This window comes from Gymnogyps californianus, unplaced genomic scaffold, assembly GCF_018139145.2.
Source record: "Gymnogyps californianus isolate 813 unplaced genomic scaffold, ASM1813914v2 HiC_scaffold_89, whole genome shotgun sequence".
Lineage (NCBI taxonomy): Eukaryota > Metazoa > Chordata > Aves > Accipitriformes > Cathartidae > Gymnogyps > Gymnogyps californianus.
The window spans coordinates 67,579-211,757 of record NW_026114482.1 but is presented as its reverse complement, the minus strand read 5'-3'; the positions used below and the strand labels follow the sequence as shown (position 1 = coordinate 211,757).

At 42.3% G+C, this 144,179-nt stretch overlaps 2 protein-coding genes and 2 long non-coding RNA genes across 4 annotated transcripts; 2 read left to right on the top strand and 2 right to left on the bottom strand.

Annotated features, from left to right (window-relative positions):
* Window positions 1-22,084: 22,084 nt before the first annotated feature.
* LOC127029273 (uncharacterized) lies at window positions 22,085-27,530 on the bottom strand. The gene is made up of 2 exons (XR_007768164.1): window positions 24,453-27,530; window positions 22,085-22,420 (listed from the first exon to the last, which is right to left on the bottom strand). It is a non-coding gene; the product is annotated as an uncharacterized LOC127029273 (long non-coding RNA).
* A 22,920-nt stretch (window positions 27,531-50,450) lies between these two features.
* LOC127029275 (uncharacterized) lies at window positions 50,451-51,850 on the top strand. Its single transcript, XR_007768165.1, has 3 exons — window positions 50,451-50,614; window positions 51,551-51,610; window positions 51,753-51,850. It is a non-coding gene; the product is annotated as an uncharacterized LOC127029275 (long non-coding RNA).
* Window positions 51,851-52,873: 1,023 nt separating this feature from the next.
* Window positions 52,874-66,683, top strand: LOC127029274 (repulsive guidance molecule B-like). The gene is made up of 3 exons (XM_050914841.1): window positions 52,874-53,003; window positions 55,907-56,418; window positions 64,683-66,683. Exons 1-3 carry the CDS (start codon window positions 52,898-52,900, stop codon window positions 65,370-65,372), a joined length of 1,308 nt encoding a protein of 435 aa, XP_050770798.1. The 5' UTR covers window positions 52,874-52,897; the 3' UTR covers window positions 65,373-66,683.
* Window positions 66,684-72,728: 6,045 nt separating this feature from the next.
* Window positions 72,729-142,182, bottom strand: LOC127029272 (chromodomain-helicase-DNA-binding protein 1-like). Its single transcript, XM_050914839.1, has 37 exons — window positions 141,940-142,182; window positions 140,181-140,381; window positions 115,297-115,504; window positions 113,079-113,180; window positions 111,673-111,740; window positions 109,267-109,416; window positions 108,714-108,967; window positions 105,819-106,044; window positions 104,829-104,929; window positions 104,389-104,567; window positions 103,779-103,906; window positions 103,477-103,693; window positions 102,760-102,849; window positions 101,684-101,874; window positions 100,386-100,574; window positions 100,052-100,214; window positions 98,191-98,343; window positions 97,826-97,897; window positions 92,414-92,563; window positions 91,596-91,744; window positions 91,216-91,312; window positions 91,030-91,125; window positions 89,810-89,986; window positions 89,428-89,588; window positions 87,554-87,595; window positions 86,676-86,806; window positions 86,119-86,257; window positions 85,251-85,401; window positions 84,110-84,232; window positions 83,607-83,741; window positions 82,149-82,400; window positions 81,587-81,727; window positions 76,939-77,117; window positions 74,942-75,038; window positions 74,677-74,734; window positions 73,488-73,698; window positions 72,729-73,289 (listed from the first exon to the last, which is right to left on the bottom strand). The coding sequence occupies exons 2-37, from the start codon at window positions 140,231-140,233 to the stop codon at window positions 72,926-72,928; spliced, it is 5,397 nt and encodes a 1,798-aa protein (XP_050770796.1). The 5' UTR covers window positions 140,234-140,381; window positions 141,940-142,182; the 3' UTR covers window positions 72,729-72,925.
* Window positions 142,183-144,179: the final 1,997 nt, after the last annotated feature.

Below are 144,179 nucleotides of genomic sequence, written 5' to 3'. Positions count from 1 at the left end.
TCCCAGGCCCATCACAGGGGCCATCAACCCATCAAAGGCCCATCTGCACAAGCCCAGAAGAGCACAGGGGCACACAATGGAAGGCAGGAACCCGAATCAAGGATTCCCGAGGAACGAGGAAGGAACACCTTGTCAGGGCCCCTTCCAGGGCTGTCCCAGGAGAGCCATCAGCCCCATTGTCCAGGCACGAAACCCATCAAGATGAGTCATCTGGGAACAGCTCTCCATATCACCCTTCAGACTAAGGTGGTTGTTGCCTAGGAGTGAGACACATTATGGGATGCAGGGGAAAAGCAGTTTGGATTTGTTACGCATGAAAAGCAGATGCGGATCCTTCAGGGACGAGACGCTCAGCAAGTGAAAGCTTTGGCTTTATTGAAAGCGTAGCGTTACCACAGTGGGAGCCCCGGGCACCGATGCTAGCAAAACTGGGGAAACCCGACGCAGCCGAGCCCTGCTCGGGGGTGAGGCTCAAGGGAAAGAACCGCAGGGGTGGATAAAAAAACTTGCGCTGATTAACATATCATACATATGCAATGTCTTGTTTTGCTCATTAGCGAACTCGCTGATGTAGCGCAGGTCCTGTTGTCCGAATTCCGAGATCCGCAGCTGGCTGTCACATTGGTGCCTGTGCAAGGGTTTGTGCAGATGGGGGGAAGCGAATTATCCTGGGTTACCATGACAAAGTCTTCTCGCGCCCTACAGGATTGCATAGGACTTATTATGGGATGTTTAGGGGAGGAACCAAAGGTGGGAAAAGGGAGGGGTTTAGGTGATTTGGGGAGGAACACAAGTGGGAAAATAGAGGGGTAAGGGGATAAAAAGGGACGGTCACATGTAAATAGTATGCTCATCAGTACACTTGTCTGGCTATGCCCTGTGCCTGATCAGTGCAGTCTGTCCTATCTTATTAAATTCTTTCCAAATTCCTTTCTAACACTTTCCGGGGGGGGGCTCTCTGTTCTGTGTGCATGTGTGTGTATAGAGGTCTGAATACCACCAGTTGGAGTCAGACCATGAGTCAGAGGGCCCCGTGTGTCTGTGGTGCTAGCAACTGGAGCAAGTGGAGGTGTGTGAGTGAGTGTGAATGCTAATGAAGATCAAGCTGGACTAGCTGGTGAATAGGTGAAGTGGCCTGGGAGCAAGGGTTGAGTGGGTCTCTAAGAGCCAACTCTGGGTGTGAGAGTGCCTGTGACGGATGCATTCGACCCCTCTTAACCAAACCAGCAGCAGTTTGGTACAGGCTCCAAAGGAGGTAAAGGCCTGAGCCGTAGCCAGGCCAAGAACTCCTCTAGGAAACCCACAAAGGAGCAGAGCGACACAGTGAAAGTTGTGGGTACAAGGAGTTTCATGCATACCTCTCCCATTGTATGCAAGGAGTTTCATGCATACCTCTCCCATTGTATGCAATTTGACTACGAGCCAACCACTTTATCCCATAAATATGACAGCCTAAGTGAGCCTTCTTTGAGCTCTCCCTGCTAGGCAGCGTGGCTGCATGGTGGTGATCTCCAGCAACGAGATCTTTTACCAATGACAGATCGTTGGATGAGCCCAATTTGAGTTCTCCCTGGACGACAACTGGACTGCACACCAGGCAACTCTCCCCTTGAGCAGGGATGCCTCTCAATGTTAAGAGATATTAGTCATTTAGCTTAAATAAGTAAGTTTTAAATAGAATGAATCACTTAAAGTTATAATGTTGTGGGATTTAGTATGCTGTTTGCTTAGCTTTACTTACTTAGCATGAGCAGCTAGATTTGCTGAAGCCTTAGGCCTCAAGCTGTAAACTTTCACTTAGATTTACTGAACGTGTACCTACTTAGTCAAAACAGGGGCCTCCAGAGCCAGTGTAAATCAGAAGATAAGGAGGCTTCAAGGCTACAACTGTCAACAGCACCTGCAACTCGACAAGATAACGAACGGCCTGTCTGGAGACAGTGAAGGAATCCAATAAGGAGTCAGAAGGTGTCAGGCCAGAATCACTATTGGACCAAAGGGCGTGTGGAAGGCGGGCGAAGAGAGTGTGAAGAACGCATGAGGGGCAGGTGAATAGTCTGTAAGGGTATAATTGCCGAGGGATTTCTTTGTTCGGGTTCTTCGGTTGTTCCGTCCTTCCTTTTTCCTTCCTTCTTTCCTCTCCTCCTCCTCCCCCCCTCCCCTTTGGGGGCACCCAGCTCGAGCTGACCCTGCTGCTGTACCACTCTATTAAATTATTTATTTTTATAAGACTCGATGCCTGAGAGTCTGTTTCGGGAAACCGAGGGCTCGAACTTCAGAGCGAACTAACACCGGACGCCTGGACGGATAGCATGCTAAACTTTGAAATCCTAACTAAGTGATATAAAGGATTGATTGTGCACATATAATTCCCTTAGCCATAAACCATTGACCAAGTCTGGGACTAAGATCGGATCCAGCCGCACCTAGACTCCTCTCTGAGAAGGAGTTTAGAAAGCAAGGGGGTCCATTCTGAACCTCGTGACTCAATGGGAGGTTTTCCTTACCCTTTGAATCTCTTAGCCATAAACCGTTGACCAGGTCTGAGACTAAGTTTGGATCTAGCCACATCTAAGCTCCATCAGGAGTTTAGAAAGCAAGGGGGTCCATTCTGTACCTCATGACTCAACGGGAGGGTCTCCCTTACCTTTTTGCATCTCCGATCCCTGTGCAAATCATTCTAAATCGATTCTAACTTGATTTTCCTTTGTATGTTTCTCCCATGTAGTAAGTAATCAAGTGAACCTTGCCATCGAACTCTGTTAAATCGCACTTTTACAGATTCTTTAAGGATCCTAAATCACTCATCTGCGACAGTGCCTGTGTGTCTTTAAGAACAAGAGCACAGGGGTGTCAGCTATGAGGACCAGGGGAGTCCCGATTGAGAGCGCCTGTGTATCTCTAGGGGCGAGAGCACAGGGGGGGCAGCTTTTGGGACCTGGAAAGTCCTGACCAGCTGTGTGTATATGCAACAGTCTGTACCAGCAACCGGAGTAGGGCTGTGGCCTCAGGGGCTTGTATGTCTGGATGCCAGCAACTGGGGAGACTGGGATCCAGGGGCCAGCTACTGGGCAGACTGAGCAGCCAGAGAGGGGAGCAGGATGAGGCTATTGGTGCTGTCTGTGTTCATGTGAGTGCTCTGAGTGTCTGTCTGTGATCTGTATGGCTGGCTATGTATATATGTATACATGTAGTGTATATGTGTGATTTGTGTATGTGTGCCTGCTGGGAATGCAACTTCAGCCTTGCTACTGGTGGAACCTGGGAACATGGAGCAGTGGCAGCCTCATCTCTCAGGTTGTTGGATCCGGCATGATATATTTTCTTCTAACACTGTGTACAAAGAACTATGCACACATTTAACACAAGTCAATAGTAATAATTTTTTAAAAAGATACAAATGGAAAATGAAAATTTTAACAAAACAGTGAGAGTTGCTATTACTGTTACTCCATATTTTACTGTTAGAAAATGAAATTACACCCTTTGTTCTTTCCTTCTTCTGAAAAGGAGCACTAAGTTGTTCATCAAGAATTATTGTTCCTGTATGCATTTTTTTTCATTTGAGAGAATTAACCTTTAGATCCCTGCTAGAAATAAGTGCTCTTTCTAAAATCAGTCCTTCAAGTGGTGAAGAATTCTTAAAAAGAAACTTATTCTAGATCTTAAATAAACAAAACTTTGTACAAGTTCTAACAGCAGAACTCAGTACTGCTCAACTGCATTTATATTAAGATTTAAACAGACACTTTCTTTTTCTTTTTTAAACAGAATTTATTACTACTTGAACGATAATTAAAACAAAACTCCCTGCACTGAAGTTTTACCTACCAAGAAAAACAGCATTTAAGGTAAGGACAAATATGGATCTAAAACCTCAGTAGTATCCATTTAAGTCCAGAATTGGAATTAATAATTTTTAAATAATTCACTGCCTTGATTTGACAACAGTTTAATGATGTGTGTGCTTTTCTGCCAAGCCAGAAGGGATATAACTCCATAAATAAATAAAGCATTTTATTGTTTCATACCAGCTGTGAAATAGCAAATATTGATACTAACTTTTTAAAACTATATTTTAAATGTGCATACCATTTAAAAATACCACTTCATTCTACAATATTTTTTGTAAATAATTACACTTGGAAATATAAATAGAACTGCTAGTGACTATTAGAATTAAAATATTTCTGTACTGCAAAAGAAGTGATTAGCCACTGCTGCTTTCTATATAGAGGCAAGAGACAGCTGTGTTTTATAAAAGATTATATGTAATAAAGACAGACCTCTTGAAATTAATCTTAAAGTAAAAATTCAGATCTCATGAGTTTTGTTTCAGGCAGGTCCTGTAACTGTGAAGTATTTTGAGAAATGCTGTTTCAAATGAACCATGCTATTATAGTAAAACAATTGAGAATTTCAAAGGCAAATAATCCCTCCTGGGTTAAGGTAGAATCTAGACAGACCTGAGGCTGCATAGGATGCTGCTAGGCAGCAGAATGGAGCACATGCTTACAGGGAAATGGGAAGCAGGAAGAAAACACTATCCTCAATTATTATACCTTTTCAGCAGAGGAAGTCATGGCTTGCTGTTATGAGTTCCAAGTTTGGGTGCTACACACTGGCTAGCAGTGATGCTGTGGCTATTGAGAGAATTTCACTTTTCTCAGCTGCAGCTTGACATTCTCCCATCAGACAGATGGTAACAGGGACTGAGTTAAGCCAAGTATCTGTGACAGCTTATTCTTGACCTTTTTTTGGAACTCCAACTAACAGCTGGAACATGTGATGCACTTTATTTCTTTTCTTTTCTTTAGCAAAACAATATGTACTCTCTCAGTTCAAGATGTTCTTATACATTTTTTTGTATTATGGAGGTTAATTATTGGTTAAGCTAAGTGTGGCCTAGTGGATAAAGGGATTCAATTCCATTTTTGTTCCTTTTGCTGGGTAACCCAAAATAGCCTTGAACTCCTGAATACTCATAAATAACAGGGGGGAATATAGAATATTGTCTGAAACTAAACCTCCATACATCAAGCATGAAGTTTTCATAATGCCATACCCTGAAAGAGTAGAAAGTACTGCTTTTCCTTTTTCAAATGTATTGGGTCTGGCTGGGATGGAGTTAACTTTCCCCATATCAGCCCTCATAGTGCTGTGCTTTGTAGTTGTAGCTAGAACAGTGTTGATAACACACCAATGTGTTGGCTACTGCTGAGCACTGGGCTGGGTGTGGGCAAGAGGTTGAGACAGGACATAGCCAGAACAGCTGACCCAGACTGACCAAAGAGATATTCCATACCATATGACATCGTGCTCAGCAATAAAAACTAAGAGAAAGGGGGGAGGGGGGCATTCGTTACTAAGGCATTTGTCTTCCGGAGCAACCGCTATGCGTACTGAGGCCCTATTTCCCAGGAAGTGGCTGGACATTGCCTGCTGATGGGAAGTAGAGAATAAATCTTTTTGTTTTCCTTTGCTTCCGCGCAGCCTTTGCTTTTTCTTTATTAAATTGCCTTTATCTTGACTCACGAGTTTTTCATCTTATTTTGCCCCCCTGTCCCGCTGAGGAGGGGGAGTGATAGAGCAGCTTGGTGGGCACCTGGTGTCCAGCCAAGGTTAACCCACCACGGTCCTTTTTGGCACCCAACGTGGGGCTCGAGACAACGGCAGTTTTGTATTAAGTGTGCTATAGCTATAGTAGTTATTAAGTGGCAAGCTTCTGCGTGGGTCACAGAGTTTGCTGGCTGCGCTGCTTATCTCTTTATTTTGCTGAGCTTGGGAACATGTTAATAGAAATAATGGCTATGTGCTTTGCCCTGGCATTGATGGCCTTGCTGTGCTGGAGGAGCTATCTTGTGGAGAGGATGAGGGAATACACCTCCCTCTTCCTACCCAGGATTGATGTGGGTGGTTTTATTACGCAGGCTCCAGAGGTCCTGGTTCACCCTTATGTGAGCTGTTTAATACTACTAATTAACACTGTTGGCTTATTGTCAGGTTTGTGGAATCTGGTGTCATCCTGGCATAAGAGGAGACAACTTTTGGGTGAGGCAATACTGAAATGTGCCCTGAGGTGGCCGGTCCCTGGGTGGCAGGGTGTTTGGAAGGATTTGGACAGGTGCCTAGGGCAGTTATCACCTCCCATAGCCTGGGATTTTACACCTGAACAGGCAAGTAATCCTGGCAAACTGACGCACCACTTGATAGAGGGGTGCCTTGCCTACCCCAATGAAAACCAGCAGCTTCTAGCACCGTACTGAGGCTTGGCCTGTGCCTACCAAGCCACAATTCAGTACTATCAGGGGACTGTGGTTAAGACATAGACCCAAACCACCTCTGAGAATGACATGATTGAGACCAGAATACAAACTTCATCTAAGAACACGATAGTTGAGATAGGGACCCAAACTGCATCTGAGGACACCATGGATGAGACAGGGACACAAACAACTACAGTAATTGCCCCAGTAGTGAAAAAGAAACAGTGGATAAGGAGGTCAAAGGGTCCATGTCATCGATTAGTAAGGGAGGAGGAGGAAGAGGAAGGGTCTGATCAGGGAATCAGTCCTTCAGCAAAGAAACGGGAGGAAGAAGTGAGAGAAATCAGATAGGAGGCGGAAACTACCCAGTTCCTGACCTCGAAAGAACTTCGAGACATGCAGAAAGATTACAGCCGCCAGCCAGGTGAGCGGATTGCTGCCTGGCTGCTCCGATGCTGGGATAACAGGGCCAACAGTCAGCAATGGGAAAGTAAGGAAGCCCAACAGCTGGGATCCCTTGCTAGAAACTGGGGACTTGAGAGAGGAATTGGAAAAGAGGCAGCAATTTGCAGTCTCTGGAGACAGCTCCTCTCAGGTGTGAGGGCAAGATATCCATTCAAGGAAGATCTTGTGAACTCCCCAGGAAAGTGGACTACCACTGAGGAAGGCATTCAGTACCTGAGAGAATTAGCGGTGCTGGAAGTCATCTACAGTGATCTAGACAATGACGAGGTCTCCAAAGATCCAGATGATGTCCTGTGCACACGGGCCATGTGGAAGAAGGTGATTCAAAATGCCCCAGCGTCATATTCTGACAGCTTGGTGACAATGTATTTGCTGAGATACAGATACACCAACTGTGGAGATGTTGCAAATTAATCTGATAAAATAATGATAAAATAATCAAAATTTGATTCTACATATATAGAAGAGTTATAAAGCATAGGTTTGTTAAGATTGAAACAATTAACTATAGAAACTTCACTAGAAATTAATGGCTTTTTGTTTTGTTTTAAGAAACTAAGGAGATGATTGTCATGGAGACCAGCTATGCTGCTTGGAAATCCCCTTACCCTTCCCATCTTTATTTAAATATCAAGGATTCCAATCAGCAGAGTTAAATGAAATTGACCAATGATTGTTTTAGGGTAAGAATATTTATAAGGTATATATCTATATAACTAATAAAATAATCATAGTAAAAGTTAAATTTAATAGTGAGCATATTACGTATCAGAGAAGGGGTTGTGAAGTGCCTAAAACAATGAAATACTAGAAACAATGGGGCTATTAAGGTAGGAACGATGCGAGACTTGAAGCATCAGTGACCCTACCAACATATGGCATTGTGAAGCTGTCTCAGAGTAGAAACCAAAGTGAATGATAGTCTGCTTTGTTAACGATCCATGAAGGACCGCTTAGTGTTGCCAAGTTTAAGTGAACTTAAAGGAAAGGTAATTCCGGCAGGGGGAGATCACGACCACTGACTCATAGACCACCGACTCAAGAAACCCACCAACCCAAAAGGTTAAGGAAGTAAAGGTCTCAAAAATCGTAGTGGGCATGCGTAGTAATTTGCATGGTAGGCGAAGAAATTTTAACCAATCATTTAATAGAATAATGATGAATATGCATTGAATGATTAAATATGTTAACATCTCGTGTATAAAAAGTGATGGATTTTGATGTGAAGGTGAACACGGTTTGGTGGAGCTATCCCCCATGTTCCCAGCGCTGAATAAAGGAGTGCCTGCTTATCTGCATCTCATTGGTGTTGATAAGTTCTTTTCGTCGCATTTGGTGACAGAGCATCTTCCTGGCTCCAAAATTTTGAAGAAAATCTCTGTATCTCCTCATCCCCACATGGGCCAGCACCTCGGCTGTCAGGGCCACCCCAAGAAGTCAGTCTCCTCCTGTCCCAGTGAGAGGGAAAGGGAGCCTCAGGCGCATGCCGCATGGCACACTCTGGTTCTTCCTGCATGACCAGGGGGAGGACATGAGGAAGTGGGATGGTGAGCACACCTTCAAGCTGGAAGCCCATGTACATGAACTGAGGGGGAAGACAGCTGTTAAGAAGGGGTCGCCCAAGAAGTCTGTCAGTGTAGTTGCTGTAGAGACACAAGAAGGCAATCAGCAATCTCCCAGACACAGAAGAACTGAAATCACCTCCCTTGATCCTGGTGAGGGGACTTCTGGTCTGGCAATACAAGGGTCTGTTGGGGAATGGTACCCCTTGAGGCAAATTAAACACATGTTTGTACTTAAATATAAAAAAAAAAAAAGTAATGAACAATTCATTGGGCAGAGTCCTACCGCCATAAGCGGTTCTACAAGGAGGCTGCAAAGATGCGTCACGAGCCAATTCCTTATATACACTTGCACCAGCACCAATCCTGTGAGTAGTTGCATGGGGTGCCTCAGACTGGCCTTGGGTCCATCCCCCAGCCCAGCTCTGCTGCACAAAGGTGGCTCCTGAGCACTCCCATTCCAGGATGGCTAAAAGCCAATGCTGCAGCTGCTTCTTATCTCATCACCAGGGGAAACTGCACTCCCTTAAGTGGAGTCATTCTATCCCTGGCATTCCTGCTTCCAGCCAGTTTAACCACTTCTGGGGTTGTGCCTTCTTGTCCTCCATGCTAGATCATTCCACAGTCACAAATTACCACTGCTGAGCAGTTACAATTTGAATTTCCCCTTCAGGTCAGACAGTGAATACTCCAACCAGGAACAGGAATAGAGGGTCTCTGCCTCCTGCGAGGAGGAGGAAAGGGATGACCGAGTATACTGGACTGTGTGGATTCGATGGCCTGGCACATCGGACCCACAGAAGTATGTTGTGGTTTAGGCCCAGCCGGCAACAAAGCACCATGCAACCGCTTGCTCGCTCCTCCCCCACAGTGGGATGGGGAGGAGAAAATACAACAAAAAGGCTCATGAGTCCAGATGAGCACAGGGAGGGATCACTCACCAATTATGGTCACAGGCAAAAACAGACTTGACTTGGGGAAAAAGAAATCAATTTAATTTGTTACCACTCAAATCAGAGTAGGATAATGAGAAATAGAACCATATCTTAAAAACACACCTTCCCCCCACTCCTCCCTTCTTCCCAGGCTCAGCTTTGCTCCCAATTCATCTACCTCCTCCCCCCCTCAGTGGCACAGGGGAGCGGGAATGGGGGTTGCAGTCAGTTCATCCCACATTGTCTCTACTGCTCCTTCCTCCTCAGGGGGAGGACTCCTCACACTCTTCCCCTGCTCCAGCGTGGGGTCCCTCCCACGGGGGTCAGCCCTCCATGAATTTCTCCAACTCAAGTCCGTTCCACGGGCTGCAGTCCTCCACAAACTGCTCCAGCGTGGGCTTTACCACAGAGTCACGGCCTTCTCCGGGCCCAGCCACCTGCTCCAGCATGGGGTCCTCCATGGGCTGCAGGGGAATCTCTGCCGTCAACCCTCCATAGGCTGCAGGGGGACAGCCTGCCATCTCACCAGGGGCTGCAGGGGAATCTCTGCTCCGGCGCACCTCCTCCCTCTCCTTCTTCACTGACCTCAGTGTCTGCATGGTTGTTTCTCTCACATCCCACTCCTCTGCTGTAGCTCTTCTTTTTCTTTTCAGCAGTCTTTCCCCTTCTTAAATATGTTATCACAGAGACGCTACCACCATCGCTGATTGGCTCAGCCTTGGCCAGAGGCGGGTCCGAGTTGGAGCCGGGGAAGCTTCTAGCAGCTTCTCACAGGAGCCACCCCTGTAGCCCCTCCCCCACTACACAAACCCCTGCCACACAAACCCAACACAAAGTATAAGGCTTTGGTAGACACTGGTGCACAGTGTATGCTGGTGCCATCAGGGTATAGGGGCACAGAACCCATCTGGACCTCTGGAGTGACAGGGGGATGCCAAGAATTGTCTGTATTGGAGGCTGAGGTGAGCTTAACAGGGGACAAGTGGCAAAAGCACCCCATTGTGACCAGCCCAGAGGCCACATGTATCCTTGGCATAGACTACCTCAGGAGAGGGTACTTCAAGGACCCAAAGGGGTACCAATGGGCTTTTGGTGTAGCCACCATGAACGCAGAGAAGATTAAACAACTATCTATCTACCCTGCCTGGCCTCTCAGAAGATCTGCTGTACCAGACATGTTAGAGCTCCAATATGAACTGCAGTCGAAGGCAGCCAAGTGGTATGCCACAATTGACATTGCCAATGCGTTTTTCTCAATTCCTTTGGCAGCAGAATGCAGGCCACAGTTTGCTTTCACGTAGTGGAGGGATGTCCAATACACCTGGAATGGACTGCCACCAGGGGTGGAAGCACAGCCCTACCATTTGTCATGGACTAATCCAAACTGCACTGGAACAGGGTGATGCCCCTGAACATCTACAATACATCGATGACATCATCATGTGGGGCAACAAAGCAGAAGTGTTTGAGAAGGGAAAATGAGTGATTCAGATTCTTCTGAAAGCTGGTTTCGCCATAAAAAGAAGCAAGGTCAAGGGACCTGCACAGGAGATCCAGTTCTTGGGAGTAAAATTGCAGGATGGACGCAGTCATGTGCCTATGGATGTGGTCAACAAGATAACTATGTCCCCACCAGCTAACAAGAAGGAAACACAAGCTTTCCTAGGCCTTGTGGGATTCTGGAGAATGCATATTCCAGGTTATAGTCAGCTTGTGAGCCCTCTCTATCGAGTAACCCAAAAGAAGAACTATTTTGAGTGGGGCCTTGAGCAACAACAAGCCTTTGAGCAGATCAAACAGGAGATATAGCTTGTGCAGTAGCTCTTAGGCCTGTCCAGACAGGACCAGCTGTCCAAAATGTCCTCTACACTGCAGCTGGGGAGCATGGTCTCACCTGGAGCCTCTGGCAGAAAACATCAGGAGAAACCCGAGGTTGACCATTAGGGTTTTGGAGCCGGGGGTATCGAGGATCAGAAGCCCACTACACCCCGACTGAAAAAGAGATACTAGCAGCATATGAGGGGGTTCGAGCCGCTTCAGAAGTTGTTGGTACAGAAGCATATCTCCTCTTGGCACCACGATTGCTCGTGCTACACTGGATGTTCAAAGGAAACATCCCCTCTACACATCATGCAACCAGTGCTACATGGAGTAAGTGGGATCATGCAACGAGCTCGACTGGGGAAACCCAACTGCCCAGGAATCCTGGAAGAGATCATGGACTGGCCAGAAGGCAGAGATTTTGGAGCATTGCCTGAGGAGGTGGCTCGTGCCCAAGAGGCACCACCATATAATGAGTTATCATCAGAAGATGAAAGGCATTATGCTTTGTTTACTGATGGATCCTGTCGTGTGGTAGGAAGCCATTGGAAGTGGAAAGCTGCTGTGTGGAGTCCCACATGACAAGTCATTGAAGCCACTGAAGGAGAAGGTGAGTCAAGTCAGTTTGCAGAAGTGAAAGCCATCCAACTAGCCCTAGAGATTGCTGAATGAGAAAAGTGGCCAGTATTCTATCTCTATACTGACTCCTGGATGGTGGCAAATGCCCTGTGGGGGTGGCTACAGCTATGGAAGAAGACCAATTGGCAGCGCAGGGGTAAACCCATCTGGGCTGCTGCATTGTGGCAAGACATCGCTGCCCGGGTAGAAAACGTGGCTCTAAAGGTATGTCATGTAGATGCTCACATGCCCAAAAGCTGCGCCACTGAAGAACATCGAAACAATGAAGAGGTAGGCAAGGCTGTCAAAATTGAAGTAGCTCAGGTGGACCTGGACTGGGAGCGTAAGGGTGAGCTATTTGTAGCTCGATGGGCCCACGAAACATCGGGACATCTAGGGAGAGATACAACATACAGATGGGCTCGTGATCGAGGGGTGGACCTGACCATGGAGGCCATCACGCAGGTCACCCATGAATGTGAAACATGTGCCACAACCAAGCGAGCCACACGAGTAAAGTCTCCCTGGAACAGAGGGCGGTGGCTGGATTCTCGATATAGTGAGGCCTGGCAAATTGACTATATTGGACCACTGCCACGAACACGCCAAGGCAAGCGCTACATACTCACTATGGTGGAAGCAACTACTGGCTGGCTAGAAACATACCCTGTAAACCATGCAACTGCCTGAAACACCATCTTAGGCCTTGAAAGGCAAATTTTGTGGCAACATGGTACCCCAGAAAGAATTGAGTCAATGGGACTCATTTCCGAAATAACCTCATAAACTCCTGTCCTGGTTTCGGCTGGAATAAAGTTAATTTTCTTCCTAGTAGCTGGTATAGTGCTGTGTTTTGGATTTAGGATGAGAATAATGTTGATAACACACTGATGTTTTTAGTTGTTGCTAAGCAGTGTTTATACTAAGTCAAGGACTTTTCAGCTTCTCATACTGCCCTGCCAGCGGAGGCTGGGAGTACACAAGAAGCTGGGAGGGGACACAGCCAGGACAGCTGACCCAAACAAGCCAAAGGGGTATTCCATACCGTATGATGTCATGCCCAGTATATAAACTGGGGGGGAGTTGGCCGGGGGGAACTGCAGCTCAGGGATTGGCTGGGCATCGGTCAGTGGGTGGTGAGCAACTGTATTGTGCATCACTTCTTTTGTATATTCTATTATTATTATTATTATTTTCCCTTCCTTTTCTGTCCTATTAAATTGTCTTTATCTCAACCCAGGAGTTCTACTTTTTTTTTCCCGATTGTCTCCCCCATCCCACTGGGTGGGGGGAGTGAGCAAGTGGCTGTGTGGTGCTTAATTGCTGGCTGGGGTTAAACCACGACAACTCCTTGGCCAAGAAACATGGCATTGAGTGGGTGTATCACATCCCCTATCAACCACAAGCCTCTGGAAAGACTGAAAGATATAATGGACTGTTAAAGACTATGTTGAGAGCATTGGGCAATGGGGCATGGAAGCACTGGGATACAAATTTAGCAGTGGCCACTTGGCTGGTTGACACCAGAGGATCTGCTAACCATCCTGGTCCTGCCCAAACAAAACCCCTACATACTGTGGGAGGAGATAAGGTCCCCGTAGTGCACATGGGGAAGTGGCTGGGGAAGGCGATGTGGATTGCTCCTCCCATGGGAAAAGGCAAACCCATTTGCAGGATTGTCTTCTCTCAAGGACCTGGGTGTACTTGGTGGGTAATGCGGAAGGATGGGGAGACCCAATGTGTGCCACAAGGAGATTTAGCCTTGGGGGAAAAATAATCTGTGATGTGAGTTGTATGTTGTAGGAAATAACGTAGCAGGAACTACCTGGATCGATGAAGCATGAGCTTTGCAAGGAACTGGACGAGTGCAGCAATGACCCAAGCCAAGCTGGTGTTGGCACCCAACAATCGAACATGCTGATTCTCCTGTCCTGAGGGACCACCATGACAGATGGAGCCCAAGTAACAGCCTGTTCTTATGAACATTTAGGGGAGTGGCAGAAGCCCATGGAATGGGAGGATGTGGTGGGTTGACCTTGGCTGGATGCCAGGTGCCTACCAAGCCACTCTATCACTTCCCCTCCTCAGCTGGACAGGGAGAGAGAAAATATAACGAAAGGCTCGTGGGTCGAGATAAGGGCAGGGAGATCACTCAGCAGTTACTGTCACGGGCAAAAAACACTCGACTTGGGGAAAAATTAATTTAATTTATTACTAATCAAATCAGAGTAGGGTAATGAAAAATAAAAACTAAATCTTAAAACACCTTCCTCCCACCCCTCCCTTCTTCCCGGGCTCAACTTCACTCCCAATTTCTCTACCTCCTCCCCCCCAACAGCGCAGGGGGACGGGGAATGGGGGTTGCGAACAGTTCATCACGTTGTCTCTGCCGCTCCTTCCTCTTCACTCTCTTCCCCTGCTCCAGCATGGGGTCCCTCCCATGGGAGACAGTCCTCCATGAACTGCTCCAACGTGGGTACTTTCCATGGGGTGCAGTCCTTCAGGAATGGACTGCTCCAGCGTGGGTCCCCTGCGGGGTCACAAGTCCTGCCAGCAAACCTGCTCCAGCATGGGCTCCTCTCTCCACGGGTCCACAGGTCCTGCCAGGAGCCTGCTCCAGTGTGGGCTCTTCACGGGGTCCCAGCCTCCTTCGGGCATATCCACCTGCTCTGGTGTGGGGTCCTGCCAGGAGCCTGCTCCAGTGTGGGCTCTTCACGGGGTCCCAGCCTCCTTCGGGCATATCCACCTGCTCTGGTGTGGGGTCCTGCCAGGAGCCTGCTCCAGTGTGGGCTCTTCACGGGGTCCCAGCCTCCTTCGGGCATATCCACCTGCTCTGGTGTGGGGTCCTGCCAGGAGCCTGCTCCAGTGTGGGCTCTTCACGGGGTCCCAGCCTCCTTCGGGCATATCCACCTGCTCTGGTGTGGGGTCCTCCATGGGCTGCAGGTGGATATCTGCTCCACCGTGGACCTCCATGGGCTGCAGGGGGACAGCCTGCTTCACCATGGTCTTCACCACGGGCTGTAGGGGAATCTCTGCTCCGGCGCCTGGAGCACCTCCTCCCCCTCCTTCTTCCCTGACCTTGGTGTCTGCAGGGTTGTTTCTCTCACATATTCTCACTCCTCTCTCTCGGCTGCTGTCGTGCAGCAGTTTTTTCCCCTTTTTAAATATGTTATCACAGAGGTGCTACCACCGTCGCTGATTGGCTCGGCCTTGGCCAGCGGCGGGTCCGTCTTGGAGCCAGCTGGCATTGGCTCTATCGGACATAGGGGAAGCTTCTAGCAGCTTCTCACAGAAGCCACCCCTGTAGCCCCCCCCGCTACCAAAACCTTGCCACGCAAACCCAATACAGAGCATAATATCTATCTGTCAAGGGACAGGGGAGAGTAGTTAATGAGAATGTATAAATCTGTATGTTGGGTATAAAGATGGTTTAAGTATGTAGTAGAAGTTCTAAGTGTTGGTAAGAAGGGATTTCAGTAATGAGAATTAAATACGATGGGATGGTTAGAAGATATATAAATGTATTAAATTATGTGGGACCTGAGCATGACACAAATGGTTTGGAATAAGGGGTGGAGATTGTATTGGGTCTGGCTGGGCTGGAGTTAACCTTCCCCATTGCGGCCCTCATAGTGCTGTGCTTTGTATTTGTAGCTAGGTGTTGATAACACACCAATGTTTTGGCTACTGCTGAGCAGTGCTCCCACAGCATCAAGGCTGTCTCTCCAACCCCCCCATCCCCAAAGACCAATAGGCTGGGGTGGGCAAGAGATTGGGAGGGGACATAGCCAGGATAGCTGACCCAAAGTGACCAAAGGGATATTCCATACCATATGACGTCATGCTCAGCAATAAAAGCTAAGAGAAAGGAGGAGGGGAGGGGGCATTCGTTATTAAGGCGTTTGTCTTCTGAAGCAACTGCTATGCGTACTGAGGCCCTGCTTCCCAGGAAGTGGCTGGACATCACCTGCTGATGGGAAGTAGAGAATTAAATCTTTTTTTTTTTGTTTCCTTTGCTTCCGTGCGCGGCCTTTGCTTTTCTTTATTAAACCGCCTTTATCTCGACCCACAAGTTTTTCATTATATTTTCTTCCCCTGTCCCACTGAGGAGGGGGAGTGATAGAGCAGCTTGGTGGGCACGTGGTGGCCAGCCAAGGTCAACCCACCACACCTCAAAATATGTTTATTGTTTTCATAAAAAAAACTAACCCACAGTTTTGCTCCTTACATCCTATATATGAGAACTATACCACCCCTGTAACTTCTCTGATAAACTACATCAAATGAAAGATAGGAATATAGGAACAATGAGACAATAATAAAGTTACAGAGAAAGGCTACAAATGTATGAAGAAATACTGGCAATGTCCAATGACCCAGAAAGCATGTTTTGGGATGTTTCTCAACTCCACAATGAACAAAAACCTGATGGTGGTGCATAAATAGGCTACGGCCCTTCTGCAGTTCCAGGATTGCCTCAGTAACTGCAACGGGAAGCCACAACCTGTCCTTTCAGGCTGAAAACAGGAGACAGAAGGTAAACTGCATAAGACAGTCTTGCTCCCATCCCTTGTTCACCAATCAGCGTAGTGCTAACACCCACAAGGACGCAGGGACCTTCATCTGGTACCTTTTTAGGTTTTCCAAACATTGTGGCACATGCCAAAATTGTGATAAATGTAACTTAATCCTCAAAATGACCCGTCCTTTCCCAGATGGATGGGGAATAAGCTAATTTAGAATGGGGAAAAATATCCTTTCCAGATCCCCAAACTGACAACTAGCCTTGGAAACACCAGAGATGTAGCAATTAATGAAAGGCAGGGGATAAAATGAGATCACACTACAGCCTCCAGTCAGCAAACCAAATCAGCATGTGCAATAGGAGCTAATACCGTGGCTTTGGTATGGTTTCCAGAACCCACTGGATCTGAATCCCCAAAACATGTGACATCCTCCCAGTGACTTGTACTGCAGGTGGAAAGTACAAAGAAGCACCAGAAAGGGAGAGCATCTTTGCAATAATGCAACTAAGCAGTTCCCCAGCCCAGTCCCAGAGCAGTGGTGGAGCTAAGGGCGAATGCAGTTTGCACACTTCCTATATGGGAAAAATAGATTTTAACTTTCTCTCTTTATTTAAATCAAACAGGTTTGCATACCCATGTATTTCTAAATGTTTTTTGTTGTTTTTACCTGATCGTGAAAGTGATACCAGAGGTGATGATTCCAATTTTATTCCTCCATCTGAAGACAGCTAGATTCCCTGAGTGCTGTAAAAGTAGAAATAATTATCACAGAATCACGGAATGGTTGAGGTTGGAAGGGACCTCTGAAGGTCATCTAGTACAAACCCCCTGCTCAAGCAGAGTCACGTAGAGCAGTTGCCCAGGACCATGTCCAGACAGCTTTTGAATATCTCTAAGGATGGAGATTCCACAATGTCCCTGGGCAACCTATTCTGGTACTCAGTCACCCTCACAGTCAAAAAGTGTTTCCTGATGTTCAGAGGGAACATCCTGTGTTTCCATTTGTGCCCATTGCCTCTTGTCCTGTCACTGGACACCACTGAAAAGAGCCTGGCTCTGTCTTCTTTACATCCTCCCTTGAGGTATTTATCTACATTGATGAGATTCCCCTCTGAGTCTTCTCTTCTCTAGGCTAAACAGTCCCAGCTCTCTCAGCCTTTCCTCATATGTGAGGTTCTCCAGTCCCTTAATCATCTTAGTGGCCCTTTGCTGGACTCTCCCCAGTAGCGCCATCTCTCTTGTACTGGGGAGCCCAATACTGGACACAATACTCCAGATGTGGCTTCACCAATGCTGAGCAGAGGGGAATGATCACCTTCCTCGACCTGCTGGCAACACTCCTCCTGAGGCAGCCCGGGATACCATTAGCCGCCTTTGCAGCAAGAGCACATTGCTGACTCATGTTCAATTGGTGTCCACCAGGACCCCCAGGGCCTTTTCTGCAAAGCTGCTTTCCAGCTGGGTGGCCCCCAGCATATATTGGTGCCTGGGATTATTCCTCCCCAGGTGCAGGACTTGGCACTTCTCATTGTTGAACTTCATGAGGTTCCTGTCAGCCCATCTCCCCAGCCTGTCAAGGTCCCTCTGGATGGCAGCACCACCCTCTGGCCTATCAGCCACTGCTCCCAGTTTTGTACCATCAGCAAACACCCTTCTGAGGGTACACTCTGTCCCATCATCCAGATCATTAATGAAGATGTTGAACAGGACTGGACCCAGTATTGACCCCTGGTGTACACCGCTAGTTACTGGCCTCCAACTAGAATTCATGCCACTGATCACCACCCTCTGGGCCTGGCTGTTCAGACAGTTTTCAACCCACCTCACTGTCTGCTCATCCAGCCCATACATCAACAGCTTGTCTATTAGGATCTTATCAGAGACAATGTCAAAGGCCTTACAATATCCACTGCTCTCCCCTCATCTACCAGGCCAGTCATGCCATCGTAGAAGTTTATCAAGTTGGTCAAGCATGACTTCCCTTTGGTGAAGCCATGCTGATTACTCCTGATCACCTTCTTGCCTTTCATGTGCCTGGAAATGGTTTCCAGGATTAGCTGCTGCATCACCTTCCAAGGGATCAAGGTGAGGCTTACTGGCCTGTAGTTCCCTGGGTCCTCCTTCTTGCCCTTCTTGAATATAGGAGTGACATTTTCTTTCCTCCAGTCCTCATTATACTTTTATTCCTGCTGAAAGGACAAGTAAAGCGTGGACTGTTTGTTATACTGGCTTAACAGTTATACAGGAGATATAGCTATATAATACTATAAAGGAGCAGTATCTTGAGGTAGTTAATTGGCAAAATCTGGTTCCAGTGCAGTCATTTATGGCTAGTCCTAAAACTCTGCTGAAAGCCTGACTGTCCATGTCCCTTGAGGAAGGCAGTGGGGTCCAAATGTGATGGCAGGTGAAAACCTGTTTTGCAAGCTGCCCAAAAAAGCAAGGGAAGGCAACAGACCTATATAATTACCATGACCCAACACACACCCATTAATGCATTAATATAATGGTACAAATTTAGCTTTCATTTACTCACATTAAATCTGTTTATAGAATAAATTGCCCACAAAGAAATACAATAGTAAATCAGTTTTAAATCTTGTGTGTGTTAAATAATAAACATTGCAGCAATTACTGTTCAGTGCCATCAAAACAATGGATATAATAATATCCTTTAGGCATCCCCTTTTTTATAGGCTCTATACTTAAAAAAGCAATGCTGCCAATATTCACATTTCTTATCAATTTTGTACTCATTTGCACAGTCCTCAGATGTTCCTGTTTGGAATTCAAATTGAGAGTGTAGCCTCACAGTTTTTGCAGCCTAACACACATATGAAAACTTCAAGTAAGTCAGTATTTACTGATTAATGGTTTGTCAATAGGAGGGACAGCAGGGAGGAAGTAAAATGTTTAACTTTCTATCTGAGTGCAGACTAGGAATTGCAGCTTGCTTAAATTATTGTTTCTGATTAAATGATCTAATGAGATCATTCTCTTTTTGTGTTTCAAGAAGAGAAGACTTTCTACAGGAGTATCCCAGTCCATAGTGTGAGATGGGCTAAAACAGCAGAGGGACAGAGGGGGAGGCTCAGTAACACCTCAGGGGTTTCAAAGGGAAGATTTGCATTACTTCTACTTGCCTTAACACTTTGCTTTCCTTGCTGTTCCCTGAGCTTAAGTCTAGCTTGCCCATTAAATACCCAGCCTTTAAATTGATCTGTCCAGGTAAGCTCTTGTGCCTAGGCAAAACCCCTCTGAAGCCCAGGCAGATCTGCTCATGTGGAAGCAGTTGTCAGAATATGGACTTCAGGGAAATACAAGTGGCAGTAACAGATCTTTTGGAGACAAAGCAGTACAAGCAGGAAAAAGTTGTAATAGCATAATTGTTTCAATGACCCCAGTGAACTGCAATGATGAGCACTTTAGGATAAAACTGACATAACTGGCCTTGATGCTGTGCAAGTACTGTTCAGCAATAGCCAAAACACTGATGTGTTATCAACACTGTTTTAGTCGCAAATCCAAAACACAGCACCATACAGGCTGCTATGAAGAAAATTAACTCAATCCCAGCCAGACCCAGTACATAGATAAAATCATTAGAGATCTGGCTGTGGAGTATGGAAGAAATAACTGAATATAGGGATCAAATGAATTTGAATCAACACTGTAAATGGTCATAAAAGAAAGCGGCAGAATACAATATCATATTTAACAAGTAGATTGTGTGCTTCTTTGGTAGTGCCTTCAGTTCAGCTGGTGAATTTCAGAATTTTGTTTTGGATACCTTTCTTTTAAAGACAACAGCGAACTGGAGACATTTTAGAGACTAACAGAAAGGAGCAAAGCTTTGTAAAATTATAAAGAGAAGTTATTCTAGGCAACAGAATCTCAAATAATAAAAAAATGCAGAAGATGGAGTGGAAATACATTAATCACCTCTATAGTCATGTAAAGATGCTAGCAAGGAACTTGGGATTGGGACATCATCTGTCAGTAAGAATAGAAGTAATAGGATTTAGGTTAGATATGGAGAAAATGATGAAAATAAGAGTTATGCAATGGAACAATTTGCCAAGGGAGACTGCAAAATTGCCATCTGTGCATATATTCAAGGTTATACATGACACTCATCAATTAAGAAAGGTTTAAGAGCAATTAAACAAATCCTTCTGCAAAGGGGAGGATTGGATGACTCAGTCCAGGTCTGCTCCCTACAAAGATTTTATGTCCTATTTCAACAAACTTAATGACTTGCTTACTTTGTTGCATAGAAAATATTAATATTCATTTATTATCTGACTTTCACAAACTAGAGAGAAAGACTGTCTTCGCAAGTATATTATCAATCTTTCCAGGTGTCTGGAGTAGAAATAGTGGCTGAAGTATAATTTGGAGAAGAGAGAAACTAAACATAGAAAATGCTAAATGGGGCGTGCACAATATGTTATTCATCTTCCTAGGTCATCTATCATTGAGTAGCTTGCAGCACAAGACTGATCTTGTCACCTACAGTGCAAAACTATTTCCATCTTTATTGAAAATACTGCATTTGGACAAACATGGCAGAAAAACAAGAAGTGGCAGCACTCAGAATTCTTTTATATGCTGATTTCTGTCCCCTTCTGGCCCATCTTAGATGTTTTGGCCCCTGAGGCAATGATCTAAAATGTTGTTGCTCATTTTTGCCTGAAAGGTTAGCCAGTCACTAGTGGTGTTCCTCAGGGCCAGTTCCTAGGGCCAGTTCTGTTCAACATTTTTATCAACGATCTAGATGCAGGAATTGAATGCACCATTAGCAAGTTTGCTGATGATACCAAACTGGGAGGTGCTGGTGACTCCCTCGAGGGACGAGAGGCCTTGCAGAGGGATCTAGATAGATTGGAGCATTGGGCTATGATTAATGGGATGAAATTTAACAAGAACAAATGCCAGATTCTGCATGTAGGATGGAGTAATGCCAGGCACAAGTATAGATTGGGAGAGGAGTGGCTGGAGAGCAGCCCTGCAGAAAGGGACCTGGGGGTGCTGGTTGACAGCAGACTCAATAGGAGTCAGCAGTGTGCCCTGGCAGCCAGGAGGGCAAACTGCATTCTGGGGTGCATTAAACACAGTATAACCAGCTGGTCAAAAGAGGTGATTATCCTGCTGTATTCAGCATTGGTGCAGCCTCACCTTGAGTACTGTGTACAGTTCTGGGCCCCACAATTTAAGAAGGATGTGAAGGTCCTTGTATGCATCCAGGGGAGGGCAACAAAGCTGGTGGAAGGGCTGGAAGGCATGTCCTATGAGGAGCGGCTAAGGACTCTGGGTTTGGCTAGTTTGGAGAGAAGGAGGCTGAGGGGCGACCTCATTGCTCTCTACAGCTTCCTGAGGGGAGGGGAAGTGGAGAGGGAGGTGCTGATCTCTTCTCCCTGGGATCCAGTGACAGGATGCGTGGGAATGGTTCAAAGCTATGCCAGGGGAGGTTCAGACTTGACATTAGGAAGCATTTCTTTACTGAGAGGGTGGTCAAACCCTGGAACAGGCTTCCTAGAGAGGTGGTCAATGCCCCAAGCCTGTCAGTGTTTAAGAGGCCTTTGGACAATGCCCTTAATAACATGTTTTCACTTTTGGTCAGCCCTGAAGTGGTCAGGCAGTTGGACTAGATGATTGTTGGAGGTCCCTTCCAACTGAACTATTCTATTCTATTCTATTCTATTCTATTCTATTCTATTCTATTCCATTCTATTCTATTCTATTCTAATATCTAGGGCCTCACAGGTTGTTTCTCTTAAGAGGAGATGGGGGTCAGTTACTTCTTTGATGCAGTCTTGTTTATTTACAAGGAATGTGCACAATGCCTGTGTTACCGTGAAAGGCTGAAATCAAAGACTCAATAGTCTAGGGACTATTAAGTAGGTATTCTTTATTGCAGCACTGGACACACAGGGGATATCTCCTCCTATTGTGTGTGTCCGGTCAGGTTAATTGCATAGTTTATATACAAGCTCTACATACATATTCATCAGATTTCCGGGAACTCATTATACATATTCACCAGATTTCCAGGAACTCATTATCATATGCAAATGTCTCTTGCGCATGTCTGTTTATGGCTCCGGGTGGTCGTCAGGGGTCTCTGGATGAAGGATATACTCTTCCTCACTGTGTCCGCTGGCTGACCTCTGGTTTTGCGCATACTCAGTTCTGAGATCTTGTATATCATGTCCTTCAAGGGTAGTCTGTTTTGGTTGAGGCGCTTGTTTTAAAATTTCTTTATCGTTATGGTTCTGCGTAACTGTTTTCTCTAAGGTCGAACTGTCCTAGTGACATTCTTTAGGAGACTCTTGTCTTAGAGCCTTCCTGACTTCCCCAAAACAGTAAAAATCCAATTTGGTCCAGCCACAACAATTCTAGTAAGTGGAAAATTCCACATTTACAGGCATCAATCCCTCCTTTTCTTTTGAGGATTCGTAGCTAGGAAGCTATGAATCCTCACTACAATATCTTGCTGTTATGTCTTAAGCAAAGTATTAATGATGATCATTACACTTACATGCAAAACCACGGTAAAATGCCTGTAAAGTGGTATATATTGTATCATGCAACAGGTTACAATAATTAGTTATAGTATTGAATTGTCATGTATTACTCTCAAATTTCTTCAGACCTAGAGAAGGTATCCTTAATTATTTCATGTTTACTAAATTTATAATAGCTCATCCTTTTCAAGGGTCCGAGTGAAATATTTTCCTGTTTCCACTTGATGTCTAACCTTGTTTCTTTTCCAATCACTGTATGTCTCAGCTGAATTCCAGCAACACCAAAGAAAACATTTGAGAGATATACAAACAAATATTCCTAAAACCATCAGAGCAATCAATCCAACGAATAATTGTTTCAACCATCCTAAATTGGGAAGCCAAGAGGTTAATTTATCCCAAAAATCTCAAAACCCCAAAGAAGTATCATCCAAAGATATCTCATGGAATACTTGTGTTTTCTCCCAGAGTGTATTTAAATCTGCTTCTATCTGATTATCTAGTATTTGTAGGTCAAATCTCGATCCAGTCTCATAACTTGAATTGTCGTAGTCACAGTATCCCCCATCTGGTCTTTTCCAAAACTCAGGCCAAGTATTATTGCTTCTTGACATATTTTCGCTATCTGTTGTTTTACCATGTGGTTCATTTTTTCTACTTGCCCACTGGCTTGTGGTCTGTAGGGTGTATGTAATTGCCAATCGATTCCTAATAGTTTGCTGACCTGTTTGCACTACTTCTGCACAAAAATGCATGCCCCTGTCTGATGAAATGATTGTTGGTACCCCAAACCGAGGTATTATTTCATTTAATAATACCTTAGTTACCTCTCTTGCTTTGTTAGTCCTACAAGAAAATGCTTCTGGCCATCCTGAAAAGGTGTCTGTAAATACCAATAAATACCTGTACCCTCCTTTTCTTGGAAGTTCAGAGAACTCAATTTGCCAATGGTCTCCCGGTACACTTCCTTTCCCAATACTTCCTAATTGTACCCGGTTACCTGTATTGGGGTTATTTTTTTTTAAACATATTTCACATTGCTGGGTCACCTGCCGGACTGTAGTATACAAATTTTTCCCTATTAACTTCTGATTTAAAATTTATACAGGGAGTCCGCTCCCCAATGTGTCCTATTGTGTTCTTCTTTAACTACTCCCCATATTTGTTCAGCAGGAATTATAATTCTGCCATCACTCAAGTGGGCCCATCCTCTGGAGGGAACCTGCCCTCCTATCTCCTCTATTAGTTCTTTATCAGCCTTAGAATATTCAATATTTTCTTGGTCATCTAGGTTCCTACTTCTATTATCTGGAATTAAGGTTAAAATCTTTTGCATTCTCTCCGCTGCCTGTTTAGCCTCATAGTCGGCCAACCTATTACCTTTTTCCTGGTCAGTGTTACCCTTCAGGTGTCCTCGGCAGTGCATGATGGCAACTTTGGCTGGTAGTTGGACTGCTTCTAATAGGCGAAGGATTTCCTCAGCATACTTAATCTGTCTCCCTTGTGCAGTTGATAGTCCTCGTTCCTTCCAAAGTATTCCATGAGTGTGGACAACTCCAAAGGTATATTTGGAATCTGTCCATATATTTATCTTTTTCCCTTTTGCTAACTAACTCCAGGGCCCTAGTCAGGGTAATAATTTCGGCCTTTTGAGCTGATGTTCCAGCAGATAGTGATTGAGATTCAGTTACTTTGTTTACTGTTGTCACCACGTATCCGGCCTTTCGAATACCTTGTCAGATGAAGCTGCTTCCATCCGTGAACCAGGAGTCCTGTGCATCTTCCAGGGGTGGTTCTTTCAAATCTGGTCTGCTGGAGTACACAGTCTCTATGGTTTCTAAGCAATCATGTGTCAACGGTTCAGAAGTCACCCCACTGAGAAAAGAAGCTGGGTTCATAACATTAGTTACTTCAATATTAACATCATCTGGTTCAATCAGAATAGAAATCGGGATGGGGAAAGCCAATGATTCCCTTTCTGTTCCAGTACAGCTGATACTGTGTGTGAAACCAGCACTGTGATCTTTTGGCCCAAGGTAAATTTTCAGGCTTCCTGAATATTCAAGACCACAGCCGCCACAGCTTGCAGACATCCTGGCCATCCTTTGCTTATTTTGTCGAGCTGTTTAGAAAAATAGGCCACAGCTCTTTTGTAGGGTCCTAGTCGTTGAGCCAGGACTCCCAGAGCTATACCTTGTCTTTCATGGGAGAACAGCCAGAAGGGTTTAGTAACATCAGGTAGACCTAGGGCCAGGGCCTTCATTAGTTCTTTCTTAAGTGTCTCAAATGCATTTTGAGCTTCTTTAGACCAAATCAATCGAGTGGGGTTATTTTTCAAAAGCTCATACAAAGGTTTTACTATTATTCCGTAATTATAAATCCATAACCGGCACCAACCTGTCATTCCCAGAAAAGTCCTGAGTTCTTTTACCGTCTGAGGGAGGGGAGTCCTGCAGATGGCCTCTTTTCGTTCTGTTCCTAATTCTCTTTGTCCTCCAGATAGTTCGAATCCAAGGTAGGTTACCCGTTGCCACACCATTTGAGCTTTCTGTTGAGAGACTCGATACCCATTTAGTCCCAAAAAGTTCAACAAGCTGATAGTCCACTGTATACAGTCAGGTTTTGTTTCAGTTGCTATTAATAAGTCATCCACATACTGTAAAAGGATTCCATCTCCGGAGGGAGGATCCCATGTTTCAAGTTCTCGTGCTAATTGATTTCCAAAGATTGTTGGACTATTCTTAAAACCTTGGGGTAACACTGTCCAGGTAAGCTGGGTTTTCCTACCAGTGGTAGGACTTTCCCATTCAAATGCAAATAAATTTTGACTTTTTTTTGGCTAAAGGCAAACAGAAGAATGCATCTTTCAAATCTAATACCGTAAACCATACTTGATTATCTCGTAATTTAGTAAGTAAAGTATAAGGATTGGCTGCCACAGGGTGTAGGTCCTTAACAATTTTATTGACTTCTCTTAAATCCTGTACTACCCGATAAGTTCCGTCCGGCTTTTTCACCGGTAATATGGGGGTATTATATTCTGATTCACATTCCACTAATAGTCCATGCTGTAAAAAGTTATTAATTGGTCCTTCTATTCCTTTCTGATCTTCTAACCTCATCCCATTTTCCTTCTCTCCGTAAAAACAACATCAACTATAATATAGTATTATAATTCAAAGATCCGTTGAAGGGCCATTTTTCATCATCTTCTAGTTTGTACAGGGGCCACCACTGGTTACAATATTTGATCAATGTTTTCTTATTCACACTCCCACTTGGTGGTCCCCCTATATCTTTCCAATGTGCTAGGATCTATCCTAGGGGGCTTTTCCTTACAATACCACTGCTTTGCTGTCCCCCCATTCTACCTTACTGATTCTGTACTTCCGTTATTCTCTCACAGATTATTTTAATAACCTCAGCCTGTCGCTCCTTTTCGTCCTACTCCGACGAATGTCGGAGTCAAATGTCACAATTAATATCCCATCCAAATTTTACCCACAAATTCTGATCACAAATAAAACAATTCACAAGAAAAAAATTCACATTCATTTTCATGGTGAAATGCACAGTTCTCCAGGTTTTTCACACCCACTTTGCAACCGTACCGTACCTCAATCACTCATTCACTCACCAGTCACATCAGAGTTAACTCAGCTCAGCTCATTCATACTCAATTGCCAATTTTACAATGCCTGACGGGTATGTTCAAATTCAATATCAATAAGCCAATATCCGAGTTCAGTACCAATAAATCTGTATTGCCAAAAGTACAAAACTTATGCGGGTTATATAAATGTACCAATACCGAAAGTACGTTATTGCAGAAGTACAAAGCTTAACCCGTGCCTGTACCAACATACCAAAATACCGAATGTATACCCTCAGGCACTAGTAGCCTGGTATACGGTGCTCAGCGTAGGACGTCTCCTACGACTTATGAGAACCTTCCAAATGACCGGTCCCAAATTCCAAAACAGAAACCCAAAAGATTTAAAGAATACCTTTACTCCTTTAGATGTTGGATGGTCCTTGTCTGCTCCCGCAGTGATCCAATTGAGGCGAGGAGTCCCTCCGGGAAATCCCGGGGGTACCCTAGGGAGTCCTGTTCTCAGCGGGTCCTGCAGCCGAGCAGAGCAGGTCCCATCTGGGGTGCCAGAACTGTTGCCGTGAAAGGCTGAAATCAAAGACTCAATAGTCTAGGGACTATTAAGTAGGTATTCTTTATTGCAGCGCTGGACACACAGGGGATATCTCCTCCTATTGTGTGTGTCCGGTCAGGTTAATTGCATAGTTTATATACAAGCTCTACATACATATTCATCAGATTTCCGGGAACTCATTATACATATTCACCAGATTTCCAGGAACTCATTATCATATGCAAATGTCTCTTGCGCATGTCTGTTTATGGCTCCGGGTGGTCGTCAGGGGTCTCTGGATGAAGGATATACTCTTCCTCACTGTGTCCGCTGGCTGACCTCTGTTTTTGCGCATACTCAGTTCTGAGATCATGTATATCATGTCCTTCAAGGGTAGTCTGTTTTGGTTGAGGCGCTTGTTTTGAAATTTCTTTATCTTTATGGTTCTGCGTAACTGTTTTCTCTAAGGTCGAACTGTCCTAGTGACATTCTTTAGGAGACTCTTGTCTTAGAGCCTTCCTGACTTCCCCAAAACAGTAAAAATCCAATTTGGTCCAGCCACAACAATTCTAGTAAGTGGAAAATTCCACATTTACAGGCATCACCTGGTTCTCTGACCATGGTAGGATCAAACAAGAGGAAGTGTTTTCCTGATCAAAATCTGAAGGCTGTCATTCCAGTTCAGAGGCTTCCCATGAGCTCATTTTCTTTTGGCTTTCTGTCAGGTGTTACTGTAAATTCGGTCGCAAAAGAACCCTCTAAGACTTAGTTTGAAGTTTTAGAAGGCAGGCATTCTTTATTACGGCGCCAGATGCACAGGGGATCACTCCGCCCCAACATGCATGCCGTGTGTTCCATCAGTTAAAGCTTATATTACCCTATCACATACATATTCATCAAATTTCCCGGAACTGATTACCATATTCACATAGTTATTACGCGTGCGTGTTGGGTTGGTAAGGGTCTCCTTCGGTGGTCTCTGGGGGTCGTGGAGACCCCTGCTGGTATTTTCATGGTTGTCCTCTGGGTGAACTCTTGGTCTTTTACTCCTTATTTGGTAATCCTTGTGCGCGCTTGCCAAATCTTGAGCAACTTCTTGTAGGTCAAGATAACCTAATCACTGATGCTTCAGGTCTCACATCGTTCCTATCTTAATAGCCCCATTGTTTCTAGTATTCCATTGTTTCAGGCACTTCACGACCGCTTCTCCCATACTTATCCAACATCATCTTTTCTACTTTGTCTTTGGTATTAAAATAAAGCTTATGGCCTAAGGTATCACAGGGCCACACTATTTGTTGTTCTCTTGCTCTCTCCTGGTTTTCTCCTTGCTCTCTGGCTTCTTCTCCCACCCACAGATGGACAGCTGCAGCTAACACTACCTCCAATGCTGGAGCTTGCATACAGTCCAGCCTTTGGGCAGCAGTTTCCACAGACTCAAACACTGCTAAACAAAGGGTCTTTCAATTGTTTCCCCATTTAATCTCAATAGCAGTTGTCCAGCATGCCTATCAGGCCCAGTACTCACCCAGGGATCAAGTGTATGCTTCCTATCTAACTGCAAGCATAAAATTAGGGCTAGTAGAAACAGCTAAAGCTTCAGCTACTTACTTTCTTTTTAAACATTGCATGAAAAGCAAGTTACCCTCAGGAAAAATAAAGCAAATCAATATTGTGTGATATAAGTATGGTTCAAACCACAGCATCTTCCATATCTTGAAATGTAACTCTTCGGGGCCCAGCAATGTTTTCACTTATGTATAATAAGGTGCAAAAATAGCCTGCTCAGGTCAACGGGCTCCCCCTTGATATTCAGTTTGAAAGATTCTGTGTCCTTTTACTTTAGCCTCAGGACAGGAATAATTCATGATGCAATTGCTCAAGAAGAGCATATGTTCTTTGGTGTTTACCTACCTGAATGGTAGGTTGTTTGCTTCACCATACAGCATCTCCTTAGAGATATTTTCAACAAATCAAGGGAATTAAGATTTTGCATTCTACTGTTGTAATCCAAAGCAAGTTGAGGGGTAACTTCCAATCATCTTCTTATTATATTCCATTTTTGCTGGCAGTTTTTGGAAAAACAGATGTACTCCAAAAGTGTATAAAAGTGTACATACATGCCAAAATGAATTAATAATGTATTATAAGAAAAGGCATGTGATTGTGGTTTTGACCCCAAAAGTCCTTTCCTGGAGTAACATCTGAGAAGCAAGTAACTTAAAGTCTTAAATAGCTTCCTACACATTTTTGCCAAGAACAAAGACCGTATCTCCACCATCCTTTTGTCACACTCCTATTTTCATTCATATTTTTATTTGAGGAATTTCTTAATGTAGGCTTGGCCCCTTTTACTAGGTTGATGTGCTAGACTGCATTTACACTGCATACAGGACTGGCTAAAAACAGTGTTCAAAATAGACGCAGATTAGACATGCCTCTGCTGATTCCCCCAGATGTTCATTCATTGCTAAACTGGTGGAAAGATGTTATTCAACTGTGTAAAGGAGCACCTTCTCTCCAGCCTTACTATTCAAAGTTTCCACACCTAGGATAAACAGAGCACCCAGACTGTGGAGTTACAAGAAGACTTGCTTGCTGGAGCCCTGCATTGGTTGGAAAGCCTTCATCACACTCCTACCATTGATTCAAGAACTTGTTCTTTGTACTCTAGAATATGCTCACCATAACGACGCTGGGCATCCCCAATCACCAGGAATACGTGGGTTGAAACCAGCTCAAGCCCGTTGCTCTCTTCAAAATTCTTTTGTTAGTTGTCTAGTTTTTATACTCTGTCGGGCTGAGCCACGTATTCACTCCCCCCATGCCAGTCTGGCTAACTCAGGGAGATGTTCACGCTTTTCATGAACTCAGGGAGAAACATTTACACCACCAGTTGATCCACTCAACTGACATAGCTGTTTATCTAAAACAAAGGCCACTCTTGGGTCTCCTTTGTGTTGAGATAAAGTCAGCTTTCTTTGCAACACCTGTGGTCAGTCACACCCTGCATTATTCCCTGAGCTTCATGGGCACATTGCCCTTGCCCATCTCCACTGAGCCTTCTTCCATTGTAGGGGTTTATTGGTCAGTCAGGGCATGATGAACAGCAACATGATTATATTGAATAGTGGAATGTGATCATCCTTCCTACCCCAGAGGACTTTTGGCCACAGAATTTATGCTTTCAATATATCTCTTACAATAATTTATCATCAAGCTCTCAGAATGCTCTGGGTGATAGTCTGAAGAGTCATCTGTCATCAGATCTTGAAGAAGTCTATTAAGGACTGATCCACAAAAGACAAGGTCATATTAGCACATGCCTCCTAAAGTGCTTCCGAGACCTGATGATATTGATACTGGAGCTGATGATCTCAGACATTCATATTCCAGGATCTGTTCCCTTGATATCAGACTCAATATCCAAAGAAAAAGATATTATCTTATAATATTATCCTAGTTTCCTGCCAACCACAGAGAAATCATGTTTCTCTGCCATCCAGATAATTTTATTCCATTTTGGAAGGGATTCTACTAGATAAACCAACAGTATTTACATACTGCTGAGAGAAAACATTTTAAAAGTCAGGGTAAATAACATTATTTCTATCTTGGTGTCACACAGATATCTGTTATCTTGGCTCTCTTTAAAGAAAAAATATTGACTTTGGATTTTTTCTGCCAATCTCCATCTGGTATCCTTCTCTGCATCTAATCCTCCTACTGAAAATCACTTAGTCTTTTCCCATCCACTATTACCCAGTCCCCTAAAAGCTTTTCTCAGGTTTCTTCCCTCAGTGTGAGAACAATCCTTGTATAGTTCAATACCTAAATATGAGTGGATATGTTACTGGGGCCCCATTCAAATCCTGTGCAATCTGCAAAATCTTTTCTGCTTTCATAAAAAATGGAAGACACTCAGAGAACAGGGCAGATGATACAAATTCCAACAGCAGTACCTTCATGTGCCACATGCCAGACAGCTAAAACAGCTCTTGGGCTGCTGTAAGGGACTGAAAGAGTTAACGTCTGTCAATGTCTCAAACATTGTAGCAACCAAGGTACAGTCTGCATAACAAAGAGGGACCTCAGCAAGAAGTTGGTTGGCATGGACACAGGGGGTGTGCCGGAGGTATGTAGTCCTGTGTTCTGGCAGAACCAGCCTGGTAACTCACCATATATGGTCAGAGGTCACACAAAGCTTATTTGAGGAGGGGGCTTGTAGCTCCTTGGAAAGTCCCTAAGACCACCACTCCAATAAGCCGCACATGCTCAGTAGGTGAAGAACCATCTGGAATACCACCATATATGTCAAGAACTGTCTAGAATGAACCCATATAAGTCTTCAGGGGGGCGTGACTGTGGATGGAGATTTAGACTATAAAAGACACAATTGCAAAGAGCCATGTTGCATGCACCCGCCACTGGAGGACTACAACCCAGAGCAGAGACCATTGCTGGATCCAAGGGTGGTGATATCTTTCTTTCTCTTTCTCTCCCCTTTTTCTTGTATCTCTCTCTTTCTCTCTGTTTTCTGACCTTATTCTGGGCACATAAGGGTAATATCATTGCGAGTTTGTCGGGGTAATATCATTGTGAGCTTGTCATGGTAATATTGTGAGTTTGTCGTGGTAATATCGTGGTGAGGAGTTTGTCGTGGTTATACTGTTACAAGTTTTGCCAAGCCACTATCTGCTGTTTTCTGCCAAGTTTTAAGCAAGTTTTGAGTAAAGTTGTGATCTGATTGAGCCTCTCGAGTAATTGTCGTTGCTCCGGATTACCGCACAGAGAATCAAAAGGTTAACCTCACCCTCACCCACCGAGTGGGACGGGACAGCCACTCGTCACATTCCTATCTAAGGTAGCTTGTTATGAAAAATTCATTTCCTATTATACCAATCAGCCTTTATAGTATGAAAATGTATTAACTTTCTTAAAATATATATAGCTCACGTATACTGATTAATCACATGTGAGTAAGCAAACTAAAGGACACCAGCTCATCACAAGGACTAGAAGGAAAGCCCAGCCCTGGAAATAAGGACTTTGCTTCTCAGAATCTGAGAGCTGTCTACGAAGGATAAAAGATACCCCTGGACAACCAAGATAATGTCAGCATCCTAGCCCCTCTAACACAGGATTGCAATGGATGCCGGAGCAGTGCGAGGAGCACCAGCAGCAGCAAGCAGCAGCTGGACACACAAGGGATAGACGTGGACAAGTAGAGGCTTTTCTGAACAGGGAGTGTTCCCCAAGCAACTGACCCCAGACCCACTGATTGGAAGAGACAGCAAGGGGCGGAACTTACACCCGGCAGCATGGGAGATTTAAGCAGGTGAAAACAATCAGCCCAGCTGATTGCAATGGATGAACATATATATTCCCAGCGGGCAGGTGTGCGGCAGTATGGTGATCACCTGGCAAAAAGCAATGATGTCCTCTGCTTCTCCTGAGCTTCTAGCACCTGGTAGAACCAATGCAGCCACACAGACAGAGCTCCTGTTCAAGCATGCAACCACCCAGGTTTCCAGCTGTGGGATGTGTGAAGGGATATTCCTAGAGGTGGAAAGTGATTGCAAGCAAGCATGTGGGAGGTGTGACCAGATTGATGAACTGCTCTGCTTGGTGGCCGAGCTGCAGGAGGAGGTGGGCAGACTGAGGAGTATTTGAGAGTCTGAGAGGGACGTTGATGAATGGAGCTGTACTCTGCCATCTATGATGCACAAAAGCCACCTCAGCGTGGCCACTACGGAGGCAGATCCTGGATCTGATTTGTGCCAGGAGGAAGGCAGTGTCACAAGGGATAAGGAGGGGTGGAAGAAGATTACAGCACGGAGCAGTAAGAGAAACCCCTCCTTACACTCTAAGTTACCCTCTAAGATACCCTTACAGAACAGGTACAAGGCCCTGGGTATGGTAGGTGAAGCACATCAGAAAGAGGAGGAACCTGCACAAGCAGTCTTGCCAAGGTCAGAGAGATCAACCCCTCGCAACAAAACCTGCATTAAGACCAGCGCCGAGAAGAAACAATGGTGGGTTATGGTCATTGGTGATTCCCTCCTGTGCAGAACGGAAGTACCCATTTGCAGACTGGACCCTCTTTTCAGGGAAGTTTGCTGCCTCCCTGGGGCCTGAATTAGGGATGTCACCACAAGACTGAAGAGCTTAGTTCAACCTTCACACTACTATCCATTCCTGCTCTTTCACGTGGGTACTAATGCTGTTGCAACAAAAAGTCTGAGGTCAATCAAAAGAGATTTCAGAGCCCTGGGAAGAATGCTAAAAAATTCAGGAGCACAGGTAATGTCTTCCTCAATCCTCCCAGTAATGGGGGGAGGCTTCGGAAGAAACAGGCGAGCCTGGGATATCAATACCTGGCTCCAGGACTGGTGCCTCCGCCAAAACTTTGGGTTTTTAAACTATGGAAGAGCCTTCGAGAGACAAGGTATGCTGGGGCCTGACAGGATCCACCTGTCCCGATGGGGAAAACACATCTTTGGGTGTAAGCTGGCAGGACTGATCAAGAGAGCATTAAACTAGAATCGATGGGGGAAGGGGATACCAACAGGATTGCAGTAGGTAAGCCAAGGGTTGGCATGGCATCACCTGAGGGTGGCAATGCTAGTGGGAACATTTACACTGCTCCTGGGAGCACGGAGGGCTCAGGAGCACATCTGAAATGCTTGTACACCAATGCACGCAGTATGAGAAACAAACAGGATGAACTGGAAGGGTTGGTCAGCTCCCAGAGCTACGACATCATTGGCACTAGTGAGACTTGGTGGAATGAGTCCCACGATTGGAGTGCTGGGATGGAGGGCTACAGGCTGTTCAGGAGGGATAGGCAGGGCAGGCGAGGTGGAGGTGTCGCACTATATGTAAGGGAGAGGTTTGATTGTACAGCCCTTACAGTTAGTGATGATGTGGTTGAGAGCCTCTGGGTGAGGATTAGGGGGATGGAAAACAAAGGAGATGTTGTAGTGGGTGTCTACTATCGATCACCCAGCCAGGATGTAAGCACTGATGAGTTACTCTGTAGGCAATTAGGAGAAATTTCAGGATTGGTAGCCCTTGTCCTTATGGGAGATTTCAACTTCCCAGACATCAACTGGGAATATCGTACTGCTGTGACGAGCAAGTCTGGGAAATTCTTGAAGTTTGTAGGAGATAGATAACTTCTTGTCACAGGTACTCAGTGAGCCAACTGGGAAAGATGCCCTCCTAGACTTGCTATTTGTGAAAAGAGAAGGACTCGTGGGGGATGTGATGGTAGGTGGCTGTCTTGGCCACAGTGATCACGAAATGGTTGAGCTTAAAATTTTCAGTGTAATGAGAAAAAAGGACAGCAGAGTTGCTACCCTGGACTTCAGGAGAGCAAACTTTAAGCTATTCAGGGAGCTATTTAGCAGAGTCCCCTGGGAATCTGCTTTTGAGGGCTTAGGAGTCCACGAGTGCTGGTCACTCTTTAAGAACCACCTGACCAAGAGTCAGCAGTGTGCCCTGGTAGCCAAGAGGGCAAACTGCATCCTGGGGTGCATCAAACACAGTATAACCAGCCGGTCAAAAGAGATTATTATCTCGCTGTATTCAGCATTGGTGCGGCCTCACCCTGACTATTGTGTGCAGTTCTGGCCCCCTGTGGTGGGTTGACCCTGGCTGGATGCCAGGTGCCCACCAAAGCCACTCTATCACTCCCCTTCCAGAGATGGACGGGGGAGAGAAAATATAACGAAAGGCTCATGGGTCGAGATAAGGACAGGGAGATCAGTCAGCAGTTAATGCCACGGGCAAAGCACTCAACTCAGGGAAATTAACTTAATTTATTACCAATCAAATCAGAGTAGGGTAATGAGAAATAAAACCAAATCTTAAAACACTTTCCCCCCACCCCTCCCTTCTTCCCAGGCTCAACTTCACTCCCGACCGATTTCTCCACCTCTTCCCTCCCCGAGCAACACAGGGGGATGGGGAATGGGGGTTGCAGTCAGTTCATCACATGTTGTTTCTGCTGCTCCTTCGTCCTCAGGGGGAGGACTCCTCACACTCTTCCCCTGCTCCAGTGTGTGGTCCCTCCCACAGGAGACTCCTCCATGGACTTCTCCAACGTGAGTCCTTCCCACAGGCTGCCATTCTTCACGAACTGGTCCAGCATGGGTCCCTTCCATGGGGTGCAGTCCTTCAGGAACAGACTGCTCCAGTGTGGGTCCCCTGCAGGGTCACAAGTCCTGCCAGCAAACCTGCTCCAGCATGGGCTCCTCTTCGTGGGATCACAGGTCCTGCCAGGACCCTGCTCCAGCGTGGACTCTATACAGGGTCCCAGCCTCCTTTGGGCACATCCACCTGCTCTGGTGTGGGGTCCTCCATGGGCTGCAGGGGGACAGCCTGCCTCACCATGGTCTTCACCACGGGCTGCAGGGGAATCTCTGCTCCGGCACCTGGACCACCTCCTCCCCCTCCTTCTTCCCTGACCTTGGTGTCTGCAGAGTTGTTCCTCTCACATATTCTCACTCCTCTCTTCCGGCTGCTGTCGTGCAGCAGTTTTTTCCCCTTCTTAAATATGTTATCACAGAGGCGCTACCACTGTTGCTGATTGGCTCAGCCTTGGCCAGCGGCGGGTCCATCTTGGAGCCAGCTGGCATTGGCTCTATTGGACATAGGGGAAGCTTCTAGCAGCTTCTCACAGAAGCCACCCCTGTAGCCGCCCCCGCTACCAAAACCTTGCCGCCCAAACCCAACAGAGCCCCACAATTTAAGAAGGATGTGAAGGTCCTTGAATGCGTCCAGAGGAGGGCAACAAAGCTGGTGGAAGGGCTGGAAGGCATGTCCTGTGAGGAGCAGCTGAGGACTCTGGGTTTGTCTAGTTTGGAGAGAAGGAGGCTGAGGGGCGACCTCATTGCTCTCTACAGCTTCCTGAGGGGAGGGGAAGTGGAGGGGGAGGTGCTGATCTCTTCTCCCTGGGATCCAGTGATAGGACACATGGGAATGGTTCAAAGCTGCGCCATCAGGTGTGGGAATCCGTAGGGAGTTTTGCGAGCAGCCTTGAGCAATTAGACATAGCCTTGAAAGACATAGAATAAGGGAGTAAATAAGTGATAAAACAGGTGTGCAGAAAAGAAGCTGAAGACTGAAATAACTTGGAAAACAGATAAGAGACCGAAGCCAGAAGACGTGTGTCTTGCTCGACAGCACCAATCAGAAGCTTAGCCACGGCACATGAACAGAAGGTATTAACTAATCATGGAACAAGCCTGAGTGCGTGGACAGCTAATGAATCTATATAAGTACAAATTTGTAAACAATAAAGGTCTTTGGTTTTACCCGCACCAGAGTCCGTGAACCATCCCTACAAATGGCGCCCAACGTGGGGCACGAAACTACAGCGTGGAACGTACGTCGGTAGGGACTCCAGTTGGACGAATTCATCAGCGGAGGAGCTGAACGACCCGGGTCTCAATCACCAAATAAAGGTGAGCAACTGGAGCATTTTATTTTTTTTTTAAAATGGGGGCACATATGTCTGTAGAAGAAGCGTCCATTTTGCGGCTGTTATTGCAATTGTTAGCTAAGCGGGGAATCAAATGTGAGGAACGAACTATGAAAACGTTGTTAATGTGGCTTAAAACGCACGGAGCTCCCACTCAGTTGCATGAAGTATTTGATGTAGATAATTGGGAGAAAGCCGGTACGCTAATCTGGGAAGCAGCCTCACAAGGTGACCTTATGGCAGCTCAAATTATGATCACTTGGCGTGTAGTGACAGATAATTTACGGCAGATTAAGGCAGATAAAAAAGCTGCCACTGCTGCCGCGAGTGCTATAGCTCCCCAACCCCCCCCCGAAGAAACGACAGCGAGCGTAGGGGGAGAAAAAACTGCTTCCACTGTCAGACCTAAATCCCAAGATTTACAGGCTGCCTCAGTACCTCCGGAGGGTGAGCAGTGTAAGCTTGTGGATGTATCTGGACAATTGCCCGGTTTTACGCCAGCATCTGTAGCAATCCCTCCCGCCCTGCCAAAAGAAACAACATCAGACGGCATGGACTTTGATCCTAAAGATCGGTGGGCAAAGCTAAGGGAGGAGGTGATTAAGACAGGCGACCTTGAGGCAGTGAGTTGGTCCTTTCCTGTCCTGGTACGGGATCAAGGACCAAATGAGTGGCAACCGTTCCAGTGGGACTTAATCAAGGAGTTGCGAAAAACCGTTGTGACCTATGGACTTTCTGCCCCCTTTTCCCAGAGTCTGTTAGAGAATGTTTTTACAGGACAATTGCTTACTCCTTATGATATATGCCAATTAGCTGCCATGATTTTAACGCCAACTCAGAAACTGTTATTTACACAATGGTGGCAGGATCTGTGTGCCCAGGAAGCACTTGTGAATTTAGAAAAGCAGCCGAATGATCCATTACATGGAGCAGGCTTACCCCAGCTGCTAGGGCGGCCGCCGTTAGACGATCCGCGATTACAGGCACGACTTGACCCCGCGATTTTGCGCTTGACTGCCCGATTAGCTTATCAAGCCAGTTAAAGTACCAGAGACAGGGAAAACAGAAAAATCATTTACCTGTAAAAAAAAAAAAAAATTTACCCGTATTATGCAACAAACAAACGAGCCTTACATGCAATTTATTGATCGCTTGAGAGACGCTCTCGATAAGCAGATTGATAATGCCGAGGCAAAGGAAGCCCTATTACTTAAGCTAGCGGTTGAAAACCCTAATGTAGACTGTAAACGAGTATTACAAACCCTACCACAAGGGGCCGGTATCATACAGATGATCGAGGTCTGCAATAGCGTTGGCTCTATCTCGCACCAAACTGAAGCCCTTGCTGGGGCCTTTGCGGCAGCAGTGAATGTCTGACAACTAGCCCATGGAATACCCCAGTGTTTGTCATTAAAAAGAAAAATGGGAAGTGGCGTCTGCTACATGATCTGCGACGAATCAATGCAGTAATTGAAGACATGGGTTCACTGCAACCGGGTATGCCATCTCCCGCAATGATCCCCGCGAATTGGAATATTATTATCATCGATTTAAAGGATTGTTTTTTTACCATACCCTTAGCAGCGGAAGATACATCTAGATTTGCCTTTTCAGTATCCACGGAGAACTGTGAGGAACCTATGCAAAGATATCATTGGACAGTACTGCCACAGGGAATGAAAAATTCACCCACCATTTGCCAGCAATATGTTGCCACTGCACTGACGCCAATTCGACAGCAGTACCCACAGTTAGTGTGCTCAAAACCATGTTGTTAAAACAAAAAGGGGGAACTGTTGGAGACTCCCCGCAGACACGCTTAGCAAAAGCAATATATGTGTTGAATCATCTGTCCTTTACCCCTCATACTGAGACACCGGCGATGCTCTACCATTTTCACTCTTTAGGGGAGGTATCACAGCAAACATTACGAGATAAAAATGTACCTGTCATGGTGAAATCCCTACTAAATGGTAAATGGGAAGGTCCATTCACATTAAAAACATGGGGGAGAGGGTATGCTTGTGTTTTGACAGATCACGGGCCCCGCTGGGTTCCAGCTCGGTGTGTACGGCCAGCGCTCACAAAGCTGCAGGTACCAGGCAAACAACAGACAACCGCAAAAGACCCTGAAGGGCCTGCCGAGACATCAGAAGACATTTTGAGTGACAGCGCAAACTGTTTTGATGGGAAATGACTTGCTTGAGACAGTAAGGAGTTGTGTATCAGGCCTCGCTAGGCCGCAGGTGTCTATATGTCTAGTCTGTAGGCGCTGCTGTGGATATATTACTGTACATGGTATATTTTGTAGAAAGTATTTGATTTATTTTAATGGTAATCAGCACATCTATCTGAATCATACTTTAGCACCATTGTGTATTTGCTGTAAGAGAATCAATAGTATAAGTGAGATCTATTCAATCCGTTATTTTTGTTGTTATACAGACCGGTATATAAAATGGAGAGGATAACGACCTTTTTAAGTTTGATTGGGTGTATACAAGCAATATGGGTGCCACCACAACCAAAGACGAATGTGTGGGTCACATTAGCGAATCTAACAGGACAAGATTTTATTTGCCTGTCTATTGCATCTCCAGGGAACCCTTTTTCAACATGTCTTGTCGGAGTCCTGGCGGATACCTGGCCCAACACTATCCAGTCCCAGCCTTTGTGCTCCAGTTTCAACACCTGTGTCGACAACTGGGACAGGTGGAGTGCTCATTTACCCCAATTACCACAGGAGCTGCAAGAACTTGGACTCCTGGGTTCAGTTAAAATGGACAGCTGTTTGTATTTTAATTATTCAGGGTGCAATCGAATGACGGCGCAAAATATCAACTCGTCTCTGTCCATATATAGAAATGATACAGCCTGGTGCAACTATACTAGCCCGAATATTTCCAAATCTAGCAACGCGCCTCTGGCGCTTCCCTCAGGGATCTTTTTTATCTGTGGCGATCGTGCATGGGGAGGAATACCATCTCATATAAAAGGAGGGCCTTGCAGTTTGGGGAGGCTCACTTTGCTAACACCAAATACATCAATAATTTTAATCACCGGTGCTCCAAGCGATCGACCCACGCCTTTAAGGCAGAGTGCAGGGATGATGTGGAATTTTGGAACAGTGAAAAGATAATTATGGCTTCTATAGCTGTGCCAGGGGTGGCAGCCTCGCAGGCCTTAGCCACACTAAATAAGTTGGGATGTTGGCTAGCCAAGCAGACTAATGCTACTTCTCAAGCCTTGAGTAGTTTGCTTTTAGATGTTGATTCAGTAAGACATGCAACCTTGCAATATCGTGCAGCAATTGATTTTTTGCTTTTAGCACAGGAGCACGAGTGTAAAGACCTTGACAGTATGTGTTGTATGAATCTCTCGGATCACTCGGAATCTATTCACCGTAGCATTCAACAGTTGAAAGAGGGAGTTAAAAAGCTACAAGTTGATGATGGATGGGGTTGGATAGAAAATCTTTTTAGTAACTGGGGAATTAATAATTGGCTTAAAGGTTTGATAAAGATTGGGCTAATTTTATTATGTGCTATTTGTGGCCTCCTGCTCATTATTCAGTGTTTGCTATCCTGTCTGCAAAGGGCCCTGCAGAGGATGATAAACACTGCATTTTGGGTAGAAAAACAAAAAGGGGGAATTGTGGGAATCCGCAGGGAGTGTTGCGAGCAGCCTTGAACAATTAGACATAGCCTTGAAAGACATAGAATAAGGGAGTAAATAAGTGATAAAACAGGTGTGCAGAAAAGAAGCTGAAGACTGAAATAACTTGGAAAACAGATAAGAGACCGAAGCCAGAAGACGTGTGTCTTGCTCGACAGCACCAATCAGAAGCTTAGCCACGGCACATGAACAGAAGGTATTAACTAATCATGGAACAAGCTTGAGCGCGTGGACAGCTAATGAATCTATATAAGTACAAATTTGTAAACAATAAAGGTCTTTGGTTTTACCCGCACCAGAGTCCGTGAACCATCCCTACAATCGGGAGGTTTAGACTGGACATTAGGAAGCATTTCTTTACTGAGAGGGTGGTCAAACACTGGAACAGGCTTCCTAGAGAGGTGGTCAATGCCCCATGCCTGTCAGTGTTCAAGAGGCCTTTGGACAATGCCCTTAATAATATGCTTTCACTTTTGGTCAGCCCTGAAGCAGTCAGGCAGTTGGACTAGATGATCGTTGTAGGTCCCTTCCAACTGAAATAGTCTAGTCTATTCTGTCTGTGAAACCCTCCCAGTGTCTGGTGTCATAGATAAGTAACTATAGCAAGACCAATTCCAGGGACGCTGGATCAATAGAGAAGCAGATGGATGATGACACTGCAGAAATATAGTTGCTTTGTGAAGTTTTACTATGATTAGTAATTGGTAGTGTATGTGTTAAGTAGTGATTAGTGAAATTGTATTGTACCTTGTCCTGGTTTCGGCTAGGACAGAGTTAATTTTCTTCCTAGTAGCTGGTATAGTGCTGTGTTTTGGATTTAGTAGGAAAAGAATGTTGATAACACACTGATGTTTTTATTTGTTGCTAAGTAGTGTTTATACTAAGTCAAGGATTTTTCAGCTTCTCGTGCCCAGCCAGCAAGAAGGCTGGAGGGGCACAAGAAGTTGGGAGGGGACACAGCCAGGACAGCTGACCCAAACTGGCCAAAGAGCTATTCCATACCATATGACATCATGCCCAGTATATAAACTGGGGGAGCTGGCTGGGAGGGGGGATCACGGCTCGGGAACTAACTGGGCATCGGTCAACGAGTGGTGAGCAATTGCATTGTGCACCACTTGCTTTGTATAGTTTAATTCTTTTAGTATTACTATTGTCATATTATTATTATCATTATCATTGTTTTTCCTTCCTTTCTGTCCTATTAAACTGTCTTTATCTCAACTCACGAGGTTTTTTTTTCCTGATTCTCTCCCCCATCCCAGGGGTGGGGGGGGCTGTGAGTGAGCGGCTGCGTGGTGCTTAGCTGCCGGCTGGGGTTAAACCACGACATACCTGAACGTTTGAAAGGTATAAGAACCCTGTGTAAAACCACATTTGGTGTGCCCCAATTTGGCTGGGACACCCCATGCGCATGAATAAAAGAATTACCCTTGTAATTCTATACTTTGTGTCCTAGCCTCTCTCCTTGGTCAGCATGGGCCAGTTGCAAATTTTTGTAACAAGCTTCAAGCCTACAGCTAAATTAAACACCTATTAAATGTCTTTATCATGCCAAAATTCTTATCAAAGAACATTGCAAGCCTTGGATGTTGCAGGAACCTAGCATTTAACAGCAAGAAACCAAAACTTTTCCCAAGAGCATGTCCTGAAAGAGTGAAGAATCAAGCAGATTCTGTTCAAATGAAGGTTGATATTTTAGAGCTCATTCTGAGCATGCTGTACATTGGCATTCCCACTTAAACTTTCTGGCTCCATCCTGCAGGCTCAGTCCTCTGCCATCCATAGCAGACTTCCTACACAGCCACCATGCACTTTGTACTGGGTGTTGTGAAACCATCTTTTGGCACTTCCTTTGGCAGAAGGGATGGTCATTTCAGAATGCCCCTACCTAATACAGCACAGCCCCCAACCCTGAAAAACAGCAGAGGTGCATCCATTCCTCTGAAACACTGTGTAGCAAACTCAGGGTGAAAATGTAATGGACCACAGAGAGACTGTCAGGTTGGATCTGTAGTTTTTGTAATCCCCCAACCCAAGACTTCACTGACCACAAGGCCAAGTTGGGAAATTTTTCCCCTCCCTGTTCACCCTTCTGCCTGACTATTAACATGCAATTGCCGTATTTGTGAGGTCAGATTTCCAGCCAGCTGTGCATCAGTCTGTCACTGTTATAGCTCCGGGGACAAATAGCCCGAGCACTGGGTGCCCAACTGTCCTGGTTTCAGCTAGGACAGAGTTAATTTTCTTCCTAGTAGCTGGTATAGTGCTGTGTTTTGGATTTAGTAGGAAAATAATGTTGATAACACACTGATGTTTTTAGTTGTTGCTAAGTAGTGTTTATACTAAGTCAAGGATTTTTCAGCTTCTCATGGCCAGCCAGCAAGAAGGCTGGAGGGGCACAAGAAGTTGGGAGGGGACACAGCCAGGACAGCTGACCCAAACTGGCCAAAGAGCTATTCCATACCATATGACATCATGCCCAGTATATAAACTGGGGGGAGTTGGCTGGGAGGGGCAGATCGGTGCTCGGGAACTAACTGGGCATCGGTCAACGAGTGGTGAGCAATTGCATTGTGCACCACTTGCTTTGTATAGTTTAATTCTTTTAGTATTACTATTGTCACATTATTATTATCATTATCATTGTTTTTCCTTCCTTTCTGTCCTATTAAACTGTCTTTATCTCAACTCACGAGGTTTTTTTTTCCTGATTCTCTCCCCCATCCCAGGGGTGGGGGGGGAATGAGCGAGCGGCTGCGTGGTGCTTAGCTGCCAGCTGGGGTTAAACCACGACAGTCCTTTTTGGCGACCAACATGGGGCATGACGGGTTGAGATAACGACAAATCTGACTGGAATGTGTTAGAACAAATTTGTTATAAACATTCATTATATTAGTTCAATAGTTGCTGGTCACAATGTTGATGTATTTGCTCTCGAAGTTGGTGTGCTTGTTCTTAAAGGTGCATTATGTAGTACCTTACTTGCAGTATATGCTCCCTGTTGTGCTGTTTATCACCCGTGGGACCTGGGCCAGAGTTATCATGTTGTTCTACTTTGTAACACTGGCTTATGATAAGATAGAATTGCTGGTCATGAAACTAATCTGGTATTTGTACTCAGCATTGCCGTCACCTCCGTACTTCGGGAGCCGTCTATCAGAAACTATTAATAATTACACCTTGTACCTTTTCTCATCGGAGAGCCAATCCATGGGGCAGACACATTTCTTCAGCTTCCCCTTCTCCTCCAGGCAAATTACAGTAGCTCTTGAGAATTTTGAATATCCTTGTGATGTTCAAACCAGCATGTTCCTATTGCTATGTCTCCTGAATGTGTTCCAGGTCTTGTTTAAGGTTAAACAACTGTTTAAGAATACCTTTTGGAAATCTGCCCCGAGGCTTAATAGCCATGGGTGGCATGGCATGTGGGAGAATATGGGCAGGTATCTAGAGAGCTTCTCACCTCCAATGGTTTGGAACTTCACTCACGAACAACTACAGGACCCTGATAAAGTGATAGAATATCTGAAAGGAAAATGCTGTGGCTATTCCAAGAGGCACAACTGATCGCACTGTGCTGGGCCCTGGCTAGTATCTACCAAACACTGCTCGATACTGTGCAGCACCCTCAGGGGGAAGGGAGGGAAAACAGACCGACAGACACAGCGGCTGCTCCAACCCCTGCAACAGACACAGCGGCTACTGCAACCCCAGCGACAGGCAAGGCGGCTACTCCAGCCCCCACAACAGGCACTGCGGCTACTCCGACCTCTGCAACAGACACTGTGGCTACTCCGACCTCTGCGACAGGCGCTGTGGCTCCTCCAACCCCTGCGACAGGCGCTGCGGCTACTCCAACCCCTGCGACAGGCGCTGCAGCTGAACCAGAGAACCAACCTGTGCCAGTATCAGTCGCCCCTATACAGAAGAAGAAATATACAAAAAAATCAGTTCGTTTAATGAAGGATGAAGATGAACCAGGGTCATCACGAGAACAGGAGGAAGAGGCAGAACCAGAAGTAATCACCCGATCTCTATCCCTGAGTGAGCTGCGGGATATGCGAAAAGATTTCAGCCGTCGTCCAGGTGAACACATTATCACCTGGCTGCTCTGCTGCTGGGACAATGGGGCTAGTAGCCTGGAATTAGAGGGTAGGGAAGCCAAGCAGCTGGGATCCCTTTGTAGGGAAGGTGGCATTGATAAGGCGATTGGAAAAGGGACACAAGCCCTCAGCCTCTGGAGGCGACTCCTGTGAAGGAAAGGTACCCCTTCAAGGAAGATGTTATATGTCACCCAGGCAAGTGGACCACCATGGAAAGAGGTATCCAGTACCTGAGGGAATTAGCCGTGCTAGAGATGATTTATCATGACCCGGACGGTTCACAATTACCCAGAGATCCAGACGAAGTTCAATGCACATGACCCATGTGGCAGAAGTTTGTACGGAGCGCACCATCATTGTATGCCAACCCATTGGCAGTACTAACTTGGTGTCCTGGTTTCGGCTAGGACAGAGTTAATTTTCTTCCTAGTAGCTGGTATAGTGCTGTGTTTTGGATTTAGTAGGAAAATAATGTTGATAACACACTGATGTTTTTAGTTGTTGCTAAGTAGTGTTTATACTAAGTCAAGGATTTTTCAGCTTCTCATGCCCAGCCAGCAAGAAGGCTGGAGGGGCACAAGAAGCCGGGAGGGGACACAGCCAGGACAGCTGACCCAAACTGGCCAAAGGGATATTCCATACCATATGACATCATGCCCAGTATATAAACTGGGGGGAGTTGGCTGGGAGGGGGATCGCGGATTGGGAACTAACTGGGCATCGGTCAACGAGTGGTGAGCAATTGCATTGTGCACCACTTGCTTTGGATAGTTTAATTCTTTTAGTATTGCTATTGTCATATTATTATTATCATTATCATTGTTTTTCCTTCCTTTCTGTCCTATTAAACTGTCTTTATCTCAACTCACGAGGTTTTTTTCCTGATTCTCTCCCCCATCCCAGGGGTGGGGGGGCAGTGAGCGAGCGGCTGCGTGGTGCTTAGCTGCCGGCTGGGGTTAAACCACGACACTTGGAAAGACAAAGAGGCAGCGACAGTGGATGAAATGGCTCGCCAACTCCGGCAATATGAAGAAAATCTCTCTTCATCCCTACGAGCCTGTGTTTCGGCTGTGGAAAAACTGTCCGAAAAGTCCGAAGAACTGATCGAACTGATCAAAAAGTCCTACTCCCCACCTGTACAGACCAATATCTCAGCTATTAGGAGTGAGCATTCCTCTGATCAAGAGAGAGAATATAGAAGGTATACACCACGGGGTACCCTGTGGTTTTACCTGCGTGACCACGGAGAGGACATGAGGAAGTGGGATAGAAAACCTACCTCGGTCCTAGATGCACGGGTACGTGAATTGAAAGGAAAAACAACCAGAAAAGGGGATTCTTCCAGGAAAGATGCCGCTCCGGTTTCCAGACAAAGTAGAAGGGCTTCTGACCCTCTTGAAGGGACCTCTAAGTCATTTTTACAAGAAGTGAGTAACAAATACTCTGACCAGGATTGGAGGGGCCCTGCCTGCAGCCAGGCAGAGGAGAGGGACAACCGGGTTTCTTGGACTGTGTGGATTCGATGGCCTGGCACATCACACCCACAGGAGTATAAGGCTCTAGTGGATACCGGTGCACAGTGTACTCTAATGCTATCAAGCTATAAAGGGGCAGAACCTATTTGTATCTCTGGTGTGACAGGGGGATCTCAACAGCTAACTGTATTGGAGGCTGAAGTAAGCCTAACTGGGAATGAGTGGCAGAAACACCCCATTGTGACTGGCCCAGAGGCCCCATGCATCCTTGGCATAGATTATCTCAGGAGAGGGTATTTCAAGGACCCAAAGGGGTATCGGTGGGCTTTTGGTACAGCTGCCTTGGAGACAGAGGGAATTGAACAGTTGTCCACCTTGCCCGGACTCTCTGAGGACCCTTCGGTTGTGGGGTTGCTGAGGGTCGAAGAACAACAGGTGCCAATCGCTACCACAAGGGTGCACCGGCGGCAATATCGCACCAACCGAGACTCCCTGATTCCCATCCATATGCTGATTCATTGACTGGAGAGCCAAGGAGTGATCAGCAGGACTCGCTCACCCTTTAACAGCCCCATTTGGCCAGTGCGAAAGTCTGATGGAGAATGGAGACTAACAGTAGACTATCGTGGCCTGAAGGAAGTCATGCCACAACTGAGTGCTGCTGTGCCAGACATGCTAGAACTTCAATATGAACAGGAGTCAAAGGCAGCCAAGTGGTATGCCACAACTGATATCACTAATGCATTTTTCTCAATCCCTTTGGCAGCAGAGTGCCGGCCACAGTTTGCTTTCACTTGGAGGGGCGTCCAGTACACCTGGAATCGACTGCCCCAGGGGTGGAAACACAGCCCCACCATTTGCCATGGACTAATCCAGACTGCACTGGAAAAAGGTGGAGCTCCAGAACACCTACAATACATTGATGACATCATCATATGGGACAACACAGCAGAAGAAGTTTTTGAGAAAGGGGAGAAAATAATCCAAATCCTTCTGAAGGCCGGTTTTGCCATAAAACAGAGTAAGGTGAAGGGACCTGCACAGGAGATTCAGTTTTTAGGAATAAAATGGCAAGATGGACATTGTCACATCCCAAAGGATGTGATCAACAAAATAGCAGCTATGTCTCCACCAACTAGTAAACAGGAAACACAAGCTTTCTTAGGTGTTGTAGATTTTTGGAGAATGCATATTCCAAATTATAGTCTGATTGTAAGCCCTCTCTATCAAGTGACCCGGAAGAAGAACGATTTTAAATGGGGCCCTGAGCAACAACAAGCCTTTGAACAGATTAAACAGGAGATAGTTCATGCAGTAGCCCTTGGGCCGGTCCGGGCAGGACCAGATGTTCAAAATGTGCTCTACACTGCAGCTGGGGAGAATGGCCCTACCTGGAGTCTCTGGCAGAAAGCACCAGGGGAGACCCGAGGTCGACCCCTAGGGTTTTGGAGTCGGGGATATCGAGGATCTGAGGCCCGCTATACTCCAACTGAAAAAGAGATATTAGCAGCATATGAAGGAGTTCGAGCTGCTTCAGAAGTGGTTGGTACTGAAACACAGCTCCTATTAGCACCCTGACTGCCGGTGCTGGGCTGGATGTTCAAAGGGAAGGTCCCTTCTACACATCATGCAACTGATGCTACGTGGAGTAAGTGGGTTGCACTGATCACACAATGAAGTCGAATAGGAAACCCCAGTCGCCCAGGAATTCTGGAAGTGATCACAGACTGGCCAGAAGGCAAAGATGTTGGAATATCACCAGAGGAGGAGGTAATGCATGCTGAAGAGGCCCCACTGTATAATAAACTGCCAGAAAATGAGAGGCAATATGCCCTGTTCACTGATGGGTCCTGTCGCATTGTAGGAAAGCATCGGAGGTGGAAGGCGGCTGTATGGAGTCCTATACAACAAGTTGCAGAAACTCCTGAAGGAGAAGTTGAATCAAGTCAGTTTGCAGAGGTGAAAGCCATCCAGCTGGCTTTAGACATTGCTGAACAAGAAAAGTGGCCAATACTTTATTGCTATACTGACTCATGGATGGTGGGAAATGTTCTGTGGGGGTGGTTGCAGCAATGGAAGCGGAGTAACTGGCAACGCAGAGGTAAACCCATCTGGGCTGCTGCATTGTGGCAAGATATTGCTGCCTGGCTAGAGAACTTGGTTGTGAAAGTACGTCATGTAGATGCCCACGTACCTAAGAGTCGGGCCACTGAAGAACATCAAAACAATCCACAGGTAGACAAGGCTGCTAGGATTGAAGTAGCTCAGGTAGATCTGGATTGGCAGCATAAGGGTGAATTATTTCTGGCTCGGTGGGCCCATGACACCTCAGGCCATCAGGGAAGAGATGCAACATATAGATGGGCTCGTGATCGAGGGGTGGACTTGGCCATGGACACTATCGCACAGGTTATCCATGAATGTGAAACATGCGCTGCAATCAAGCAAGCCAAGCGGTTAAAGCCTCTTTGGTATGGAGGACGACGGCTGAAATATCAATATGGGGAGGCCTGGCAGATTGACTATATCACACTCCCACAAACCCGCCAAGGCAAGCGCCATGTGCTTCCAATGGTGGAAGCAACCACTGGATGGCTGGAAACATATCCCGTGCCCCATGCCACCGCCCGGAACACTATCCTGGGCCTTGAGAAGCAAATCTTATGGCGACACGGTACTCCAGAAAGAATTGAGTCAGACAACAGGACTCATTTCCGGAACAATCTCATAGACACCTGGGCCAAAGAGCATGGCATTGAGTGGGTGTATCACATCCCCTATCATGCACCAGCCTGTGGGAAAATCGAGCGATACAATGGATTGTTAAAGACTACATTGAGAGCAATGGGTGGTGGGACCTTTAAACATTGGGATACACATTTAGCAAAGGCCACCTGGTTAGTCAACACTAGAGGATCTGCCAATCGGGCTGGCCCCACCCAATCAGAACTTTTACATACTGTAGAAGGGGATAAAGTTCCTGTGGTGCGCATGAAAAATATGCTAGGGAAGACAGTCTGGGTTACTCCTGCCTCAGGCAAAGGCAAACCCATTCGTGGGATTGCTTTTGCTCAAGGACCTGGGTGCACTTGGTGGGTGATGTGGAAGGATGGGGAAGTCCGATGTGTACCTCAAGGGGATTTGATTTTAGGTGAGAACAGCCAGTGAATTAAATTGTATGATGTTAATTGCTATATAACCCTGCCACTGTATGTCATCATTACTATAGTTGTTATATGCTATATCAACAGTATTACAGTAAGAATTATCTAAATTAATAAAGAATGAACTTTGATAAAACCAAGGAAGTGCAGTAGTGATGGAACCAGGACTGACTGCAGCATGCAACAATCCAACACTACACACCATCCTCCTGCTGCGCCCAATGTCATCTGCCCGCTGCACTGCACCTGCTCGGCCAACTGAGTGGACTTCACACCATCCCTCCTGCCCAGACAGACTGTTATGACAGATGGAGCTCAAAGTCATGGACTGAATGAACTCAACGAACATTTTAAATGGACATTGTAAAGGCTTATAGATTAAGGGAATGATATCTGTGTGTATATGTATCAAAAGACAGGAAAAGTGGTGGTGATTAATTGAAAATGCATTGGAAAGTGTGGGACCTGGACATGAAGTAGATGGTATAGAATAAGGGGTGGATACTGTCCTGGTTTCAGCTAGGACAGAGTTAATTTTCTTCCTAGTGGCTGGTATAGTGCAGTGTTTTGGATTTAGTAGGAAAATAATGTTGATAACACACTGATGGTTTTAGTTGTTGCTAAGTAGTGTTTATACTAAGTCAAGGATTTTTCAGCTTCTCATGGCCAGCCAGCAAGAAGGCTGGAGGGGCACAAGAAGCTGGGAGGGGACACCGCCAGGACAGCTGACCCAAACTGGCCAAAGGGATATTCCATACCATATGACATCATGCCCAGTATATAAACTGGGGGAGCTGGCTGGGAGAGGCGGATCGGTGCTCGGGAACTAACTGGGCATCGGTCAACGAGTGGTGAGCAATTGCATTGTGCACCACTTGCTTTGTATAGTTTAATTCTTTTAGTATTGCTATTGTCATATTATTATTATCATTATCATTGTTTTTCCTTCCTTTCTGTCCTATTAAACTGTCTTTATCTCAACTCACGAGGTTTTTTTCCTGATTCTCTCCCCCATCCCAGGGGTGGGGTGGCAGTGAGCGAGCGGCTGCGTGGTGCTTAGCTGCCGGCTGGGGTTAAACCATGATACCAGCGTAAACAGGAGCCTGACAGCAGAAACGGAAAGGAAAAGAGACGGCGGGCAGCCTGGCAGGGGGGAAATCCAAACCGTGGGGGGTGGTGGTGCTGTTGCTGCGCTGTGTATGCGGCTTGTCAAGCGGGCTCCCATACCCAAATAAGTACGAGGGCGTTGGCGGCTACCGTATGGCAGCACGCTGCCTGCGGTTGCTGCTGCTGTGGCTGAAGGCAGTTGAGAGCCGGAAGGTGGCAGGGAGGGCGCAGGGAGCCACCGCAGCAGCGGAAGGAGGCTGCTCGGGGCTGCTCCTGCGGGGCAGGGGCCAGACTGGGGGCAGCCCAGCGGACGGTACAGGTGTGGGCAGGTAGGTGCCAACTGCAGGCAGGGCAGGGGCACGCGAGGTGAGGCGAGGCGGCATCCTCGCACCACTGGAAAAAGTCTGCCTGTGCTCCCTGTTTCTTCTCTCCCCTCCTCTTCAATTGTTTTCTATAGGTGGCAGAAAGATCACGCTATGATTAAAAGCACATCCCTTCCTGTTGTGCCAGTGCTGGGGAAAGAGAGCGAGATGAGTGAGCAAGCGCACCGAGGCAGGCAGCTCGCTGCCGCTCCCACGATGCCGGCTGCTGCCTGCGCTGCTGCCATGCCCGGACGGGGAGGCCCAGGAGCTGACCGACCGACAGTCTGGGAGCTGCCTGCCCGCTCGCCGACGCCGGCCCCGCTGCGCCCTGCCCCCCGCCGGTGATGCGAGCGCAGCGATGGGGATGCTCAGGGTAAATCGCTTGTGTTGTTTGAACTGGGATTGCGGGGGGAGAGGGGACGACAACGGCTTGCATTTGGGGTTGCGCGTTTGCTTGTTCATTGGGTTGAGTTTCTTCCACCTGTCTTTAAGCAGTCTAACCTGGTGCTCAGAGACTCTGAGATCTCAGGGGCTGGAGAGGGAAGGGAAGTATTGCTGAGGTGTTCAGGCACACATCTGGATTCACTTATGAGTTTGCAAACTGCAGGTTGCATCCAATAAAGCAAACAGCTCTCAATACGGAGGACTTTCCACAGATGTCACCCTCGGGGGTACCACAAGGTATTTCCTCCTCCGCGCCTCAGTCACGTTCACTTCTTGAAGTCGAGGGGTGCGAGAGGGCAGCCATCACCAGGCACTGCCAAGGAGGTGATGCAGGGGGCTGTGCTGGCAGCGTGCTTTCCCTGCGGGGAGCTCCTCGGGACAGGCGGCACAATGGGGCCCTCCACGCTCATGCAGGGCAGGACAGGCAGGCCCCTGGCCCGGCAGCTCGGCATAAGACCAGGCTGCATGGGAGTACCCAAAATGTGACCCATGATAGTGAATGCCTTTGTTTTGCCGGGAAGAAGTAAAAAAAAAAAAGATACTAACACCAGCACATCAGTGAAGCTGTTGAGGTTTCACGGAGTTTCCGCCTGACAAGGTTAATGTTTGGGAGGAAAGATGGTGCGAGTTTCCGCAGGGAAGTGGGCAGGAAATGTGCTACCTCCACAGCCCTGGCAGGGGACCCCAAATGCGTTTTGTGCCTGCCACCTCCTGGTTGGCGCACCCACAGCAGCACATCCCACAACGCAGGTGCAGAGTCACCTGCAGGCCTTGCCCTTGCCGCCATGCCAGGGCTGCTTGCCATGTCCATGTTGTCACTTATCTGATATGCAGGTCCTAATTTGCAAAGTGTCCCATCCCCTAGGAGAGCACGATACAGCTTTGACTCCAGTGAGCCACGCAGCACTGTACAGTCAAATATGATGTGAGTACCTGGGTATGGTGGGGTACGAGTTACCAGGGGTGTATTGCTGGAACTTCTGCCCTCCTTACACGGACAGAGTACCACAGGGAAGGAAACAACATGTTTTGGGGTGCCAGTCGCTTACACGCTTTGCATCCCGCAGTGCAGTGAGCAGTACGAGAGGAGGCTTGTGCTGACTTCTGGAAACAGAGATGCCGTCCACAGGGGAGCAGCTCAGGCATCACACCTATCTTCTGGAAAATAAACCACAGTTTGTTTAAAATCCATTAATGTTTCTTGCATGTGTTTGACTTTTACCCACTTTCATTTAATTCTGCTTTTTTTTGGGGGGTGTCCTACTGTTGGTTTGCTTTCAACTGTAACTGGAGACGAATAGGTGGTAAAGATGCTCCAGTTACTATTTAAAAAACACTGTTACGAGCTTGTGTTGGAAGGGGCCCCCGCAAGACGGAGTTTCACCCCCCTCCTTCCCGGGGGAAGCCCCTGCCCCGCGGGGTGCGGTGCTGCCCACCTCCCAGACGGCGCGCTCGGCCCGGCCCGGCCCCACCCCGCCCCGCCCCGCCCCGCGGAGTGTGGTGGTGGTGGTGGTGGTGGTGCCCATCTCCCCCCCCCCCCCCCCGACAGCGCGCCCGGCGCGGGCCACGGGCGCCCTCTCACAGCGGCGGAGGGGAACGGTCCCCCTCCGTGTGGATGCCAGCGCAGCCAATCACCGCTGCGGGCTCCCGCGCCAACGCAGGCGCCGCTGTGATTGGCTGTACGCGGCCGATCACGTGGGTTCAGGGGCTGACGCGCAGGACCGTCCCGCGACCGCAGAGCTGCTGCGCGCTACGTGAAGGGTGGAGTGGAGTGGGCCGGGCCGGGCCGGGCCGGGCCTGGCCTGGCCTAGCCTAGCCAAGCCAAGCCAAAGGAGGGGCTTTTTCCGCAAGGCAAGACACTGGGGGCGACAGTATTTAAGTATTTTTCCGCAAGGCTCCTCCCCATTATTGAATCAGCTCTAGTGCGGCGGGGGTGGGGTGGGGTGGGGCCGGACCTATGGGCACGTTGCGGGGCCTGTTGGATGGTGTGGCTAGCCAATGGGAGGTGGGAGCGGAGCTGCTGCCCTCTCTCGTTCATTCACTGGCTCCTTCCCTTTGTGATTATCTCTCTGTGCCGCGCTGACTCGCTCCGCTGTGGCTCGGCAGCTTTTGCCCGTCCCTGCGCCTTTGGAGGAAGAGGAAGCAGCGAGGAGGAGGCGTCGGCATCTGCGGCCCCGTCCCGCCTCCAACCCGGGGACCTGCATGGACGGGCATGGGGAGAGCAGCGCCTTCCTGCGCCGCCGAGGCTGAGTGGCCACGCCGCCTGCCGTCCGCCGCCCTCGGTCTCATCGCCGCACTGGGGCTGCTGCTGGGCACAGGTATGGGGGGTGGACCGGGGAGGGAGGAGCCGATGCGCGGCCGCAGAGCGTCCGATGCGCAGAGCCAGGTCCCGACAAGGGGCTGCACCCACCTGCGTACGTGTACCTCAGACTTTAACAAGGCGGGACCGAGGGAGGGGGTGGGTACGCGTACTGGCGTGTTTGCGGCTCGGGCCGATGCGGAGTTTGTGAGCGGTGTCCTCAGGAAAACGTGTCAGCGTTTGTACCGTCTTGATGGCTCTTGAGAGTCCGCGCAAGAAGCGCGCTGTACGGGGGAATACGTGTGTGAAAACACCGATATAGCGCTGGAAATAGTGATTGCGGAACAGGGCAGCATGCAGCTGTACAGCAGCAAGCCAGAGGACTTGGAGAAAACATGCTTTTTTTCTGGTTTTTGGTTGTGGGTTGGTTTTTTTTTTTTTTTGATGTAACAACTATTTGCCTGACTTGAAACTGGGGAGAAGGTGGAAGATATACTGATAGTGCTTGCCTAAAGTATTTTTCACTCAGAAGTGATCTGATCGGTTTTACTTCTGTGAAAGTGTTTCTCTTTAGCTTGAGTGCTTTTAAACATTTATAACCTTAGTGAAATAAATTGTATGTTTAAGTGCAAGTTTAGGTCATCTGGATTTAGTCAGATTGCTGTTTCACCTCCCCCCTCCCTCTATACCAAGAGCCTACTGAAAGCAGCAGAATGAATTTTCCTAAAGTTGCAAGGGGGCTTGGATGGGTAGATTTGTTTTGCTATTTGATAACTTGCCTTGCCCGTCTAGACTAAATTATATGTGATTTGTGATAATTTAATCATAATTTTAAAAAACTGATGCTTTGAAAGTCAGGCTCTGAACTGGCGTAGTCTATGTCAGTTTGCTTGGCATAGGTCTTTTCACTTTGTGATCATGTACCTTAAAACACAGAATTTAATCTTTTCTTCTTTTTTCCTTTTTTCTTAGCAAAGCTGCATATCACTTGCACAAAGATGTACTGAGAAACTTATTGCTTACTCATATGCTTCATGGTCATGCTTGGCTGTAGATTAAAGGCTGCTTCTACTCTTGTGTTGGGATTTTGACAGGACATTTACTTTAGCTACCTATCATAGGCAAAACACCTGTTGCCCTTCCAAATTCACAGATTGGATGTTCTGGGTATGTCATGTGAGTCCTGACTCACAGGAGGGTTGGCTAGGGGATAAGCAGAGAAATTGCTAATATACTCTCATCACTGTGTATTGCAGAAAACAACTGCTTTTAAAAATTAAAGGTCCAACATTATTATTCAGTCCTCTTTCACCCCCCATTTCTCAGAAACTTAGGAATATTTTAATTGGACTGTTAAAATCAAACTGAACTTAGCCCTATTTTACTTTGAGGACACACACACACAAAAAAAAAAGAGATGGGAAATGGTGTAAAGAGAGGAATTTGAGGGGAGGGAAAGGAATAGCTGTAAAATATCTTTTCTCTTTGTTCACACTTCCATATGCTTCTCTAAGTATTTTTGTGTTGTTATAAATCTGTTTTATGACCATTTGAAATCACAAATTAATACATACACAGTGAATTTTATTGGTCAAAAGGAACAAAATAATGCAGCATGTTTTCAGTGGATAGTTTTTGGTGCTTGAACAGCTATTACATGAAGTCTTGCAAGTATTCTTTTTGAAGTTCCATTTGCTGTTGTGGCTATCTTCTGCTCTTTGGATGGGAGGGAACCTGATTTATCATTTGACTGTTGTCCTAGTTTTAATCGCTGTGGAATGTGTGCATCTATGTTTCCTTTAATACATTGTGCAGCCTTGTTTGTTTTGTTTCTACCCCTCATGAGTTGCTTTGTGTAAAAGTTAAACTCTTAAGACTGGTGTTAACTGCCATGAGAATCTGGAAGGATTTCAGGTTGTGACCATGAGAGCTGTGGAAGAGAGGGCTGTAAAAATCCCAGTTTGCTTGCTGGGACAGTAATTATGTTTTCTTTGCAGAAATCAGGTGACCAGATAAGGTGCAACTGTTTGGTATGGGGGGGTGGTGTTTTTTTGTCTTGTTGGTTTTTTTTTTTTATGTAACCCGAACTGCATACCTGTTTACGTACATCTGATAAGTACTTCAGGTTTTGGTGGGGAGAGGTGCTTTTTTTTGCCCCTTGTCTCATTATTGTATTATGCTGTAAGAGGTGCTATTGCAGTGTTTGGATTACCTAGCTGGCAACTTGAGCTTCAAACAGCTGTGGGTTTTCTCACTGTTTAATTCCAGAAAGCAAGCAGTGAAGCTTTAGCTATGGCAGTGCCAGGGAAGTAAAGCAAATAGAGTTTATGGCCTGGCCCTGACCATTGTGTCCCCTGTCCCCCCCCCTTTTTTTTTCCCCATGTTCTTGAAGAGAAACTGATCTCTGCTTCATTCAGTTTGTTTGTGTCTAAACCTGTATCACTTAACTTCTTAATCACATCCTTCTCTGGAACAGGATTTTGTTTAAAAGTTCAGTAACTTGTCATGTAAAGCACTGAAAGACTAAATGAAGACTTGCTTATTGACTAAGTGATTTAACTTAACAAGATGGTGATACAATTCTATGCTTATCACTTGCCAACTATGAGTCCAGCATTTCTTTTCCAGGAGTTAATGCTCTTAATCTATTACTTGCTATTGTCTAGATGAAATTCAAGTCATGCTTGGGTTATCTCAGCCTTTGAGAGAGATGGGCTGTATTGCTATCTTCCACCTGTCTGCCCCCCCCCCCCCCCCCCCCCACCTTCTCAACCCCTTTTTCTCTCTTACAGAATGCTCTCCCCAATGGGTGAGCACTGTAAGTTCTTTAAGATGTTTTCTGTAGCACTTGTGGATGTGGAAGGGGATATTGCAATCGAAGAGGTTTGCTTGATTTCTCTCTGCCTTCTATTTTGTGCTTAGCTGACTGCCAGCTTCAAACACCTTGTCGAATCCAGAAGTGCACCACAGACTTCGTGTCCTTAACTTCACATCTAAACTCTGCTCTTGATGGCTTTGATTTGGAGTTTTGCAAGGCCCTGCGGGCATATGCTGCTTGTACCTATCGCAATTCCAAAGTATGCCGTGGAAATCTAGTCTACCATTCTGCAGTGCTTGGAATCAGCGACCTCATGGGCCAGAGAAATTGTTCCAAGGATGGACCCGCATCCTCTACCAACCCTGAAGTGACCCATGATCCCTGCAATTACAGTGGCCACGCAGGAGCCAGAGAACATCGGGGAGAGGAACAGGCTTCTCCTCCTACTTACCTATTTTGTGGCTTGTTTGGTGATCCTCATCTGAGAACTTTTAAGGATCACTTCCAGACATGCAAAGTGGAAGGTGCTTGGCCTCTCATAGACAATAACTACTTATCAGTGCAAGTGACGAATGTGCCTGTGGTCCCAGGATCCAGTGCTACTGCTACAAATAAGGTATGGGTTGTTCTTAAACACTGTGTATGCATACAGAAGTAGAAGGCCAAGACAGTAGAGTAGTAAACTACTTAACCCTTAACAGTTAAGGGTTGTGGTAGGTTGAGAATCTTCCATGCAGTAGTTTGAGGAAAATAAAACTGCTGGGCTCATCTTTTGGAAAATTGCTTCTTTCCTTAGAAAAAAACAAAACTCAAAACAGCTTCCTCCCCAACCCCCCCCCACCCCCATCCATAAATATTACCACATAAACATTTAAGAATAACTAAATTGATGCTTTAAAACAAGCATCAGACTGCAGCATCTGTGACTGTCCCCACACTAAGTGGAAATTCTAGGGCAGAAGGATGGAAAGAGTGTGGGTCTTTGCATTAATTCCTTAAATTGTACAATAGAAAACAAAAAAATATTGAGTGGCACAACAGATTAGTTACCCAGGATATTAAGTCTTTAATTGAAAAGGTATGTCTTGTGGAAGATGTGTTCATTCACAAAATGCTCTTGGCAATTTGTAGGTGTTTTGTGTAGTTGTGATGCTGATAGTAAGGACATCTGTTTCTTCGGTGACTAAAGCTGTTATATATTCTATGGTCTAATTAAAACTTGCAATGCTAGTTTCTTTTGAGCTTGTTTGATCTGTTTATGCCTGTTGGCATAGGATGCCAAGGCCTTTCAGATGGAGAATGAAGGATTACTAAGTAGCTGGGAGACTTGAGTTCAATATCTCCTTTTCTTTTCCTTTCTTACAGACTTCCAGTATGAGTTTTGAGTTGGTCACTGGCACCTCTGTATCTGATTTCTCCAACTACAGAAGTAGAGCTCCCCAGTCTTTTGGGGATCTTCTGAGGCTTAATGGCTATTACAAGGGGCTGTAGAGGAAGCAGTTAGGAAGGGTATTGTAGAATGCCTTAAATAGGAGTGGTGGTGTGTGTTTGTTCCCCTCCAAATAAAGCATGCACACAAAAAAGTCTTTGTCTTTCATCACAATTACAGGTGTTCTGGATATCACTAGCACAGTTGTCCCTGAGTAGCAAATAAGGCAGAGGTGCTTGTACTTCCCTATGGAAAACTTTTCCTTCTTGTTTGCAGTAATTGAAAACAGACAGGGAACTTTTCTTATCCGGGTGTCTTGTAGTGGGTTGCTTGAAAGTGAAAGGGAGGGCAGAGAAGAAAAAACAAACAGGCGGTGGAAAACCCAGAGCTTTTACTGTAGTGGGTTTACTGGTCATAAAGTTTTGAACCCGGGAGTAGGTTGTATTAGCAGTGTAGTGAAATGTTGGGTAAGTAAGTGCTCTTTTTCCCCAGAGTCAAAAAGCTTAGATATCTCTACTGCAGTCTGATTTCTATTTTTTGTAGGAGATCATCACCGGACTGAACAGCCTGTACTTACTCTCCTTTAAATAATATTATAACACTTGTTTTCCAGTTATTGTTCAGCTGCTTAAAAGCAGGAGCATCAGAACACTGACCATGTGTTGATTTAATTTTTTCATATTTATAGACTTCCTGCCCAAGGTAAAGATGAACTTGGCTTTATTTCTCAGAGGTACATGTTACTGCTTTGTTGAAGGACTTCAGTCAAAAGCTGCTTTGTCTGTGAGGTGGAGCTGATAATATCTTATAATGCAATGTTTTTTTCCTATTATTGAAGAGTGGGGAGGAGGAAGCATCAGTCTGGCCTGTGTAAGTTAGTGCTGTGCTTGGGCATACAGTTGGGCATAAACTGGTCAAATGGTTCAGCAGGTAGCTGTGGACAGCTTGAAAATGTAGATGCTGAAGCACTTTCTGTGGATTTGGGATATTTCTAAAAGGCAGAGACCTGCCCGTGCCTTCAAGACAATGGCTCTGTTCTCATATCAAAAGCCACCTGCCTGTGCCTAAACTAGATGACTTATGATTGACTCTCCAGATAGGTAGTTGTTGAATCTCCCCTGTGAGCAGTATTCAATCTGGAGCTAGGGCAAACTGAAACCTCTTGGAGTTAAATATGACAGGTTTTGCCTTAGGATCTTTTCAGTGTATTTCAACTTTAAAATCTACCTCTGATGTGTTTTATCTATTATATATCTGTATTTTCCTGATTGCTTGTCTTCATAAAAGTCAAGAGTGGGAGAAATAATACACTTATTTCATAACCTAGAGTGGTTGGGGGCCAACTGGTACTTCAGTCTTAATTGAAAGTTCTTAATTAACTTTTGATCATAACCAACTGATGGCTAGTTCATAGCGTGATGAAAACAAGTAGGCTGTTTGTTTGTTTTAAAATGGATGATATAGAAGTTCTGGAGAAGGGGATGTTGGTACCATCCTGGCTGGAAGACAGGTTGTGAATGTAACTTTGAGGCTAGCTCCTTGGGCAGAGGCTGTAGCAGAAGATACTTTCTGCTGGAAGCTGTATTTTTTCTCTTCTAATAGAATTCCTGTGTACTGGGCAGAAGATGCAAATAACCTCTCTTTGGTCTTGTGTTTGGTTTTGGAGCTCAGACTTGTCTAAAATTAAGGTCTGCATTTCTCTGATGTGATCTCAGCTCTGTGCTTGTGCCTTCAGCATTTTCACAGTTCTCCTCCATAAGGAAAGCTCATTTAATTCTGTCATGAACATATTTAGTATGTGCAAAGCTATGCTAGATTACACTGTGCTGTGTTGTTCCAGACAGTCTCCTAAGAAAAACAGGACATGCAGAAAAACTACCAATATCTTACTGGGCACAGGCAATGTACTGATTTTGATGATTTGCCAACTTCATTGGTGTAAAGATAAACAATTCTGTTTCCTGGTGTTCAGGACAGCCTGACCTTACTAGAGGTTGTTTTGTAGGACAAGCTATGGCAGTTTATCAGGCACTAAACAGTTTTTCTGTCTCTGGGGCTGCTGGAAAACTGTTGCAGAAGTTTGTGTCTTGAATAACTTAATTTGGGGGGTGGAAAGGAGGCAAGAGCATGCACATGTACTCAGTGGTATCTATCTGACTGTCTTTAAAGCCTCTGGGGATTTCTTGGGGACAGAAGGAAGGAGAATAAAGTTATAAATAAAGGTGGCAGTGTTTTTCTCAGATGTGGGAATGTGAGTTTAATGTTGTGTACTTAAATAGGCTTTACCTGCCAGCTGCCGTATATGCTTTACAAACTCACTACAGGGGAGAAGAGCCTTGATCTTGGTTCCCAGATCTCAGGGTAGCTGACAAAAGATTTTGGCTGTACCTTTTGTAATTATCTTATCTATTGTCATTGTTTATCTTTTGTATCACGGGGTTGTAGACTGTGTTGTAAAGCATTTTCCCAGTTATGGTCAAGCTGCTCCCCAACCCAGGTTGGGGGCCACTAGATATAAGGCCAATGCTAACCCCAAATTCTAATCTCTTTCTCAGCCTCTCTCTTAGTGATTGGGAAGACGCTGTAGTAATCACCTCCCAAATGCCAGCGCAACTGATACTTGATAGAGGTGATTCTACAGTACCCATCTCATGATGCATCAGTTTTCAACTTCTGACTATGTAACTTATACTCTGCAGGTGTCAGAATACCAAGCTCACCTAGCTTATTATATAGCTAACAACCTGCCAAATAACACCCTAGCCTATAACTGACACCCTGCCTCTTAACACCCTGTCCCTTGACTGACATCATTGGCATAGGCAGACTGCCGACACCCTCCCCTTGACCACTCTGCTCCCGACCAACATCAGCAGCGTAGGCAGTATGCTGCCCACGTTATCCATGTAAGGTATGATTTTCTCAAATCACACTGCCATTGGTGGAGCCAAGGGGCGGCACGACTCTTACACACATTCAAAAGGCATTTGCACAATTGGCTGTTGCGGCCAGATGACCTGGACACCAAGTGTCCCTGGCAGTCCACCAGAGCCATGGCATCGCTTATGATCCTGTGCTTGCTATCAGTGATTGGGTGAGTTGCTGTATGGGCACACTTTTGCGCATCTTTCCTACTACCTCAAAGTTATTGGTTTTTGTTTGTTTGGTTTTTATAATGCCTTGTCAGACTCCATTACTGTTCAGACCACACCATGGCAAGTTACCATCTCGTGTCAGAGAAGAAAATGGGAAGGAAAGGTATGCAAATTCCATGCACAGAGAAATAAAGAGGAAATCAATCTGGAAAAAAAGGATAGAGTTCAGCATTAGAGGATTTCCAAAGAGAAACTCAAGATCACTCAGGAAAGTACTTCTCAGATGTGGTTAAGCAAGAAGGTCGCTGTTTATAAGTAACTCTAGAAACATCTAGCATCTATTATTGATTAATTTCAAAACTACTCAGAACTTCATAATAGTTAAGTGTCCTTTAATTGGAACAGTAGCTTAAAATATTCCACCTCCTTTTTTTTCCCCATTTTTTCAGCCCATTTCCCCAGCCTGTCAAGGTCCCTCTGGATGGCAGCACCACCCTCTGGCCTATCAGCCACTCCTCCTAATTTGGTGTTGTCTGCAAACATGCTGAGGGTACACTCTGCCCTATCATCCAGATCATTAATGAAGATGTTGAACAGGACTGGACTCAGTATTGACCTCTGGTGTACACCGCTAGTTACTGGCCTCCAACTAGACTTTGCATTGCTGATCACCACCCTCTAGGCCCGACCATTCATCCAGTTTTCAACCCACCTCAGTCTGCTCATCTAGCCCATACATCAACAGCTTCTCTATGAGGATCTTATGGGAGACAGTGTCAAAAGACTTCCTGAAGTCCAGGTAGACAATATCCACTGCACTCCCCTCATCTACCAAGCCAGTCATTTCATTGTAGAAGGTTACCAAGTTGGTCAAGCATGACTGATTATTTTCTCGTCCTTTATGTGCCTGGAAATGGTTCCCAGGATTAGCTGCTCCATCACCTCCCCAGGGATCAAGGTGAGGCTGACCAGCCTGTAATTCCTTCTGTCCTCTCCTTCTTGCCCTTCTTGAAGATAGGAGTGACATTTGCTTCCATCCAGCCCTCAGGCACTTCTCCCAGTTGCCATAATCTTTCAAAGGTTATTGAGAGTGGCCTCGCAATGACATCAGCCAGCTCCCTCGGCACTCGTGGGTGCACCCCATCTGGGCCCATGGACTTGTCCAGTTTGCTTAGGTATTCCCTGACCTGAACGTCTTCCGCCAAGGGTACATCCTCCTTGCTCCAGACTTTCCCCTTGGTCTCTGGGACCTGGGATTCCTGAAGGCCAGTCTTGCTAGAAAAGACTGAGGCTAAGAAGGCATTCGGTACCTCAGCCTTTTCCATGTCCTGTGTCACCAGGTCCCCTGTCTTGTTGAGCAATGGCCCCACATTTTCCCTAGTCTTCCTTTTGCCACTTATGTACTTGTAGAAGCCCTTCTTTTTGTCTTTGACATCCCTGGACAGATTCAATTCCATGTGGGCTTTAGCTTTCCTAACCTCATCCCTGCATGCTTGGACAATGTCTCTGTATTCCTCCCAGGTTACCCCTCCTTGCTTCCACCTTCTGTATGCTCCCTTTTTGTGTTTGAGTTTTGCCAGGCTCTCCTTGTTCATCCATGCAGGCCTCCTGGCATTTTTGCCTGACTTCCTGCTTGTTGGGATGGAACTCTCTTGAGCTTGGAGGAGGTGATCCTTGAATATCAAAAAGTTTTCTCGGACCCCTCCTCCCTCCAGAGCCCTATCCCATAGGACTCTTCCAAGCAGATCCTTGAAGAGACCAGAGTCTGCTCTGCTCAAGTCCAGGGTTGTGAGCTTGCTTTTTACCCTCCTCCCTCCTTCCCCTCAGGATCCTGAACTCCGCCATCTCATGGTCACTGCAGCCAAGGCTGCCTTTGACCTTTGCATCCCCAACGAGCCCCTCCTTGTTGGTCAGTAGGAGGTCCAGCAGAGCACCTCTCCTCGTCAACTCCTCTATCACTTGGGTGAGGAAGTTGTCGTTGATGCGCTCCAGGAACCTCCTAGATTGCTTATGCCCTGCTGTGTTGTCCCTCCAGCAGATATCGGGGTGGTTGAAGTCCCCCGTGAGGACCAGGGCCTGTGAACGTGAGGCTGTTCCCATCTGTCTGTAGAGGGCCTCATCCACTTGTTCTTCCTGGTTGGGTGGCCTATAGCAGACACACCCTAGAATGTCACCTTTGTCTGTCCTCTCTTTAATCCTAACCCATAAGCTCTCAGTTGGCTCCTCATCCATCCCCAGGCAGGGCTCCATGCATTCCAGCTGCTCTCTCACATGAAAGGCAACTCCCCCTCCTCGTCTTCCCTTCCTGTCCTTTAGATGGGGGTGACAGGACAGAAAATGCAACATCCAAACTTAATGTCTTGACCCACAATGTTTAAATATGGATCTGTGACCTTGGCAAGTCTTAATGGTCTCTTTGATTCCCTGTTGGGAGCATCCTTGCAAGGTACATAGAGGCCTTCATTCACTTAATAGTCATTCAGCCCTCATTCAGTGTGCAACACTATTGCAGATCTTGCCTAGAGTGAAGGTCTCTGTTCTCCCTCTTTGTCTCTGAAACTGTGTGTATTTCCTTTTTTCAGAGAAAGGAATTCTGGAGAGAAGAGCTTGGTGGTTGCTCTTATTGCTTCCTGTTAAGCCTTGTCAGGTCCCTTACTTAACTGTTATAATCAAGTAGCCAGTTCTGTGTCTCATTAAAACCATCTGTATTGTCAACTGCAGGCTTGTTCAGGTGCTGAGCAGATTTGCAGACCTTTATTTCTGTTGGAATGTAAATTACTCTTCCCTTACAGAGCAACACAAACGTTCTCAAGGAAGTAGTAACGCTTCTGTATCAAAGCAGGCTGAGATAGAAATCTGTTTCATCAAAACTGTGTTATATAGAATATAAGACCTGATTTACTGAATGTGAGGCCCTGGATTATGTGCAGAACATAGTAGTCACTTGACAGATTTCAGATATCTTCTCTCTGGGTTGCTGGGCTTACTTCACAAAGCATAGTGATGTGAGATTGTCTTTACAGCAAGAAAGGCACTGAACTTCTGAAGGAAAAATACTTGAATGTTGTCTGGATTTGGGGCAGAGACCTTCAAGCATAGCTGTGGCCCACAGATAGGAGTTTACCAGACTGCTTGACTATAGCTGGTCTCAAGCTAGCTATGTAACTGATTAAAGCAAAGAAAAAACATTGGAAAATTCATGCCACAGCACTAGTGGGAAAATGTGGAAATAAAATAGCAAGTACTTTCTGTATGTGAGAGAGAAACAGAAAGACTGACAGTATGAACTAACTGGGACAAACCAAACATTAAAAAAATAATGTAGTGTTTAGTGTATGCCTGCATATTTGGAGGAGTTGTTGGGATGGGAGAAGGAAGAGGTGCTAGAAGGAAAGACTTGTCTTTTACAACTGGTATGGAGAGGTGGGGCTAATAAGGGTCAAGGTTTTACTCAGATTGTCTGTAATCCAGCTGTTAAACCTCTAGCTCTTATTTCAAAGCAGAGGGGCAAGAAACAAAAGCTGTTGTGCAGAAGTGTGCTGGTTAACTGAAATTAAAACACGTGGAGTTGCTAGTAAGTAGATTTTAAGGAAAATTGTCATGTTAGTTTGAAAATATCTTCTAATGTACTTTGGAGTACTCTGAATCTTATATCAGAGTGCTTAAATAATAGACTAAGTAGTCTTGATTTAGTCAGTCAAGGATGAAAGTGATGATTAGAAGCCCTATTTCTAGTGCAAAATACCCTTTGACCTTTTCAAGAAGTTACAATTTCCTTCCCTCTGAAACTGGAAAGGAAGAAGCATCTCTGTTTCTAATATTTATATGCAACTCTTCATTATACTTTTTATTTTGGAAAAAGTCACTAGACACCTCAAACTCAGTCTGCCAAATAGCCTAACTATTTCCAGAGGATCAGAGGACCTACTGTTTCTATCATGGCTTATTTAATAAGTATAAAGGTTTAAAAGGCCAGTTGTAATCTTAAAAGAACAAGTAATTGGTTTAGGCTTCTGGTTTCTACATTGGAAGTCACCCTTCAAAGGCATGTTTTGGGGTGTTTTTCAGTCTAGTTTTGTTTCTCCATGGGCACATTCTCTAGTAGCAGTGGATTGGAAGTGTCAAATCTCCCAATTCCTAGGGCAAATGGATCCAGGAGCTGTAACCAGTAATTTGACTAGTTGTTCTGATAATGCATCTCTCGTCTCACTGGTGGTTGTATTGATGGTTGTGACTAAACATATCAGTACTTTTACAGTACTAGTACACAGCTAATCCTGGCAACTCTTCCAGTAAGAGAGACTTTTTTTTTTTTCCATGATCACTAACTTCTTTTTTTCTCTTCCCCACCCCCAGATAACTATTATCTTTAAATCATACCAAGACTGTACAGATCAGAAAGTATATCAAGCAGTGACTGATGACTTACCTGCAGCTTTTGTGGATGGCACAACAAGTGGAAGCGATGGGAACACCAAGAGCTTGCGAATTGTGGAAAAAGTTGGTGGCAAATATGTTGAAATGCATGCCAGGTACATCGGAACCACAGTGTATATACGCCAACTTGGACACTACTTAACGCTGGCCATTCGCATGCCTCAAGAGTTGGCTATGGCCTACGAGGAGAGTCAGGATCTGCAGCTGTGTGTGAATGGTTGCCCTTCAAGTGAACGTATTGATGATAGCGGCCACTTGCCATTGTCTGTGATGGGGCAGTTACTCCCCCAGGCAGGTGCTACTCATCCCTGGTCAGTGTACACACTGGAAACTGCCACCACCAAATGCCATGAGAAGATACTGGTGAAGGACATCTATTTTTACTCATGTGTGTTTGACCTACTCACAACTGGTGATGTTAACTTCACAGCTGCTGCTCACAGTGCCTTGAAGGATGTGGAGGCATTGCACCCCAGAAAAGAGCACTGGCATATCTTTCCCAGCAATGAAAGTGGTGGTGGTGTGGGCAAGGGTAGCAAATTCTTTGTCAGTCCTGGACTTGTGTGGTTGATCTTTGCTGTGTTTTTGTGGGGGGGGTGTTGTCTATAACAAAGTTTTAAAATATATATTGTCATAATATATTGAGTAAAGAGGAGTATATATGTATATACCGTGTATATGAAGGGATGCTTCATCTTGGGATACCCACCAGATTGTATATACTGTGTTACTGTTTTCATATATGTTGGATGTAGTATTCTTTGTATCTATTTGTTTTGCAGTTGGTGAAATGTTTTATAATGTCCCTGAATAGAAAGAACTTTATTTTTATGTATTTCAATATTTATGCATTTATCTGAGTAATTATGCATTATACACATGTACATATACCCAGTGCTCCTACTTGACTTAAAATTTTGTTAATATATTGTTTATTTTTCTATCCTTCCTATTAGTGTAGAGGTCAGCACCTCTCTTCTCCTGTAATGACATCATTGGTAATTTGTTGGGTTCTCTAGTTAAAACCATTAAGAATGGGATCTTGTTCTGTCCCTTAAGCAAATGGTCCTCCCTTCTGTGGAGGGAGAGTATGAAGCACTTCCCATTAGCACAGAAAACCATCTTGGATAATTCTGCATCTTCTAAACATAGCATTTATGCTGCAGAGACATGAATCACAGAACCTTCTTTATAATTCTGACATTCTAATTCCATAGCATAAGCTTCAGAAGAAGAAAAGCACTTACACCATCTCTCACAATGTATTGGAGTTTCTCCCTATTTTGTGTGTGGCTGAACTTCCTCATTGGTGCACTGAATTTAAAGATCTCATGGCTGAAAGCTAGTGGATAAACCCTAGCATTGCTGCACTGATGCTCATACTTAGTAGACAGGTACCATTTATTAGTTAACTTTCTCTGTCCATGGATCCCATGAGTGTGTGTGTCTGTATATGTATACTAGTGTTGAACTGTGAGCCCTTCAAATAAGTAATATTTCAGAAATGTAGTATTTCCTCTAAAAAGTTTTCATTTTCTTGTTTCTGCTGTGGCATTTCTTGAGAAAATGTTGTTTGCATGTGTTCATTCTTGAAGTCTAGCATAGCTAAGAGAGCTTGGTTAATTAATTGAAGTTAATGCTAAATGTGGATATTTTGAAGCTCATGAATGGTCTCTGAGGAGAACTTGAGCTTAGAGGGAACACTGGTTTTCACAGACACTAGGCATGGCTGTCTTTTAGAAAGCTGCAGATTTTATTTTCATGCATAGAAACCCCACAATGTGTCAGTCCTTGCTAAACCTTTTAGATGTGGTTCATGAATATACTAGTAAGTATATGTTTGTATAAAAGAGTGACTGTGCAGTGTGTAAATACTTTTAAATTATTCTGATTAATAAAAGAATAAAGTTGCCTACCCCACTGAGGAACGTCTGTAATGTGGTATTAGTGACCCCTGGTGGGATGCAGAGAAATTGGGGATGTGTGCTGGGCAGGCAATCTATAACCCAAAGCCCCATATTTGTTTTTTTAGCCATCACTTGCTGTGTAGGAATGTGCTGAATACAGTCATTCTGCTTCCTTGCAGATGCTTATTTTCCTCTTCTAAGTTAGCTGTGTAGTGAAATCTATGATCAGCAGTTGCAAACCAGGCCAGTTTATTGAAACCACTGGCAGGAAGCATCCCCTCAGAATCCCACTTGTACACTTTTCCTTTGTAGTATTTAAAGAGATATTTAGAAGAGCTTAGACACAGTGGTCTGATGTTGCTGTGTCTGTCTTGAGAGATGTTATGAAAATCCTCTTTTAAAGTTAGTTACTGGATAACTCTCAAACCAGACGAAACTTGGGAGAGAAAATTCCTGTAAAACTGAAGAGGAAATTGAGGGATTGAAGGAATAAATGGTACAGAAGAGTCCATAAGATTACAGAACTTTGTATAACAAGATGAGCTGCTCAGCATGCATGGGAGTTTTAATATTTCAGCTGCAAGGCTCTAATCACTTAGCATGAAGGTAAATTGAAAGTGCCAAAGCTTAAAACAAGTTATATCAGATGCATATCTAGAAAGATAGACCTAATAAACAGAACTTAGAATGTTGTTTTGCCTAGGCTTTTGTTACAGCTAGAATTTGGGATAGGGGGAACAATCTTAAGTGGTAGATATGTCATTGAAATGCTCTATGGAAACATCTGGCTGTAGGAAGTAAAGGAAGCTTTAAATATATGTTTAATATGTGCAAAAGAAGGCCTTCATTTCTTTAAGAACTTACTTTCAAATGTGCTTACTACTGCAAGCTCCTTAGAAGGCAATATAGCATAGTCATTGGTATTTTAATGCAACAACTAGTAAGTTGTTATTGAAGCTATCTGTTGTCAGCCTTTGTCTTAAAAAAAGTTAGCCAATGCCTTCTATGTTAATGGCTTATTCAAAAGATTATTTTAAATCTCTTCTGTAACATTTTTAACCATTTCTCCTAACCCTGTGCTAATAGAACCTCTTTAACAGCAGATGAGGATGATTCTCTGTTTTTGTAGCTGTGGAGACTGATGACTTCCCCAGGACACATAGGAAGCATGTTACAGAACCGAGCAGAGAACATGGTGCTTAATCCTTCATCTTTCTTGTATGTACATATGGCTCCTAAACAAGGGTATTGTAAAAGGAAATGGTATATTCATCCATATGTACAATCAGTCCCAGGAAATGGTATGCCCATCCATATGTACAATCAGTCCCAAGTGTGCTCTATCAAACCATCACACAATTTTCTTAGCATCACTGTCATTGCGAGACTCAGAGAGCTGGCCTTCTTGGCACATCTTCCTCTAGAGAAAGCAGCGTGACATGATATTCAGGTGGCAGATGGATTTGAAAGACCTTAGTCACAATGTACCTTTGTGCTAAACCAAATTTTCTCTCAGCTGGGGCTGACCCTGGTTATGCCACTGCAGCTATAAAGTGAAGCTTTCTAACAACCAACCTAATTTAAGATGCTTTTGTTAGGAGAAGCCATTTTGCACCAGGAGGTGCTGGCTCATTATGATCCCAGTAAGAAAGGCACTCAGACTCTGTTAAGTATAATTTAAAATGCTATTCATTAGAGCTAACACTATAAAGGAGAAGACAGTATAGATAATTTTACATCTCTTCAGATGCTAGGAACTCCAAGTTGTGCAGCATCAAATGGGCCTCTGATCAGGGTGCAGTGCACTGTGCAGACCCCATCCATGCAAAAGTTCCCTGTTTTGCTCCTCTGAGCTCTTATTGAATTTTCTTACAAGAAAACAACTCTATTCATCATTTCTACTGTCCAACAAAAGAATGTTCACATGAAAACCTTTTGCTGCAGCTTTAGATAAAGGCAAGGCCTGGTACGAAGTAGGAGCTGCTTGCAGGCTCCTCTGTTGCAATGAGCTGGCTGAGGTTATCCTGCGGCCAAGGGATATGTGCAGCACAGCACAGGCCAGAAGGTCAAGCTGTACATGCAGCACAACACAGCACAGACCTGGGCCTACTCAAGTTAACAGTTATGTGGATCACTAACTCCTTGAGGTCTTCCCACCAGGATCACTACAGAAACTGAAAAGCAAAAAAATCATCCCTGATGTTTATTAATTCATTTAACATTGAATTTCATTGGTATTAATAAAAACAACAGTATGAAAGGAGACAAGCTGTTTTGTAGAAAGTACTAGAAAACAATGTATCAAAATAGAGATTTTTTTTTTTTTTTTTATTTTGCATCTTAAACAGGCATGGGTTGTCTTTGTATCTATCTGCTCTGAAGTGCCTAACTCCATAGTGGGTAATGCTAATAAAATTAACTAAATATAGCTAGAAGATAATGATAATCTCCTAAGATCAGTAAGTCATTATCAGTGCACTCCAGAAACATGGATTGCTTGTGACCTGCTGTGTTGCCCTTCTAGCAGATATCAAAGGCTTATAAACATGAGGCTTCTTCCCTTTGTCTGAAAAAGGCCCCATCTACTACTACTTCCTGATCAGGCAGTCTGTAGCCAATATCCACCCCAATGTCCCACATGTTGGTCTGCCCACTAATCCTGATCCAAAAGCTTTTATTATCTATCCCTAGGCAGAGCTCCAGGCAACCCTGCTCCTCCCTCACAACTCTCACTCCTTGCCTTCCCAGCCTGTCCTTCCTGAAGAGCCAGTATCCAGCCATTGCAGCACTCCAGTTCTGTGAGCTATCCCACCATCTCTCTGTGATCCTAATGAGATTATACACCTGCAAGTGCATACAGGCCTCTAATTCTTCCTGCTTGTTTCCTATGCTGTGTGCATTAGTGTACAGACACTTCAGAGAGGCCCACTCTCACGCTGATTTTCCCAGAAAGGGTGTGAGCTTCCCCCATCACGCTGTCTTCTCAGCATGTCCTTATTTGTATGCATACACCTAAGGTCAGCCCCCTTCTGCCCTGTTTTGTTGGTGTCAAGGTGTCTTTTGTCCACATCACCCCATACCTTTTGCTTGCCAACCCAGGCCACCGCCTCCTCACTTGACTGCAGATCATTGGTGCTCAAATCATCTGCAAGTCCTGTACTTACTTGACAGTACTGAGAGTCTCTCAGAAACCAGAGGCTCTTTAAGTGTAGCTTGGATACCAAGGCATCCACACTGAAGATCAAAATAGGGAAAACAGAGTGACTGAACAGGTAAATGGTGATACCAACACAAGAGCAGATGAGCTAATGGTAACCAGTCAGAGAATACATTTATCTGTCCTTAAAACACTCATAGCAGCAATGCATTTTTTTAATGCGCTTTTGCAGACAGACCACAACCTACTCTTTTTAGGTAGTACTGGGGATGGCAGATTAGAAATATTTAACAGGATTAAGATGGAAGTCAGACTTCCATGTCCAAAGAAGAGCAACGAAGCTGGTAAAGGGTCTAGAGAACAAGTCTTATGAGGAGCAGCTGAAGGAACTGGGGTTGTTTAGCCTGGAGAAAAGGAGGCTCAGGGGACACCTTATTGCTCTCTACAACTACCTGAAAGGAGGTTGTAGCCAGGTGGGTGTCGATCTCTTCTCCCAAGTAACAAGTGATAGGACAAGAGTAAATGGCCTCAAGTTGCACCAGGGGAGGTTTAGATTGGATATTAGGAAAAATGTCTTCACCGAAAGGGTTATCAAGCATTGGAACAGGCTGCCCAGGGAAGTGGTGGAGTTACCATCCCTGGAGATATTTAAAAGATGTGTAGATGTGGTGCTTAGGGACATGGTTTAGTGGTGGACTTGGCAGTGTTAGGTTAACGGTCGGACTCGATGATCTTAAGGGTCTTTTCCAACCTAAATGATTCTATGATTCTATGCATGGTAGATGAAACAACTGAATCTTTATCAGCAGCATGAGTTCTCCTGGAGCCGCCAGAATTCTTACTTCCTAAAACCTCTTGTAGAGAACAACACTAAGATCTGAAACAAGAGGCTTCTTGTCAAATGGATACTTCAGAACTGGACACACTCCTCAACAACTTACCATTATAAAAGAACAAAATAAAGATCTAATCTGCATGCATGGAAAATGAATTATAAATGGCTTATTTGCAGAGGATATGGTGCATATCTGACTGTTATGGGATTCTCCTAAATAGTAAATCTCATAAGCCATGCAGAACACCTCTACCATCAAACTTCATTCCCCTCTGCATTCAGTTAAGTCTTAAACAGTTATAACATGATTAAAGTTAACACAACCTAAATATACTAATTAGCAAAGATTCTAACCAAAGCCACCAAGTATGGTCTGTCTTGCTTATCTCTGAAAGACCCAAGATGCCTTTGACAAAAGTGGATGCAGATTAACCACGTCACACAGACATGATCAGCCACAATGCCATGCTAATATAGCTACACCGATGGTGAAGCAGACTTAGTGGGACTGCTCTATTGATGTGTTATAGTGTATCCAAGATTCCAGCTCACTACCCAAACTGTAAGAACTAGGCAGTGGTTGTGGATGCTCCAACTTCTAGATTTTCACCATTGGAAGAGGAAGATGCATAGCACACATGCACAACCTTACTAGGCACCACTAGCTAAACACTGCTTCAGCAATTAAGCTCAAAAGCAGAGTTCAAAACCCTCCCAACCCTGGGAAGATGAAGAGCTAAGAAATGAAGAAGCATTATCTGAGTTGCAGCCTATATTAAATTAGCTTAAATGCACTTGGCTAAATGATATTAACTTAGAATGTGCAGCAGCTGTGCCTACAGTGAGATCATAACAGACAGGTACTCTGAAGAGGTTTTGGTTCAATTTTAATGCTTTCATGTAAACCTGGTTAACTGGAAAAAAAATGCTCAACACATTGCAAGATGAGAAAAATTGGAGCAACATATTAGCTCCAACCACATGATGCCAGGGTAGACATTTATCTTCCCTAATTATGTTGTGTATTAAAATTTAGTACTTAGAGTTTAATATTTTTATGGTTAAATGAGAAAGGTACGCTGTAGAAAAACACCAGCAGAAAACAAGAGCCCACATATCCTTTTAAATTTAATTTGTCAGACAGAAGTTATCTATGTACAATCAGTGTGCGTTGTAATAATTCTATTAATAGAAAGCCATTCAAATCTAAAATATTAACTGGCTGCATAGCGCATTTGACATTATGGCCCATTTTAAGAGGGAAAACAAATATATTTCCAATAAATTTTGGCTGATTTGGATTCAGAAGTGTTCAGATATTGAACACTCCTTCTTTAAAACCAATGGACTGGAAAAAACTTTCCAGATCACAGTTTAGCTGAATATTTCCCATCATTTCATTACAACAAATCACAATATTGACAGTTTAATAAAACAAAACAAAACATGTATCTGAAGCATCCAATAAAAAGGGGGCACTAAATGGAATAAAAATGTTCCCTTTCCCCATTTTTGCATTCTGAACAGTGATTTCATAAAGATATTTTATTAAAAAGTGTTAGTATACTGACTTTGTTTCATACTTGTGACAAGAAGGCCTGAGTTGGTGGGGAAAGGAACAAGAAAAAAAAAAAAGCAAGCTCATTTAATTAGTTTGCAATAATTTTCAGCCACTTATTTTATTTTGTAAAAAGGCATTATTACAACTGATCACAAACAGAAGAAATCCTGGCTATTTTACAGTTATAGGTACAGAACTTAAATATTCAAGCTTGTGATGAAAAGCGGCAAGGTGGTTGCAGTGTACAATGTAAACAAATAACTTTGGAAAGTGAACAAAAGTCCTTGAGAATTCTTTACTAAGAAAACAAAACAAACTCCTCATTCCTTCCTGAAACATGATCACAGGTCAGTGTTTAAAAATTCATTTGCAAACATAATTTAAACTGTGTTCAGCCTAAAAACAGTTTTATGAGATCCAGTCTGAATGGGGCAGTGTTGAGGTCCCTGTAAAAGTAAACATTTTCCATTTCTTAAGGGGGGGGGGGGGAAGTGCCACAACATTTGCAGCACAGTGCAGCATAAACTTTAAATACAAAAATATTTTTCTATTGTTGGGATAATAGACCTTGCACCCTGGAAAGAAGTAACAATACTGCTACTGACAGAATATCCAGTCCATATCTTTCAAGTCACATAAGGCAATTACTGTGTTAGCTTACTGTATATGGCTAAAAGAAGGTCCAGAAAATGTCAGTCTTTGTTATGTTTTCCGGCTACTCCATGTATGTTCAGGTGTACTTTTGTGATCTGATGAGTGTTCAAATGGAGATCTGTGTCCTAAAGGAGATCTTGAACCATAAGGAGACCTCTGATCTAATGGTGACCTTGGGCCACTACCAGAAGCTCTGTGGTCCATTTGCCAGTCTGAGTGGTACCTATACTCTCTGGAAGATTTATGATGGCTGTACTCTGAAGTGGAACGGTGATCTGAATGTATCCTGTGGTCTGAATGGGAACGGTGATCTGAATGAGGCCGACTGTCTTTTAAACTTCCTTCCAGGTTTGACCTGTGATCTCTGCTCCTGTAGTCATCCAACTTTCTATGTTTACTATCACTATAGTATCTGAAAAGATTTACTTATATTAGTATTACTGAACACATAGTAAGAACTACAATTATGTCAATTCAACAGAACTGCATTAGAGAAATTTCTTTACAATTCTGCATTACTCAGAAAAGATACTTTGGTGCTTACTACAAGCATACTGCAAAACCAGGAAGGGAATTCTTAACAGAATTTACAATTGCTGAAGCAATTTACCTGCTGTCTTGTTTATAGTGATCCCAGTCTCTGTGGTTTTTTCCATTGCTGAAGGCTGAATAGGACCTTTTCCTAGAGTCACTTTTCTTATAAGCATCTCCCTGATGCCTGTCCTTATGATGATCATGGTATTGTGACAAATGTCTATCAGAAGAATAACTGTCCCTGCTACTGTCATCATGGTTTGTATTCTCTTTCAGTCTTTCAACATCTGTTTAATAAAGCAGAGGTTATAAGGAAGTCTCATACACTCTAAATGTTTTTCTTCACCAATTCAAACAGCATTTCTACCTGTCAGATTTAAAGCAATGTGAAAGTGGCATTATAATTTGACAGAAACAAGATCTAAATAATTGAAAGACAAACGCACTAATGTGAGTGAACTGAGGGAAACCTCAGAAGTAAGTAGAAGGCAAGCAAGCTAGAAATGTAGATATGTAGGGCTGAGAAACTAAAATTTTCCACCTTACAGACTGAATGGAGAGGATCAGTGTGGTCCAAATGAGCAGTGAGTAGAGACCAGGTGCCTTTAGTAGAACAATTTTAAACAGAATGGTAGGAAGTTCCTCTCTAAGGAGAGATAGCCCTAGCATGAACATCAGTTTTAGAGGCACACCTTGTTAATGAAAGGTTTTTAGTGGTATTCCTAAAATACATTATACTCATTTTAAACCCATGATAACATACTCAAGGTTTTACATAACATGATATAAAAACAAGTATTACAAGAAGGCAAGTGTGGGAGCACAGAAAAACAGTATTATTGTCAACAATAAAAGACATCCCATATAACTGATTGCTAACCATGACTTCAGGGAATATCTTTCTTATGATACGGTGACATTACAACTGCTACAAACAGGTATAGAGCCTCCAAGAAGTTTACAAGTGTTGAGTTGGCCTCTCTCCCTCCTCAAAATTAAATACAAAAAAGTGTTGTTTTTTTTTTTTTAATTAATTTATTTACTTTAAAAGAATGGCCAAATAACTTGCTACTAAAATCAGTAAGTACCAAATTCAGTCCGTGCTCAGTTGAATTTCATCAGCAAACTAGTGAAGTTATGCTAAGTCAGCCTATTCCTATGATATCCAGCAGTATGGGAGTTCTAGGAGACAGTTTTAAGCTTATTTCATTTTACATATTGTCATTTAAGATATCCAGCACAATAATATGCTCAAGATTTCTTACCTGGATTTCTAATTACATGTGTATTCACATTGCTGCTAATATTCTGGTCACTGTGTTGCTAAAAGAGACAAGTACAAAAATTATCATTGATAAATCCCAAAGTTGCATCTGAATTCTTCAGAAAATATCCTAAGAAAACAGACTAGTTTACTATGAACAGTAAAATACACTTCAAATGTATTGAGTGTACTCAATTGATACTTAATAAAACAGTTATAAAACTTAAAATATATATTTACATATTTAGAGAGTCTGAAAGTATTACCTGAGATTCTTGGCGTTTTTTGATTGCATGTTTATACAGCTTGTGCAGCTTTCTGGCATCAAATTCTGTAAACTTAGAGACAAAAATCCACAAGTTTCTGAGGAAAAAGAGAGGTTATAATTATTCCATATATTGGTTTTTATTGTATCATACAACAGAACACGGACTTAAATGAAATTATTTCAACAGTACTTCAGTAAACTGAAATCATTGTAAAGTCTGTTACACAGAATATTACCTAGCTGCACAGCAAACATTACTTAGCTGTATTTCAAACATTTGAGAAATTAATTCCTTTAATAATTTGTCATTTTGTAATATTTATCACAATGACTGCAGAATGCAAAGTGCATGAGAAGTAATATTAATGGCAATTCTGTTAATAAAATGATTTGTGCAATTGCATAAAAATGTAGTTTTCAATTTGTTGTGCAAGTCTTCTGAAAGATTGTTTGAAATATGTCAGAAAACTTGAGTATTTACTACTCAGTAAAGATTCTTCCAAACTTGAAATCTCTTGCAGTGTAAGAAATTTGACCTACATGCCTCATTTCCTACAGATATCAGGGACAGGATTTTTCCACAGAATTCCAAAGCCTAGTCAAAGCTTTTGAAACCAAATGAGAAATCTGAAAGAGGATGGAAGTAGCATGGCAAAAACTTTGATCCTAATCTATGCTATGAAAGAAGAAAGGAAAAAAAAAAAAATCAACTCTTTTGGTGTCAAGAAGCCAAAACCCTAAAGACAACATTTGCTTCTATGATCACAGACACCAGATCTAAAGTCTAGAATTCTTTTAGCAAAGTTTACAGGTGGAGTGCTTAAAAGACTACAGAATACTACTGTTCTAATTAGCATTTAGTTCAGAAACATCTCAGGTGTGTAGGCTCAAGAAGCATCTATCTGCTCTTTCACTGTGATGATTTAAACATTATAGTTTTGGCCTAGAGGTTTGCAAAAGTAGATGCAACCAGCCAATGCTGTGCCCAATGACATCTGTATAAGAAATATAGAATGAATACCTTTAACTAAATTCTATGTCTTATTAAAGACAGATGAAATACATATTTTAATAATCTATGTATGGTACTGTAGCATTATTATGAATTAATATTATAGTAGCTCTACTATGAATTTCCACTTAAAGAAATATAACATTTACCAAGGTGTCTTTAAGAGATGGATATTGTTTTTGTATTTCAGTTCACCGTAATATTTTGAAGTAAAGCAAGTACAAACAGCAGAAATATTCTGTTAACAACAGTCTGCAAGGAAATTAAACACTTGACTGACTGTCGTAGGATAGATTTGCAACCATAAAGGATTAAAGTGCACATTATGATAAAACTAACTCAAATTGTATTAAGAACTTAACAACAAAATATAACAAGTTTATAAACCAACATTTTTCTTATTTTTTCCGAAGTTATCACCTCACAGATGCATAAGAACATTTAAAACTCTTCTTTCATTTTGAAATACATCTCTGAGTATGTTATGATAAATGTTTTTTATAAAGTCATAGTTAATATCTGATTTCATTTTAGAGTATATTTTTAAAAAGAATAAAGGATTCTGCAACTCAAAATCATTCAAACTTCACCACACAAATATATAATGGCCTATTTTTAGCATGAATAAAAAAAAAACCAAAACAAACTTCAAAGTTGAAAAAGCCAGATTCTTTAATGATAAGAACTCTTTTCCACTAAACATTAAATATACTCTAAATACAGTTATTTTCTGTTTGCTTTTGGTTTTAAGTAAGATGACTCCACCTACTGGACAAAATGCATTGCTATGTAAGTATGAAAAAGTGAATCCATTAAAAGCTGGAGCCATTTATAATCATCTTTTTATAAGTCCTTATTTAATACAGCAGAAAAATACAAGAAAGGAAGAATAAGAAACAAGAGAAATAATTAAAAACTATTCTGCTTAATAGAAGCTATTATGGATTTTCCTTTTTCAAGAAAAATCATGCAGAATAACTTACTTTCTCCACTGTTTAATTTGTTCAGGATTTGTGTACTCCTTTAGACATTCAGTAATGTGGTCCCCAATTTTGATTAGGCACTGTCTAGTATGCTCCAGCTGTTCCCTTTCAGAAAGGCCTTTCTCTGGTCTATCCAGTTGTTTCAATGCTGCTTTGACAGGCCTCATTCTTTCTTTGCACTATAAAATGTAAAAAAGGAATACATTAATTCAAAGGAAAATAAAAAGATAATAAAAATTGTAAAACATAACCCACCCTTACTGTGCTGTTTATATAGGCAAAGACAGTACTGTTGTAAGCCAAATGAAAAACAAGTCTTCGCTCACAGCTCTTAAGTTTTACTACAAGGTTTCATTTGGAAAAAGTAGTATTTTAAATCCAGTTGAAAATTTACTCCTATATGAAAGCATTAGATTGTAAACAAATATTAAAGATTTAAGAAAGCACTAATTAAATATAAAAGATTTTCTGAGGGAAAGGAATTATTATAACTAGGTTTTACAATCATGGGTTTAACTTTCAGCACAAGTATATAGGACAAGACTTATTTTTACATTTTTAGGACCTTGAAAGCTATATAAACTCAGTGTCAAGATTAAGTATGAGAATGTTTAATATATTTTAAGTAGATACTTTCTGCAACAATTAAACTTGGCATTCAACAGAGGATCAGCATTCCTTCTCTGAGCAGTTTTTAAGCCTGAGTTCTATGCAGATACTGACAGAAACTGAGCTATCTAGGATAAAGCTAGTTTAGGTGTGCCTAAATTAGTAACAGTGATGACAACACAGATGTACCCATAGATATATTTCATATTTGCATTCTTGAATTTTCACACTAATTCAAACGTGTTAATAGTAAATGCAGATAAACCAGTTAGCATGTTTTAAATTATAGACACTTGCTTGGAAATACCATTCAATCACAATGGCAAGGTAGTGTCCTGGTTTCGGCTAGGACAGAGTTAATTTTCTTCCTAGTAGCTGGTATAGTGCTGTGTTTTGGATTTAGTAGGAAAAGAATGTTGATAACACACCGATGTTTTTAGTTGTTGCTAAGTAGTGTTTATACTAAGTCAAGGATTTTTCAGCTTCTCGTGCCCAGCCAGCAAGAAGGCTGGAGGGGCACAAGAAGTTGGGAGGGGACACAGCCAGGACAGCTGACCCAAACTGGCCAAAGAGCTATTCCATACCATATGACATCATGCCCAGTATATAAACTGGGGGAGTTAACTGGGAGGGGGGATCGCGGCTCGGGAACTAACTGGGCATCGGTCAACGAGTGGTGAGCAATTGCATTGTGCACCACTTGCTTTGTATAGTTTAATTCTTTTAGTATTGCTATTGTCATATTATTATTATTATCATTATCATTGTTTTTCATTCCTTTCTGTCCTATTAAACTGTCTTTATCTCAACTCACGAGTTTTTTTTCCTGATTCTCTCCCCCATCCCAGGGGTGGGGGGGCAGTGAGCAAGCGGCTGCGTGGTGCTTAGCTGCCGGCTGGGGTTAAACCACGACAGTCCTTTTTTGGCGCCCAACGTGGGGCACAACGGGTTGAGATAACGACAAATCTGACTGGAATGTGTTAGAACAAATTTGTTATAAACATTCATTATATTAGTTCAATAGTTGCTGGTCACAATGTTGATGTATTTGCTCTCAAAGTTGGTGCACTTGTTCTTAAAGGTGCGTTATGTAATACCTTACTTGCAGTATATGCTCCCTGTTGTGCTGTTTATCACCCGTGGGAACTGGGCCAGAGTTATCATGTTGTTGTACTTTGTAACACTGGCTTATGATATGATAGAATTGCTGGTTGTGGAATTAATCTGGTATTTGTACTCAGCATTGCCATCACCTCCGTACTTCGGGAGCCGTCTATCAGAAACTATTAATAATTACACCTTGTACCTTTTCTCATCGGAGAGCCAAGCCACAGGGGAGACACATTTCTTCACCTTCCCCTTCTCCTCCAGGCAAATTACAGTGGCTCTTGAGAATTTTGAATATCCTTGGGATGTTCAAACTAGCATGTTCCTATTGTTATGTCTCCTGAATGTGTTCCAGGCCTTGTTTAAGGTTAAACAACTGTTTAAGAATACCTTTCGGAAATCTGCCCCGAGGCTTAATAACCATGGGTGGCATGGCATGTGGGAGAAAATGGGCAGGTATCTAGAGAACTTCTCACCTCCAATGGTTTGGAACTTCACTCCTGAACAACTACAGGACCCTGATAAAATGATAGATTATCTGAAAGGAAAATGCTGTGGCTATTCCAAAGAGGCACAACCTATCGCACTGTGCTGGGCCCTGGCTAGTATCTACCAAACACTGCTCAATACTATGCAGCACCCTCAGGGGGAAGGGAGGGAAAACAGACCGACAGATACTGCGGCTACTCCAACCCCTGCAACAGACACAGCAGCTACTGCAACCCTGGCAACAGGCAAGGCGGCTACTCCAGCCCCGACAACAGACACTGCGGCTACTCCGACCCCTGCGACAGGCGCTGCGGCTACTCCGACCCCTGCGACAGGCGCTGCGGCTACTCCGACCCCTGCGACAGGCGCTGCGGCTACTCCGACCCCTGCGACAGGCGCTGCGGCTACTCCGACCCCTGCGACAGGCGCTGCGGCTGAACCAGAGAACCAATCTGTGCCAAATATGAAATGCATATTTTTACCTGACACAAGGCAGACAAGAAGTTAAATGAGTTATCCTCAACAACCCACAGCAGTAATTTCCATTTGAAAAGGTAAACATGCTAATTAGATTGCATCTGACCATGGCATAATGATGAATATATCTTCCAGAACAGAAGGCTTGGCCAAAAAAATGTTCTATACACAAATTCAACCTAGAATTGCTCCCACTAAGGAAGAGAGGCAAGTCTGTATATCCAGAATCAAAAATATGAGGGGTTTTGGAGAACATCACCATCACTGTGTCAACATCTAGGGACAACTCAAAAATCAGTGAAGCTGTTCCATTACCAGTTCATGCCATTAAGTAATTAAGCAGCTACATTACATATTGCACTAACCACAGCTTAAAGCAACCTTTAAAAAGACAGTTTACAAAGTACACTGCTTAAGTTAAGTGTAGAGGTGAACAGAGAAGCGTAATTGTACATGGGAATTGAGTGATTTTCAGTCACCTAGCCACACACAAGATATCCTGGAAATTATGGATAAGTCACTTATAACATTTAGATAAAAAACAAAACACAAAACAAAAAAACCCACATACATAAACTGGTCAGTACCATACTGATGAGAAAACAAGATAATTTGCCTCTCACAGTGTGCTGGTTTTGGCTGGGATAGAGTTAATTTTCTTCATAGTAGCTAGTATGGGCTATGTTTTGGATTTGTGCTGGAAACAGTGTTGATAACACAGGGATGTTTTAGTTATTGCTGAGCAGTGCTTACACAGAGTCAAGGCCTTTTCTGCTTCTCACATCACCCCACCAGCAAGTAGGCTGGGGTTGCACAAGAAGTTGGGAGGGGACACAGCTGGGACAGCTGACCCCAACTGACCAAAGGGATATTCCATACCATATAATGTCATGCTCAGCATATAAAGCCGGGGGAAGGAGGAGGAAGGGGGGGACGCTTGGAGTGATGGCATTTGTCTTCCCAAGTAACTGTTATGCATGATGGAGCCCTGCTTTCCTGGAGATGGCTGAACACCTGCCTGCCGATGGGAAGTGGTGAATGAATTCCTTGTTTTGCTTTGCTTGCGTGCATGGCTTTTGCTTTACTTATTAAACTGTCTTTATCTCAACTCATGAGTTTTCTCACTTTTACTCTTCCGATTCTCTCCCCCATCCCACCGGGAGGGAGTGAGCGAGCGGCTGTGTGGTGCTTAGTTGCCAGCTGGGGTTAAACCACGACACACAGCCAGCACCACAGTAGACCCAGTAAACCTGTCTGGCAGTAACAGACAACTGTTGAGACCTGAATGATAGAACTTCCACAGCAGAAAAGTAGCTGCTCAAAGTAACTCCTCAGCATCTTTCCAAAGGCCCCAATTGACCTATAAAAGTTTACATAGATTGAGTTTACCTACCTTTTTTTCTTCCAATATTGATTCTGTTGTGGTCAAAAGTAGTGATATAACTGAAATTCTTTTGGTATCAGAGATATTACTCTGGCAAGATATTTCTAAGGACTTTAGGATTTGTTCCTTCCTCTGTCTAACGCAGGAAGTCTGTAATACTTCAAGAGCAACTTTGAAACTTAATTTCTCTTGTTAGCTTACAAAGAACAAAGGGGTATTCGATAAGGCCAAGCCAGAGACTACAGCAGCTGCATTAAAATTCATTCGTTTCTGTCCTTTAAGAAGCAGTATCCACAAATTATTCTTGAGGACGGATCTTCACAGTCTGTATTTTAAAACTATTCAGCGCACAGACGACTAGACAAATACTCTTCACTATACTGCATAAATGCAATAAAATAAAACTGCTGGCCTGAAAACAAAACTGACTTTAGTATAGTGTCGATAACCCTTCACCGATCTAAGATTTTACTGGCAATAGATATCTGTGTTATAATGCCTAATAGCAGAATCAAGAACATCAGAACCTGCGTTCATTTAGAATATCAAGTGTAAACACTAAGTTATCAACAAGGGAATTACCACACTGAATGTCTTCTGATCCAGTTCTTCAGATTCTTCAGATATAGGAACTGGTTCACTAGTTGCAGTAATATGAACTGGAATATCCAACAATGAAACTTTTTTATTTTTTTCTTTATTTTCAGATTTGATTTCATTTACCTAAGAACAAAATATGAAAATGTATCTGATAAGTAAACCTTATTTTTGGGCTGGAATTATACTGTAATTAGGCAATCACTGCAATTACTGCATTCTCTTCAATAATAACAAGAAAAAAAAATATTCTGACATTCAATGACAGTACCTTTTATTTTCTCTCTCCAAGGGATGGAGGAGAATGGACAAGTTTCTTGCACCACTTGCACTCTCAGTCCCACTAAGCTATGCATCTTTAAAGATGTAATTTCCCATTTAATTTGCCTGTCCTTGTAGTTACAAGTGGTAAAAATAAAACTTCAAAAGATTTCAATGAAACGATAACTGTAAAGTAAATGATCCAAAATACCTTTTCAACTCAAAATCGTTCACAAAAACCTGGTGGCCTTTTCTAGTGCTATATAAGAAAAATAAACCTAGTTACCTTTTCTTCCTTTACTTCTTTTTCTTTCTGTGTGGATTCTTTTACTTTGTTTTCTCTCTTTTCTTTAGTATTTTTTAATTCTTTCTTATCCTCTTTCTCTTTTTTCTCCCTTTTCAAATCCCTCTTATTTTCTTTTTCTTTTGTCTCTCTTTTTTCTTCAGCTTCCTTCTTTATACCAATATCTGGCTCAGGCTTTTCTTCATTTTCTTCTTCTGCTTTTATTTTTTTATGTGGATGTTTCACTGAAACAATCTCATCCTGCAATACACAAGCATATGTGTCACATCAAATTGAGTTCCTAACTATACAAGTTTTGTAACCATCAGATTAAAATGTACTTTTTATCTGTGTGCGATTTCTTTAGACTTAGGTTTAACACCTATCAAATGGAGCTGGATGCAGTTGCGAAACAAAATGAGGACTACTCACTCATTTCCTTGATGTGACACAAAACAAGTACTGATTGGGCAGGGGTAATGGGGGGGTGAGAGATTAAGTCCATTTAACTTTCATATCCCCAAAGAAATCTGCCCCGTAAAAGGTAGTTAAGCTGCAAAGAGCTAAAAACAATAAGGAAGCAGGCATCACAAGACTGAGCTGATTTTTCAGGGCATGGTGATGATAAAAGACCTCTGTTCTGGTTAGCTTTGTTCCAGTAACTTTTTACTGACCACAAATTAAACATTCACAGTCACAGGAGAAGGGAACAGAGTTCCAACTTTCTCTTTTCCAGAGGTGTTCTGAAGAATCTGGTGTTCTTTCAGCTACCTTCAAAGTCACAAAATTAGGTGCAACATGGCCCCTAAACTTCATCTGTTTTTTTTTTTTTCTCTCTAGTGGTTTCTGCTGTGTGATAAATTTAAATAAATGACCCAACAAAAACAGAGGCCTAAAGGAATACATCAGAAGTAATAAAAACATAACAAAGTTGAGTAGTCTATTAGAATAATGAAAGCCCTGACATACACAGAAGCATTCACTTGCATGTCTTAAAACATCATTTATTCATGCTGTTTTTTCTACTCAAGCTTGATTTTTTTTTCCTGAGCCTGAACAAAAGTTGCTACCTGAAGAATCATTATCAGTAGTAATAATGGATTAGTCAGAAACATTAGTTTTATATTCAGATGTTACATTAAAATTGCATTTCTAGCAGATACAATGCTCAAGTCTTTAAAGAACATTGAAATTGCACAATGTCACTTGTAATTGAGTGACAACATTATTTTATGATATTATAATTTGGAAAACTAATCATAATGTCTGAGCTACAGGCTTATCATTAAATTAAAATAGATATAATCTTCCATGTGATTATATTGATGCAATATTAACTGCCACAGAAGAAGGATGCCATCCAAGTGCTTCAATTTTATTAAGTCAAACAGAAGATCAAATAGAAAGTGTTACTAATAGAAACAACTGAATAGCCATCTTTACCATATGAATGATGTTTACCTCATTATCCTCATCATCTTCATCGGATTTTTCTGAGGGTGGTGATGAGGAGTCACTTTTTATTTCTTCTTTAATTTTTGCAGCCTTTGTTGCTCTATTCTTCTTAGTTCTTGTTTTCCTCCTCTTTGAATTGCCCTGAATGCAAATTAGTACCTTTATGATGTCAACTGACAAGTGTCTTTGCACCACAGTTGCAGAAAAAGATTTGGTTTTTATGTTAAAGAAAGCATTCATTTTATTTATTGCCACTAATGACCACCACTTTTCTCAGGACTGGAGACCGAGCCTAATGCAACAGTAGAGAATATATACAAATAAGAGAGAATAAAACAATATTAAACTTGCAATTCATTCCTTGAGTTAGTCTCATATAATATGATTAGCAATACAGAGAAAAATTACACAAAACAAAGAAGAGTGGAACTAAGATTAAAACAAGTATCTGTTGACATGCCCGTAAGCATATTATGTTATCTCGCTACTGAATATCAAGGTTTACTTACTGCACCAGTAAGTCTTTGCGCTTCTTTTCTTGCAAGGTCTTTATTCAGTAATTTAATGAGGTAATCTGCACGGGTCTGTAACTGCTTGGCCTGGGGTTTCTTATCTGGATCATCAGGTAAAATCTGAGGAGAGCAATGGTAGTATCAACTACAAGTACACATTATCAAACTAGGAAGCTGCTAGTCTGGAGCACTGGGAACAGAAAAAGCTGAATTAAAAAAAAGGTAAAAAAACCAATCTACTCCAACTATATCTGACCAATATGCCAGCATGCTTCAAGGAACGGAGAATTTCTTAAACGTTTTATTTTTCCCCAAACACACAACTAATGTAGTCTTGGAAATGGTCCCACAAAGTTTACTGTAAACTCAAGAAACTAGCCTCAAATTTCTGTTTCCACTCTCATAGTTTATCTAAAAAATTCAGAGCTCCTGTACCACTGTCATCCACAGATCTCCTAGTTCTGCCTTGTGCTTCTAAATGCATTCATTAACTCATTACCACAGGATATTTCAAGAAGCCAAAAATATAAACGAGTGGTTTCATAAAACAAGCAAATTAATGGAAGGCAAGGGCAGGATATCATTAAACATTTGTATACAACCCTGGCTCCTCAAATCCCAAAGCTACAGGTTGTTGGCAATGTCATTGAGTTTGCTTCACTCCAGTCTTTCCCTAAATGTTTCTCACTACTTCTAAGCAGTCATTGCGCTACTTCTAATCTGATGAGTATAGCTTTTCTCATGTTGCAAATGAAAGACAGTTTCAAGCAAAGAAATCAGGGATAGGACAACCAAACCAAAACCCCAAAACAACCTTCCCTCCAAAAGATCAAGAATAAAATTAACACAACTAGAGCATTTAAACTAGGGAAGCAAAAGATGGAAGAGAAAGAATTCAAGTGACAGAGATCCAAATACATAGAAATACAGAAACATAACAGACTCTAAGAAGGTATACTTCAACTGAATACACAAAATCTTGAAATTAATAATTTATCAGAAGGATACAAAGGAGTACAACTGACCTAACTTCTGTGCAATTTCAGTTATCATAAAATAAGCTCTTTCAGTAACTGTTCTTATTAGCATTATTACCTAAACAAAAAAAGTCCTTGATGAAATTTTGTAAATGACATACCTTCTGTGTCAAACTGAGATCAGGATCCATTTTTATCATTTCCCAGCTGCCATAGCCATATTCATAGATACCTATTAACAGGTTGGAATCATCTTCCTTACCCCAATCTATATCAAAATGAGCTGCCTTGGTGTGGCATGGGATGACATATCTAGTAGAAATAAATTAGAAACATAAATAAGCGATCTTCTCAAACTTAGCAAGGGAGAGGGGAACATGCCACACATCACTAAGATCCTGGTATATTTAGGTAAGTAATCCAGATATCTATCAGGTTTTCTTACAATTTCTATAAAATATTTATTGAAATCAGTACCGAAACATGTTTTAAAGCAGATCAAGATTAAGATATAAAGAACAACAGACATCTATCTGTGGCCATGGATTGAGTCAGAACTGGCTAACCATGAAGATAAGATTAAAATATTACTCAAGTGTAACTGCTAACTGAATAAGCAGATAGTCTAGGGACTATGATACACAAGGTAGCAAGCTAAAAAGTTCAGAGGGCTAAACAACTACCAACAATTACCATCTGCTCCAATTTGACAAATATTGCTTTCTCTCAGGCAGAGGTGACACAAAGCAGCTCCTCAACAAGCCTAATTTCTAGTCTGGAATAATTAAGAGTAACTGAACCCAGTCCCCAATGAATACAGTTCAGAAGCCAAAGCAAATACCAGCTTCTAAGGAGAGGGAAGAAAGAATAAAGAAAGGATGTGGAGCAGATTTCTGCTGCCAGTTCTTAGAGGGAATGGAGCAACACTGGTGTCCCAGTGTGCTTAGAGTCTGGATTGCTTAAATATATGCATAAAAGCCTTGAATAACCTTCTACATTATGGCTTCCTTTAGGAAAAGAAAAAAATACCTTTTCCTTTCTTCTGGATCTGAAGGAATGGATTTGTGCAATGGTGCCAACTCTTCTTCATGAGAGATGACTAGCTTTGCATTCACCTGTACTCCTGATATTCGGAATGTTGGGCCTTTAACTTTCCCAAGTCTACCTCCTTAAAATAAAGGACCAAATTATTAAAATATTTTGCTCTTATGTGTATCTTATAGACAAACATAAAGAAAAAAGACATTCAATTATAGCAAATGACTTTTTCTCAACCAAACATTTTAATTAAACTCCAGAATCTCAAGGTCTTCCAGATAATAATAGCAAATTAATTTTAATTTTAAATTTCACAGTAAAGCAAAACCATGCTGCATTCTACTGCAACAACTCACTCAGGGAAAGGGGGAAAAAAACAAACCCAAAAAGTCTTCTTACTATAATCCTTTTTTCTAAATCACCTAGCATGCTAACATTTTGTTAATGTTTTCCCCTAACACAAATGTTTTGTTATAATCAGAGTGCAAGAATTATTCAGATCTCTTGGCACTTTTTATTCCTCTCCCCCACCCCCAAACACACTTTACCTGCTCTTTCTTGTCCAAAGGAATTTTCCTTTAAAGCCTTAATGCATCCATTATGTACAAGTTCTCCCAGACGTCTAAGGTCCGTCTCAGATTTATCAACTAGCTCAGCATCTCTAGCTATAGCATCTAACCTGTAAGAAAACAAATATGTTTTTATAGCTCTAAAACTTTAGTATTATGAATGACTCCTTCAGATTTTGAAACTAGAGAAGTGATCATGTAAGTTATCATTCACCCACACTTGCTATGCTGTGTACAATTTTGATCTATGCAGTTAAAAGCAGCTATAGAAAAGAATACAGAAACTATAAAAAAGGGTGTTTCACATAGAGGACAATACAACAGGAACTATAAAGGACCCTAACTATACAGTTTTGAGTTACATTACTACACATTCTTTTAAATAGAAAAGGAACTATTATATATAATAAGATCATATAGACTATAAATACTATTAAAGAAAATAAAGATGGGAAATTATTCTCAAAATACAGAGTAATACAGAAAGCTTAAAATAAGAACTGACAATGAGAAAAATGCAAAACTGGCAGTTAGTCTGTTGAAAGCCTACAGCTTTATCCACTCTATCAAACAAGAAAACTGAACGATTGTCACTAATGCAGATTAAACAAGACAGTAGGTAAAGTATAAAGAAAAACAAGCAGTCTTGCAAAATTTAAAGATTTGTCGAACTGGCTGTCTACATACATACCATATATGAAGAAAGGAAAAAAAATTAATTTAAATTCATGTTATAGTCAAGGCAAAAGATTAGGCACACTATTTTCTCTTCAACCTAAGGTTTCTTGGTGTATTGTTCTAATTTTAATGAAAATAAGGTTCCAAGTTGCTATACAAATATAATCAAATAAGTTTACCTTTCAAGTGGGCCACCAAATTTCTTGTAACTCTTGATAAACCTAGTAACAGAAAATAATTTTGCAGTTAAAAAAATGTATGCTTAACTACACTGGTTTTAAAAATGTATTTGTAAAGTCTTAGTACAAGGCTATGCGGACAAACCACGACAGCAAAGAAAATAAGAACTAGAGAGACTAGGACAGCTTAGTATATCAAGATAACCCACATTTAAAGCCAGAGTTCTATTCGGTTTAATAACTGATGTAAATAAAACAATAGAAGATATAATTTATTTCAAAAATTACTAATTAGTTTCACAAGACAAAGGATTCAGCAATGTGATGTGTCTAATCATAAAAATAAAATGTGGATTTATAGTAAATAGAAAATTCAGACATTATGTTAGGCCTCTCATAATAAAGAGGAGCTAGCTGCAATTTTAAGGTGATTTTAAGACTTAGGAAAACATAACATGAAAGATAAAGGAATGCAAGCACAAGAATACCCCTGACAAAAGCAGCAAACCATTATATGTTAGATGAAATGAAAAGGAAACAATGCTCTTTAAGGTTATTTAGATAATCAAAAATATTTTATAAGCTTTACAGTATTTTAGAGAAACATGAATACTTGAATTACAGAAGTAAAGTAGCATTTCACAAACCAATTAAAGCAAAGCAATTTCTCCTCCTTCTACAAAAGAAGTATTTTTAGCACCAAATATTGATGGGACCAGCTGTACAGATTCACTTATGTACTGGTTTTCACTGAGATAAAGTTAATTTTCTTTAGAGCACCATACCTGCTAGTATGTTTTGGATTTGTGCTGAAAACAGTGTTGATAATACAGGGATGTTTTTGTTACTGCTGAGCAGTGCTTACACAGAGTCAAGGCCTTTTCTGCTCCTCACACCACCCCACCAGCGAGTAGGCTGGGGTTGCACAAGAAGTTGGGAGGGGACACAGCTGGGACAGCTGATCCCAGCTGACCAAAGGGATATTCCCTACCATATGATGTCATGCTGAGCAATAAAAACTGCGAGGAAGAAGGAGGGAGAGGGGACGTTCGGTGTTATGGCATCTGTCTTCCCAAGTAACCGTTACACATGATGAAGCCCTGCTTTCCTGGAGATGGGTAAATACCTGCCTGCTAATGGGAAGTAGTGAATGAATTCCTTGTTTTGCTTTGCTTGCGCATGCAGCTTTTGCTTTGCCTATTAAACTGTCTTTATCTCAACCCATGAATTTTCTCATTTTTACCCTTCTGATTCTCTCGCCCATCCCAACATGGGAGGAGTGAGTGATCAGCTGTGTGGTGCTTAGCTGCCTACCAAGGTTAAACCACAACAACTTATCAAAATGGATTTTGGTATTTGGGTTTTTTTTTTGTTTTTTTAGTTTTAAAAAGCACCATATAACATTAATTCAATTACAATGGCAAGAAATTTAAAACAAAACAAAACTCACTGAACCTTTTGTAGGTATTTCCACAAAAATGTGCATATTGTTTCTTCAACTACAGTTTTTAGGTTAAATGATGGGAAGTAGAATATTTTGTTTGTGAGGTTAAAAAAAAAGCTCACCCATTTTAGAAACTGTTTTTTGAAATAACTGTCTTCAGGGGATGCAGGAAGAATATTAAAAGATTGTAAAACAATTGAGAACGTTTTTTGAACCCAATGTTATCCCTCACCAAAATAGGTTCAAATTCTGGACATAACAGTTCCTTATGTCAGCACCCCAAACTACACAGAGTAAAGCCTTAAATGCCTAGAATAAAAATTTTCAACTAAATTCAGGAAAAATAGACTGTTTTTCATATTTTCAAAATCTAAAATGATAAAAAAATATATTTTGTCCCTTTAAACATGCACGTCCCCCCACATCTTACCGCCTAATCTCTGCATCGCTAAATCCTTTAATATTTTCTCGAGGAATAGTTCGTGGTCGTCCACGTTTTTTTGGTCGTTTTCTTTCTGAGATGGAGTCACTATCAGATCCAGAATATCTTCTGCTCCTACTGCGTTTCCCTTCACTTCCATTAAAGCTGATCTGGAATTTCAGATTAATTAGGTCAAAGCTACGTGACTAAAACATTTTATTAATGTGTTATCTAGTCTGTCAAAAATGGGGTGTGGGGGTGTGGTGTCACCTGTGAAAACCATCCAACCCAAAAGTACAAGCCAAAACAACAGCAACGAAAAAACAAACAAACAAACAAACAAAAACAAAAAAATAAAAATCAAATTTAGTTGGTCAAAACCCAGAGATACCTGTTTTGCACAGTTTCTCATCCTTGGGAGCATATATATTTCTTCAAGCTCTTTTTGTCTTTCCTCCTCTTCTATTCGTCGCCGCTGGACTTCTGGAATTATATCTTCCCAGTTTCTTAAATTTTGTTCTGGTTCCAACTCAATGTCATCTTCATCCATATTGGAAAAGTTAGCCACCTTATGTATTGGAACATAAGTATTTTCACCAAATCAATACATGATTTTATTTAAACAGAGTCAATAATTAATATTTTAGGAAAACTTAGTTCAGAATGGCATATTTTATTTATTTATTTATATATACACAAAATGTACACATATAAAATGCTTCATGAAGCACTGTCTCTAATGAAAGTATTTTCATATATGAAACGCGCACACTCCGTGCAACATGGCTGAATATAAAGATGAGAATCTTTTTCTTCTTTTACAAGTTGAGTAATATAGAAACACTATGAAATGCCTCCCCAATAGCTGTGATTGTTGTTTAATTTCCTTCAAAGCAGAAAGCAAGTCTAACTGAATGCCCAAGTTAATATGAAACTATAATAATGTAGAACTAACCAAACATTAATAAACTGTAGAAATCACAATATGTTGCAAATGAATGATTAGCAGGAAAGTGATTTAGTACTCTACTGATCTAAAAATGTCCTGCCTTGCTTTAAACAAAAAACAAGCAAAAACACACTACACACACCAAACCTAAACAACAAAAAGATCCACAAAAAAAAAAAAAAAAAGCCAAAACCACCATACACAATTTGGACCCACTTAATATTTTAAGTGTTATCCAGTTAAGCATATCTGGCATTCATGTTTACATGGGGGCTGAAAAGAATTTCTAAAAGTCATCAACTAAGAAATCCAAACTTCATTCTCTGTTTTCAGAAGTACTACAGGTGCTTAACAGCATAAAGCATTAAATGAAAAACAGCCCTCCCCATTATTCTAATAATTAAATCAAAGACTAATGTATTTGTAAATCTCTTTCTTACTTTGTTAGCAAAATATATTATGTATTTTTAAATGTTTGCACTGGCAGTAATTACCCTGTATAGGTGAAAAGACATTCTATGCCAAAGAGTTGACTTATTGTTGCACCTGTTTCATAAGAATGAAGAAAAGATGAATAGGTGCACAAAAGAAGAAGAAGTAGAAAAAGTAGCATTTATAAAGGAAAGTATAATTAAGGGAAGAGGGAGGGAACAGAGCAATACCTTGAACTGTGAAAGCAACTCATCTCCTACAGTTAGTGGGCCCGGCTCATTTTCTCGAGTTTCAGCCCTCTTCAGGATTTCATCTATATCCATTTCCTGAAACAGAAGTTTCTCTTTACAACAAAACAATTCATACGTATTTTTAGTTTCTCTGTCCATCAAGTGTAGATGCACTGTTCCATTTACCTGAGGCTCCTCCTCTTCCCCTTCAGGTTCTTTAAAAAGTTCCTCGGCACCGAACTTCAAAATTGCTGATAACTCTTCCTTATTAAAAGGTGTTGAGCTGAAATACAGAAAGTTTCAGATAAACACTTTATGTTAGTGATTTTTTTCAAATTACTATAACCATGAATCAAACTTCCTTTTGACTTAAATAAAAGCTATATTTAATATGTAAAAAAAAAAAAAAAAAAGTACAAACACAATATACTTTGCAGTCTTTACTTACATAACTCCTTACCACATATTTTTTGCCTTTTATTAACCAAGTGAAATGACTTGCATTTTTACTCAAATAGTCAGGTATACTTAAGCATAAGTTAATATGAAAGAATAAACAAATATACCTGGAAGGAGTAGAGCCTGTATGTAGTACAGTTTTCCCTGTAGTGTCCATTCTCTGAATTACTAAGTGATCTAACACCATCTTTTTCTTGGCTCTTTCAAGAATATCTTCTTCTACTGATCCTTTTGTGACTAGCCGATAAATATTAACCTATGCATATTATAAAAAAGGCTTTATTTACATGCTCACAAATTACACATGAAAACAATATTCAGATGAAGTTGTTAAAAAACCCTTGAGCAACAACAGGGAGAAATGTTAGTCATGATTACAAATCTTCTAAATCTTATTGAACTAGTATTTCATATATGAAACCAGTCAACCATGTTACCATAGTCTCTACATAAATTATTTAAAAAAATAAAAGAAAGAAATTCTTAGACTTCTCCTCTTTAAACTTCTGTGATTAGGCACAAGCATGGCCACAAGGAAAAGTGTTATATCTGATTACTACTTGAAGTCTTCTGCAAGAAAGAAACACAAAGAGAACTACGAAGTATTTAACTTTAAGTAAAATGGATGCACTGAAGTATAGCAGTTACTTTCTAGAATGACATGATGCCAACGAACGTGGGACAAGTCCACAACTCTTCTCCCTACCCATCCATATACTACGGCTGCCGTGCAATCTCTCCGTATAGGGAGATTTTTAATTATTTTTTTTTTAAAAGGCAAATTAGCATTATTAACATTTTTAGACATTCTTGGCAAGTATTATTCTCAAAATACATGAGGACTGCGATGGCCCAGACAGACAGCTTATGGCTACCATATGAAACCCTCCTTCAGGTTTGGAGCTTAAAATACAAGTGTGCGTACCTGTTTCTTCTGTCCAATCCTATGAGCTCTAGCCTGCGCTTGCAGATCATTCTGTGGATTCCAGTCAGAATCAAATATAACTACAGTGTCAGCAGATGCCAAGTTTATACCTAAACCTCCAGCTCTGGTAGACAGCAAAAAGCAGAAGTCCTGAAATTATAAAATAAGAAAAAGCTTTAAATATATTAGCTATAATATTCTTCAAGGAACCAATATGACACTTCTTTATATGCTCTGTGGAGCAGACTATGAACTCATACACTTCTTTAAGTATATCATAAACATATGTTAGACTTGTAATACAACAAGGTGCTTGTCATGAATAGAGCCAGTAGATCGCTATAAGAATAGAATAGACTATTTCAGTTGGAAGGGACCTACAACGATCATCTAGTCCAACTGCCTGACCACTTCAGGGCTGACCAAAAGTGAAAGCATGTTATTAAGGGCATTGTCCAAAGGCCTCTTAAACACTGACAGGCTTGGGGCATCGACCACCTCTCTAGGAAGCCTGTTCCAATGTCTGACTACCCTCTCGGCAAAGAAATGCTTCCTAATGTCAAGTCTGAACCTCCCCTGATGCAGCTTTGAACCATTCCCACAAGTCCTATCACTGGATCCCAGGGAGAAGAGATCAGCACCTCCCTCTCCACTTCCCCTCCCCTCAGGAAGCTGTAGAGAGCAATGAGGTCGCCCCTCAGCCTCCTTCTCTCCAAACTAGCCAAACCCAGAGTCCTTAGCTGCTCCTCACAGGACATGCCTTCCAGCCCTTCCACCAGCTTTGTTGCCCTCCTCTGGACACATTCAAGGACCTTCACATCCTTCTTAAATTGTGGGGCCCAGAACTGCACACAGTACTCAAGGTGAGGCTGCACCTACGCCGAATACAGTGGGATAATCACCTCTTTTGACTGGCTGGTTATACTGTGTTTAATGCACTCCAGAATGCAGTTTGCCCTCTTGGCTGCCAGGGCACACTGCTGACTCCTATTGAGCCTGCTGTCAACCAGCACCCCCAGGTCCCTTTCTGCGGGGCTGCTCTCCAGCCACTCCTCTCCCAATTTATACTTGTGCCCGGCATTACTCCGTCCTACATGCAGAATCTGGCATTTGGACTTGTTAAATTTCATCCCATTAACCATTGCCCAATGCTCCAATCTATCCAGATCCCTCTGCAAGGCCTCTTGTCCCTCAAGAGAGTCAACAGCACCTCCCAGTTTGGTATCATCAGCAAACTTGCTAATGGTGCATTCAACTCCTGCATCCGTATCGTTGATAAAGCCCTTCAGCCAGTTCTTCACCCAGCACACCATGAACCTGCTCATCTCACAGTTGGACAACTTGTCCAGAAGGATGTTGTGAGGGACAGTATCAAAAGCCTTACTAAAATCCAGAAAGACTACATCCACCACCTTCCCTTCATCCACTAGGCGGGTGACCTTATCATAGAAGGATATCAGGATTAGTTGGACAGGACTTTCCCTTTGTGAACCCATGTTGATTGTGCCTGAGGATTGCATTGTTCTTTAAATGCCTTTCAATAGCACCCAGTATGACCTTCTCCATAATTTTTCCAGGAACTGAGGTTAGACTAACAGGTCTGTAGTTCCCTGGGTCTTCCCTCACACCCTTTTTGTAAATTGGAATAACATTGGCTAGCTTCCAGTCAGCGGGGACCTCCCCCAGACTCCCAAGACCTTTGGTAGATGATCAAGAGGGGTCCTGCCATAACATCCGCTAGCTCCTTCAGTACTCTGGGATGAATCCCATCAGGCCCCATGGACTTGTGAACATTCAGCTGATACAGCTGGTCCCTTACAATTTCAGTGCCCACAAATGGAAAGTCACTGCTCCCACACTCGTGGCCCTCCGACTCAGGGGACCAGGCAGCCCAAGGTCTATCAGTATTATTAAAGACTGAGGCAAAAAAAGCATTGAATGCCTCTGCTTTTCCTTCATCCCTATTAGTCAGATGACCATCTTCATCAAGTATTGGTCCAATGTTTTCCTTAGACCTCCTCTTGCTATTAACATACATAAAAAAGCCCTTCTTGTTATCTGACACAACACTGGCCAGTTTCAACTCTAATTGAGCTTTGGCCTTTCGTGTCTTCTCCCTGCGTATACGAACCATGGCTCTGTAATCTTCCTGCAAAGCCTGACCTCGCTTCCAGAGATCATACAATTTCTTTTTCCTCTTGAGCTCCACAAGGAGTTCCCTGGTCAGCCAAGCTGGTCTTCTGCCCCACTTGCTTGACTGATGACACAGTGGAATCGCCTGCTCCTGTGCTTCTAAAAGGTGGTTCTTAAAGACTGACCAGCACTCGTGGACTCCTAAGCCCTCAAAAGCAGATTCCCAGGGGACTCTGCTAAATAGCTCCCTGAATAGCTTAGAGTTTGCTCTCCTGAAGTCCAGGGTAGCAACTCTGCTGTCCTTTTTTCTCATTACACTGAAAATTTTGAACTCAACCATTTCGTGATCACTGTGGCCAAGACAGCCACCTACCATCACATCCCCCACGAGTCCTTCTCTTTTCACAAATAGCAAGTCTAGGAGGGCATCTTTCCCAGTTGGCTCACTGAGTACCTGTGACAAGAAGTTATCTATCTCCTACAAACTTCAAGAATTTCCCAGACTTGCTCGTCACAGCAGTACGATATTCCCAGTTGATGTCTGGGAAGTTGAAATCTCCCATAAGGACAAGGGCTACCAATCCTGAAATTTCTCCTAATTGCCTACAGAGTAACTCATCAGTGCTTACATCCTGGCTGGGCGATCGGTAGTAGACACCCACTACAACATCTCCTTTGTTTTCCATCCCCCTAATCCTCACCCAGAGGCTCTCAACCACATCATCACTAACTGTAAGGGCTGTACAATCAAACCTCTCCCTTACATATAGTGCGACACCTCCACCTCGCCTGCCCTGCCTATCCCTCCTGAACAGCCTGTAGCCCTCCATCCCAGCACTCCAATCGTGGGACTCATTCCACCAAGTCTCACTAGTGCCAATGATGTCGTAGCTCTGGGAGCTGACCAACCCTTCCAGTTCATCCTGTTTGTTTCTCATACTGCGTGCATTGGTGTACAAGCATTTCAGATGTGCTCCTGAGCCCTCCGTGCTCCCAGGAGCAGTGTAAATGTTCCCACTAGCATTGCCACCCTCAGGCGATACCATGCCAACCCTTGGCTTACCTACTGCAATCCTGTTGGTATCCCCTTCCCCCATCGATTCTAGTTTAAAACTCTCTCGATCATTATGTTGTGGGTTAACCCTGGTAGACAGCTAAGCACCATGCAGCCACTCGATCACTTCTCCCCCACACCCCCAGTGGGACAGGCAAAGAGGAAAGGAAGAGTAAAAGCAAGGAAACTTGGGGGTCGAGATAAAAAATTGTTTAATAAGTGAAGGAGAAGTGGAAGAAGAGAGAAAGAAAACAAAACAAAACAAGTGATGCAAAGGCAATCACTCACCGCCTCCCATGGGTAGGACCGGTGCCCAGCCAGTTCCCAAGCAAAAGATGGCTAACCTCCCTAAACTCCCCACTCTCCCTTTTTATTGCTGAGCATGACGTTATATGGCATGGAATATCTCTTTGGTTAGTTCAGGTCATCTGCCGGGTTATGTCCCCTCCCAGCCTCTTGCTCACCCCCCAATCTATTCACTGGGAGGGGCAGAGTGAGAAACAGAGAAGGCCTTGATACTATGCAAACACTGTTCAGCAACAGCTAACACACTGGTGTGTTATTAGCATTGTTTTTGTCACAAATCTAAAACACAGCACCGTATGAGCTGCTATGAAGACAATTAACTCCAGCCCAGCCAGACCCAGTATAAGCATAAAGCAAACTGATATCGATTTCTCTTGTGAACAGTTATGGACTTCTCCGTGGTTTCAAGGAAGCAGCATCTTAGAAGACGAGCAAAATCCACTTGGGGAGAAAAAAACCAAGCAAAACATTGGCCAAAAATACAAACCCCCTTGTTGTTAAAGCCTCATGTATGCCGAAGTCCCTCTGTTTTTTTGTTAAGAAAACTAAAGTGTTCTGCTGGGGTCAATGCTCTTCAACATATTCATAAAGAATATGAAAATGAGATGAGCAATGAGGTGACAAAGTTTGCAGATAACACGGAGTTATTCAGGGACAACTACAAAGGACTACAGAAGGATCTTATGAGACAGGCAATAAAAAAGCATATGAAATTAAAGATGAAGTGAAATAGAAAATAAATTTGAGTTTTAAATACAGTGAAAGGTAATAGCAAGCTATTACTGCTCAGGAATGAGTCCTTGGAGTTGTCGTAGATATTTCCATGAAAACCTTAGCTCAGTAATAGCAAAAAAAAAAAAAAAAAAAAAAAAAAAAAAAAAAAAGTATGAAGTTTTATTTATTATTAGGAAAGATGTAGAGAATAAAACAGGAAATAATTTTATTGCTGCACAACTCCATAGTTTGCCTCCATTCTTGAATACCGTGTGAAGTTTGGATCTCCCTTCATCTTAAAAACTGTACAGTACAACTACAAGGATTCCAGAAAAAGGCAATGATGTCTATACTAGAAATTTAAAACAGAACTAACTTCTGTATTTAAACAAATATCTGAAGTTTATGTTATGAAATTAAGTCCTTCCTCCTCAACCATAGCAGAAACATAAGCTTAGCAGCAACTGACAAATGCTATGCTTCTATTACTGAAAAACCCTGTCAGTGCAGGACAAAAGACCTAAGATTATCAAAGGTATGGAATGGCTTCCATAGTAGGAAACCTAAATAAACTAGGAATCTTAAGTGGTACACAAACAATGGCTAGAAATCAGTTCTTCAGTTTCTTCCAGGGCAAGGAAATAAGAGGCAAAAAATGAAGATAACAGAAGCCAGATTTAAAGCTATTAAAGATAGTTTTTCTTCATGCAAGGATATACACAACTCAATTCTGCCCATTGCCTAAGTAGGTTTTAGATGTCAAAAGCTTGTATAAAAGTTCAGTGCTCCTGTAAAAATTGAAGGATTAAGTCCTACACAACAAAAAGTTTTTATACAGTACTTAAAATTACTTTGATAAAGAGCACTGACAAAAATCTAAAAATATAACTGTAGTTATATTAGTTAAACACCATTTTCATAAATTCTGTGTTTCCTATTTAACCTCCTCTTAGCTTTTTTTGATTTTTTTTTTGTGTGTGTTTGGTTTTGGGGATTTTTTTTGGTTGTGGGGGTTTTTTTGTTTGTTTTTTTGTTAAGAGTTGTAAACCTTATAGTCTAGGCAACAGCAACGGAATTTCAACATAATACATCCCTCACTTTATTCTATCTTCAGTTTTTGTGTAATATTTGTTATATTTCTTGGGGGGCAAAAAAACAATAAAGCTGAGTAGATTAAAAAAAACAACCACCCACTAATACCATACCTCTGATCCTTCTGCATTAAAATGATCCAGTGCTTGTTTCCTCAATTCCCCTTTTATTGATCCATCAAGTCTCTAAAGAGATTGAATAATACAGTTAAAAAGGAAGTCCTACTATATTCTAATTGGAGCAACTTGATTTCTCAATTGCCAGAACAATGGGGGGGGGGGATGATAAGAGTAATGTAACACTTCATCTTTCTAATTCGTCAGTTTCATTTCAAAATACTATTTAGCATATAGTAATTGCCAGTCTTTTCCTGTACATAAAATTAAACTTTCATAAATCTTTCTACAAAAAGGACACTTTTCTTAAGATAAAGTGGTAAAGATCGAGGCTTCTTGGCTACTACCAGCAAAATTCTTACCTGAAAGGGAAACTGACGATACTTCAAATACTCTGCTAGGATGTCTAGCATCCTCACCATCTGAGAGAAAATCAGTACTCTGTTGCCACGTTCTCGTAGACGAATCAGTAGCTTGTCAAGAAGGATTAGTTTCCCACTGCTACGTATTAAATGCTACAAGACAAGAAAACGTGTATTGCAAAATAAGTTCACTTCAACACCAATATACACTGCAGATGGTTAGACATTCATTAACTGAAAATGAAAGTTTAATAAGTATTTAGTCAGTCCTGATCTTGTAAAAATTCATTATAAAAGCATTAAGCACTCTAACTGAAATCAACAGGAGTACTGACTAGCATGTTTTTCAAATAAATGCATTTCTCAGCTCTGGCTCATAAAACAGCATCTTAACATTTCATTAAAATATTAAGTAAATATACCGTGCTATGAGTTAGAGCAGTTACAGTGTAGACTCAAGTTCTTTTCTACCAAATAAACAACAACAGACTACCTGACTACCTTAGTACTACTTGCTCCTCACTTTCTGTCTTTTGAACAGAAATAAGCATTGCTACTTGATCCTCTAAGTATTTTTAAACAAAGCCTAATCAGTCAAGTTTCTCAGGCAAGATAAAAGTGAGAGGAATCTTGTTTGTAGAGATCAACAGGCTTTAGCTAGGTTACAATGTTAAGCCTTCTCAGCTCCCAGTGGGAACAACCAGAACAGAAACTCAGGTGCATGCCGAATTTAATGTTGAAAACATTAGGCCTCTTTAGCTGAAGAAGCTCAGGATAGAATTTTGGGGAATAAAAAATTTGGAGTTAGGTGCTTTTATTCTTTATGCCAGAAATGAGAAGGATGTATCATTCATAATTAGAGCTAACAAAGCTTATTCAGATGAGCCAAGGAAATCATTGTTACAAGTATGCAATTATTAGCAATAATGGCTGAACAGTTCCGATGAGTTTAATTATAAATTTAAGTAGTTAGAGTGTGCCAAGTTGCAAATGAAACATCCTTTAGCTTTGATAAGCACTTTATAATATAAAATAGCTTGTGCAGTGACAGCTTGTGATTTCAATCTAGTAGTTCTGGGAAAGTATTTAAATTATGAACTTCAAAGCTTACAGAAAAAAAACCCCTGATCTTTAGAAACATTTATGTTGTTATAAACTGCATCAATTATAACAGTCCTTTTATTTGTTGCTGTGGTTCTCAACAGTTTTAGTACAAAGATTAGTTAACCTTTACAAAAAAACCAAACTATAAACCCACAACACAATCACAGACCATCTTTGGTAGTGATGCTATAATTGCTTTCATTTATAACAACAAAACAACCAGACTAAGCTTTGGATGTTTATTACTTTTATTTCCTTTCACTTTGGTTGTTTGAAGGCATGCAGAGAACAGTGTTTGATTACAAAAAAGCTTAAAGAGATTCTGCAGATTACTTTCTGCTATCACATGGATTGTTGGTGTACCACTGCCAGTCACATGCATTTGCATTTATATTCAATTTACCTGTTTATTTAACTGCTTTATTTTAATCTGGGTTTAAAATAGGTCTTAAGTTTATTTAGTCTGAAAATACACAGACTATTTCAAACTATTTCCTTTTTATTTTGATCATAATTCAAGCCAGGGATATTTTATTTAGTATTGATCTCTCTATTCAGTTCTACTTAAGAAACAAACAAACAAAAAATCAATTCACTTACCTGTAAAACCCAGGATGCACATTTAATACAGAACTTAGTTCTTTCTTAATATACTTTAATAAGAACTAATAAATTGCCAGAACACTCTAAAATTACTGCGTGAATATTAGAGATGTAAAAACACTTAAAAAAAAATTAAAAAAAAAAAAAGTATTACCTGTAAGGCCTCCTGTTTATTATAGAATTCATTATCATCCGGTGGTTTAATGAGGTAGCAATGGTTACAACACTTCTTGAGTTCCATCATGATGTTCAAAAAGCCTGAGGTACTGCCTTTTGAACCTTTACTCAGGGCTTTATAATTCCTGGTTAAAATCCACCTATGATATAGAATGTGCAATGGAAGTAATTTCTAACCATTTGTGGAAATATGAAGGATGTAAGCTCTCAAAATATCAGTTCAAATTGCATTAAGAGAACTATTACACTTCAGTAATTTTCATATAGATATATCATTAAAATAGCAGGAATTAAAAAGTGTCATTACTTACTTGTAATACTGCTTCTGCAATGCACTCATTTCCATCCTCAAAATTTGTTCAACCTTAGCAGGTAAAGACTTTTCTACATCTTTTTTAACTCTTCTGAGTAGAAATGGTTCAAGTTCTTTGTGAAGACTTGCATAACCAAACTCTCTCCCTTTGCCATGCTCCTCTTCAAAATCTTCCCAGGAAGAAAACCTTCAACATAAGAAAGAATAAAGGTAAAATAGTGACATACCATGAACACAGACACACAAAGACCATAAATATACCACATGCGCACAAACACATATGGACTTCTTCCCCACTCCCCTCTGTTTCATTAAATAAGTTTCTGAATTTGCATCTCACAAGAAATTCCAAATATTTTGTCTGCAAATAGGAGAATGGAAATTTCCAAACTTTTGCAGAATGAAAATTCAAAACAAACTACTGAATTTTAATTTCTCAAGTGAAAACCCAACATTTCACTTTTCTGCATGGAAACCCAGGTAGAAGGTTGCAGAAATTCCATTATATTTCTCAAGAGCAGCATGAAAAAATAGTTGTATAGCTGGAGGAAGTGCAAGAGAACAGACCACTTCACATACCTTTTGCAGCTTGTATGGACTAGCTGAAATGTGATTATCCTCTGGTATGTGCTAACAGACTAAGAGAATGGACTTTGTGATCAAATGAAGAATAGGTGCCAGACAACAACCTTAGTGGCTTTGCTTGCAAGGTTCTGAAGAAGTCAATGCAATACATAGCTCCGAAACTAATTGGAGCTACAGTGCTTTGTATTTACAAGATATCCAAAAGGAACATGTGCTCTTATTTATCCCAGATATAAACAGAGGTCAGTACAGAATAACATCAGTACAGTAAACCTATTCTATGCAAACCATAAGGGCAAATTGGCTGCCTGACTGAACTACTGGATATTGGCATTGTGGTACAATCTTGTTTTCATTCATGGTACTAACACAGAAAAGACGACATCCTCAGCCCCATTCTATTTCTCTAGAGTAAATTCATGTGATTTTCCTTTTAGATTAAGATGAAGCATCTTTTCAGGGTTCTGAGCCATACATCAATCCATCTTTTTTGTGGACTGCTAAAACAGAAAAAGTGACAACTGCTACCAAAACAATTTATCAAGAGCAGCATGAAAAATATGTGCATCTATTTTATATAAAATATTTAAACTATTTCACAATGCAATTCTTTATCTCTATTGATTCTCCAATCACTACAATATTCTGCCGTAAGAAACTTGACCACCAAAAAAAAAAAAAAAAAAAAAAAAAATCAATCACGTTCCTTACTTTTCTGGCATGATGAAGTGCAGCAAAGACCAAAGCTCTTTGAGGGAGTTTTGCAGAGGGGTTCCAGTAATAAGAAGACGATGATTAGACTTAAAGTCTATTAAAGTCTTGTACAGAAGGGAATCATCATTTTTTAAACGATGAGCTTCGTCAACTCCTATAAATACCCAATTCAGACCACCAAGGAATGACTTAAAGAAATTGGGGGGGGGGGGGAAGACATTATACAAGTTAATATATTATGCAATTTCTGACATTTTACATGAGGTTATATATACACCATCACTCCTTTTATTTTAATAACAAATGGACACCTATATGTTTTTAGTATTAATTATGGTTTTTATGTTTGCTAGATTCAACAAAAGGCTATGCAGGCATCCCAAGTTTAAAAGGAAAGTATAAACCAAGTTTATACTTGGGGAGGGGAGGAGGAAGGCAAAAAGCTGATCTATACATTTTCGATTGACAAAAAAAAAAAAAAAAAAAAAAAAAATCCACTATTGACTCTCTTCTTTCAAGCACGTACAAACAAATGAAATAGCCAACAAGCAGAACTTTTTTAATTAAAATTTTCATATGCTGTTAGGATTAACAATAACTCTATGTGCTACCATCATGAAGAGAGTAGTAATATACATATACATAATACTGCACACACAAATACAAAGATAAAACATGGGATTTCAGAGTTGTGAATCACAGGCGTTTGGGGCTAGGGGTTGGTTTGCTTTTTCAGTTCCCGGATGATGGTCTAACAGGAAAGTAGAGATTTTTGAGATGTGAAGAAATTACTACAGTAATGTGAAGCTCAAGCAAACTGAAGAAAAAGAAAAACTGAAGAAAAAGAAGTTTTACCCACTTGATATGGGGGGGAAGGGAGGGGGCAGAAAGCCTCACCACACATACATAAAATCTAAAAGTGCTTAAAGAAAACTTCACTGTCATACTTCCAAGAGTAAAGCTGTCATACTCCCCATCTATTTAATGGCCCAGAACCCAAATATGTGCCGACTCTAAAGGAGTTTTAAATTCTACAAATTATTTTATCTCCCTGAAGAAGTAAGTATGATTACCTTATCCTTCAGCAAAATTTCATAAGTTGTTAGAAGTATATTAAATTTTAATCGCTTGGTCTGTGGATGCATCCATTCATGAGTTCTTATCTACAAGAAGAATCAAGTGAACTATAAGCTAGAGAAAAATGGTCTTATTGATTGGGATGACTTCAGGTACTACAGCAATATAGATGTTAAGTGACATACAAGAATCTGATCATGAAAAAGGAACATAACACATGAAGCTTTTTTTTTTTTTAAAGTTATTAAACAGTGGTGGGGGTGTTTGTTGTTTTTTGTTTGGTTGGTTTTTTGTGGATTTTTTTGTGTGTGTGTGTGTTTTGGTTTTTTGTGTTTGTTTTTTTTTTTTTTTTTTAAACTTTAATGGATAAGGTTACTTACATTCATCCTTTCAGAAAACAAATTAAGATTATGTCTGTCTGGCTTAAATATTTATTTTATGCACCTAAATAATCACATGACAAAAGACAATTTATTTTCAAATGCAAGGTTGCATTTTTAATCCTTTTTATTATTAAGCAGGAATGAAATCTTTCACATACATTTATATTGAATCAAAATTTATGCTTTTAATTTGCATTTTAAACACATACAATGTTTCAAATAAGTATTTGCTCATTCCTAATCAAAATATTGGAGATTAGCATAAGACACGAACATGAAGTGAGTCTTGTTTACCACTAATCTTTTTCAATGATACAAAGAAATACTCACCATATTTCTGCTAGTTATATCTCCTAAGTAAACCACAGCATTCATCTGAGGAGCCCAAGTTTGAATCTCTCTTTGCCAAGATGTCAAGGTAGAAAGTGGCACGACTAGCAAGAAAGGCCCATACAGTTGATGTTCGTGAAACAGGTAGTTCAGAAAAGAAATTGTTTGTATTGTTTTACCCAGACCCATTTCATCTGCAAGAATACAACTATTCCCTCTAAAAAAAAATAAATAAATAAATAAATAAATTTATAAACGCTTTCAAATTAAAAACAGCAAGACTAATTTAAGACTATACTTACTTGCACCACGAGTGAGCAAGCCAGTTCAGTCCATTTAACTGATAATCTCTTAACTCTAAACTCTCATATCCTCCAATATAAGATGGTTGCTTCTTTAGTGCAACAAACCTCGGCCTCTGTTTTAGAATCTGTCAAAAGCAAATTGAGCATCAGTCCTACTACTAAGTGAAGTTACCAAAATGTCTTCTTATAGAAACAAAGTAGCAGTAGGAATCTGTTTGGTCACCAAGTCTAGTCTTTAATCATCACAGACAACTAGGCCAGATAACAATATCAACCCATTTGCAAGCTAAAATTAGTTTGACTGCTGATCTAAATTCCACAACAGAAGTGACATGAACTCATTCACAAAGGTTACTTTTAAAACAAATTAAAGTACTAAACAGTCCCATCTTTGAATGGCAATAAAATAAGCAGGGAACAAATATCTATAAAAGGCTATTCTTAATAGTGATACTTGCTACATATATAAATATAGCTATCATTATTATTGTTCTGGACAACATTCAAAAAATATTTTATAATATGCATCTTATTTTTGGATGTGTAAAATATGTCAACTTTTTTTTATTATCGCAACTGTATAAATCCATTGAAATTACACACTCACCTTGCAGTCCTTAAATGGAGTGGTCTTGGATTGATTTCTGCTAAAATACTCATCAATACATGCCTGAAATTTTTTGGCAATGAGAGCACCGTCTTCCCAGCTACATTCTGAGTAAGGCAGACCCTGCCATTTGCAATAGTAATCTGGATAACCAGCTGCTGATTTCTGATTTGAATGAGCTGCAGAAATGCATCAGAGATACCAGATCAATATTTTCCTTCTGTATTTTAAGAAAGCGCTCATTTTAGGTGATAAGACAACATGAACTAGTTTCACAGCAAACACAGTATGACAACTTTTCTCTTCATCAGAGATTTTTTTTTTGCCTTAAGTTGTTAGGGATATTAATAACCTAAATTTCTTAACTATAAATTCAACATGCAAGCAATAAACTTGTAATATTCTCAAAACCATTTTCCATCTGGAAGTTTGTCACGTACCAATTATCCTTTCCACTATTTGATACTGTTTATGTAGATCATCTGTAAGTTCCTGCTGGCAGTTATAATATTCCACGTCTTCCGGAGAAGCATTTTTCAGCCTGAAATGGGAATTTATTTGCAGCACTTATTACATTGTGTAGTTCTAAAACTAAGAAAATCTTGCAATTTTAAAGCTCTCAACGTAAGCACCATAGGAATGCTGCTTAGAGAGCTTCTTTGAAGAATCTACAACTCTGAAATTCCTGCTATAAAAGTGTTGCATCTGGCCTAGGTACCTCATCACTGATGACTGAGAAAGCTTATCAAGAGACATTACTATCAGCTACAGCTTGTACTAGTCACGCGTATCATTTACAATATCTGTTCTCAACACTGAGTAGTGTACTTCACATGGTATTTTCATGGAACAGCACTGATGGCTCACTATAAGAATCTATCTTATGAGTAGGAGTCACTAAAAATCCCACCAATATTCATAGATTATATTAAACATACTAATAAAATGGAATACCAAAACAGCACTAAAATGTAAGGGTTTTTTTTTTTTTTTCTTCACTTCTTGGTTCTGAGACTTTAACAGAAGTTTGAGCCAAGAAAACTAAATGCTGTAATGTTTTGAGTGCTTTAGCCATTTCTGATTTTTTTTTAATCTCTGCAGCAATTCCTGAAGAACTCTGATCAAAATACAATCAATCAATGACAAAATTAGTAAAAGGTAAGATTTAAAACAAAAACAGAAAACCCACCACCCACCTTTTTAAAATTTCATTTATATGTTATAAATTAAAATCTAGGTGCAGAAGCTGCTTCCTTAAAGGCCTGATTTTACAAGATGCGTGAGTATTCTCACTTGCTCAAGTAAAGTTGGCATGCTCAGAATCTTACAGGATCATAAGGTGTTAGGGAACAGAACTCACAGAAACACAATAAAACATCTATATTGTTACAAAAAATATGCAACATGGAAGTAGTTATAAAAATACTCACCAGCGTTTTGTTTCCTGATCCTTTTTCTTATAGTTGTCCAGTTTCTTCATTCCTTTAACATTTTGTTGCTTCAGTGTTTCCTCAGTTTCCCAAGTATTATGGATGTGTGACCAGCCTTTCCATTTAATAAGATACTGTACTTCTCCTAGCTCCTTTGACTTTTCAAACCCAGTATTTGGGTCACCATCTGCCTCAACTGCATAGATGGTGGTTGCAGCACCAGTGGCTGATAAAGAAACCACACCATAAGGCTTGATTAAGCGTGCACTGCCATAAATTAACCAGTAAAAAACATACTGCAGAAAGCAATCTGTGATGCTCTTATATGAGCATGTAACTTGACTAATTATATCTACAACTCTTATGTCACTCCTCTTATTTGAAGAATTATGATGTAGCTATGTTAACACACGCACAAGTATACCAACGAGATTCAAAAAAACCAACCAAACCTCTGCATCTAACCTATAGTATCTAATCTCATGAGAATTTTCTTAGCATTCCTAGTTTTTCTAGTGATTCCCAGAGAATGCTGACCCCAACTGACCAACAAAAAAATGTCATGCTCAGCATATAAAGCTGGGGGAAGAAGGAAGGAAGGAGGGGACATTCGGAGTTATGGCGTTTTGTCTTCCCAAGTAACTGTTATGCGTGATGGAGCCCTGCTTTCCTGGAAATGGCTGAACACCTGCCTGCTGATGGGAAGTGGTGAATGAATTCCTTGTTTCGCTTTGCTTGCGTGCATAGCTTTTGCTTTACCTATTAAACTGTCTTTATCTCAACCCACGTATTTTCTCACTTTTACTCTTCTGATTCTCTTCCCCATCCCACCGGGGGGGAGTGAGCGAGTGGCTGTGTGGTGCTTAGTTGCTGGCTGGGGTTAAACCATGACACAGGGCCTGTTGCAACAGGACAAGGGGTAATGGTTTTAAACTAAAAGAGGGTAGATTCAGACTAGATATAAGGAAGAAATTCTTTACAATGAGGGTGGTGAAACACTGGAACAGGTTGCCCAGAGAGGTTGTAGATGCCCCATCCCTGGAAACATTCAAGGTCAGGTTGGATGGGGCTCTGAGCAACCTGATCTAGTTGAAGATGTCCCTGCTCATTGCAGGGGGGTTGGAATAGATGACCTTTAAAGGTCCCTTCCAACCCAAACCATTCTATGATTCTATGACATTTGCTTTCCTCCAGTCCTCAGGCACTTCTAGTTGCCATGATATTTCAAAGGTTATTGAGAGTGGCCTCGTAATGACATCTGCCAGCTCCCTCAGCACTTGTGGGTGCATCCCATCAGGGCCCATGGACTTACATATGTCCAGTTTGCCTAAGTATTCCCTGACCTGATCCTCTTCCACCAAGGGTACATCTTCTTTGCTCCAGACTTTCTCCCGGTCTCTGGGGCCAGGGATTCCTGAAGGCCGGTCTTGCTAGTAAAGACTGAGGTGAAGAAGGCATTCAGTACCTCAGCCTTTTCCATGTCCTGTGTTACCAGGACCCTGCCCCATTTAGCAGCATGCCCACATTTTCCTTAGTCTTCCTTTTGTCACCTATATACTTATAGAGGCCCTTCTTGTTGCCTTTGACAACCCTCGCCAGATTCAATTCCAAGTGGGCTTTGGCTTTCCTAACTGCGTCTCTGCATGCTTGGAGAGTGTCTCTGTATTCCTCCCAGGTTACCGGTCCCTGCTTCCACCTTCCGTATACCTCCTTTTTGTGTTTGAGTTTTGCCAGGAGCTCCTTGTTTATCCATGCAGGCCTACTGGCATTTTTGCCTGACTTCCTGCTCATTGGGATGGGCTGCTCTTGAACTATTTCTTCCTAAACTCGTTTTACTACTTCCCCCCCGTCTTTGGAATCTTATGTGGGGTAATTTTTAATTAAATAAAATCAGTATTACAGCTGAAGCACACTAGCAGCAGGAAACAGGCTCATTTCTGTGAGGAGAGCCAAATAAGGAAGTGGACCCAACCAGATGCAGGGGACAGATATAGCAACAGAGCGTGGCAATAGCAAAGGACAGCACAAGCAGTAACAACATCTGGGCATGCAGAATATAAGAAGCCTAGTCCAAAAGGCTTTTAACACAGCCGTGACACTGTGCATTGGAGTAAGGGGCTAGAGTAAGAATACACTGGAATTTAGGACAGTATGGGAAAAGGAAGTTGAGAGGAAAGAGAGTGCAAGCTCTGAGATAGGTCAGAAACTCTAGAGATCAGGTATAACTAATGGAGAAAGGCAGTTCTGAAGTGTGAGTAGGCCCAAGTTTTCTATAATCAGAACCCTAATTTGCAGGCTAAAAAAAAAAACCCACATAAGCAGGACACTGCATCCCATCAGCTGCTGGAAATATGACACCCCTACCATCATTCATAAAATTACTTTTAGAAGTGCACATACAAGCACACCACTGAAATTTTAGATTCCACCATCCATTGCATTGTATTGGGACTACTTGTACAGGAATAGCTGAAATCACAATCTCAATGGTTCAGCCTTCCCAACATCATCCTTCAGCATTCAGGCTACTGGTTAGCTGTCCTATCCAGTCCACTCTTTCTCCACCCCCCTGTATACAGTTTATACCTATCAGGTATCAATAAACTGTACAAATAGTGATGTAACAGTATGGTATGCATTTATGCAATATGGAGCTATATTCCACTTCATTTTTTTCTTTATGCATTAATTAGTTACTTAAGTTCTTCTATGTTTTACTTTATAAGGCTTACAAAAGAAACATCCTTATGAGTATGAAAAAAAATAATATTACTTTCTGGTATTTTTAAACTTATTCTTTACAAACATCATGGGTTACCTACAGCTGAGAACAACTGCTGTTTACATTGCACCACAATGCACTGCAGAATCTTAAGAACACTGATAAAAAAATACCTCCTTTTCGGCCAATTCGACTATCCATAAACTTCTCTATAGTTTCAAATTCATCTTCTTCAGGCTGCGGGACATCTTCTCCACAAACTTCCAACAAGTCATCAGAATCTGTCTTGGTTTCTTCAGTTTCTTTGTAACTAACATTGACTGTTGCCTGGCGACGAGATCCTCTCTTGTCATAGTCATCATCATCTGATGAATCAAGCTGCCTCTTTTTCTGTCCTGCAATCTTTTTGCTACTTTTTGGCTCAATTCTTGAAGACAATAAGATACAACACAACAGTGGGGTTTCAACACAGACAACTACAAGCCTTCTGTATTTGTTTCTGAATACATATATTTCATGACTGCTCAGTTACACAACTTTCAGTTGGAGCAGACAGGAAAGAGGTATTCAACACAAACCACTGGTATGATAACATCTTTTGTAGCTTAAAAAAAGTCTTCAAGTTCTGTAATAAATATTAATGTTTTCATTTGCCTGTATAGTAGTACAATACTTGATTACGAATTAGAAATAGTACCAGAGTATCTAAAATGCAAGACTTCTTACCTGCTTGGAGGTTTCCGGCTTTTGACCTTGTTTTTTGGCTCATAGTCAGATTCACTATCTTCACAACTGCTTTTCTCTCTATCTTCCTCTGATTCAGAATCAGAACCAGTTCCTGATACTGACCCTGACCCAGACATTTGCCAGTCTTCACTGTACATATTGAGAGACAAAACAGTAACTCACATTATTTTTGGGGGGATTTTTGTTTGTTTTGTTTTTAAATCAGGTATTCACCACAGGTTTGCTGCTTTAATTTCAACATTCTTCACAGAAATAAAATGTTATAACAGTCATTTCAGCTAGAAGGACAGAAACTTATCATGAATGGATAACAGGTAAAAATACCCAATGGCTTCAAAGGGAGTTGAATTAAGTTTTCTGTTATCAAGAGGTAGAGGCAAAAAACAAATCAAACCAAAAATCTGGATTTCTGTATAAATTACAGCTTTAATAATTGAGTTAATTTGACATCAATAAACCCGAAGTCCTTAACAAGACTTTAGCTGGAAAGATACATATTTACTGGAACTTACCTATGCTCAAGTCATAAAACCCCATAACATTATATTTTGCAGAATCTAAAATTCTCTAATAGCTATGTTCCCCCTGTGCCTCATGTGAATAATTAGCAACTTCAGCACAGGAACCAAAAATAATGCAGAATCAGATTTGAGAAACACACAGAAAAACTTGAACCATGGCAATCTGAGAGGCATTGGCTCCCAAAAGCCCCCACTGAGCTTCCAAATCAGTGCTTCACACCCATGCAAGATACTATGAGTAAGCCACTTGTGACTCCCAGTGGCAGTATCTCTGTGCTCCTGCTTAGCTGAGATCATCTACTTTGCAACAGGAAAGATGTACCCACTGATCAACAGTATCTTATCTCAGACTCTGTCTGTACAGAGAAATTTTATCTTAATAGCTTGGAGGGAGGAGGAAGAAAAGTCTGGCATGCATTCTTGAAAGGTTGCTAAATCTTTATACTACCATCTATTATCAGGTTTAGGGGTCTTTGACCAAGATGCTCAAACAGTACTAATGGCCTTCAAAGGTGGAATATTACTCAAAGACCTTTTCATTAAATTTCAGATCAGGAAGCCTAAGAATCAGTGCTTTGACACTTCTTTCACTTAAATATGCATTGGTCCTAGAAGTTACGTTTTCATTGTGGTCAATACATCTGTGTGTCTTGGAAATACTATAGAATCATTTATCTCCTTAAAAGATTTTTTTTTTCTGCAAGCAGTAAATTAAAACACACCCAAACAACCACCCCCCCAAAATAAAAACAAAAAACCCCCACCCCAAACCAACCAACTCCCCCACCCTATGCAAATCCACAACCTGTATTTATTTGGAGATATAGACAACATATAAAAAACCATACTCCAGGGCTTGGATCCTGTACTAAGTTATATATAGAGAAATCTGATCTGCATGTCAGATAACTGCAAACATACTTGTTCAAAATAGGTATAAATCAAAATTGAAGCACTGGATATATGAGGTTATTTGGTTACTAGTTTCTAAACTTAAATATCTTTCCTGTAACAGAGTATGTTATTAGGTGTAATCACATTCTTAAGTAACAGAAGACTGTGAATAACAATTCATCACTAGAAAAGTACTATTTTGCATAGCAAGCTTTTTTGGCGCCCCCCCCCCCCCCATTTCTTGAAGATATTATATTGGCAACCCTGAATATTGAGATGATTCAATTAACTGGAGAAGAGGAATGAGAGAATGATTCAATTTCTATACACTGTTCATAAAAAAAACCCAAAACCAAAACCAACCAAAAAAACCCAAACCGAAAACCACAAAACCCCAAACAAACCCCAAACAAAAACACCACCACCCCCTCCACAGGTCACTACCAATGAGAAGGTATAACCGTTTTCACAAACTTTTTGATCTACAGCTTAAAACCAGCTCAATTTCAACTTAGCTTTACTGACTAGCCAAGACAGTTTATTACTGCCAAACCTGTAATAATTTTGGGGGGTTTCGCCTCTAAAGTGTTTAAAAATTTGGCATGAACTATGGGATTCCAACTTAAATTTTATCTGAGACAACCTACTTAAGTAGTTTCCTATTTCTTCAATAATTTTCAGGGAGGACCTTCAGCTCAAAAATATGCCACAAATAAGACTACTTTAAAAATAAAAAGTGCTGATGAATGTTTTTCAGTAACACTGTAGGTAATACAGTTTCTTTTGCTCAGAAATGAATAGTGATATATATGTTCCTTTGAGAGTATTTATTTTAAAATATTCCAAAACATTAATCAAAATTGAGAAGCACAAGATTATGTATTTCAAGTGCAGAGAAGTGAAGCCTGGGTAATTATAAGCATTATGTCACCATAACAAAAAATTATATTATTTATGAAAAACATCTTACTCTCTATGTTTTTTCTTCTTGGTTTCACTGGAAGAGTCATCTGCAGAATCTTCACTGCTCGATGAATCCTGCAGATGAAGAAAAGAATATATACGATTCATTACCACAAAAAGAATGAAGTATTTTTAATTCTAAAAAAGATAATTCAGCTCCCACTTTCAAACTGAAATAATATTCTTCATGTCTTATCCTCTTCATCCCCCTCAGTGTACTCACTGATATTGAATAAGATCAGGATTGCTATTGATTTCGTATTTCTCCATCTATGAATATACCATGTCAGCAGAACTCCAGAAAACACTACAAAAAACCTGTTTTAAAATATAATCATTGTGCCTACATATAGTCATAGTTTAGACTGCTGCAAGTTAATAAATCAAGATGAAGGTTCTATCAAAAGCCTAATAAAATCTCCTGCCCTGAGAGCTCTCTCACCTTTCATATCCTCTCACATTTAAACACCACTACGAAAATTTTGAGAATAGCATGTATGTTTCTTCTCTCTCCACTCCTAAACAAAAAATAATAAATAAATCGATGAACCCTCTTAAAATTATTTTCCTAAAACCAATCTCATAGAGATTAAATTTAGATCATTTTTATCCTGAAAAAGAATCTTCAGGAAAAGAGTACTTAGCAACAGCTATAAATTAATATTTTAACTATACATGATTAACTCCTTTGTTTAGTTTTAACAATGAGCAGCTAAATCTGACTAAAAAAACCACCCAGAGTGTTAAAGACTTGTGATCACAACGCTTACTTTTTTTTTTTATAATGAAGGAAATATGAAAGTCTGCTTTTAAATAAATTCTAATTCACAGTCACTAGTGTCCTTAAAAGATATTCCTACTGCACAAAGTCAACTTTTGTTTAGCCTATGGTTTAGGTTTTAAAAATCTCTAAAATTGAAGTATGGTTCTTAAAATACAAGAATTCTTTTATAACTGTTACAAAAGTTGCAAAAATCTAGCTTTCTACTCCATATAGTGTTTTTTTAAAACTGCAGCAGCTACCTTTATATAGAAACAATAGTGGAAAAGTCTTTTAGTATTTTTAACTGTCTTTATGGAACTCAGAAGGCAGAAATACAATGAAAGTTAATACTACGTGACTTGAAAATTTTGTCCATACATCACAGAATATCTAGCTAAAAGTATCAATCTAAACTGCTATCATTTTGGCACAACTCGCCTGAAAACATGCAACTAAATATTCCCCCCCATGTTTCCTTATAAATATGTCAGTTATTTGAACATTACTTTTATAGACTAAAACCAGACTTTTTAAACACACACACACACACTTAAGAGAACAGAAGTTGGCTCTACATAATTTTATTCTAACATATGGGGTAATGAGACATGCATGTTTACATTTTATTTACTAACTTATATGTTATTCACCTCTTCTGAACCACTGTCTGATGAGGCTGCCTTCTGCTGTTGTTGCTTCTTGAGCACTGCTGATCTCTGCACAGCAAGTATACTTGGACTGGACTTCCAAAACTGAATTGGAATTCAGATACAAGAGTCATTTAAACCTATTGAAACTTTAAAGTTTACCACATACTTACTTTTCTTAAGATGAGCAGCATCACTATTAAGATGGATCTCAATTTTATTAATAATAAAAAACTCACTATAAAATACCGCATGCATTAATAATATCGGATAGCATTTTAAAGTAGTGAGACTTCTGCAGAAAGGAATGTTATATGAGAATTGCCGGCACAATTTTTACAGTAAGTATAACAGTAGTTGTGCAGACCTCTGTATTAAGATAACTTTTTTTTAAAGTAAATTTTTAAACTGATTAGATAAGTCCTTTCAGACCACTTAGCTGATATATTTTTGCTTCATATGGGAATACCGAAGTACATAGAATCATAGAATATCTCAAGTTGGAAGGGACCCATAAGGATCATCGAGTCCAACTCCCTGCTCCTCGCAGGACTACCTAAAACTAAACCATATGACTAAGAGCATCATCCAGGCGCTCCTTGAACTCTGACAGGCTTGGTGCCGTGACCACTTCCCTGGGGAGCCTGTTCCAGTGACCGACCACCCTCTCAGTGAAGAACCTTTTCCTAATGTCCAATCTGAACTTCCCCTGATGCAGCTTCATTCCATTTCCTCGTGTCCTGTCGCTGGTCACCAGAGAAAGGAGATCAGCACCTCCCCCTCCACTGCCCCCCTTGAGGAAGTTGTAGACTGTGATGAGGTCACCCCTCAGCCTTCTCCAAGCTGAACAAGCCAAATGACCTCAGCTGCTCCTCCTAAGTCTTGCCCTCGAGACCTTTCACCATCTTGGTCGCCCTCCTCTGGACACACTCTAATAGTTTGATGGCCTTCTTATATTGAGGTGCCCAAAACTGCACACAGTACTCGAGGTGGGGCCGCACCAGTGCAGTGCAGAGTGGGACAATCACCTCCCTCGACCGGCTAGCTATGCTGTGCTTGATGCACCCCAGGACACGGTTGGTTCTTTTGGCTGCCAGGGCACACTGTTGACTCATATTCAACTTGCCATCAACCCAAACCCCCAGAGCTCTTTCCGCGGGGCTTCTCTCCAGCCTCTCATCCCCCAATTTGTACATATACCCAGGATTACCCCATCCCAGGTGCAGAATCCGGCACTTGCTCTTGTTAAATTTCATACGGTTGGTGATTGCCCAGCTCTCTAGTCTATCCAGATCTCTCTGTAAGGCCTCTCTACCCTCGAGGGAGTCCACAGCTCCTCCTAGTTTAGTATCATCAGCAAACTTACTTTATGTATATTCGATTCCTGCGTCCAGATCATTTATAAAAACATTAAAGAGCACTGGCCCTAATATTGAGCCTTGGGGAACCCCGCTGGTGACTGGCCACCAGCCTGATGTAACCCCATTTACTACAACTCTTTGAGCCTGACCCGTCAGCCAATTGTGCACCCATCATATTATGGACTTGTCTAGCTGTGTGCTGGACATTTTGTCCAGAAGGATACTGTGAGAGACAGTATCGAAAGCATGAACAACAACAACAAAAAAAACCCACAAAAAAGAATCCTTAACAGCCTTTGAATCTTACAGTAGGAAATATTTTATTACCTTTCATATATATCATATATCATCCAAATTAAGGCCATATTACACAGAGAAACAGAGGAGAGCAGGTAACTTTCATCCATTGCATTTAAGAGATTTCTAAACACCACTTTTTTTTCCCTAAATTTGGCAGACTTTTTCCCCATACAGAAGACAAGCCATATCTAAGCCTGAAATTGTTGTACAATCATTTATTGATATGAAGAAACTAAGCATTAGAGAGACAACTTAAAAAAATTTTAGAAATAACAACATTATGTGTGGCTTTGTCTTCAAAAATATGCCATAAGTTAATAGGTGCTTCTGTGTGATAAAATTTAGGTAATTATCTAACTGTAGGTATTTACAGAGATGAGAATTTAGGAGCCCGATGTTTGTTATGAGAGCTAAGCATGTGCATTCACTAACCCAATCAAGTTAAAATTCTAAGTAAAAATTATGGGGGTTTTGTTTGTTTAAATTAAAACTGCTCTTGTAACTACTCTGCACAGAGTGTTTTTTCCCCACAAAGGGTTAATTTATATGTTTTGTTTTACCTCAGATCCATCAACTTTTGGTGGTGGTTTAGCTTGAACTTGTTTCTTCTCTCTAGATGTGTCAGACTCTGATTCTGATTGACTGCCTGACTCTGAACCAGACTCAGAGTCACTGCTACCTGATTGACTGCTACTTCCATCACTACTGCTTCCAGAGCTTGAACCAGATACAGAAGCTGATGCTGACCCAGAATCATCATCTGATTGGCTGCAATTAGAAGTTAACAGGATATTACACAATGACTAATTAAATAGGATTAAAAAAAGTCATGTTAAAAAGACTTTAGCTTCACCTATAAATCAATTGTTAGGTTAGCCCAGACACATGGATAGCATACAAATGAATGTACTGGATTAAATAAGTCAGGAATGAAAATTCAGAGTTTAATCAGATACTTTTCACTAAACCTTAAAAGGGGGGAGGGAGAGGGAGAGAGAAGCAAGAAAGAAGGGAGAACATTAATCATTAATGCAGAGGAGTCAAACAAGGGTATTTCTCACCCACCCAAACCCTTACTTAGCTCTATCAAACCCCACATATTTTTGTGTATACACACACACACACACAAGTGTTTTAAGTCTTTTTAGATCAGCAGTGTGTCCCCCCTCCAATTTTTTTTTTTTGAGCATGCATTTCTTCAAAGCAAATATAAACTCTGTTTTGTTTCCCTAGTTTTACTTTTTTCATAAAAACAATAGGGGAAAAAAGTATCTTTAAGGAAGTACTTGCAAACTACATTTCATGTTGTGATTTGGACCAACTATATACAAAATACTACCAAACACTTGATTAAATAAAGTGTTTATAAAAGTAACTGGAAAACTAGAAGTGTGTTGTCACACATAATATAAATCCATGCAGACCATCTTATACTGTTAAAATAACAGCAGTAAAATTCCCCACACAGACAAACTCTGAATTTGTCACTGATTATATGACTTGTGCCAAGTCATATAATCAGTGACCGTAGCATATTCTTGAGCCACTGGATTATTCCACCTGTACATTCATTTCACACTAGATTTTAAATATTATTTTATTTAAATATGTTAAGTTAAACATTTATTTAATGACTATGCAAAAACATAGAAACATTTGGTTTTCTAAAACAATTTTACAAAGGAACCGAGTTAAAACTTTAATCAAATTCCTCATTAGGTTAAATACTACCATACTTCAGAGATATCATGAGGGAAAACATTGGAATTACACCACCACACAAGTAAAATAATTTTAAATTATGTACACTTGGGTTGCAAGCATTTAAAAAGAAACAAACCCCCAGTAAAGATAATACCAAAATCCAAAACAATAAAAACCCCAAAGCCAATATCAAAGTCTAAGCCTATCACTGCCAGCACAATTCATCCGGCTGTCAGCCAGCAAGGGTGTGTGTGTGTGGGGGGGGTGGCAGGTTGATAATCTTCTGCACTAGAACACACTTAATTGACAACATTTAAAGCCACAAAAACAGAACTACTACTCTCCCTGTTGCTAACACCAATTAAATTGTATTAGTGAGGGGGAAAAAAAAAATGAAGCTATTCACAAACTGATTCCTGCAGACAGCACCTCAACCAACCACCTGCATCTGTTGACTTTGAAAGAAAGAAACAAACCATGAAAAAGCTTCCTTATTTTGAAGTGGGGGATATGAAGAAATACGACTGCTGGGTTTACTTACATTTGCTGAGGAGAAAACTGGGGAGCAACAAGGCTGCTTCCAAACTTCCCATTCCTGTCATCAAGGGCCTACTTCAGGCATGATGCTATAACACTAACATATTAACCTGACTTGAAAAATAAAAGCAAGGCGCCCACTGTAGAATATGACTGGAGTTTAAACTATTTACCAGAAATTAAGGGCAGCATCCACCATGATTCACCAAAGATATTTTAAATACAATAGTATTATTTTACACAAATGTTACCTTACCTTTAGTGTTGGGCAAATTAGAGAGTTATAAAACAATAGCATTTCTCAGCATAACACAGCGCCATAGGTAAATGTGACAGGGACTGTGGAAGATGGTACATGAAGAGAAGAAAATTCAGCAAGGAGAAACCTTGAGACATAAGTAAATACCTGCCAGACAAGCCCCGTGAAAAAATGCCACCAAAAATGCCTAAATCCTACATTTAGATAAATAAGCAAAAATCATGTCAGTAAGATTCACAGTTGATGGGAAATTTTAACAGTTTAATGTTTTTCAACATAGGAAGTAAGTGGCAAGTTCAAAAACAAAAGGATTGTGAGATAAAAAGAAAAAGTCTAATAGATATTGCAAGTATTTGCTCAGGAGCTAGATGTAAAGAACTTGACTAATTCCAAATCATTTTCTTTATGAAGAGATCAACTAGCTATCATCTATGCTCTCCATTAAGTAATATCAATCCATCAACAGATGTGGATCATACAATATTCAGTGTTCAGACAAAATACATAGACTTCTTATCTTGGCAACACTGCCTCTTAACAATGGCTGTCTGGGAATGGATTCCCCACTGGGCTTAGCAGGATCAGCAAAATAAGACCTATCTCATCATCCCTGCTTCTCACAATAAATTGACACAATTTGGACATGAGGAGGGTAATATGACCAGACTGCATATCAACTAATAGTAACACCTGAAAAAGAGTAAAAGTTTCAAAGTCAGTATTCAACTGACTTATTAATAAATGCAAGATTATAATACAAATCTGTAGCTAGAAGCAAGAAGGATGGGGAGATGAAGAAAGGAAAATACAAGAAACAAGGGGGGGAATCAAATAATAAGGTTCACCACAATTGTTTCAGGGCTACCCTAATGAAATCCTCTACGAGGAAGAATGCAGGATCACTACTGTAGACTAACAGCTAATTTGTACTTCGAATAAAGAAAAAACAGAAAGATAAAGTTTAAAGGTCCTACCATCCACAAGGTCTTACTAAGCTGTCTTATCCCACAGCGTTAAATCAGCACAACAAGAAAATGGGAAAAGGCAAACTGAGCATCAGCAAGTTTTTTTTGAAAAAAAGGCCTTGCTAAAACATTTATCAAATCTTGAGATGCTATGGCAGTGCTCATACATGCTTTAAAAAGTTTCAAATTCACTGGTAAAAAGTACCTATGGGAGTTCAAGCACAGAGGACTAGTGCATACTGGGTAGAGTTTACTTCAACTCTAAGTCATCCAAATTAATGCAGATGTGTGAAACTACACTAGAGTTTCTGTCTGTACACCCTCTTATATGTACCACATATTCGCAGAGATCTTGATGTAACTACAGCACACACAAAAAAACCAGACAAGATGAATAGCTGTGACTTCATTTTTACTGAAGTGTGGAGAACTTGCCTATTCACTGGCCACAGGATGACCAGCTGCAAAAGGCTCTGAGGACTACCAGCACACATTTAATTTATCATGTGTTCTCACTGGAGGGGAGGTCCATTTCTACCCTAAGCTTCAGGAGAACTTTGACTTGGAGACACAACCCCTACAAGGGCAGTATTATAACCCAAAACCCAAAAGTTTGTATCTGCAAAGGAGGTAGGAAGCAGGGCAATATATGAATACATTCTGCATATTGTGCAATGAAGATACACTATAGATTGCTGAGACCGTACAAGCAGCACTGCATGACACAATACTCTTAAAACTCAATTAGCTGCAATAGTCTGTATAAGAAAGGACTTTCCTCTGAGAAATATAATGGATTTAAACCAACAGTAACAATGATGAGGAACCCTAGGCAAAACACACACTATACAGTAAATGCTACAGGATAAATGCTCAATTTTCAGCATTAAAAAAAAAACAAAACAAAAACAACAACAACAAAAAAACCTACACCACCAACCCCCCCCAAACACCCCCAAAACCCAGCTTTTCCAAACATCAGAGAGAAAATTGATTTTTTTTATTTCTACCACTGAGATCACTGTAGTCTAAGAGCCAGAAGAGAACAAGTTTATGCCAAGGCAAATCACTAGCTGTCACATATTTCCAGGTGCAGACTGTGTCCTTGTTTTTCTTGTACTTCGACCAAACCTTAAATAAAAATTTTTTTTTTTTTAAAACATTCTTTCTTTCACAAAGTGTAAAACTGATATGTCAGTATTTCAAACTATGACCTTCAACTGACTTTTTTTTAAATGAGAACTTAATACCAGCATCTTTCAAATTCAATTTTACATTAAAATAGGTGTCATGAAAAGGCTTAAGAACAAGGAACTCAGTTTAGCCACTCCCTCTATCAAACTCACTGCCTCTGCTCTCTCATAGAAATCATTTTTTTCTTAAACCTAGGGGAAAAACATATATATTTATATACACACATATACATACACACACAAAAAAAATAAAATGGAAAACTGCGAACAGGGCATGCAAACAGGGATTGAGAGGGCACCACAGTTTGCGCAGCAGTTCGCACAGAAGGGCGCATGAGAAGGGCTGTGCACCCTGCTTGTAGGCCCACAGCCCAGGGAAGTGCTCTAGGTCTCTGCCAGGATGGTGGGCACTTGCCTCAGAGTTAAAACCAGTGTTTCTACAGAGAAAGCCCCTGAGATGTCTGACGCTTCCACCCAGACGGAACTGGTAAGGAAGGAGACTTCAGTACAGACGGTAGGTTGCAACGAGTGCCCAGACCCTTCTCCTGGAGAAAAGGTAAGTACCTGCAAAAGATGCGCACAGGTTGATGATCTGTTGTGTCAGGTGGCTGAGTCGCAGGAAACAGTTAAAAGGCTGTGCAGTATTAGAGGGGCCGAGAGGGAGATAGATAAGTGGTTTCAGAACCATGCTCCTGTGGGGGACACCACAGAGAATGAGGCACCTTGGACTGTGGTGACCCACAAAAGCAGGACTCTGCTTCAGTCCCCACCCTCCAGCATTACAACCAAAAACAGATATGAAGCTTTAACAGCTGTAGACACCCACGAGCAAGGTCTGCAAGGAGAAACTGTACCAGCAGCACACAGTGGATACTGCAAAAAGAAACGAGTGCTTGTAGTGGGTGACCCTCTGTTAAGGGGCACTGAGGCGCCCATCTGCCGGCCTGACAGGGAGTCACCAGAGATATGCTGCCTTCCGGGAGCTAAGGTCCGAGATGTTGCCAAGAGGGTGCCACAACTTGTCAAGAGCACAGACTACTATCCATTGCTACTTTTTAATGTGGGCACAAATGACACCGCAAGCCAGAAACTGGGCAGAATCACGGAAGACTACAAAGCCCTGGGAGTGCAAGTGAAAAGCATTGGTGCCCAAGTTATCTTTTCTTCCATTTTACTAGTTAGAGGAAAGGGTGCAGCCAGAAATAGACATTGTCGTGGTTTAATCCCAGCTGGCAACTAAGCACCACACAGCCACTCACTCACTCCCCCTCCCCAGTGGGATGGGGGAGAGAACTGGGGGGGGGGGGGAGTAAAACTCGTGGGTTGAGATAAAGACAGTATAATAGGACAGAAAAGGAAGGGAAAATAATAATAATAGAATATACGAAACAAGTGATGTACAATACAGTTGCTCACCACCTGCTGACCGATGCCCAGCCAATCCCTGAGTCGCAGTGTCCCCCAGCCAACACCCTCCAGTTTATATACTGGGCATGATGTCATATGGTATGGAATATCTCTTTGGCCAGTTTGGGTCAGCTGTCCTGGCTATGCTCCCTCCCAGCTTCTTGTGCACTCCCAGCCTGCACTGGCAGGGCAGTATGAAAAGCTGAAAAGTCCTTGACTTAGTATAAACCCTGCTTAGCAACAACTAAAACATCAGTGTGTTATCAACAGTATTCTCACACTAAATCCAAAACACAGCACTGTACCAGCTACTAAGAAGAGAGTTAACTCTATCCCAGCAGAATCCAGGACAATATCCACCCCTTATTCTATACCATTTACATCATGCCCAGATCCCACACTTTCTGATACATTTCCAATTAATCACCATCACTTTTCCTGTCTTTTAATATATACACACAGATATCATTCCCACGGTCTATGGGCCATCTCTATCAAATGTCTGTTGAGTTCATTCAGTCCACGACTTTGGGCTCCATCTATCGTAACAGTCTGTCTGGGCAGGAGGGATGATGCAAAGTCTGCTCAGTCGGCAGAGCAGGATTGGGCTTCAGTGTGGCAGGCAAGTGACACTGGTCGCAGCAGGGGGATGGTGTGTGGTGTTGGACTGTTGCATGCTGAAGTCAGTCCTGGTTCCATCACTACTGCACTTTGCTCAATTTTATCAAACTTCATTCTTCATTAATTTAGATGATTCTTACTGTAATACCATTGATATAGCATATAACAATTATAATGATGATGACATACAGTGGCAGGGTTATATAGCAATCAACATCATAAAATTTAACCTACTGGCTGTTCTCACCTAAAATCAAATCCCCTTGAGGTACACATCGGACTTCCCCATCCTTCCACATCACCCACCAAGTGCACCCAGGTCCTTGAGCAAAAGCAATCCCACGAATGGGTTTGCCTTTGCCTGAGGCAGGAGTAACCCAGACTGTCTTCCCTAGCATATTTTTCATGCGCACCACAGGAACTTTATCCCCTTCTACAGTATGTAAAAGTTCTGATTGGGTGGGGCCAGCTCGATTGGCAGATCCTCTAGTGTTGACTAACCAGGTGGCCTTTGCTAGATGTGTATCCCAATGTTTGAAGGTCCCACCACCCATTGCTCTCGATGTGGTCTTCAACAGTCCATTGTATCGCTCGATTTTCCCAGAGGCTGGTGCATGATAGGGGATGTGATACACCCACTCAATGCCATGTTCTTTGGCCCAGGTGTCTATGAGATTGTTCCAGAAATGAGTCCCGTTGTCTGACTCAATTCTTTCTGGGGTTCCATGTCGCCATAAGATTTGCTTCTCAAGGCCCAGGATAGTGTTCCGGGCGGTGGCATGGGGCACGGGATATGTTTCCAGCCAGCCGGTGGTTGCTTCCACCATTGGAAGCACATGGCGCTTGCCTTGGCGGGTTTGTGGGAGTGTGATATAGTCAATCTGCCAGGCCTCCCCATATTTGTATTTCAGCCATCGTCCTCCATACCAAAGAGGCTTTAACCGCTTGGCTTGCTTGATTGCAGCACATGTTTCACATTCATGGATAACCTGTGCGATAGTGTCCATGGTCAGGTCCGCCCCTCGATCACGAGCCCATCTATACGTTGCGTCTCTTCCCTGATGGCCTGAGGTGTCATGGGCCCACCGAGCCAGAAATAATTCACCCTTATGCTGCCAATCCAGATCCACCTGAGCCACTTCAATCCTAGCAGCCTTGTCTACCTGTGGATTGTTTTGATGTTCTTCAGTGGCCCGACTCTTAGGTATGTGGGCATCTACATGACGTACTTTCACAACCAGGTTCTCTAGCCGGGCAGCAATATCTTGCCACAATGGGGCAGCCCAGATGGGTTTACCTCTGCGTTGCCAGTTACTCTGCTTCCATTGCTGCAACCACCCCCACAGAGCATTTGCCACCATCCATGAGTCAGTATAGAGATAAAGTATTGGCCATTTTTCTCGTTCAGCAATGTCTAAAGCCAGCTGGATGGCTTTCACCTCTGCAAACTGACTCGATTCACCTTCTCCTTCTGCAGTTTCTGCAACTTGTCGTACAGGACTCCATACAGCAGCCTTCCACCTCCGATGCTTTCCTACAATACAACAGGACCCATCAGTGAACAGGGCATATTGCCTCTCATTTTCTGGCAGTTTATTATACAGTGGGGCCTCTTCAGCATGCATTACCTCCTCCTCTGGCGATATTCCAACATCTTTGCCTTCTGGCCAGTCCGTGATCACTTCCAGAATTCCTGGGCGACTGGGATTTCCTATTTGACTTCATTGTGTGATCAGTGCAACCCACTTACTCCATGTAGCATCAGTTGCATGATGTGTAGAAGGGACCTTCCCTTTGAACATCCAGCCCAGCACCGACAGTCGGGGTGCTAATAGGAGCTGTGTTTCAGTACCGACCACTTCTGAAGCAGCTCGAACTCCTTCATATGCTGCTAATATCTCCTTTTCATGTGGAGTATAGCGGGCCTCAGATCCTCGATATCCCCGACTCCAAAACCCTAGAGGTCGACCTCGGGTCTCCCCTGGTGCTTTCTGCCAGAGACTCCAGGTAGGGCCATTCTCCCCGGCTGCGGTGTAGAGCACATTTTGAACATCTGGTCCTGCCCGGACTGGCCCAAGGGCTACTGCATGAACTATCTCCTGTTTAATCTGTTCAAGGCTTGTTGTTGCTCAGGGCCCCATTTGAAATCGTTCTTCTTCTGGGTCACTTGATAGAGAGGGCTTACAATCAGACTATAATTTGGAATATGCATTCTCCAAAAATCTACAACACCTAAGAAAGCTTGCGTTTCCTGTTTACTAGTTGGTGGAGACATAGCTGCTATTTTGTTGATCACATCCATTGGGATGTGATGATGTCCATCTTGCCATTTTATTCCTAAAAACTGAATCTCCTGTGTGGGTCCCTTCACCTTACTCTGTTTTATGGCAAAACCGGCCTTCAGAAGGATTTGGATTATTTTCTCCCCTTTCTCAAAAACTTCTTCTGCTGTGCTGCCCCATACGATGATGTCATCAATGTACTGCAGGTGTTCTGGAGCTCCACCTTTTTCCAATGCATTCTGGATTAGTCCATGGCAAATGGTGGGGCTGTGTTTCCACCCCTGGGGCAGTCGATTCCAGGTGTACTGGATGCCCCTCCAAGTGAAAGCAAACTGTGGCCAGCACTCTGCTGCCAAAGGGATTGAGAAAAATGCATTAGCAATATCAATTGTGGCATACCACTTGGCTGCCTTTGACTCCAGTTCATATTGAAGTTCTAGCATGTCTGGCACGGCAGAACTCAGCAGTGGCGTGACTTCCTTCAGGCCACGATAGTCTACTGTTAGTCTCCACTCTCCATTAGACTTTCGCACTGGCCAAATGGGGCTGTTAAAGGGTGAGCGAGTCCTGCTGATCACTCCTTGGCTCTCCAGTCGACAAATCAGCTTATGGATGGGAATCAGGGAGTCTCAGTTGGTGCAATATTGCCGCAGGTGCGCCGCTGTGGTAGCGATCGGCACCTGTTGCTCTTCGACCCTCAGCAACCCCACAACTGAAGGGTCCTCAGAGAGACCGGGCAAGGTGGACAACTGTTCAATTCCCTCTGTCTCCAAGGCAGCTATACCAAAGGCCCACCGGTACCCCTTTGGGTCCTCGAAATACCCTCTCCTAAGATAATCTATGCCAAGAATGCATGGGGCCTCCGGACCAGTCACAATGGGGTGTTTCTGCCACTCATTCCCAGTTAGGCTTACTTCAGCCTCCAATACAGTTAGCTGTTGAGATCCCCCTGTCACCCCAGAAATACAAATGGGTTCTACCCCTTTATAGCTTGATGGCATTAGGGTACACTGTGCACCGGTGTCTACTAGAGCTTTATACTCCTATGGGTCTGATGTGCCAGGCCATCGGATCCACACAGTCCAGTAAACTCGGTTGTCCCTCTCCTCCGCCTGGCTGGAGGCAGGGCCCCTCTAGTCCTGGTCATAGGATTCTCCACTCACTTGTAAAAATGGATTAGAATTCCTTCTCATAGGATCAGGAGTAAGATCAGCCCTTCCACTCTGTCTTCTGGCACACCACTCACACTGCCCACTGGAGGCTGAAGCAACCATTTTCCTGGAAGAACCCTCATTTGTAGTTGTTTTTCCTTGCAGTTCATGTAGCCGTGCATCTAGGACCGAGGTAGGTTTTCCATCCCACTTCCTCATATCCTCTCCGTGGTCAAGCAGGTAAAACCACAGGGTACCCCATGGTATATACCTTCTCTCTCCTCTCTCTTGCCCAGAGGAATACCTTCTCCTAATAGCTGAGGTATTGGTCCATGCAGGTGGGAGGCAGAACTTATCCTCAAATCACTGGAACTCTTGGGACCATTTCTCAGCTATTATGTCTGGCAGTTTCTCCACAGTCGAGACGAGGGAGGAAGTGAGACTTTCTTCGTATTGCAGGAGTTGGCCAGCCAATTCATCTACTATTGGTCCCTCTTCATCTTTCCAGTCCATTACTGCCAATGCATTGGCATACGACAATGGTGCGCTTCGTACAAAGTTCCGCCACATGGGTCGTGCACATTGGACTTCATCTGGATCTGTGGGTAACCGCCCATCGTCTGGGTCATAATAAACCATCTCCTACACAGCTAATTCCCTCAGGTACTGGATACCCCTCTCCATGGTGGTCCACTTGCCTGGGTGACATATAACATCTTCCTTGAAGGTGTACCTTTCCCTCACGCCCGATAGAAGTCGCCTCCAGAGGCTGAGGGCTTGTGTCCCTTTTCCAATCGCCTTGTCAATGCCCCCTTCCCTAGAAAGGGATCCCAAGTGCTTGGCTTCCTTACCCTCTAATTCCAAGCTACTGGCCCCATTATCCCAGCAGCAGAGCAGCCAGGTGATAATGTGCTCGCCTGGACGACGGCTGAAATCTTTTTGCATATCCCGCAGCTCACTCGGGGATAGTGACCGGGTGATTATCTCCGGTTCTGCCTCTTCCTCCTGTTCTCGTGATGACCCTGCTTCACCTTCATCCTTCGCTAAGCGAACTGATTTTTTTGTATATTTCTTCTTCTGTATAGGGGCGATTGATATTGGCACCAGTTGATTCTCTAGTTCATCTGCATCATCCATTGCCAAGGTTTGAGTAGCCGCAGTGCCTGTCGCTGGGGTCTGAGTAGCTACAGTGCTTATCGCTGGGGTTTGAGTAGCCACAGTTGTGGGGATCAGAGTAGCCGCAGTCGTGGGAGCTGATCTCTGGGTGGTATTTTTAAATAGTTGTTTAACCCTAAACAAGATCTGAATCACATTCAGGAACAGGCTGATTCCTAGCAATAGGATCATTCTAAGTTCCACATCCCAAGGATATTCAAAATTTACAAACTCCTCCAATGCTATTGTAATTAACCTGGCAGAGAAAGGGAAGATGTGGGAAGATGTCTCCCCAATAGGTTGGCTCCCCGAGGAGAAAAGGTAGAAAGTGCAATTATTAATATTCTCTAGGAGATAGCACCCGAAGTACGGAGATGTCTCCTCCATAGATTGGCTCCCAGAGGAGAAAAGGTAAAAGGTACAATTATTAATAGTCTCCCATAGGTGGCTCCCAAAGTAGAGAGGTGACAACAATGCTGAGTACAAACACCCGATTAGTTTCACGGCCTGCACTTCTATCTTATCATAAGCCAGTGTTACAAACAACAACAACAACATGATAACTCTAGCCCGGTTCCCGCAGATGATAAACAGCACAACAGGGAGCATATACTGCAAGTAGGGCATTACATAACGCAACTTCCAGAACCACAACACCAACTTTGAGAGCAAAAGAGTCCACATTGTAACCAGTGACTATCAAAACAATACAATGAATACTTATAACAAGTTTGTTTTAACACACTCTGATCAGATCCGTCGTTATCTCAACCCTTCGGTGCCCCACGTTGGGCGCCAAAAGGACTGTCATGGTTTAATCCCAGTCAGCAACTAAGCACCACGCAGCTGCTTTCCCCTCCCCCCTCCCAGTGGGGTGGGGAGGAGGAGAAAAAAAAAAAAGTAAAACTCGTGGGTTGAGATAAGAACGGTTTAATAACTAAAGTAAAAATAAAATACACTACTAACTAAGAATAATAATAATATAATAATAATAGTAATGAAAAGGAATATAACAAAAAAAGAGAGAAATAAAACCCAAGAAAAGACAAGTGATGCACAATGCAATTGCTCACCACCCGCTGACCGATGCCCCAGCAGCGATCCACCCCTCCCGGCCAACTCCCCCCTGTATATATACTGGGCATGACATTCCGTGGTATGGAATGCCCCTTTGGCTAGTTCAGGTCAGCTGCCCTGGCTATGCTCCCTCCCAGCTTCTTGCACACCTGCTTGCTGGCAGAGCATGGGAAACTGAAAAGTCCTTGGCTTAAGATAAGCCCTACTTAGCAACAACTCAAACATCAGAGTGTTATCAACATCATTCTCACACTAAATCCAAAACACAGCACTGTACCAGCTACTAACAAGACAGTTAACTCTGCCCCAGCCGAAACCAGGACACTCTGTTAGTGATAGCCTTGGCCGCAGTGATCACAGTATTGTGGAATTTGGGATCCTGCTGAGCACGCTGAAGGTTAGTACTAAGGCAAAGGTTTTAGATTTTAGAAGAGCAAACTTCAGCTCGCTCAGAGCTCAGTTGGGAGGGATTCCGTGGGAAGCTTCCATGGAGGATAAAGGAGCTAGCGAGTGCTGGGAGTTTTTCAAGAACGCTCTCCTGAAGCACAAAAACAGTTCATCCCCTTTAAAGGTAAGGGAAGTAGGTGGAGCAAGAGACCCCCTTGGCTTAACTGTGAGCTTCTGAGTCTGCTCAAAACCAAGAGAATACCAGAGATGGAAAAGCAGACGAATACCCATTGAGAACTACAAGGGCATTGCCAGGGCATACAGAGATGCAGTTAGAAAAGCAAAAGCTCAGCTCAAATTGAAATTGGCCAGAGATATCAAAAACTACAGGAACGGGTTCTTCAGGTACGTAAACAACAAGCAGAAACGGAAGGAAAATATTGGCGCACTGTTAAACAGGAGAGGTGAATTAGTCACCAACAATGCTGAAAAGGCAGAGGTTCTCAATACTTTCTTCACCTCTGTCTTTACCAGCAACACTGTTGGGCCCCAGGCCTTGGGAACAAAAATCCAGGTTGATGCAAACACAGACCCACCATCAGTGAAGGAAGAGTTGGTATGTGAACTATTACAGGAGCTTGACCCCTACAAATCAATGGGCCCTGACATTATCCATCCAAGGGTGTTAAGAGAGCTGGCTGATGTCATTGCAAGACCGCTCTCCGTAATCTTTGAGAAGTTGTGGAGATCAAGGGACGTCCCAGAAGACTGGAAGAAGGCTAATGTCACCCCCATCTACAAGAAGGGCTTAAAGGAGGATCCAGGAAATTATAGGCCCATCAGTCTTGCTTCAGTCCCTGGGAAAGTTATGGAACGAATCCTCCTGGGGGCTATCATCACAAGTCAAATGAAGCACATGATTGGGAAAAGCCAGCACGGATTCACCAAGGGCAAATCGTGCTTGACAAACCTGATCGCCTTCTACAACAAAGTAACCTGCTCGGTTGATGTGGGGCGAGCGGTAGACATTGTCTACCTGGATTTCTCCAAGGCTTTCGGTACGGTTTCCCACAGCCTCCTCCTAGAGAAACTGATGCGTTACCATCTAGACAAGTGGTCTGTGCGGTGGGCGGGGAACTGGCTGACAGGCCGCACCCAGAGGGTGGTGGTAAATAGCTCCTTTTCAAACTGGCAGCCTGTCACAAGTGGGGTCCCCCAGGGATCGATATTGGGCCCAATGCTGTTTAATATCTTCATAAGTGATCTGGATGATGGGATCAAGCGTACCCTGATGAAGTTTGCCGATGATACCAAACTGAGTGGGGAAGTGGACGCTTTGGAAGGGAGAGCCACCCTGCAGGAAGACCTGGATAGGCTGGAAGAGTGGGCTAACAAGAACCTTATGAAGTTCAACAAAGACAGACAAATGTACAGTCTTGCACCTGGGAAAACATAATCCAGGAGTGCAGCACAGGCTGGGATCTACCCGGCTGGGGAGCAGCTCTGTGGAAAGGGAAAGGGACCTGGGGGTCCTGGTGGACAAGCAGCTCAATATGAGTGAACAGTGTGCTGCTGGGGCAAAGAAAGCCAACAGGATGCTGGGTTGCATCAACAAGGGCATCACCAGCAGAGATAAAGAAGTCATTATCCCACTCTACTCAGCGCTTGTCAGGCCACACCTGGAATACTGTGTTCAGTTTTGGTCCCTGCTATGCAAAAAAGATGTGGACAGGCTGGAGAGGGTCCAGAGAAGGGCCGCAAAGATGATCAAAGGACTGGGAGGCCTGCCATATGAGGAAAGGCTGAGAGAACTGGGTTTGTTCAGCCTTGAGAAAAGAAGGCTTAGGGGAGACCTTATCACCATGTTCCAGTATTTAAAGGGTGGCTACAAAGAAGATGGAGAGTCCCTTTTTACAAGGGGTCACATGGAAAAGACAAGGGGTAATGGGTACAAGTTACTCCTGGGGACATTCCGATTGGACACAAGAGGAAAATTTTTCACAATGAGAACAATCAGCCATTGGAATAATCTCCCCAGGGAAGTGGTGGATTCCTCAACATTGGACACTTTTAAGATTCGGCTGGACAGGGTGCTGGGCCATCTTGTCTAGACCATGCTTTTGCCAAGAAAGGTTGGACCAGATGATCCTTGAGGTTCCTTCCAACCTGGTATTCTATGATTCTATGAACTCATTCCCTAACCAAGCTATTTGGAGATTGCAACAGTTGAAAGAAAACATCTTTGTATCAATATCACAAAAAAGTCTCTTGCCTAACAGGACTACTTACCTATTCAAACAGAAGTTGAATGGAAATTTTCAGCCTAAGATTTATTTCTCAATTATCTTTAAAAGGTAACTACCTATATATTAGAATATGTAGGTAGTATAAGAAACAGATCAGCATCAGCCAGACTACCAACTTGCATGATCAACTTCTGAGATAAAGCAATGCCTTACTTGTTTTTGAAGTAATACTTGTAAGAAAGCAGCAACAATAAAGATGACAGACCTATTTAACTTTCTAAAAAAAAAAAAAAAAAAAAATTCAAGAAAGTCTCCAAAATATGCCAAGACTTGCTTGGAACAAAGGAAGAAGTGTTATCTAAAGAGGAGACCAAAAATCTACTTTTTCCCCTCTCACCAAAATGTCTGCAGCATTCTAGCCATGTCTCTTAAGCAGTGCCCATAATAAAAACTGGGGTATTGAAAATTAAGTATTTTGAAAATTACGTCTTACTGAAAAACTACTGTAGTAAGCTACCGTAGTAATAGTTTTCAATTTCAACTTCTTTTCAACACAGCTACTAGCAGTTTGCTACACCATGTCAATTCACCACCAGAGAGCATCCCTTTCTAGCACTTTGCTTTTGCAGCTGTAACTTCACTGGAATATAGATGTACTTGGCTTTTTATTTTTGTTTCACTTGTCTAGTGCTGACCTAGTCAAAATTTAACAGAGTCATTACTTCTCAGTATCACCTAAGCAGGGCCCAGATTCACCCTGCCTCAGGACTTAACTGTAGCCAATTTTTTTGCTACAGTATTTTAGCTAATGTATTCATGAAAGAAAAACAGAACTCTCCTCCCCCAGCCTCCCCACATTTTACTGCAAACACAAAATTCCTGGCATACTAAGGGGTAAAAAACAGTAATGGAGAGCAGCCTTCCTTTCTCCCTAACACGGACACATTAAGCAACACTTAGTTATTAAAAATGAACATAAGTCTCTAATCCCTGTCATGGGATTACCTATGACCCTCTACCACATGAGCAGTAATTCAGATTAAACCCTAGTAATTCAGATGCTAACCCTAGGAGGAAGGATGGAATTATTTAAGAAAAGGTACACAGTTACACATATGCATGTGTTAAAAAAAAAAAGTTACATCTATCATCTCCTTGCAAATAGAGAGGGAACTAAGGAAGAAGCAACTTCAAAATTTCACTTTAAACGCTCCTACATTTACTCTGAATTTCAGCAATTTTCACACAATTTGAAAAAACGGTACAAAGCAGCAGTATGAGCTATCACAGCTGAAGCCAAGCACCTTGAAAACACAGTCTTGGTCCTCAAGCAATATATTTGCCTGCTGGTGAGTGATGCTCCACGAGAATAACTTATTTTGACATTGCTATTAATGTCCTCTCCAACTTTCCCCCAACACAGCACCCCCTTAGTGGTATCAGTGCAGTCTGTAGAAGGAACAGATTCAGCTTTTAAAAAACATCCTACCAACTTACAGACCCTAAAAAGCAGTGTAACAAGTGAGCACAATTGAACAGGGCAATATTTCTTAAGACTGCTGTCCTGAAACAAAAGTATAAAACAGTGCAAATCAATACAGAATTTAGGAAAACTAACTAAATAAATTTCAAATGGAAAGGTTTTTTTTGTTGTTGTTTTCAATTTTAGTACACGCACACACATTCCACATTGCATCATGACAGACTGCAGTTGCTTTTCCAAGTGCTTAAAATGCTATGCAGTCTAATACCTTTTCCCCTTTCTTCAAGGAGCATTACTGGCATAACTAAAAAAAAAAAACCAACAAAAAAAACCCCCCAAAAAACCAAAACCACTGCAGAACTCATTACACTGCAACATCTACCAGCATCATTGTAAGTTCAGAGAACTTGTTTGCCATAGTTTTAAAAATCTAATTGTTTGAGTTTTTGAAGCTTGTAGGAAAAGACATACAAGATATATGTTTCATACACATTTCTAGCAGCTCAGATGACATTTTCTTGATCCACTAAAATGAATACTGTAACAACTATTATAGGGCAAAACCAATCATAATCAGCTTGAGAAAAGTTCACATTCTTTTGAGAACTTGAAAGACAAGCAATCTCTCACTCCAACAACTTCTATCAGCAGCATGCCAGAAGTGGTTTAATCTTTCTTGAGGTTGAAAAGGAAAGGAGATACAGTTTAAGACAACATGTACATTTTCTAGAAATAATCATTGCAAGCTATCATTGCTAACCAAGCTACAAGTGAGAGCATTTCAGACTATACCAAAATTTGACTTTTAAAATAGTTGTTCCATTAGGGGAAAGAGAAAACACCTCCCCCCACCAAAACACAACACACTTTCATGATAGCAAGACTGTTTCCTTTCATCCTTTTATTAAAAGAAGCAGAACCTAAGTTCTATAATAAAGGCGTTTAAAATGTAAATTCACGGAAATAATAGCTGTGAGGTAGTCATATTTTAACATCCTTGTCACGTTTTCTTTTCCTCCTTTGCCTATGGGCTTCTTTGATTTTCCCTGCATTATCTGTGGCATAGTATACAAGCAATTCCTCCTCTAGCTAAAGAGCTTTAAATATTATCTGATGCTGTCCAGCTAGGGTCCATAATTTGTCTAACTTTTCTCACAATGAGTAATGCCTATTAACACAAAATAGCACCACTGACCTCTACAAGATTAATCACTTGAACTGGCACTACTAATTACTGAGATTCTGGTATTGTATCTGTAGTGTTAGGATGCAAGGAACATTAAAACTCAAATATTTCTTCAACCAAAGACTCAGAATACTGTCATAATTACCTGCTACCTAATGCTGTTACATAAATATCATCTCAGGAACAGCAATTCTGATCCTCTGCTCTTCAAAGTTCCTCTTACATAAGAGGACAGGCAAAGTGCTTTATTTCTTGTCCCCTTCTCTTCCTGTACAGTCCAGGGTCAGTGCCTTTTCTTTATATGCTTTTATTTGAAACAGTTCAGCAAAAGGTGAAAGAGGACATCATACTCATCCTGTTGTGGACACCTGAAGTAGCCTAAAAGAGAGGGTTTGGGTACAACACAACCAGCCTTTTTTCCCCTCTTTCAAAAAAGCCTGCTTGAAATTGGAAGGTAGTAGGCAATCTTCAGGCACCTAAGCTTAAATTAGAACCTTCCTGTCTTTCCCTCACCCTTTCTGAATATACTCAAGAGACTGGTAGAAAAACCATACATACCTTACATATAATGAGAGAAAGAGACAGTGTACAAAACTTAATTTTCAGTTAACTATTCACTTGTGTTTGTCAATTTACCCTATCCCACCTTGTCACATTATGTCCTCCCTTTACTCTGCTCTTGCATTGCTGTCCTCTTCCAACCAACTCTATCCTGTGGTGTAATTTGCTTTTTTTTTTCCCCCTCCCTTCTTCACTGATGAATGTGCTTCCAAGAAGAGACCAAACATCAACAGAAATTATAAACACTATCAAGACTAGAATTGGAAGAACTTTAGATCTAAAACAATAGGGCAAGGCAAATTAAGCTACAGAATAAAGATGCTGTTAATATGATGTATATAGAAAGGGAATATTCAGTATTTGCTGTTGAAGAGCATTTGTGCTCTTTTAGATACTTAATTCTGTTACTCAAAACAGAATTCCTGCTTTTGTAAGTCCCTCTTTTGAAAATGTGTCATATAAGCCCTCCTCCCCCTGCTTCAAGCAATTTTTTCTATTGTTTATATATTATATATATAAAACCCAGTAAAATTAAAACAGCATTATTTGATAAAAGGTATTCTTGAATAAGAAACCATACATTACATACACCGTACTTTGTTCAATTGGAAAAAAAACCCAAACAAAACAACAACCAAACCCAAAACCAAAAACAATAAACACAGACAGGAATGCATGAGACTGCACAAAAGTTATAGGAGCATCACAGGACCATGGGAAAAAAAGAAGCGAAAGTTATGGATAAAGCAATAATGATGACCTCTTCAGTCCTGTTGAAGTGAGACTACTTCTCTACCATGCAAACAAATCACTGCAACGATGACAAAGTTAACTGACAATGCTAACCTGCAGTAGTAGGCATGCAGGAATATATACTAAGAATGAATAGCATGCTCTCAGGATAGGATTTCTACATGAAAAAGTATAGTTTCATGTATGTTGGCAAACCAATGTAAAGTCTACAGAGAGCATCTTTCAGGATATGTAGTAAAGAAGCTTCTCACACCCCTAGCCCTTGAGTCAAATAGTTGCATTTGTACAGCAGCATATGTCAAATCTGATTTGGTATGAAAGTTTGACACAACTAAGAAGTTAGTCTGTATTACATTTTATAGATGCTGTCTCTGGATATTCTCAATATATTCAAGAGCAATTTAAGAGAGATTCACAAAAGCAATATTTATTTTCAAACTATTTTGCAGGAAAAGCAAGATAGCTTACTGAGAGTACCAAGAGATAATTGTTGCATGTTTGCACCTGTTAATTTTTCAAACCCCAATAAATATCTATGGAATAAAATCAGAGTATGCTTTGGGGAGATGACAGGAGAAGACAGACTTGAAAAACTTCACTGACAAACATTAAAAGCAAGTGTTCTGTCACAGAGTCACTAGTTCTTTTCAGTAGTCTTAGGTTTAGTTTCACTAGCTTACCTCTTAAAACAAGGTCCCCCTGATCAGAACACACAACTAGGAACAGTCAGCTAATTTATACAAGGGACTAGGAAGAGAAACTTCAAGACAGAAAGCTACACAAGCCATGCTGCAAAAGCACTGTTAGAGCATTTAGACTCCTGTATAAGGTCTAGGTTGATAAAGGACCCAAGAGAGGACAATTTATCACTGCTGATTTAGAGGGCGTTCATTACATTAAACTGCCTTAACAATCCTCCAATTTAAAAACAACAGGAAACAGAATATCAATTTGAGCAAAATAAAAGTTTAACCCATTAAAAACAGAAAAGATTAATTTCTGCAAGGTCTTTGAAAAGCATCTGAGATGACAATTCACCATTATTTTAATAAACCAGAAGTCCAAGGAAGGTCATGCATTTGAATATGAAGAGCCCCTTCCAGAATGAATAGAAGTAACAGATACTAAATGCCAAACTTAAAACTGAAAGTTCATAGGTAAGTTTATTTAGGCAAATACAATGCAAGTGGGCTTTTTCTTTAATAAAAAAAAAAAAAAGAAAAACTGAACTACTCAATCTGATTTAGATTTATAAAAGAGATTCATCTTATTCATCACCACTAATATAAAGCAAAGGGAACAAAGAGTATTAAGTTCAGGCTACCAAAAAGTGTTATTTCCCATCCTCATCTATTCTGAAGCACAAACTCGATTCCCTTTTCCTGACTTAGGCTGACAACTCAAATTCATTTCTTGCCAATTAAAAATAAAATAGGACGGCGAGACACAAAGACAAAACTAAAACACCTTCTTCCCCCCAACCCCCTTCTTCCCAGGCTCACTTTCACTCCTTCATTCCCAACTTTCTACCTCTTCCCCCCACCCCTGGGGGGGGGAAATGTGGAATGGGGGTTGCATTCAGTTCATAACAGCTCATCTGCTGCTCCTTCCTCCTCACACTTTTCCCCTGCTCCAACGTGGGGTCCCTCCCACAGGACAGTCCTTCAAGAACTGCTCCAGCATGGGTCCTCTCCATGGGGTACAGTCCTTCAGGAATGGACTGCTCCAGCGTGGGTCCCCCAGGAGCTGCAGTTCCCGACAGAAAACCTACTCCTGCGTGGGCTCCTCTCCAAAGGCCGCAGTTCCTGCCAGGAGCCTGCTCCAGCGTGCGCTCTCTACAGGCTGCAGCTTCCTTCAGGGCACATCCACCTGCTCTGGCGTGGGGCCCTCCATGGGCTGCAGGGTGGATATCTGCTCTGGAGTGGTCTTCTCCACAGACTGTAGGGGAATCTCTGCTCCGACACCTGGAGCACCTCCTCCCCCTCCTTCACTGACCTTGGTGTCTGCAAAGCTGTTTCTCTTGCATTTTTCCCCCTCACTCCTCCCTCTCTCTCACATACACTCTGCTGCACAGCATTTTACCCTTTCTTAAATGTTATCACAGAAGCACCACCAGCTTCACTGATTGGCTCGTGTTTGGCCAGTGGCAGGTCCATTTTGGAGCCAGCTGGAACTGGCTTTGTCCAGCACAGGGGCAGCCCCTGCTCTCTTCTGACGGAGGCCGCCCCTGTGGTCTCCTCACTACCAAAACCTTGCCACATAAACCCAATACAACTCTCTCTATACATACACACTTTTTCCTTTTTTTTTCTTCCCCTAATTTGTATTACCTACTTCTACCAAAAAGAAACCAATAGATGAGAATACTTCTGTAATTATGTTTGGGGAATCTTTGTTTTAATTCCCACTTAGGTTTCTTGAAAGCAGGAACTTAGAATAGCAGCTTTCAATTTATCTTTTTAATCTTCTGTGGAAGGTATGAGTTTATACAGCAAATTCAAGCCTGCTGACAAAGAGCTGGCTTTGCTTAACTATCTTTTGTGGTCCACAGACTATTAAATCAACAAAGCAAATTAAATCCACAGAAATGACAGTCTTGTATTAACATCAGCTTTCAAGAACATAAACAATGGTAAGGGACCTTGGTGCAAGAAGCCACTTTCTGCTTACTGGAAAAAGGAAGTACAATGCACCCCAGCCAGCTACTTTCCAGATAAGCTTTACTGAGCACACCCTTTTTTACCTACAGAGAAGTAAGGTCTGCTCAAGTGCTCCATGTCTTGTTCTACAGGAAACATAGGAAGAGCAAAGAGATGGGAAACCAGATTGCTATTCAATTGGCACCAATGTTTCACTTCTGCATTCCCTGTTCTACCTGGAGCTTGTGTTGCAGTTCAGCTATAACTGCCCTTCCTTGCTCATTAAGCTTTCTTAATGCTAGCTAACTAATATGTATTTACTCCTATTCAAGTTTGCAACAGAATGCTTTCAAGAACATTACACAAAAATGCTTTTCTTAAATTTAAGAGTCAGTTTCTCAGAGCATTGCTATAAATTTTTTGTGCTTATACTTACTTGCTATCCAGATAATGTTTATCTGTGATATTTCACCTAGAACTACTGAAAACATTCCAGAGCAGTGATTTCAAGTAAATAAAAAACTGGAGAGTAGACTCCACTGTAATTATTACACAGAAATTCTAACATCAAGCAGCAAGATTATAGTGTTTATGTCAGTCTACAACCTTCACCATGCTTGGCACTAGCACAGATTTATAGCTTCAGAGGTTACTAACATGGCCAAGGAAAGTCCAAACAGTGCAACAAGTTATTAAACTGTGAAAATACAAGAGATTCGCTTCTACTTGTGGCCAAACAGAACTTCAGGCTCAGCACCTGCAGCAATGGAAAGATTTCTAGTCATCTACCAGCCAGATGAAGAGACTCAACAGTGGAAAGGAACACAGGAGCATGGCAAATTGGCCATTTCTTTCCCACATGCTTCAGAAATGCTTCTTCACAGCCAGTCACAGGGAACAGAAGACAGCTACAATTCCTTACCACAGTGCTAGCCAGTGTATACACTCTAAGGTTTCCAGTTAGTCCCTTCTCCAGCCCTCCTATTGCTGAGAATACTACAGGCTTTCCACAACTTCTGCAATTCACGGTAAGAGTTTCTTTAAAACAATACAAAGCAGTATCCATGAGGCTGTGTATTTCTGTAAAGCCAGCCCTGATCCACTGCTTCTCTTTACTTTCCAAAGTAGTGATGGTGGCTCCCCTAGATCTGGCTATATTTAATTGTGATCAGGACTGTCACCCCAGAGCAACAACCATGGAAGCTTACACAGACATCAGAGGGAAAAACGGCCTTGCTACATTTGTAAAGTGTCATATTTTTAAAGTGACATACTTTTCAAAGATTCATTGTCATTATTACCAACTGTATCACCAATGCTGCTGCCTAGATTTGTCACTGTATCTGTCTTCATCTCTCCTTTTCTACCTACTTTTGAAAGTCTGACTTTCTCTGCAGTTTCTTCCCAGCAGCAATTCTCAATTACTTTCTCAACTTGTTTTGCTTCTCTTCCTAGCATTCTGAAATGGAACAGCATCACTAAAAGCCTAGTAATGATAATTTGCCATCAATAGTAGCTATTTTGTTACTGATTTTATTTCCATTCTGTAGAATTCATATTTCCAGACCATTTGAAGACTAAATGCAGCTTCACTTCCCTGGTTACAGTTAGGTATCTGTCTGCAGTCATAGCTAGCTTAAGGAATTTTCCTCCTAGTGAAAACAATTTAGAGTTCTGGAAAACTTGAAGGGGGGGGGGGGGGAGGGGGAAGACAATGACACAACACCAACAAACAAAAACAAACCACAACAACAACAGGGGCAAGTCATACTAAGGTACCCCATAAGCATCAAACACCTTTCACAATAATTATTTTAATAATGAAAATAGGCTGGACAGAAAAAGGGCTCAATTCTTTAATATTGGAAGCCTTCACCCTTCATTTACAAAAACAGAGTTTCCTGATAGCAAATAGCAAGCATACAAATAGGTTTTCCAAGATCTGTCTGTGAATTAGGCTACAGGGTTAATGACTGATACGAGCCTGGGGAAAAAAAGTTTAACATTTTAAAACTTTTTTAAAGCTTTAAAATGTGCTCAGCAGCACATTTAAGATGCAGAACAAAGTCTCACTTCACAGGCAACTATCATGTTTTAAGTAATTTGCATCTTCCTGATATTTACTTATAATAAAGTTGTCTGGATGCTTTTTTGATATTTAGTTGGTTTAGTCTTATGAGAATTGCTGCAGCTTTTGAATAACTTTGATATACTGGTATTTACAAGTGGTCATAGTTTGATATGCAGTATTATTCCTACATATCTTTAGCTAGGTGGCTCATTTCAAGCAGTAAAAAACTTCATAAATACAAAGTCATCAGAGTTGTCCCCGATAAGTTAATGTTTATTGGAGGTCTTATTTATAACTCTCTAAAAGTTCAGAAGACTAGCTTTGTTCACACTGTTTTATTTTGTTCATGTTCCTCTACTCAACTGACAAGGCTTGTTTTGGGTTTAGTTGGTTTTTTTGTTTGGTTTTTATTTTTTTTAATATAAATAATCAGGAATATTTTGCCACTTACTAGAAGAAACACAAAATTTGTTTGCTAACTAGACAAGTACCATCTTTACTGGAAGCAGAAATCTAACAACAACAACAAAAAAGCTTACAGATTATTCACAAGATTCAAAGTTTACTGACTTTCTAGAATATTTCTAGGTATAACATGGAAGCTTGACATAAAAAAAAAAATACACAAAAGTTGTTAAAGTTTCTTTAGTTTTACTGCTCATAGGTTTCCTAGAGATTTGCACCTAATATCACCTAAACACTTCTCTCTTCCCACCCCATTACTCACTATGCTACATGCAAGCTTAATGGCCAGCATGTGCTGAATGATCAGCTGGCCATTATGTTGTTCTTGGATTTCTTCACTTGAGGCAATAATTTAGATCTATCCCCTCTACCCAACTGGCTGTTTTCATAAAGCCCACAGAACTCAGTTTTCTTTATGATCTCTGACTGATGGAATCAACTAACAGGTTCAACAGGCTGTGATCAGAAAGAGGAGACAGACAGACAAATGGGTAGACTGACAGTATGATCACAACTACTTCTATTTGTAAGTTTGCCTTGCCTTCTTAAATCTGCAGCATTCATCATATTCCCAGTTTTAGAAATATTAACTTCTTAGTGCAGTAGATACTTGTTGAACTTGGCAGTGTTCTAGAATAAGAATTTAATTCCACCCCTACAAGTTCACTGTTATCCTCATCTTGCAGCAGGGAAGTTCTAACCAGGCTTTTCCAACCAAGTGAACCCTCTACACATCCTAGATCACCAGCAATCGACATTAGAGGGGTGGATTTTTTTTTTTTAATTAAGAAAACAGCTGGAAAAACTGTACTTTAACTTCATGTTTGTTTTCCAAAGTGAACGCTTTCCATTATACTGCTTTGAGAACTCAACAAAAAAAGGAAGCCTCACTAGAATTAAAAGTCCACTGTTCCAACTTTAGAGATAGCCTAGTTCAGGGATTATACAGCACATATTATGTACGCATGTCCTGCGCTTCATAGACACAAGTTTTACTTTAACATTTCAATCTAATCTGTTTCAGCTTTTGACAACTTTTGAGGAAAAAGAGTAATGGATGCTGATAGAGCTTAAATAGTATTAAAACTGTATTATGTAAGGTATATACACGATTGTTACAGTTATTAAATGAAGCTAACTGATTCTAACAAGCAGATTAAGCATCTGTAAAAAAGCATGGCCAGTCCTCCTAAATAATGGTCTACTTGCTCACCAGGAAGCTTTGGCACAAAGTTAAAACGTAAACCAGTTCTAATAAACAAAATACAGGAGAATATGTAGCCAAAGACTGAAAGTGCTTACCTTGACTCTCCACTACTGTTTCTTACAATGTCTTCATCACTGTGCCCATTCATTGTAAATATTAAGAAGTTTAAAAGATAAATAGAAGTCCAATCAGGTTAGAAGGCAGTTGTCAAGAATCTACTTCTTGGTACTCTGTTTTCCAGGTAACTTGTTTACTCAACTGTTCTCTGCAGGTATTGAAGATTTTTCCCAAATTACCTAAAGTAGTAAAGGAAAATGTTGACTTAATTTGAAATATTTGATGGTTGCAACTGAAAGATACTGAAAATAACCTGTCCTGTCACAACACTGAAAGGGAGTATCTATCACATTTGGCATCTTCTTTTTAACTGAAAAAAAGGTTTTGGTATGCCATAGTACTGTCTTAAGAACAACCAGATCTAACTTTTAAAGGAAAACAGCCTCCCCAAACACATAAATATAAATTATGGATATTAATGCTCTAAGATCTGATTAGCAAAATTATTTCATGAACAAAACAAACATATCAGAAGCATTTCCAGACACAGAAATAATGTTTACATCCAGTTGGGGGTAGAGGCAGGAAAATAAAGACTGTCCCATTTTAAAAAATTGGCTCAACTACATCAAGCTAACAAGATCCCACAGATGGAGTGATCATTATTTCATATACATGAACATCTTCAATCAGATCTCTACCGTGTCAGATGCACCTAGAAAAACTTTAGGCTCACTTTAAATGGAGTTTAAGTATGAACTCACTGATAATCAGCTAAAGAGCAGCGCCTCTCACAGATTTAGTGGTGTGAAAGCGATTAGGGGCTCGCCTGCAGGTTGCCTGTCTCGAGGTGCTCTCCTCTAATACAGCCCGACCTACAGCTCATGATGGAGGCGGGGGCCGCCTCGTTCCGGGATGGAAAAAGCCCTGCGCTCAGGCACCATCTCAGACACCAGGGCTACTCCAGCCAGCAAACAAAGGCGATGACGAAAGAAGAGTGATAGGAAAGAGCCCTGTAACCCCAGAGAGACCGCGAAGCGAGGCTGGGGCCCCCGCGGTGGCGAGCCGGGCAGCTTGGTGATTCCTCGCGGATCGGCCGCTGCTGCCCAACGAGGCCAAGCTCCACGCTGTCTGCCCTCCCGCGCCCAGTGTGCGAACACCCTGCCGCCTCCGGGACCGGCACTCCCTGGGCCCCAGGAAACATCTTTAGTGGCTACGAAACTCTCTTCTTGTCGCCCACTCCCTGCTCCGCGACGATCCTCCTCGACCACCCGCACCGCGCTCTCGCGGCCTCCCGTGACCGACCGCTCCCAAGGCGCTCCCAGGGAGAGCCCAGGCCAGGGCTGCCTCCCTACCTCCCGCGGGTTCACCTCCCGCCCCCGGAGACGACCCTCTGCTGGTGGCGCGACCCGCACAGGCGCCGCTCCTGGCCAAGGCTCCCTGGCAGTATTGCCAAGGCGGCCGCTGTCCTCCGTGCTCGCTTCTCCCAGCACCCCCCCATGGCCAGAGAAGAGCGAAGGCCGCACTCCTGCCTCCCAGCCGGTTCGTCACGGGCTCCCCCCGCAGGAGCGAGCGAAAGAGGCTCAACCCCGGCTGCCCGCCTCAGCTCTCACAGCTCCCTCCCTCCCTCTTCGGAAAACAGCGAGCGGGCCCAGGAGCCCAGCCCCACGCTGGGCATCCAACCCCTTCTTCTCAACGCCAGTCGCCTCCCCATCCATCTTCGAAAGCGACAGCCACTGCACAACTTCGGACCAGGGAAAGGGAAAGGGAAAGGAGCCATGGCGGGCCTCTGCCTACCTGCGTGTGTGCGCCCGGCCCGGCCTCCCTAGGGCTGCCCTGGTCCGAGACGGCGCTACACCCCACGAAGAGATCTGTGCTGCAACCTAGGGTCGGAGGCTGCTCCTGCGGCCGCCACAGGGCCTGGGCCGCCGGCTCCTTACAGCCCCACGCGGCGGAGCTTGCCCGCAGCCCCCACCGGCTTGAACAATAGGGCCCCAAACCGGGCAGGGAGAAGCCTGGGGAGTAGGTGCTGTGTTGCTCCGCCGCCGTTTCTTAAGTCCTCCCGACCACCGCCATCACGCTGCCACTCCGCTCAACCTCCTCCTCCTCCCTTAGTCGGATGGAAACCCTGGGCGTGATGTCAGTCCTGCGCCCTGGGACAGAGCGGGGAGGAGGAGGAGCAACAACCGGGAGGGGACAGCGCCGCTGGGCCATGGCGGCAGGAAGGGCCGCTTGGAGGGGGTGGCGGAGCCAAAGCGGCCTCCTTGCCGCGCCGGATACTGCCGGGGCTGGGGGCAGCAGGCGCCCGCCCACCCGCCGCAGCAGCGAACGGGCGCTAGGGCCGGTGCCGTTCCTGGTGCCTGCTGCAGCTCCTGTGTGAGGGGGCAGGGTGCGGCCCGGCCTGAGGGGCACCCATGACCCGCGCAGCGTGGCAGGGAACCTGGCCTAGGCCACACGTTACTGTTTAGCATGGTGTGGGGTTTTTCTGTTTCAGGTTTTTCCTGTCTAAAATCAGAGCCCCCTAACAAACACATATGCATTTCTTAATCTTCCTATGCAGTTACAAGTGGCTTTAGGGCATATTTAGGAAGGCTTGGCATGCAGCTGCACAGAGGACACTTGCCTCTATGAGGAAGGCATCCCCCAGCTGGAGGCAGAGCACTCCTTTCTTCCTCTTGATATCTAACTTGAGTTGTTTCAAAGTGATTAATGAGAAAGCTGTTTGGTTAAGGTGGCTCATGTTCAGAAAAAAAATAATCATGTAAATCATCCTACTGCTGGAGTCTACATGTTCCCAGAGTGGCAAAAGAAAGTAGTGCCTGCTGAGTGAAAGACTGCGCTCTGAGCAACACAATTACACAGCCAAATGTGTTGGAAAGAGGAAGTGATTTACCTGTGTCGCGGTTTAACCCCAGCCAGCAACTAAGCACCACGCAGCCGCTTCCCCCTCCCAGTGGGGTGGGGAGGAGGATCAGGAAAAACAAGTAAAACTCGTGGGTTGAGATAAGAACAGTTTAATAACTAAAGTAACATAAAATACACTACTAACTAATAATAATAATATAATAATAATTGTAATGAAAAGGAATATAACAAAAAAAGAAATAACACCCAAGAAAAGACAAGTGATGCACAATGCAATTGCTCACCACCCGCTGACCGATGCCAGAGCCACGATCCACCCCTCCCAGCCAACTCCCCCCTGTTTATATACTGGGCATGATGTTCCATGGTATGGAATACCCCCTTGGCTAGTTTGGGTCAGCTGCCCCAGCTATGCTCCCTCCCAGCTTCTTGCACACCTGCTTGCTGGCAGAGCATGGGAAACTGAAAAGTCCTTGGCTTAAGATAAGCGCTACTTAGCAACAACTAAAACCTCAGAGTGTTATCAACATCATTCTCACACTAAATCCAAAACACAGCACTGTACCAGCTACTAGGAAGAAAATTAACTCTATCCCAGCCGAAACCAGGACAACCTGCTTTCTCCTCTTTAGATTCCTGCATATGCAATTACACTCCATCATGCTAGGGAGGATTGTGGGGTCATTACTGACCAGGATGTGGTACCAGACTTGGAATTTTCTTCAGCACCCTGCAAGAGTAAAAGAGATTAACATGAAAACACAGTTTGCTCATGAAAGAAGGAAAGGCTTGAAAGAAGAGAGTCATTGCATGGGTATACCAGAGCAAGGTGGCTACAGTAGCTGTCAAATCAGTTCATACTTGAAGAGTTGTGTTGGCCAGGAGCCAGCATCTGAGCCACAGTCAGTCAACTAGAGATGTTGGCCTAGGGTTTATCTCATGGCTGCCCCCTCCAGGGTGAGCAAAGCTGGGCAGCCAAGGCACCTGCCACCCCCTCAGCAGGGCTGCAGGGGTTGCCTGCGGCTGCTCCTTCAGCCCACCAAGTGTTGCGATCAGCTGTTACACACAGCAACTCCATCTCCATTTTGGAACCAGACTGAAGCGGCAGAGGCTAGGTGAGGCACTTCCACTAGTCCATCTCTCAAGCACCATAGGAAAATACCTCAAAATCT

Bases quoted from the DNA above. Each gene is read 5' to 3' on its own strand.
- LOC127029272 (XM_050914839.1), bottom strand. From the start codon at position 140,233: ATGAATGGGCACAGTGATGAAGACATTGTAAGAAACAGTAGTGGAGAG. The intron at 113,181-115,296 runs GTAAAACAAAAC...ATTCCAATTCAG, and splicing joins CAAAAGTTGATGGATCTGAG to TTTTGGAAGTCCAGTCCAAG. The intron at 103,907-104,388 runs GTGAGTGTGTAA...TGCTTTTGACAG, and splicing joins CTCCATTTAAGGACTGCAAG to ATTCTAAAACAGAGGCCGAG.
- LOC127029274 (XM_050914841.1), top strand. From the start codon at position 52,898: ATGGGGAGAGCAGCGCCTTCCTGCGCCGCCGAGGCTGAGTGGCCACGC. The intron at 53,004-55,906 runs GTATGGGGGGTG...TTTTGTGCTTAG, and splicing joins GGGGCTGCTGCTGGGCACAG to CTGACTGCCAGCTTCAAACA. The intron at 56,419-64,682 runs GTATGGGTTGTT...CCCCACCCCCAG, and splicing joins GTGCTACTGCTACAAATAAG to ATAACTATTATCTTTAAATC.